Genomic DNA, 144179 nt, shown 5'->3' on the forward strand with positions numbered 1-144179 from the left:
TTTAGGCTTATTATAAACATTCCTGTATTAGATTAAACATGATTGTTTTGGTTTCTGCTCTTTCCTTTTCTTTAACCAGAAAAGAACCTCATTGATCACTAGATTTCATATTTTTTAGTATTGTATTTTGAATCAGAACAGTATTTCTCTACTCTGAAGATACCGAGAATGATGCTATAGAAAAACTACTTACATGTGAACAAACTGTTAGGTTGAGTTTTTCACCTTTAGTCAAAATCCTTTAGGTTAAGTTACTGTATTGTGTTTTTTAAAAAATAAAACAATTGAAATGCCTACAAAAGAATAAACATTTCTCCACAAACATTTCCATGGTATACTCTAGGGTGGAGAATAACTTCTGGCCATAGTGAATGCTATTTGTGTTTTTTTGTTTTCTTATCAGAATTCTCCCTAACTGGATGGCTTGCATCACAAAATATTGCTTTTCCAGCTCTATTATGTGCATATGTGCTGGATAATTTATTTTGTATTATTTGAGGCCTTGTATTATCAGAATGAGAGGAAACCATGGAAATGATGGATTCTTGGTTCACTACTTTAACAAAAAGTTACTGAGTGCCAATAAAAACAATATTTACTGCATAACCAAAAAACAAAAAGACACGGTCCTTGCCTCCTTGGAATGTATTATTTATATTTTGCATTGTTTATATCAAAGAGGTTTGTAAGTACACTCATGCGTTGCTTAACAATGGGGGTATGTCCTGAGAAATGAGTCCTTAGGGTGATTTTGTTGTTGAACATGTATTTGCACAAACCTAGATGGCACAGCCTGCTGCACACCTAGGCTATGAGGCATAGCCTATCGCTCCCAGGCTACAAACTTGTATAGCATGTTACTGTATTGAATACTGAAGGCAATCATAACCCAATGTTAAGTATTTGTGTATCTAAGCATATCTAAACATAGAGAAGATCCAGTAAAAATATGATATAAAACCTCCATTTTAATCTTACGGGACCACTGTCTTATATGCGGTCTATTGGTGAACAAAATATCCTTATGCAACACACAGCTGTAAGTGTAGTTTATAGCTGTGATAGGTGCTTTGAAGGAGAGAGCATAACAGTAAAGATATTACAGTGAATTGATTGAGTCAAGGGCAGGGAGGGTCTTTCTGAGGAAGTGATGGCCGAGCCAAGGTTAAGTGCAGCTATTAACCTGATGAAAGGGGACCAGCAGCAGTGTGGACATGAAGCAGTGCAGTTTAGTTCAGTTAAATGAATGTTTATAGAATGTCTGCCATATGCCAGACACTGTTCTTAGATGCTGGGAAATAAAAAAATGAATGAGACATGGTCTTTGCCCCCAGTAAATAGCTCACTATAAGGGTTTTATTATCGTGTAATTTACAAATTAAGACAGCCACTCTTTATGGATTTATTTTGTTTCTGTGTAGTTTGAATTTCGTTGTCTCAGGATTACCTCAGCCAGGCCAGTTCTCCTCAAGAAATCAAACACAGTCTTTGTCATGGAGTCAAAGTTTAACAGACAAATACACACAGTTTGCTAGATTAAAGTCCCCAAATGCTATTCCACGGCTTTACCATCAACTAAATATGGTTCCACAGCATAACTCGTGCCTGTTTCAGAGTCTGCCAACTGCATGGCTCCAGGAAGGAAGCCTGACTGCACCAAACAAGAGACCCATTATGACTTTATCTCTTTTTTTCAAACCATTAACTAAAATTATGAAATTATTAACCCAGCTGTAAAAATGAATTATAAACATACTGTATGTCCACTTGATTAACTTGTTTTCATGTTAAGTATTATTCAGACCTGGAGTGCAAACTCCCGGGGACACTGAGGAAACACACAGATGAAGTATGAAGTGTGTAAACCAAGGGAGAGGCAGGAAGTGTGTCCAAACAGAGACTGCCGAAATAAAGAAACAAAACAATGCATGCCAGGGCCACATTTTTGCCCAGCCTGTAGGACAAGTCCGCGTTCTCTGCACCCACCTAAAGCACATTCTAGGCCTGTCATCATTAATTCTGCCAAAGGCCTGGGCTTTCTCATTATTTTTCTGTTTCTGATTCTGGCATTGCTCACTTAGTCTAGAATTTACTGACTCTTGCCCTGCTTGGTTTCTTGTAGTGATCTTGGTGGAGAACTTACCTGGACTAGCCTCTGCTCTTCTGCATTGCCTTGTTTGAGTCAGTGGACCACCAAGTCCCAGACCCCTAGGATCCTGTCTTGACCACCAGGCTGCTTGGCCTATTCCTTTTGCTAGGACTGACAGGTCTCCACGAAGGGATGGATGAGGAGGCCAGTGACACCTAGACCTGTGTCTCTGTCCTGCTGTCTCATTTCATTATTTTTTTGTGTTCACTCTTTTCATCAGGGATTCACACATTTCTTTTGTAGGTTGGTGTCCATATATTATACTATTAAGGTGCTCTCATCCCAGCTGCAAATCCTAAACACGTATTTTCTTTCTGTTCTATGTTTGTTTATTTATGTTTTGGGGGGAAGGGTGTGTACCTTATCTCTGGGAATTATTTATTAGGGGCAAGTAATATTTCCAAGTTATAGAAGACATCTCCATATTGCATTATTAAGTGACTTGTCCAACCTCAAACCCTGCCACTTATTGTGGTGTAATCAAGTAGCAAAGAGCAATAGCTTCCAAATTTGATTTCTTAATTGAGAATGCACAATCAAGGTACAGATCCTATAAATATATTAACCAAATGGATGAGTACTGATAGTTTGAGTTCATCAGTTAAGAAGCTTTAAAGACTCTATTTAAAGAAATTAAGTTAGAGACAACAGTATCAAGTGCCCTTTTGGAAAATGTAAAATATATCTCTTTCTTCACAATCTATAAAACTTTTGAGACTTTGTTTTTGAGAATGCAGTGTGTGTTCTGTCTTTAACAATTCCACACTCTTCCTGTGAAGAGTTATTATTATCAACCCTGTTGATGATAGCTGTGATTTTTGCTTAAAATTTCTAAATGAACATGGTGAATAACATTATCAGACTACATGTCTAGCAAGTTGTTTGTGCTATCTCATTTCCAGATTATTCTGTAAGAAGGAGTTTATGTAAGTACCATTTTACCCATTAAATAACTGTTTCTGCTTAATTTTTTATTCTGGAAATATTATTAACAATATACTCCAGTAATGATCTAGCTCAAGATGTTCTTCTGTTATTTTGGAGCAAGTTGCTAGTGACTCATAGTGCTATGGCGTCCAAGCTATGGTTAACTGGTGGTCAAGTTAGGAAATTCTGTTCCCATTAACTCTCCCTTTCTTAGCCCAGAACACCTCTCCACTCAACTTTTTTTCTTTTGATTCGTCACACTCATAGTCTCTGCTTGGTGTTTTCAGACCAAAAGTAGAAGCAGTGACATGCTCTAAGAAGTGTTGTTCCTGTTGCATTTCCAGCTTGGCTAAAAACAGGAAGTAGAGGCCATTTCGTGGAAAAGCCCGTTTTGTGATATTTCCAACCCAAGAGGTTTGGATCAACTTTGGTTGAGTGTCTGAACTTTTGGCTTCTCCATTACAGTAAACCTTCTAACTTCAGAATTTTAGCACAATTCCTACTTATAAGAAGATGCCAGCTGTATTTAGATTATGCTGATGCATGACTCAGTTTATTTTTAAACCATTTTTACTTAATATCAGGATGTATTTGTAGCCAAAAAATGTACATAAAATTGTGTGAATTGTAAGATACAATGCCTCATAGTGGAAAAAACCATCATTTTCATAGTTTCAGGACTTTGCTTATTTATTGGATAGTTTATTTAAAACAGGTCTTGTCTTAGACTGTTTTCTGCTGCTTATAACAGAATACCTGAAACTGGGTAATTTACAAAGGAAAGGAATCTATTTGTTATAGTTATGGAGGCTGAGAAGTCCAAGGTCAAGTGGCTGCATCTTTTGATGGTGGGGACTCTGTGGAGTCCTAAGCTGGCCCAGGGCGACATATGGCAAGGGGGCTAATCATGTTAGCTCAGGTCTTTCTTCTTCTTCTTATAAAGCCACCAAGTACATTCCCATATTAACTCATTAGTCTATTCTCCCATTAACTCATTAATCCATGAAGCGATTCATCCATTCATAAGGGCAGAGATCTCATGACCCAGTCACTTCTTAAAGGCCCCACCTTTCAATACTGCCACATTGGGGATTAGGTTTCAACATGAGTTTCAGAGGGACATACATTTAAACCATAGCAGGTCTATTATTATAAGGTTGTATTCATTAGTGAATGTTTGATGAAGAAATTTACTATTTAAAATAAATCCAGGAGAAAAAATTCTGGGTTGAGTAAAATAGTCTGATGACTCTTTTGGTAGGGAATACCAGGCCCTCCCAGAAAATAAATCTAAATTACTTTATGCTCTAATAATCATTCAACTGATTTTTAGTAATCCTAGGAGACAGAGTTTAAAGTTACAACTTTATGTAGACTATATATACATTTTTAGATCCACTGAGGTAAAAATGTAATTGGATGGATTAGCCAGAGAAGCCAGATAAGGTTATATTTAATTCCAGGTGAGTAGCATAGCCTTGGGCAATTCTTTGTGTTATTTTTCAGTATTGGTGAGTAACTTAATTTTTCTTAGTCTCTTCCGCATTTTGCAACAGTGTAGATTGGCCATAGGAAATTCATTGGGTTGCATTGTTTTATTTGTTCTCTTCTGATGTAGCCATCTAATGTGATCCTACACACCAGTTATGCTTTTCGAGGCATGATGAATGGAAAAATAACTATAATTCCAGATTAAGTTGTTAAATACATTTATTTCACTTGTTTTAGTCCGATATGATTTGCTACATTTATCTTTTCACCTTTGATTTTTGCGTCAAAAGCAAGTCATTTGAAGGAAGGAAGAAGAAAAAAAAATTGTCAAGGAGAATATAGAGATAACAGAAACATTCAGAAGAATCAGAGCCCTTCAGCTTTAACCCTTATTGAAAAAGGAATTTAATTCAGTATTTGTGGAAGTTCTGAAATGACTGAATAGTACCTTTTATTCCATGTCTTCTTGCCTCCATTTAGCTGGAATGTACTGGACAGGATTAGAAATGGCTGTTCTTTCAGTTTTTTTTATGGTTCAGACTAAAAGCAAAGTGCCAGAGTTCTTAAAAGTAATCTCTCTTTATGAGATTCCAAGCCCTTGTGCAGACTCAAAAAGTGAAGACAACATCTAGGTTTTTAAAGAATTTATCAAACTGTATATAACATACTCAACTTTTAAGATTTTTCTCATGGCTAGTTGATGATACAACCTTCCACTCCAGGTCAACCCCCCTTCCCTAAACCTTCCTCCAAAGCAAGAAAAACAAAGTAAAAGAAGGCTAATACCTGTTAAAATGCTGCACAAGCCAAACATTCTTCTATCGTGTCTGAATCACATGATATCCATTTTCTTCCTTAATTCTTGGAATAATATCACCCACAATTTAAGATCTTACATTTCAGATTTTTTAGCTCTAGCTGAATAATCCTGGATGAGTTAGAATGTCCTAACAGTGAATTTATAAAGAAAACGTTGACAGAGCTTGAATTCTCACAGTGCTGGTGGGTACCATGATTATAATAATGGTTTCCTTTCAAACTCTTCCATTAAATGTTCCAAACAGTGGAATTTGTAGTTTTTCCTTTGGTCCTAAGATCAAAAACATGAACAATTTTACATTTCTAAGGTTGGATAGCATCTATGTTTCCACAATTTCTGTGGGAAAGCAATCCACCCTTTCTCAGTTTTATTGAAAACCACCATCTTGGCTTCAGTATGTGCCATTACCAGCACTTTCATTATGTCTCGATTATGTCTCGTATCTCCTTTTAGGAAGCAGGAGTCTGTCGCTTTTTTTTTTTTTTTTTTTTTGCCTTTTTTTTTTCTTACTGGCTTTCAAAGACTATGTACAGTAAATAAAAAGTGGTTTGAATAACTGAGGATAGGATAGCATAGTGGTTAAAAGGGTGAACCTGGAAGACATTGTTTGAGGTCAAATTCTTGCTCTGCCATTTAGTAGCTGGGTGACTTATGCACATCAGATAACTCTGAGCCTCCCTTCTCCCATCTGTAAAATATGGATACTAATATTATTTGCTTCAGAGGGCTTTTGTAAGGATCAAATAAAGTAACAAACGTAAAGTGACTAGACCAGGCTAAGTTCCCGAAGATTGGTGCTATTATCAGATGTTTTATTTATTTATTTAGAGATGAGGGGGTCTCACTATGTGGCCCAGGCTGAACTTGAACTCCTGGGCTCAAGGGATCCTCCTGCCTCAGTCTGGATGTTTTATTTATTTTTAACAGACTATTTGGAAATATTTTCTAGTAGCAGTTATTATCTATGATAATTTTATTTCATAACAAGCATGTTTTAGTGCTTCTATTTTAAAATGAAATTAATTAAAGCTGATTTATTCATTGGACATCTCTTTATTGAGTGCCTACCATGTGCCAGTTGGCTAACACAGCTTCTTCCCCCAAGGAGCTCAGAGCCTAGCCACTGTATTTATGCTTTGGGAATCATTCCACTGTTAGGGAGAAAAAAAGACTTTTTCAAGGTTAGCAGAATGTGCACAAAATTTTGCTGTTTTTATTTTAGAATGTGATTTAAGAATGCAGAATACCATTATTTCTACTATTCATGTGGAACTATAATGTTTAAGTTGTAAGGAAAGCTTCATTCTGATTTAAATAACCCAGAACCCCAATACAGATGGATAATGTCCCATGTTAATAACTAACTGTCATAATACTTTAGGAAGTAATTTTGTTCACAAATAATCTCTGCTCCTCCTACCATATCCACCAAAGTAAAGCCTACAGGGATTTCTTGTCTATAATTTAAATATTAATATCTATATTTCGAGACAGACTTTTAAATTTCTTTTCAAGAAGAAAATATTTTTATATAGGAAAGAACAATGTCTTTCAGGATTTTGTATTATTTAGGTATTTCTTTTACAATAAGAAAAATCCAGGCCTTAAAAAGAGTGACCTTGAATGGATGTTGAGTTTTATCAAATGATTTCTTTTTCTGGATCTTTTGAGATGTCCAGATGATTTCTCTCTCTCTTTTTTTTCCCTGTAAGTTTGTTGAATTTTGTTAATAGATTTCAAATATTAAATCACTTTTGTATTTTGAGGGGAAACTCATCTTGGTTGTGGTGTTTTATCCTTTTTATATACCCATGGATTTGCTGTGCTTATATTTTGTGTATGAATTTTACCTCTATGTTCGTGAGACAGATTGGCTTCTTACGTTTCTGGTAAAATTCTTGTCAGATTTTGCTATCAACATTATGCTGCCCTCATTAAATGAGATTGGTAATAGCTTCTTGTTTCTCTTCTCTGGAAAGCTTTGTGTAAGGTTGGTATCATTTCTTCCTTAAATGTTTTATAGGAATCACTGATGAAATCATTTGGGCCTGAAGGGTTCTTCCTGGAAGAGAAATTACGGATTTAATTTGTTTCATAGATATAGTGCTATTCAGATTTTTACTTTTTTTCTGGTGTCAATTTCCCTCCCTCCCTCCCTCCCTCTTTCTCTCCCTCTCTCCCTTTTCCTTATTTCCTTTCTTCTTTCCACAACTCTGTTTTTAGGAAGAGGGGGCCCTCACCGGAGCGCAGCCATGCTGGCACCCTGATTTTGTACTTCCAACCTCCAGAACTGTGAGAAATAAATGTCCTTTGTTTAAGCCACCCAGTCTATAGTATTTTTGTCATGGCAGCTCAAGCTAAGACAAAGGTATGACAGATGATACTATGGAAATAAACCAAGTGATCTGATAAAGCGACCAGGGTGTGAGGGGGCTGGGTGGTATTTCAGAGAAGGTGGACAGGCCAGAAAAAGCCTTTCTGCAAAGATAACCTTGGAGTGGAAGGATAAGAATGAGTCAGTTGTGGAAAAGCCAGAGGGTGTGTGTTGGGGCTGGGAGGAGAGGAGTGAGGCGCAGAGAACCAGAGGCAGGAAAGGGCCAGAAATGAGGGCCTGACGCTGGTGTGTGATGTGCCCTGGAGAGAGCAGAGGAGGCCATGTGGTGAGGGAGGCCGGGGCCTTTTCATGCAGAGCCCAGTGGGCCAAGGTAAGGGAGCCAGTGGAAGGCCTTCAGCCAGTGCAGTGACGGTCTGATTTCCATTTACAGTATGAAGGTTCCTCTGATGGGTGCCAGAGAAGGATTGGAGAGAGGCAAGAGGGATGCAGGCAGACCAGTGAAGAGGCTGAGGCTCTGGCCCAGGACAGAGATGATGCTGATTAGGGCGAGAGGGTTTCAGGGGAAATGGAAACCAACTGGATTTGTACAGTGCAGCTAGGCCTGGCAGGCTTGCTGATGGATGACATCTGGGGAGTAAGGAAAAGGCTAGTTTCTAAGCATTTTAGAAACTTTAAATTTTGTATCATGGGTGAACTCGAATGGCAACATCTTAACTGAGTACTTCCAATTCTTTGTCTTAGCTCAATCTTCATAAATTAAAAGGTTAATATCTACTAGAATCATTGGTTTTTGCTTTCTCTTTTTCTTAATTAAAAAAAAAACAACAGGAATTTTTTTTTTTTTTTAACAGAACAATAGTTCAAGTGTAGTATTTGTCCTTGAAGACCTTGTATATGTCCTTCGACCTAAGGGAAACACCTGCTTTTCTGGCTTTCCAAGTTCACAAAAACAAATATCCAGAAAAGGAGCTACAATAATAGAATTTTGTCATTGTTGTTAGACTAGAGATTACGAGAAAATAGCAACTCCTCTCTGTAGGCTTTCCTCATTATTCATGTGCATTTCTGTGGACTTTTATGACCTGAAGAAAAGCACATGATTTTTATGCAACCTTATTTGAAATAAATTTAATCTACACCAGTGATTCCTCAATTTAATGTGCACATAAATCACCCGAAGATTTTTTGGAAATGAAGATTCTGACTCCATCAGTCTGAGTGGACCCAAGATTCTGCATTTCCATTAAGCTCCAGCTGGTATGCAGACCACACTTGAATAGGATCTCAGTTTTATTCTACTTAGGCGTCTTACCTGCTGTTAATCACTAAGACTTTTATTTTTTAATGTTCCAGTTTCATCAGATTAGAGAAACTGACCCGTGAGAACTTATAACATATTTGGTAAGTAGAATAAACAAATAAGGATTTTTTTTCCCTCTCTGAGATCCTTTATAGATTTACAATTACTTTCTGTCCTTGGTATGAGAAAGCCTGGCATATTGCTTGTTGTCTGGTATGTTCTTTACCCTAATGACTAAGAATCTAATTACATTCCAAATTGTGACTATTTCCCTAAATATTCGCAGCTGCTTTCAAGAGGAACTGTATAATATCACTAGAAAAAGGCTCAGTGGCCTTTTTGGGAAAACTGCAATGTGATCCCAAATAGCTTTCTTTCAACATCTGATGTTTAGAAGTTCACAGAATTTTTAAGATCTCTTTTCTAGTTAGCATTAACCATACGTGATTTTCTTCTGAAAAGATTTGTTTCTTTTTGAAAGACCCACATTCCGAAAAGAAAAAGCACCTTACAGTTTAGACACGATGTTGGGGAAGGAGAGGATTTAACTCAAAAACTTTATTTAGGAATGATATATTTTTATATGTTCTGTTTCAATGAGAATAGTTCCTTGATTTATAGTACTATCAAACTCACTGTAAACCAAAGGGAAGGGTCCATTTACATAATAAATAAAGAACTAAGTTGTAAGAGCCAGGATATCTATACATAAAATTGATGTCAAAATCATCAAAAATATGTTTTATGCAAGTTATTAGTTTATAAATACTTAGACTATCATTTTTTTTAACACAACCATGAATTTTTAAAGCCTTATTGCTCCAAAAGTGAGCCAATTCTAAAAGACATTTGATTAAGTGTCATGCTAGTTAGGATTTACAAAAAATATATTTAGCCACATAAATATACCTCAGCTAAAAATATGGCAGCAAGATATCCCTCTGGCTACTAGGCTATTATTCATCTTTTTCCAAACTCCTCTCATTTTCTACATCTTTTAAATTTTAATGTATTAGTATTTTATACATACAAAAGATTATATTTGTGACATATAAAAGAAATATTTGCAAATTGATCATCTCCTTAATAATTAGAAAAGTACCAATACCTTTTATATTTACTTATCTATCGCCCTCTAGAAGTAACTAACCTCTGCGCTGAATTTTTTGTTTATCATTCTCTTTAGAAAATAGTTTTACTACATAGCCATATGAATCTAAATAATATATTATTTAGTGTCTTGCTTGTATTTAGTTTTTTCCTACTTAATACTGTTTTTAAGATAATGGATGGTAATGTCTGTAATTGTAAGTCATTCATTTTCATTGCTGTGTAATATTAACTTTTGTGAAAATGTCCAAATTTGTCCATTCTTTTGTACATGAGCATTTGGTTTCCCAGTTTTTTTTTTTTTGTTATTACGAAATACGCTTCTCTGAATACTCTAGAACATTTCTCCTGACACATAAGTAAAGAGATTTTCTGGGTTGTATATATTTTGTAATGAAATTACTGAGTCACAGGGTATACAAATGGTAAACTCTTCAGGATATCACCAATTTATTTTTCTATGTAAAGTTTTATACTCCCACTGGCAATGTGTAAGAATTCCCATAGATTCATATATTGGTTTTGTTAGTTGTCTTAATTCATTGTTACCTTAATTGAAGTTACTTGACTACTGTTAGGGTTGATTATATTCTCATATGTTTGCTGGCCATTTCTCTTTTCGCTTCTATGAAATGTTTGTTCATTCTTTTGTTCATTTTTCTATTGGATTGTTTTTTTCTTAACGCATTTAATTTTCTCAAAATTTTATTATGAAACATTTTAAACATACAGAAAGAATTGTATAGTGAACACCCTCATGCCTACTAATTTTAATGAATAAAACTATCAAAAATTAGGATGTCCATATTGTCTCTAGAACCCTGAATTAGTAGATATAGCAGTCCATTCCCATGGGAGGCCAAGAAAGTACTGGAAAAGTAAAAAACTAAAAATAAAATCACACTAATATTTTGCAACTGTATACAAATTCTTGGCTATAGTGCAGTGGATTCATCTATAATTTATTTAATTAGTTTTTTTCAACAATTAGGAATTTTCTGTAAACCAATATGCATACAGATTTTACTACTTTTTAAAAAAATACCTTTGGATTTGAATTTAAGATATGAGCAACATTTTTAAGCCACTTATGTTCTAAATTAGTGCTGGATATTGGATTTGGTCCCTTAATTGTGTGTGGGATACAGATCAGGTCAATTGTATGCCTGGCCAAGCTGCGAAGTAAACAATTTCCCAGCCCAATAATCCTGGGGGCTGATTGTGATTCATATTCACTTCATGACATGGTCCATAACTGCAGAATGACTCATGGGATCTTCCTTTCCATTTCCCTGTAAGATTAGCCCTTAACTCTTGTAAGGGGATTTTTCTATGATTTTTTTGGCCTATAATCATTTTCCAAATATTTATCGAACCACTATATAACTGGCATCATATTAGGGGCATAGAAGCAAATCAAATAGAGGCTCAATCTTCATGGAGTTTAGAATTTATAAATAACAAAGCAGACTTGAAGGAAATAATTTTTAGAAGTTACTAAACAAAGAAGCTACTATAATTTGTTTACTTAAGGTAATAAAAAAATATATTGTAATTTTGATAAATTCCATCAGCTGTCACTAGTTGTTATCCTGGGTCAGTGTAAACAAATACATCCTAAGAATAGAGTTCCCTGCAACACTCTGAGTCATATGTCTAACCTGGTGAAATTCTAATTGATGCTGAGCTGGCAGCTCAAAAACTATAGTAAAGCCTATGGTTTTTTTCCTTTTATGTTTTAAAGAAAAATTAGAAGTGTTTGTTGCCCTTTTATAGGTTTTGTATTAAACGAAAGAAAAAAGTGTAAATTTGTCAACATGGCTATTTTTGCACAAGTCAGTAATGTTCTTAACACTGCCCTCTGGTGTGTTTCTTTTGGTTACCTCAGGACAAATAGCTTAACCACGTCCCCCTTGCAGGAGAACATGCTATTTTCCTGAGAGCTCTCACCTGTGCATACAGGCGTAAGCTTTTGAGAAGTGTTGGGCTGAGTCTGAGCAGCGCCTGGAGAGAAATTCCTGAGGGACTGAGGTTAACAGAGATATAAAGCAGGATGGGGTTATCCTACAGGTTTCATCACTTCAGATGAATCATCACTTCTGACTGTGGCTTCCTTCCTTCTTGAGACTGAACTCTTGGACAGTTTGTAGTCGGGGGAGGTAAGGACTATTAGGAGGTTGGAGGCTGTTTTTTCCAGGCATTTTTAGAGTTTTATACTCCCATCTCCTGGAATCCTGCTCTCTCATGGCTCTGTATATCCTTGGTTAAGCTATTAGGGTCACTGGACCAGAAACAGCCATTGAATGGTGGGAGACACAACATTTTGTCTTTAGTGATCAACAAGCAACTGTTAGAAGTTGAATCGTGTCCTCCAAAATGATATGTTGAAGTCCTGACCCTCAGAACCTTTGGACACAGATGCACACAGGGGAGAAGACCACGTAAAGAAGGAGGCAGAGATTGGAGGGTTGTATCTACAAGCCAAGGACTGGCAAGAATTGTCAGCAATCGCCAGAAGCTAGAGAGAGGCAAGGAAGGAGTCTCCCCTCCAGAACCTTCAGAGAGAGCATGGCTCTACCAACAGCTTGACTTTAGACTCTGACTTCCTAAACTGTGAGAGAATAGATTTCTGTTGTTTTAACTTACCCAGTTAGTTTTGGAACCAGTAGAAAAAAGAATCATCCAACTATTAATGATATAGACAGAAAACCTTTCTGTTCCCAGACCCCTTCCAGGTCTAAGCGGGAGCTCTCTCCCAGCCTCTAGGAGGAGTAGCATTTTGAATCTTCCAGTATCACCCTTCCAAGGCCAGAGCTAGAGCACAAGTTAGGCATTCCTCCTGGGACACAGCAGGCAGCCTCCGACCTGCCTGGAGCACAAGCCCAGGTCTTGAGAGGCAGAAGCATCCTCATCCAGTTGCCCCACCACGGGCCTATGCTCCAACCTGCCACAAACGAGGACACAGGGCCTGACATCAGCAGAGCCTCATGTGCACCCCCAGTTTTTCTAGCTTGCTTTCGGCAGCCAGACCATCATCTCCCCAGAATGCTCTCCATTATTGCTTAATAACCAGAAAGACTTGGGCTTTCATATCCCATGTAAGAATAAATTATTGATTACCTAGAAAGAAACTATTTTTGGAGTAGTACATTATATACACACATATGGCTATAAATGTGTGTGTGTGTGTGTGTGTGTGTGTGTGTGTGTGTGTGTGTGTGTGTGTGTGTGTGTTACTCTCTTCTTCAATTATCTTTACTGGCTCCCTATTCCTTGGTGAATAAAGTCGAAGATAGCTCTTAGCCTAGCTTTCAAAACTGGCCACGGTCCGGCCTGCCAGCTCCTTTTAAAGTATTCCATAATCTAGCCAAACTTTTTAGTGAGCTGTTTTCTATCTTTCAAAACACAGGTCACATATCAACTCCCACAAGAAGACAGTCTTTCTTCATTTCCATACTCTATTTTAAGCAACCATAATACTTTGTATGTATCTGTCTAATCACATTACACGTTGTGTTATAGGTTTTTGTGTATTTGTCTAGTCCTCTTTTCCTGGCCCTGCACTGTAAATGGTAGGTAGAAAGTTGGTTGTTATTAAAAACAAAATCAGTAGCACAATGTATTTGTGAAAAGTGAAAGCATAGAATTTTCAGGATGCTTCATATTTAGAGGGGTCTTCATTGGCATTATTGTCATTGCTGCAGCTAATGCTTAGTATGGGCTTCTTCTTTGCCAGGCAGTGAGCTGGGCATGCTACATAAATTACTTCAAGCTCTTTTCACTAATGTGTGCTGATGTTTATTTGTTTGTTTGTTTGTTTATTTATTTATTTATTTATTGAGACAGAGTCTCACTCTGTTGCCCAGGCTAAAGTGCCATGGCATCAGCCTAGCTCACAGCAACCTCAAACTCCTGGGCTCAAGCAATCCTTCTGCCTCAGCCTCCTGAGTAGCTGGGACTACAGGTGTGTGCCACCATGCCTGGCTAATTTTTTTCTATATATTTTTAGTTGTCCATCTAATTTCTTTCTATTTTTTTTAGTAGAGACAGGGTGTTGCTCCTGCTCAGGCTAGTCTCGAGCTGCTGAGCTCGAACAATCTGCCTGCCTCGGCCTCCCAGAGTGTTAGGATTACAGGCTTGAGCCACCGCGCCCGGCCTGATGTTCTTATTTATCTTAGTGTCCAGCATGACACATGGCACAGGTGTAGAAGCTCAATAAGTGTTCGCTGAAAGGTGACTCTAGATGCCAAATGTGTGTGGAAAATGAGAGTTTTGATTTTCTTCTCTTGATCTCAATAGATGTATCACCTTTAAGAAAATCGTGGCTGAATTGATTCATTAGGAAAACTAATCCAAAGTAAGTTTCTTTGTCTTGGAGTATTTTCTAAACTAAAGAGGACATTTTTGAATGATGAAGTGATAATGAAGAAAAGTTCTGAATCATAATCCTGAAGTGTCTCCTATTTTATCTTATCCATATGGATACAAAAATACACAAATATAAAATAAACTCTTTTGATTTTTTTAAACCATGGTCCTTATGATACAGGAAGAAAAACACACTGAAAACAATATGCAAAATGCAAAGTATGAACTGTTTTATATTTTTATTCTACCATTTTGCATGTGAACTTATGGAGAACTAACATATAAACCTCTAAAATACAGCTGTGAAGTTTTTCCATAATAATTGAAACTGCATGTTTAAACAATAGTATAAAGAACTAAGCATGTCATGTATGCTTTTTAATAACCTTTTGTTTTCCTATCATGATCCAGCGTTGTGTGCTCAGTCTCTGGTGACGAACTGTATGGAGCTCAACACAGCTCACAAGAGGCCCCCTAAAAACCAGGCCACCTTGTAGACTGGGCATTAAATTCACACGACTTCGAAAAACAGTTCAGATTTTCTGTTTTTTTTCTTTCTTACTTTGTATTTCTTTCCATAAGAGAGCTGAGTCTGACCTATTTTTAGGATTTGGCCCATTAAATTGAACCTGGTGGTTTTTGTTTCACTGTTGTTGTTTTTCTTCTTTTAGGTAAAAAAAAAAAAAAGAAAAACACAGAAGTCCTGGCTACCACAACCAGAAAAGCACTAAACCTTTCTTCTTTTAATTATACACTTGAAGATATACCAGGGTAGGTGCATGTTTTGTATTTCCTGGAAATTATGGGGTCTTATTGGCTATAAACCCTTCTAACCTTTTCCTTTAAATAACTCACTGACTCCCAACGGTTTTAAAAGAATGACATCATCAAAACACCCTGAAATTAATCGACCTGTCAGTTTCCATTTTATTTGTGGCAATTTGTCACCATAAAAATTCTATTTTTTTCCTAGTGTCACTTCCCATCCTACCCTTTGTCTGTCTTGTAAAGCCCGGTATCTCCCTTTAGCTCAGTTGACTGAAACTCCTTCACCACTCCCAAGAGTTTAGGCAAATTAGAGGAAAATCATTTGACATTGAGATTATCTCATCAAACCGTGATGACCCTCATCCCCTTTCTACACTCTCCCAAGTCTCTTGAGAATTCTTACTAGAGTAGGTGGTAAAGGAAATAAACAAAACTTAATTTGTTATCAAGTGCTTCCATTACAAAAGTTACTGAATATGACATGTGTCCTTGAACTTGTTTTCAAGGCTGGCAGAGTTTGAATGCTCCTGTCTGTTTCATTGCCTTAGGCAGATACAGTATTTTAGTCTTGGAAATTAGAATTACAAATATATATGGAAGACATGATAAGCAATTAAAATTTTTAATCATCAAAACTCTAAAAATTAGGGCAAATTTATTATCTCAGTAGATGGAAAAACTGCAGGCTGACTACCAAAAAATTGCTGCCATCATTTTTGTTCCAAAGTTTGTTTTAGAGGTTCAGTAGCATCCACTGAACTTTTCCCCCTACTATCTTAACACATCTTTTTCATATTTGACAGTCTGGCCAGGATTGGAAACAGAGGTGTGAAGGAATTACGAGAGTGGCTGTTTTTGCAGTACATTTGACTAGAAGTAAAATAAGCAGGAAATTCTAAAATGTCTTGAGGAAGTTTGTCCTGAAGAAAATTCTAGCTTCAATTTTTTAAAATATGAGATTCAGATAATTAGGTTAATATTCAAATATGAATGGGAGCTTATATGGATAGCAGTAGTAATGGCAACTATTCTAATGTCTTTACACCTACAGTGTATTTTCTAGGGCTTTCAGTATTTTTTTTACTCTTTTTCTCCTCTGGTGGCTGCAAAGTTTGGTCGTGTTACTTCCATTTTACAAATGAGAAAACTGAAGAAGGATGTTCACAGCAAAGTTTGTTTTGTTGCTTTGCCCAGGGCAGTATCTTTTACCTGTCAGTGCCTTATGTATACTTTTAAATTTCTTGATACAGTTGTAGATCAAGTTTATTCTGAAACTCAGTGGTGTTGAGGTCTGTTCCCAGTATCATTTGTGAGTACAAATCCTTACTTTTTGAATAACCTAAAAAAAAAAAAAAAAAGATGTGTTAAATGCTTAACTATGCATGTGGTTGAGCTCAGTCTGCATATGCTTCTAGAATCAAGATATTCCATAAATCCTTCTGCTATTTCAGACTTTATAAGAGATTATAATTCAATGTTGATTTGAAAGAATAAAAGCAATCAGACAGATCCCAATTCTAAGAAAAATGATGAGTTTATGATTAAAATGAAGAAGAAACCCAAGTGCCTATTGATACATAAGTGGACTAATAAAATGTGGTATATGTATACAATGAAGTACTACTCAGCCATAAAAAATGGTGAACTAATACCTCTTGTATTAACCTGGATGGAACTGGAGACCATTGTCCCAAGTGAAGTATCACAAGAATGGAAAAACAGATATCACATGTACTCACCATTAAATTGGAACTAATCGATCAATACTTATGTGCACACATGGAAATAACATTCATCAGAAATCAAGCAGGTGGGGGGGATGGGTAAATTCACACCTAATAGGTATCATGGATATTATTTTGGTGATGGGTACACTTATAACTTTGCCTCAAACTTTACAAAAGCAATTTATGTAACCAAAACATTTGTACCCCCATAACACTCTGAAATAAAAAAAATTAAAAAAAATAAAATGAAGAAGAATTTGGATTCAAACATTTGCAGAGTGTTGTAGATGCCTATAGCTATGGTAAATAAAAGCACATGAAAATGAGTATGTAATTATTCACAGAGTTTAACAAAATTGAACTTGTTAGCTTAAAACCCGGTTTGTAAAATCTCTCTCACACATTTTTAATGTGATAAAGTTTCAGAGACATTAATTAAGCTCTAGTGGTAATGTTTTGTTTGAATCAATCTGATGATCCTTTCTAAATATTTGAATATCACCCTTTATGCATATACAAGTATGTCATGAAACTTTTACATAATTATTCTTAAAGTATATCTACACAAAACCCACATGAAAATGCAGATATATGTATGGATGTAATAAACATGAGTATGCCTCAAAACATCTGGATGACTGTTCTAATATTTATTAGAATGAAGCTTAGTATAGAAAACAGGTATATAGGATGTAGCTCAGAACTGCATCATTCAAGAAATGAAGCTCTTTCTCTCCAGCCATACCAATATATAAAAGTTAAATTATGCATCTATGCTTTATTCTAAAACTTGATAAGGAGATTGTTGCATTCAATATAGTAATCCTGATATAGAGAGGTATGATTACATAGAATATTCAGTTTTCATGATCTATATGCAGAAATTTTTTTATGAGTCAACTTCACTGTGCCACAGGATGCCCAGATTAAACATTATTTCTGGGGTGTGTCTGTGAGGGTGTTTTAGATAAGATTAACAGTTGAATGAGTAGACTCAGTAAAGTAGATTAAGAGGGCATCATTCAATATGCTGAGGGCCTGGATAGAACAAAAAGGTGGATGAAGAAGGAATTTGCCCCCTTTTCATTCTGCTTACTCAAGTGAGCTGGGACATCCCATCTTATCTGCTTCTGCCCTTGGACTGGGATTTACACCATTGGCTCTGCTGGTTCTCAGTTCTTTGGACTCGAGCTGGAATTATAGCACTAGCTTTGCTGAGTCTCCAGCTTGCAGACGGCAGTTTGTGAGATTTCTCAGCCTCCATAATCACATGAGCCAATGATTGATACCATATAAATCACTGGCTCTGTTTCTCTGGAAAGCCCTGACAAATACAGGTAGATTTCAACTTAGTATAAGGAAGAACCTACTGTTGAAAATAGCTGTTGGAAGTTTGATTGGATTTCCTCAGAAGGTAGTAAATATTCTGTCAGTGGAAGTAATCAGTTAGATGTTTTAGTGGGATTTCCAGCATTGGATCATTTTTGGTTAGACTATCTTGGAAGTCCTATGATTCACTGCTATTGGAGGATATCAGCCTCGAGAGAGAATGGCAGAATAGTGCATCTGGAAAGAACTTCAGAAACTGCTTCATCCCACTCTTCCATCTTTCAGAGGAGGAAAATGAGCCCCAGAGAATGCAAATGTCTCCTTCAATAGCTAATATGGTTTAGAAGATGTCTTTGACAGGAAACTATCCTTTTGGTTTTATTTAGAACCTAGTAAAATAAATGTAACTATATCCTCAGTGATCTGTCTGCCTATGTGTTGTAGGGAAAACTGGACATCTGAATGCAGAAAGTCTTTTATTTCAGGTTTATTAACCTTTATCTGACAGATATAACTCACAAAGAACCTGTTTTGTACATGAATAACTAAGAGTTAACTATATTTTAAGCTTCTATTCATTTTGAAAAAGTCATGTACATTTATGGCAATAGGAAGGTGTCTCATAGGGCTTGGAACAAAAGTATCTTCTAGTAAGAGCAAAGGGAAAGATCAGAATTAAGAGTAAGTACTAAGAGTTCTGAATTCACTTCCCTTTGTTATCAGCCATTCCTTGTGAGATACGAGGCGAGATACGCAGGACTGGAGTCTAGTTGGTAGGCACCGGAGCAGCCATTCAGCTTGGTATTGTTCAGAAGGGTTCCCATACTGCCTGCCAATCAGCCATTACTCTGAGCCCTTGTGTGCCCCTCCCCTACCTCACCCCTCCCTGTCCCCTGACTGCCCTGACCCTGCACACACACACACACACACACACACACACACACTCACACACACACTCTCTCTCTCTCTTCCTCATATTGCAACTGAAAGGCTGACATCTTCTCTTTGTAGTTTGTAAACTGAGAATTAATTTCTAGCCAAAATGATGTGAGTTTGGTTCAACAAACTTATTTCAGACCACCCAAGGCAATCCCCAGAATCTATTCTTTCAGTGGGTCAGGTTATTTGGAAATGACCATAAAGTGGTGGGAAATTGTAACAATTTCTTCTTCATCTCTGCCATACAGTTTGGGAAATCTTTATGAAGAGCTTTTAATAAGTCTTCAAAGCCTCTCCTATTGTATTAAAAATATTTTCAGAACGTTCTTTAGATGTGTCCATATGAGTTTATTCAGGTAATGGAGGGGTTATTTTTGTTGTGATGGTGGCTTTTAAAATTTTCTAGTTGCTTGAAAGGGTGGATAAAGTCAAAAGATCTTCTCTTAAACCTTGGATATTATGCATATGAGGCACTTAAATAATGACACAGCCATCATTTATGAAGGGTTTACTATGTACCAAATACTGCTGGTTTATATATACCATTCCATAATTCTTACAATAACCCTAAGCAATATGCACTTTTATCGGTCCCATTCTACAGCTGAAGAAACTGGCAGTTCAGAGCAGTGGAATGGCATGAAATCACATCACCAGCTCCTGAGTGGTAGAATAAGGATGCAGACCTTGATCTGTCTAGTTCCATTGGGAGTTGTAAAGGAGTCAGAAGCTGGGCTGCATTTCCGTCTTCTAAGAACACTGGGGCCTGCATTCCTTCACAGGCCATAGTCTACCCCAGGCCACTTCCAGGACCTGGTCCACGGCTGCTCTTGTCACTTGGACCTGTTCTAGGATCCTCAGCCCTGTAAACTCAGCCTCAGTCCAAGGTTGGAATATAGCTCAGCAGCCATGGAGATAGGCAGTACTTGTATGATTGTGGGGAAACCTCTATTAGCTCAAACCAGAAAAAAAAAATCTTGTTAATAGCTGCTCCTACCTCACTGTCTTCATTAGTCCACCCCTCTGTTCCCATCCCTCCATTATTCCATTTCTGTCTCATCTAGATTCTCCCACTTTCAAGTATAATCCCAAATCATCTTTCTTGATCACCGTAGATACATATATTCCAATATAAAAAACACTGTTTGGATTATGGAGGAATTGAATTGGGAAAGTTAAGCTCAGGAGTAGGAGTAGGCATCATATATTTTCCTTTTCTGCCTCTATGGGATTATCTCAGTGCTTTGGACATAGTAGACATTCAAAAAACATATGTGAATGGATTCATTTTATAATTTTCAGAGGAAATGTGTCATGGTATAGCAGTGATGTTTATAGAACTCTTTGGAAGATTATTCTGATTGGGGAAAAAGATTCAAAAATACTCATTAGATTCATTACTATTGGAGTAAAGGGGGGAAATTAAGTTTAACTTTGATGTAAGAAATGAAGAAAGGTTCTTATTCACTAAAGTCCATTCCAAACCATTTCAACTTATATTTAAGAAATAATTCCTTAGTTCTGGGAAGCCTTAATTTGCTTCTTCTGTGGTAGTTATTGAGCAAAATAGATGAAAGGCAGCTTTTCTTGATGCTATGCAATATATTTATTTTCCATGTGCTCCCGCCAGACATCTGGCGGATATGCCTATGATAGGACTATGAGTCAGTTACCTCTGTGGGCACAATTTCTAGTAATATTTTACTTAAAATAAGTAACAATGATTGCCACAATAAACTCCCAAATGCTTATGGCTTAACGCACACAAAAAAGTGTATGTTTTTCTTACACCAGATCCGAAGTAGATGTTCCTCATCAGTGAGCAGTCAGTCTATCTTGTGGTCCTTCAGGGACCCAGGCTTCTTTCACATTCAGCTAGAAAATGAGGGAACAGAGAGAAACAGAAGAGGTTTCTTAAGGTTTCAGTCTGGACCATAGTATAAAATCACACGTGAGGATCCAGTCATGTGGCCACACCCAGGTGCAAAGGGAATGGCAATGTCATCTATTGTTGACATAGATGTAGAAGAGGTAGAAGAAAAGAACTTTGGTGAACAAAGAGCAGTCTTAGCCACAAGGTGATCTGGGAGCCACCAGCCAAAGCCTATTGTTTCAACAACAGTTAGCTTTCACAGTGCTTTACGTGAAGAAATGAGACTTCAGAATCAGAAAAAAAAAAAAATATTTTGTTAATTAATTCTTTGTTGTTAGTTCACTTAAATTTCTTCCACTTTCATTATAAATGTTTTTTTCCTTCATATTTCAACAAGTCTAGAGCATGTAATGAACTCTCCCTAAGGAAATATGACATGGAGTCTTTGCCAAGCAGTTCACAGAATGTAGGAATCCTGGTGCCAAAAATCAGAAAAAGACCCAAGTTATACACATTAAAAAATTATGAAAGTGGCATTATAATTGAGTTTGTTTATAGAGGACTTCTTTCACTTAATTTTAAAGAAGTCAGGGAACTTCTTGTTACTTCCTTCTATAGTGTGTTCTTAGAAAATATACTTTAAAGAAAAGATACTCTGATTTACTGTCTTGGGCAGATCTATGAGGGTATTAGCAACAAGGGCCTTAATCTGGCATGTGTCAGGGATAGAAGACTGGTAATGAAAAAGATGATTTCATTTGGTATGTTTTCTGGAGTGAAAATATTTTCAGAGATATCTAAATGGGAAATTTTGAGTTCAGAGAAACCATGATGCATATTATGGTTTAAATGTCCTCTCCAAAACTTGTGTTGAAATTTAATTGCCAATGTAATGGTATTGGGAGGTGTGGCCTTTAAGACGTGATTAGGTCTGAGGGCTTCTCCCTCGTGGATTGATTAATTCCATTATTGCAGGAGTGGGTTAGTTATTAAGGGAGTGAGTTCCTGATGAACAGATGAAGTTTGACCCCCGTTTCTTCCCATTGTGTTGTGTGGTCACTTTTGCCTTCCACCCTTCCACCTTGGACTGACCCTCGCCATGGTCTTGGACTTCTGAGCCTCCAGAACTGTTATAAATAATCTTATTTTCTATATAAATTCTGTTATAATAGCAAAAAATTGACTAAGGCAATGTGGTTAGAGGAGTAAAACTGTATTGTATTTAGCAACTAGCACATTTCATGGCAGTTAGTAAGCTGACTGCATTTACTGTGTCCCAGGTACTATTTCAAGTGTGGGGATGCAGCAATGAACAAAATGGACAAATATTCCTGTTTTCATAACACTTAACATTGTACATAAACTATAAAGCAGGTTATGTGATGATAAATGTTTTAGAGAAAAGGTGAGAGGAAGAGATAGTAGACTTTGGAGGATTACACTTTTCAGTAAGAGATGGTCTCAATGAGTGAAGACTTGAGGAAGGTGAGGTGGTGACCCATGTTTCTGTTCTAGATAAAGAGTCTTCCTGCCAGAGATAATAGCAAGTGCAAAGGCCCTGAGGTAGGAGTGAGACTGGTTTATTCCAGAAACTAGTAGGCCAGTGTGGCTAGGGCAGAGTGAGGGAAGGGTAAAGTAGTAGGAGAGGAGGCAAGAGAGGAAACTTGTATGTCGAAAGGGGAAGGACAGAGAAGTTGCTCTTGGAGATCATTGTTAGAACTTTGCCATTCATTCTGAGTGACAGAGGGAGCCAGTCCAAGGTTTTGAGAAGAGGAGTTACATGATATAACATATTTTAAAGGGATTGGTCTGTCAGCTGTGTTGAGAATAGAATGAAGGGGCAATAGTGGAAATAGAAAGACCAGTTAGGCATCTTTTGCAACAGTCCAAATGATTATTGGATTGTGGTGTGGACCAGGGCAATAGCAGTGGAGGTGGTAATATTGTTCAGATTCTGAGTGTATTTTGAAGCTAGAACCAGTAGGGCTTTCTGATGGATTCAGAATGACATGGGAGGGAGATGAAGAAGAGAGAGGAGCAAAGGAAGACTCCAGGATTAATTGGCCTGAGGCAGCAGACAGATGGACTTGCCATTTACTGCAGTAGAAAATTCTATGAGAAGAGCAGTTTTCAGCAGGGTGGGAATGAGCTCAGTTTATATCAGTTAAATTTGTGATACACAGTTGATATTCCACCGGAGGAAGGTGTCAAATACATAGCCGTCTGAAGGTCAGAGAAGAGGTCAGGCTGGAAATATAAAATGGGAGAGAGTTTAGCAAATAGATGATATTTAAAGCCACGAGCCTGAATGAGATTACCCCAGAGAGCAAGTAAACTCAGAGAATACCACGGGCTGAATTGTGGGGAGCTACTAGTTGGGAGAGATGATGCAACCAGGAAGGGAGACAGAGAAGAAGTGGACAGTTAGGTAGGAGGAAAATCAGAAAAGCAGCCATGTTTTAGGGCTACTCTAAGTGGGAAAAAATGTTTACAGGAGGAGGCAGTGATTGTGCCAAACGTTGACAACTGACAAACTAAATGAGGATTGAGGGATGACCATTGGAGTTAGCAATGTGGGAGTCCTTGGTGCTCTTGCCCAAAGGCAGCTTCTGTGAGCGGTGGGGGGAAGCCTCTTCAAAGAGAGATGGAGAGAGAATGGGGTGTTCATTTTTGAGTAATAGTGAGTAGAATGAAAAACAAAACCAATGATGTAGGAGAGAGAGGGCAGACTTGGGCAAGAAGAGATGGAAGCTGGGGCACAAGCCAAAGGGTTGGCATCAGACTGGGTCATAGATTCACCCCTTTTAATGAGACTGATGGCAGAAATTGCAGGAGGAATAGAGTTTTAGGAAGAAAAATAGAGAATGTCCAAAACAATCCTTTAGGAGAGAGAGTAGGAGAATCTACACACCGAGGAAGTGTGATGGATTGATTCCAGTGTCAGAGGATTCTTGGAGTCAGACGACTTGAAGGAGTAAGCTGAAAATAAAGGGTGGTGAATAACTGTTTTAGAAATAAATGAATTAATTTGTTTCCAGCTGAGTTGTGAAGAAAAGGGTGTTGACCATTTTCCTGAGGTTTAAAAGTATCATGAGACATTTTTGGGAACTGTAGGCTTGTGCATTTATCAGGGGCATGTATACTCATCCGGAAAGGCCAGATTAACATTGACATAGACTTCCTCACAGTATGTGGCAAGACTAAATGAATGGTCTTGGCCAGTAGATTTTGCACTTAAAATATGAGCCAGTGAAGGGAGTGAGACTAGTTGGATAAAATATAGCCCCTAGGGAGAACTAGAGCAAGAGACCTGTGCGTTATGCCTTCCAGACCTAAAAAAGGAAGTCGGATTTTAATAGCTTTGACTTACGAAATTAATACCCTCCAAAGAAAATTCACCTGTTGCCAAATCTAATGCCAAGCTTTGGATGCTCACAGTTCCTTCAGGTCCCTTGTTTGTTTTTGTTTCTTTCCTTTTTCTTCTCCTTCTTGCCAGTGTCTTTTGACCTTTGAGGCATGAATGCTAAAGGGCTTGCAATTTATCTTCTTGATAAATTGTTTAATCAGAAGACCATAATGAAAGAGAGAGAAAAAGAGGGATTTTAAGCATTTTAATTTAAAATACGTTTCTCCTGGCTATGGATTTCCCTAAATTCTTTGTGTACATATAAATACACTGTTTATGTCTTGCAGTTTGGCCCACATATTTTGAAATCCATCACTTCAAAACATTCTTTTTTGTTAGGTAAGGCTGAAAAACAGTTCCATCAGAAGTTGTTCTATTAACCCTGGGTGCCAAGGACTTATTTTTCTTCCATATACCTTCAAATTTCAAATTAGATATCCCAAAGCTGCTAGACTTGATCTATCACACAGTCAGATGTCAGTATTTAGCAAATTTTGTTGCCACTAATGGTTTTTACACTTGTGTGGTTTTGCAAAGTTTACTTTCAAATCTTCTGAATTAAAGTTTCCATTTAGTATCACCAAAACAAAAAAGAAAGAAATATAGGCATAGTTTTCTCATAAAGAGAATATAAAAATATTCATCATCATACTCTTTTTGGTTGTTGGCTTGTAATAAGAGGAAATGGATTTAAAGATCACTCTTAAGAGCTGGTTGGGAAAAATGTGAATGGGGTTTAGATACTAGCATTTTGAGACATATTCCATTTAATCCTTAATGGATATATTTTAAGGTGATCTCTTTTCTTGAATTTATTCCATATTTTTTTGAATATGAGCATAAAAATAGGCAAATTAAGATGTATTATTATTCTTACTCTTGATGGGGAATAACTTTACATTTTTATTCCTAATCATGAATTTGTTGCTCTTGGTATAAAATCCTATCAACAGAGAAATATATAACCTACAAAGAGTAAGTCCTCCCCATAATCCTACCTCCCAGAGATAACCAAATTTAGCAGTTTAGTGTGTGTGTATTAATCTCCAGTTTTTAAAACAAAATGAGCTCAAAATTAGCTTCTGTATTTTAAATTTTGTTAATAAATTATGACTGTATTTAAATGTATATTTACCTCATTCATTGCATCATATGAATGAGACGATATTAATTTATTTCATTCATGGGGATTATTTAGGTTTCTAGATTTTGTTATTACAAGTAATGCTGCTATTTAAATCTCTGTACAGAGGATTAACATCACTTATCTCCACAGGTTTATTAGAACTAATAAATAAATACACTAATACATATAAAATATCTAAAAGAATGCATGAAACAGGTGCTTCAAAAAGTTATAAATTTATTATTCTATTTTCTTTATTACTCATGAATATATCCATAAGACAAACTCCTAGAAATGAAATTATTCAGTTGTTGAATATTACCAAATTGCCCTCCAAAGCTCTACTCAGGGAATAAAGAGTATTTGTTTCCCTTCACCATTTAAATTAAACTTTTTCTTGGAATTATCACAGACATATAGAAAAGTGCATGCACATTATTGTTCTTGGCTCAACAAAGTGAATGCAGATGTGTAAACAACACCCAGATCAAGACAGAATATATATCACCCTAGGGGGCCTCCCTTAAGTCCCTACCTAGTCCTAATTTGCTTCTCCCACCCAAATTTAAGCACTATCCTGCTTTTAGCACCATAGGTTAGTTTTCTGCTCTTTTATGTTTGGCTTCTTTCACTCAGTATTTTGTTTGTATCAGATGATTATGACCACCTATGTTGGTGCAGGTATTAATAGTTTATTCATCTGTATGGTATTCTACTATAGGATCATATTGTAAATTATCCATTGCACTGTTCATATTAATGTTAACCCACTGTTAATGGGGGTTTTGTGTGTTTGGTTTATGTGTTTGACTGTTACATATAACACTATTATGATTCCTTTACATGCCTACATGCTTTTTAGTGTATATATGTACATGTTTCTGTTGGACATTTACCTGAGTAGAATTGCTAGTTCATACGATAGAGTCCGTTCAGCTTTAAAAGATACTGCCAATTTTTCAAAGTAGTTGTGCTAGTTTATTGCAATGCTTGCTATGCAGGCTAGTACCAGTTGTACATCCTTGCCAATAGCAATTCTTGCTATTATTTATTTTTAAAATTTTGGTTATTCTGATGGGTATGTAGAGGTATCTCATTGTGGTTTTCACTGTATTTTTCTGACAACTAGTGAAGTTTAGCACCTTTTTGTATGATAATAATCATTTGGATATCCTCTTTTGTGAAATCCCTTTTCAAGTCTTTGGTCCATTTTAAAAATTGAGTTGTCTTTTTCTTATTTATTTGAAGGAGTTTTTTCTTTTTTGCATATGTGTCCTTTGATATATATAATGTCTCACTATATACAGTTAGAGATTTTTTTCTCTTAATCATGTCTTTAAATAAACAAGTTCTTAATTTTAAGAAAGTCTGCTTTTTCAAACTTTTTCATCATAATTATTAATAGTGCCTTTTGTGTCTTATTTAAGAAATTTTGGCCTACCCAAGGTCACAAAGGCATTCTTCTATGTTTTCTACTAGAAGCTTTATTGCTTCACCTTTCTTTATTAGATTTTTATTTTATTTTTATTTTTTGAGACAGAGTCTCACTCTGTTTCCTGGGCTAGAGTGCTGTGGCATCAGCACCTAGCTCACAGCAACCTCAAACTCTTGGGCTCAAGCAATCCTACTGCCTCAGCCTCCCGAGTATCTGCGACTACAGGCGTGTGCCACCATGTCCGGTTAATTTCTTTCTATTTTTTAGTAGAGATGGGGTCTCACTCTTGCTCAGGCTGGTCTCGAACTCCTGACCTCAAGCTATCCTCCCGCCTTGGCCTCCCAGAGTGCTAGGATTACAGGCGTGAGCCACCGCGCCCGGCCTCTTTATTAGATTGACAATCCATCTTAAAACTGATTATATGTGGTGCACTCATATTTCTTCTATATAGATATCCAGTTGACTCTGCACTCTTTTTTGAAAAGTGCTAGAGTGGTAGCTTTGTTGTACATCAGGTAACCATATATGTTTGTTTTCCTAGACTATCTATTCTATTCTATTGGTCTATTTATCTATCTTTTTTGTCAAAATCACACACTTTATAACAAGTTCTTAAATCTGATTGTGAAAGTCCTCTATCTTTTTCTTCTACAAGATTATCTCTGCTATCCTTGGCCTTTTGCATTTCCCAAAACTTTTATTAAAGTTTGGGTATCACTACCTTTTATTTGCTAATTCATAGCCAAAAGAAAATCAGCATATTTTCTTTGTAAATTATATGCAGCCATCATCTTGGTTCAATGTGACTCTACTCTCCACGCCATATTTAACTCTAATCAGGTGTGGAGTTGTGTCAATGAGTAGCTTCCCTGGGATTTTTGGGCTTAGAACCAGAGAGAATTTGGTTCTATTTGACATCTATGCTTTTTGTCAAGTGGGAAAATGCAGTGTGTAGCAATAATAAATAAAATAAGTATGCAGAGATATGCAATGAAAAGACACAGAAAGAAACCTGGCTGTATTGGTGTTCTTGATTTCAGTTATTCAGTAATCCCAGACACATCTCTATTTATCCTACTGATTGTTTTTTATTGTGGAAAAGTATATGTAACATAAAATTTTTATTCATTTTTAAGTGTACAGTGGCATCAAGTACATTCACATTATTGTGTGACCATCATCACTATCCATCTCCAGAAATTTTTTCATCTTTCCAAATGAAAGTTCATACTGGCTGAACACTAATTTTCCATTACCTCCTCCCTGCAGTCCCTGGCAACCACCATTCTGCTTTCTGTCTCTATGAATTTGACTACCCTTGGTACCTTATATATAGTGGAATCTTACAATACAGTCCTTTTGTGACTGACTTATTTAGTTTAACATAATGACTTCAAAGTTTACTCATGTTGTAGCACGTGTCAGAAGTTCCTTGCATTTTAAGGCTGAATAATATTTCATTGTTGGTATAGACCACTTTTTGTTTATCCATTCATTTGTCAAGGGACAGTTGGGTTGCTTTTCACCTTTTGGCTATTGTGAACAATATTGCAATGAACATGGGAGTATATGGATTGTTTTTACATTTTTTGTTTCCTTGATGCATTTTTTGTTTTGTTTAGGCAAATTAGATTTGGCGTGCTACTTGTAACCAGAAGGGTCCCAACTAATATGCAGGTGTCTGTTTCCAGACTCCCTATTCTATTCCTGTGGTCTACCAGCTTTTTTCTATACTAACACCACACTGTCTTAATTATTTTAACTCTATAGTATATTCTTGAGGTCTGGTAAACAAACTGTTTCTCATTACTCTTTTACAAAAATGCATTGGATACATTTCAGCATTTTTTCTCCAGATGATAAATTGTCAAATTCTAAAGAGAAATGGAATTCTGTTTGGTATTGCATTGCACTTTTAGTTAATTTGTGGAGAATCCACACTAAACCTTTCTGAAAGTTATATGCATATAACATATCATTTTGTAAAGGAACCAAATAATAGTGATACTTGCTCCTTTTTCCAAAAGTCCTAGTCCTTTCCTCAGTTTGATATATATATATATACACATATATATATATATATATCCTTTTTTACCTTTTACTATTCATATAATATATTCTTATTTTTAATTTCCTTTCTTAAAAACTCGAATGATACATGGCATGTATTTTCCTTTACTGTCTCTATCTTGAGATCTATCTATGTTCACGTAAATAGATTTTCTTCATTCTTTTTATTTATTACAAGGGATTTCATTACATATATATACTTTATTTATCTAATGATTTCTCTGTTGATGGATCTTTAGGGAATTACTACTTTTCAGTATTACAGCATCATCATGAAACTCTTGGAACGTACATTTTTTTAGTTCACATTTCTCTAAAAAGCTACCAGAAAGCAGATTGCTTGATTTACGGATATGCACATTTGAATTTTAAAGCTATTGTGAAATTATCCCCCAGAAAGTCAATACCAATTTATACTCCTAGGCGACAATCATAGACTTTTTCCTACTTCCTTGCAAACTCAAGAAGTTTATCATTAACATTTCTGCCCATGTGGAGAAAAAAAAAACAAAACTTATGGTTGTCGTATTTTTGTTTTATTAGTTACACGGTGGTATATGTTTAGTTTTTTCAAAAATCTCCATGCTGTTTTCCTTAGTGGCTATACTAGTTTATATTCCCACCAACAGTTTATAAGAGTTCCTTTTTCTCTACTTCTTTTCTAACATCTGTTATTTTTTGTCTTTTTAATAATAGCCATTATGACGGGGTTGGATAATATCTCATTGTAGTTTTCATTTGCATTTCTCTGTTAGGGATGTTGAGCACTTTTTCATATTGGCCATTTGTATGTCTCCTTTTCAGAAATGTCTATGCATGTCCTTTGTCCACTTTTTAATGGGATTATTTTTTTTTTCCTGTTGAGTTGTTGGAGTTCCTTGTCTATTATGGAAATTAGTCTCCTGTCTGATGAATAGCTTACAAATATTTTCTTCCATTCAATAGGTCATCTCTTCACTCTGTTAATTATTTCTTTTGCTCTGCAGAAACTTTTTAGTTTAATTAAGTTTCATTTGTCTATTTTTGTTTTTGTTGCTTATGCTTTTGAGATCTTAGTCATAAATTCTTTGTCTAGAACAATGTCCAGAGGCATTTTCTCTATGTTTTCTTTTAGCATTTTTATAGTTTTGGGTCTTGCATTTAAATCTTTAATCCATTTCGAGTTTAGTTTTGCATATGGTGAGAGATAGGGTTTCAGTTTCGTTCTTCTGCATGTGGCTAATCTATTTTCTCAGAGCAATTTATTGAAAACTGAGTCCTCTCCCCAGTGTAAGTTCTTGTTGGCTTTGTAGAAGATAATGTGGCTGTAAATATGTCACTTTATTTGTGGGTCCTCTGTTCTGTTAAATTGGTCTGTGTCTATTTTTATATCAATACCATGCTGTTTTGGTTACTGTAGCCTTATAATACATTTTGAAGTCAGGTAATGTGATGCCTCCAGCTTTGTTCTTTTTGCTCAGGATTGCTTTGGTTATTAGGGCTCTTTTTTGGTTCCATGTGATTTTTAGGATTGTTTTTTTCAATTCTGTGAAGAATGACATTGGCATATTGATAAGGATTGCATGAAATCTGTAGATAGCTTTGGACAATATGGACACTTTAATCATATTAATTCTTCTGACCCATGAGCATGGGATTTTTTTTGTTTGTGTCATCTTCAAGTTCTTTCATCAGTGTTTTATAATTTTATTTGTAGAGATTTTTCACCCCATTGGTTAAATTTATTCCTAGATACTTTATTTTTCTGGTAGATATTATGAATGAGATTGCCTTCTTCGTTTCTTTTTCAGCTAGATCATTATTGGTGCATAGAAATGCTGCTGAATTTTGTACATTGATTTTGTATACTGTAACTTTTTGAATTCATTTATCAAATCTAAGAGTTTGTTGGTGGAGTCTTTAGGTTTTTCTAGATATGAGATTGTATCATCAGCAAAGAGGGACAATTCAATTTCCTCTTTTCCAGTTTGGATGCCTTTTATTTTTTTCCCTTGCCTAATTGCTCTGGCTGGGATTTTTTAGTACTATGTTGAATGGGAATGGTAAAAGTGGACATCTTTGTCTTGTTTCAGTTCTTAGAGGGAATGCTTTCAGCTTTTCCCCATCCAGTATGATGTTAGCTACGGGTTTGTCATATATGGCCCTTATTATGTTGACATATATTCCTTCTGTGTCTAGTTTATTGAGAGTTTTTATCAAAAAGAGATGTATTTTTATCAAATGCTTTTTCCATATCTATTGAGATGATAATATGGTTTTATCCTTCATTCTGTTGATGTGATGCATCACGTTTATTGATTTGTGTATGTTGAACTATCCTTGCATCCTTGGTATAAATCCCACTTGATCATGGTATATTATCTTTTTAATATGTTATTGGATTTGGTTTGCTGGTATTTTGTTGAAGATGTTTGCATGTATGTACATCAGGGATATTGGCTTGTGGTTTTCTTTCTTTGTTGTGTTCTTGCCTGGTTTTGGTATTAGGGTGATCCTGGGATCATAGAATGAGTTAGGGAGAATTCTCTCCTCTTCCATTTTTTGCAGGAGTTTTAGGAAGATTAATATTACTTATTCGTTTTACGTTTGGTGGAATTTAGCTTTGACTCCATTGGTCCTGGGCTTTTCTTTGTTGGTAGACTTTTTATTACTGATTCAGTCTTGCTACTTGTTATTGGTATGTTCAGATTTTCTATTTTTTTCTGATTCAGTCTTGGCAGGTTGTATGTTTCCAGGAATTTATCTATTTCCTCTAGGTTTTCTAGTTTGTGGGCATGTAATTGTTAATAATGTTCTATAAATGTCTGTTAGGTACATTTGGTCTAAAGTCTAGTTTAAATCCAGTGTTTCTTTGTTGATTTTATGTCTAGATGATTTAATTAATGCTGAGAATGGTGTGTTGAAGTCCCCCACCATTATTATATTACAGTGTATTTCTCTCTTTAGATTGAGCAATATTTGTTTTATTTTTCCCAAATGTCATGAAGGCTTTGCTCGTTCTCTCTCTCTCTCTCTTTCTCTTTTCTTTTAGAGATAGGTTCTTGTTCTGTTTCCCAGGCTGGGGTGCAGTGGCATGATCATAGTTCACTGAAGCCTCACACTCCTGAGCTCAAGCCATCCTCCCACCTCAGCCTCCTGAATAGCTGGGACTACAGATACAAGCCCCTATGCTAAGCTAATTTATTATTTAAAATTTTTTTTTTGTAGGGATGGGGTCTTGCTATGTTTCCCAGGCTGGTCTCAAACCTCTGGCCTCAAGCGATCCTCCCTCCTCAGCCTCCTTACAGGCATGAGCCAACACACTCAGCCTGCTTATTCTTTTCTCTTTATTTTTGTCTGACTGATTGGATTATTTCCAAAGACCTGTGTTCAAGTTCTAAGATTCTTTCTTCTGCTTGGTTTAGTCTATTGTTGAAGCTTTCAAATGTATTTTGGATTTCCTTCAATGAATTCTTCATGTCCAGAATTTCTTTTAGGTTCTTTTTAAAACTATCTATCTCTTTGGTAAATTTCTCATTCATATTCTGAATGTTTTTTCTGATTTCTTTGTATTGTTTTTCAGAATTCTTTTATCTCACTGAGTTCTTTAAAATCGACATTTTGAATTCTTTATCTGGGATTTTGAGAATTTCTTTTTGATTAAGATCTGTTGCTGGAGAATTATTGTGTTCCTTTGGAGGTGTCATATTTCCTTGCTTTTTCATGTTTCCTGTGTCCTTACATTGATGTCTGCACATCTGGTGTGATATATACTTCCTCCATTATTTTTGAATTTACTTCATAGGCAAGGACCTTTCATTAAGATATATCTATGGTATTGCTTGCATAGGGCACGTTGGCTTTGATTCTGGGTGCATGTAGCAGTGTAGGCTCTGTATGATTTCTTTGGCTATAAACAGCTTCAGTGGTATCTGTGATTTCCTCAGTGGGTTAGGATTTGGTTATTAGTGGAAGATGAGGTGATATTGTACTGGGGACTGGGATGCCAAGTGGGCCACTCTTCACACCCTGGTGGTGGCAGTGGTGGGCTGAGCATGCCTATCCTTGTGACCTGGGGCAGTGTACACTGGCACCGGTATTGTCAGTTACTGGTGGGCTGATCCTTGAGCTTCCTGGTGGCTTGCTCGTATGCCAGTAGTGGCAGCAGTGGACCAGGAACATGTGCAGGTTCTTGGGTTCTTGGGCAGCCAGCATAGCATGGGTGGTGGCAGTAGCAGTGGCGGCATGATTCTCTGGGTCCTGAGCAGTGCACATTGATGGGCTGGGTGGGCCAGTTTCCAGGCCCAGCCCACAGGTGACAGTTGCAGGTAGGTGCCAGCTAAGAGTAGCAGCCAGGAGTTTTAGCCCAATGTCAGGCTCCCAGGAGGAGTGCTCAGGTGTCCAAGATGGTGGATTGAGTTGGCTATTCCCAGGACCCCAGGCTATGTTATCTGTCTTGAGATGGGGGCAAAGCTGGGTCAGGCAGGCTTGTGCTCATGGTCTCCAATGGTGATAGCAGGCATTAGCCACTGTGTGTGGGACCGGGCAGGATGAGACTCAGTTCCTAGGTGGAATGCTTGGGTGAGGGGCAGTAGCAGCCACACTGAAGCCCTGCCACTGAAGAGGATGGGGCTGGCCTCAGTGGACACAGCCTGGGCTGGTAGGTGGGGAACATGTATCTCTCTCACACCCTTGATCCCTCGGGGTTCGCCCACTAGCTCCAGTGGCAGTAGCCTGTGCTTAGCTCCTGACTCAGCCCAGGCTGCAGTAGCCCCTGCCAAACTTGTGACTAAGCACAGCAGCAACTTACACCCTGCTTGCATTCTAGTCTCAGTTCTGGTGGCACTTGCCTTGCTTGCTTCTCAGCCCTGGCTGCAGGAGTCCATTCTCAGCTACGCCCCAGTCCCAGCAGTGACAACCTGAGTTTCCCTAATGCCTCAGTCTTGGCACCACTGGTCCCCAGGACAGCGTGCAATCTGTTAAAGGCTGGGATTGAAAATTGTATGTTACTGTAGCTGCCTAGGCCTCAGAAAGGGTGTGGGACCCAGTGCGAGCTCCCTCCCTGGGACGGTTCCATCTCACAGTCTCCCTGCAGCTCCCTATGTTCGGTTCAGGGCTTAAGAGGGTCGAGGGGCTCTCCTGTGGCCAGGGTTGCACAATTCCACAGTGAGGATGTGGGCCGCTGGAATCTACCCTTTCCCTGTGTTGGGAACAAGAAAAAAATCTTTCTTCCAGAGTTTTATAAAGTTAATTAGTTTTGTATATCCATATATGGAGAAAAATCTCATTACAATAAGCCTTTTTGTTTTAAGGGCCAAATGGCTTCATCCAGATTTGAGAAGTCATTCAGAAGTGTTCAAAACCAAAGTAAAGGTCACTTTATTTTGAAGTATGGTTCCTTAGTGATGTAAGGGTCAAGTTTCTACTAAATTAATAAATAGAATTGAAATAGAAACCAATGAACCCATCATGAATTACTACACATCTTCAGATTTTGATAATTTAGAAACGCAGAGGTCAGTCACCACTTGGCCAATGAGACTTTGTTTCTTCTACTTAGTTCAAGTCAGATCTAATGATCAAATGATTTTGAATTGCCCTGCATAGTTTTTCAAATTTGGGCAAGTCCCATTCTGTCATTTATAATTCGGGTGGCAAATATCTATACACATACCCTATTAGTTGTTATTAGTTATAACATTCTATGATATTGTGAGTCTGTGGCTTTTAGAGAGATGCTCATTTCATATGTCTCAGTTTCAAGATAAAAAGTATGAAACAAGTGAAACATGGTTTAATCTACCCAGTTAGATCATGAGTCCCTTGTAGCAGGGACCATGTTTTCTGTGACTGGCAGCCCCATAGAATTCAGTAGAGAATTCAGAACACAATATGTGCTTCCGTAGATATTTTAGTGGCAGTTAGTGAGTATAATATTGGAATGGCTTAGGGGTTTTGTATGGCAAACTTTATAATTTATAAATTCAACCTTTCTCCAATTAGGTGCTATGATTCTTAATGATAGGGGTATAAATTACTTACCCCTGTAATAACAATGTAGTGCATTTAGTGGGTGCTCAATACATGCTAGTTGAGTAAGTGAACAAAAAACAATTTGGCAGTTATTGAAATAAAGTTTATTAGGAGAATTTCAACTAATACAAAATAGGGTAAAAGGATACAGAAATATAAACTTAAACAATTCTCTTTATAAGCAGATATATTAACCAGCAAACTCTTTTAGGGGAGTGGTATGTCTATAGAAAACTTTTGTATGCCAATGAATAACACCTGAAATGATTTAAAAACTGAATTGTTTTAAAAACTCAGTGGGCAGAGGAATGCTCCCAAGGAAGTTCAGTGTCTTTATGTCAATAAACTTGATGGCCTTCTCTCTCAGTGGAGGGGGCATTCTCTTTTGTTCTTCCAATGTGCGGTCATACACATTGATCTGGAACCACGGGGATTAGCTCCTGACAGTGTTGAAAGCCGAGTCCAGCAAAAGATATCAATATATTGAAAGCTGAGTATGTTTGCAATGGTGTGGTGGGCCCTGAGGAAAGGGAAGATACTGAGAATACTCAGAAAAATGAGCCAAATTCCCAAAGGAGGAAGGAATGGCTTTATTTTTTACATTTCCTATCCAAGGCCAATTTTTCTGCTTTCAAGCAAATCAAAATGATTATAGATGACCTGCTGCTGCAAAGGGGTGTGCGTTTGTGTGTGTGTGTATGTGTGTGTGTGTGTGTATGTGTGTGTGTGTGTGTACACATCAGCAAGACCTTTTGCTTTTCAAGAGTTAAGATGTTTCTATATTTATTTAATCTGAGTCGTCTGATTTCCTCACTTTGCAGTCCAATGGGGGGAGGGGTCCTTTTTTTCTCACATGTCCCAGACACAGGAGAAAGCGGAGGGAGAGTGACGCAGGCAAGGGCCCACTGGCTGGTTTCTCCCCATCCCCGCCTGCCTTCTGGGCCTGGCCTGGTGTGTGGCTGCTGTTTAGACCTGCTGAAGTGCTTTCTGTGTTTGCATTGGCGCTGCCAGCTTGCGCGCTAGAGCCCCGAGCCGTTCATGAGGTCTGTCCCGGAGCTTTGAAACCGATGAGCTGGCGGCTGGGGCGAGAGAATGTCTCTCTCAGTTTTTGGGTGAACTCCATGTTTTTTCCAAGAGGTTAGATCACTGTCCACAATCCAGGCTTGCTAGACAGAATGTAACAGTTACTGTTTGAGACATCCTGAACTTTTAAAGGCAAAAGGCGCAGGGGGAAGGGAGAGGAAAAAGCCCAGGGTCAATTTCACAGCTTGAAAAGGAACATTTTTATATCTGGTAAACAAAGATTTTTACTGAACAGGAAAGCTTTATCATCAAGCAAGGAAAAACTATCACTGCTTGTTATGGCAAGAGGACATACTGTTATAAACTTCCCGATTCCACTCCAAGTCATGTTAGAGACCAGACCAGTGGTTGTGGCAGGGGTATTAGGCATGATATAATTTTTGTAAAAATTTGCCCACCCATCTTATTGGTTTTTTCATCCATCCATAAAGAGTTTTAGAAGACTTGTCTTTTTCATAAGTGGCAAAATTTAGAAAACTCTGACACGTGCTTATTCCTTGCCCATAGCTCTTGGCTCTTTCTTCTTCTTGCCCGTTTTTTTCCCCCTAAGATTTCTCTTTCTCATCTCTTTGTATGATTAATCCTGGTTCATGAGGGAAATTTTATTTTGGTTATATAAGCTTGAGTGTGGCAAGAATTATACATTTGACTTCTGTCTGTGTGTGCATGAATGAACTATAGATGTGTAAAAGATATCACATCTGAGAAACTAGTAAATTATTAGTTTTATACCAAAGTGCAATAACATCCAAACAATAAAGGAGACACCTTGATGAATCAAGTTTAAAGCTGGATATGACTGAATTCCAAGTTCGTAGCAACTTTGTTTGTAGGAAAACATAATAGAGCCCTTGTTACATCCTCCCCCTGCGGTCCCCAATCGAGTACAAAGTCTGCGTTCTTATAAATATGTTAAGAATTTCATCTGTAATGTTTGTCTATGAAGAACATAAGAATGCCTTTGAAGGGGGTAAGTGCCAGTCTTATTTCACCAAGCCACGGGAATGAGCCCCTTCTCTTGGGCTTACCCTAGAGAAATGCTAGGGAGGAATGTGTGGCCTCTCTTTGACTCTTTAAGGTAGTGTGTTTATTCTTGGGCCAAACGTCATGGTCTTCCATTTTATAGTGACAGCCTTTTTCTGCCTCCCTCTGCAGACCTCTTTCCCCAAGCTAATTCACATTGTTTGCCTGAGAAGGCTGAAGGATGTATAAATTGAACATTTAATTTTACCTTGCCATTTGAGACAGACTTACGGTACATCAACTCTGCTGTGATAGAGCTGTCCCAGCATACGGCATGGCTTTGTTTGTCATTCAGGAGGTTTACTGATGCAATGTGTAGTCCCTGGTTCTCTTCTTGAAAAAATGTTTATACCTGTGGGCTTGTCCAGATGGCAGTGAAAGACTTGCATTCATGAGAGCAGCATTCAGCATTCGTGGTTGCCAAAGTATGCAGCGCAGGCATGTCCTCAGCCACTCCGCTGCCTCCTAAAGAAACAGTCTCTAAGGTAACAGACTAGCACCCTTGAGGCCAGAGACCCCTAGGGTTTTAGACTAGGGGGAGAGGGAGGGCAGGGAGACAATACGAAATAATGCCAAGAAAAGCATTTTTTGTCATTGTTGAGGCAATTTAAAAAAGGGAAAGGGTAGGGGGAGAGCAGAGGGGGCTCAGAGTTTTCCACTTTGGGTCTCAATAGGAATTTAATTCAGGTCTGCCCTGTGTATGGGGAGCATAATGCCCCTTTCATAGGTTAATTTCAGGGACATAGGCGATTAAAGGCCCAAGGCCTGACCAAAGGGACGGGCCCTGGGCTCCCAGGCTGTGATTGTCAGGTGGTGAATAGGCAGGCACTCTGCTTCTCTCGGAATTTGTGGCATTCTTGGGATTGTTTTTTCTGTATTATATCTCCTCAGTGCTATCATTGGAATGGTAAAATGTCACCTGAACAACTGTTCTCAAGGAGGTATTATTGACCCTGCCTAACTATCTTGATGGGGAGAGTTTTCTCATTGGACTTACTCCAAGTGCAAAAAAATCTCAGGTGACAGCTTCCAGCTATTGCAGCCAGCTGTAGCATAGATTGTGAACCCAGTAGGCGATATAGAAGGATGTTATGTCTTTTATAGAATTTGACACATTGTACTGCTTAATACCCAATATATTAGGGCTTAGGGAAAGGCTTTTTTCCACGGATGCAGAAAACAGCTTTCAAAATTACAGAGGCTCTCAAATTAAAAGAGGAGAATGGTTTCTCATAACTGAGTTTGCATTTGCTTAATTTGGTGTTACTGGAGAAAAAGAAGGATTCCTAAACATCACAATAGCAGCCTGGGTAATGGAAACATAATAGCTTGCTATTGCTAGGTGTCGTCTTGTTAATATTGCTCAAGTGTTATTGAAATGGCATGGGGCCTGGCACACATGTTACTTTCCAAATATAAATGGACCATCGTGAACATATCTGGTTGGATTGGCATAATGTCAAACCTATTCTTATAGCAAATGGTATAGGAAGTAGCACAGACTAACAGTCTGTCTGGGTTAGAAGAAATTCCACTTGCTCAAGTTTATTCCCTTTAGTTTAGCATGGCATTGGATATTTAACAGAGAAGGACACAAGTGCTATGCACTGGTTCGTTGACACTCCTTGATGTGTCACAGCAGATGGTCTGTGGAGGGGTCCATGCAGCCTCCACAGGAACCCACTAGGTCATGAGGGTGATGAAACTAGGGGTTAATGCAGACTCCCACTGTTTGTACCTACAGGGTAGGAGAAAGCCCCCCTAGCACTTACAGAATCTACAGCCATGTAAGAGATCATTTGCTGGACCCCAGTTAACGTATTACAGTGATCTCCTCACCGCCATCTAGCTATGGTAGGCCCACCACAGCAAAATTATGTTACCCCCAAGGGACCCTGGAAACCATCATTCATTTCCTGTCCTGAAATGCTATCCATTCCTTGAAAGCTTGTATTAGGTAGAGGGAGGGGTGAGCTGAAGTGGAGCTTTCATGATGTCTCAAACAGGGAGGGCTATAGATACCCTCTAAGTGTCTGATCATTAATACTTATATCACAATTGAGGAATGGGCTCAAAGGAACCTCACAGGATTCACTTAATAGTCCATCTTTGAGCTGGTGAATTTTAAGTCATCCAGAAAAGAGAGTTCACTGTTCCTTTCTCAATATTTCCAGAAGGAAATACTACTTATAATCCCCTGAAAGTTCATTCCATGCTTTTGTCCCCAAAGATGTCCTATGCCAAATTAAAATACTAGTTTTTAAATCAAATGAATTTCTTACTATTTATTAGCTGTACATAAAGAGAACAATCTATCATTCTACTCAATTTAGGAACGTGTTCCTAAAATTTCCTGTCAAAGAAATTTACAAGAATTTCCAGCTTGTATACAGATTCTAGTTCATGAGGATGTTTGGAAATTTGCAACCTATTTAGAAATAATTTGTTATATAATAATAATAATAGGAAAAATATTTGTTGCATGCTTACCATGTGCCAGGTAGAGTTCTAAGTGCTTAATGTATATTAATTCACTTGTTCCTCTTTAATAACCATATTAGGTAGGTGTCATCTTTCACAGATTATTAAAAGTTGAGTCACCAGAAGATTAAATAACTTTTCCAAGTTTCTTCCTTTTGATAGAAAATAGAAGGGTCAAGAATTAAACTGAACCTGGCTTGAAAGCATATGCAGGTGATAGTGCCACTGGGTGAAAACTGAGGTTTTTGGTGTTTTTTTGTTTTTTTTTTTTTTTTTTAGGTCCTCCACCATACCCATGGTATACTTCAAAGAAGTGCCTTGAAGTATACTATGCTCCTTAAATGGAATATTCTAGTAATAAAAGGATAAAACTTGTCATAATGTTTAAGACAATTTGCGTGTGTGTGAAAATGTTCTCATTAGATTTCCTCAGGCCTATTCAGAGTTTTTTTTTAATTTGTTTTTGTTTTGCTTTAGAACAGTGTGAAACACAAAAGGCATAAAAAATTTCTTCTGTCTCCTCCTTGTCTCTGTTTAGCTTGTTTTTTGTTTTTGTTATTGAGATCCTGAAAGAGAGACAGAGTTGCATATCGCTGGGGTTTTGGGTGCACACAGGATTAGAATGGGAAAGTAGAGTCTGTCGTGCCAGACTTTTGCTTTCAGGATCAGAGTAGGGTGGGGGAGAAAGGACTGGCCCGGGGACAGCCAGGGAGACCTGGTGACAATGCTGGAGGAAGGGCAGTGTGCAGAGCACGGAAGGGTCAAGGAATAATTCATCTGCACTCACTTTTCTTGGCTCTTTCCATTTCTTCATTCCACGCCATCATCAGATGGGTTGCATGCACTCCATCCTGGAGAGAGAGATGAGGATGTGACAAAAGCTAGTGATGTCAGGGGACTCCCTTTAGGCCTGGGGACAATTTGTGGGAAGTGGGGGCTGGGATGCAGAGAAAAGATTGGGGACAATTTTAGCGTGGGAAGGGGACTGACTACAAGTGGCTAGATGGGTAGTTTTCCCGTTTTTGGCAATCATCTGTTGAAGCTTCCAGGGAGGTGACATTTGGAAATGAGAATCCAAAGCCGACTTACCTAGAAGTAGCTTTGGTAGAACCCACGAACTATAGTGATCTTTAATATTAATACTTCATAAATATAAAACTTTAAATAGAGTGTCCCCCAAAGAGGTAGGGAATTTAAGATTAATCCAGAGTATATCAACAAGGACTGGACAACATAATCCATGTGGAAAGGTTAAAGTCAGTATAGCTAGAGAAAGGCAGGCGAACGGCCCCAAAGTCCTGTTTACATGCAGGGAAATATCTTACTAAGAGGTGAGTCTTACGGTATCATTCTACTCCAGAGAAAAGATGATTCACAAATTCCCCAAAGCTCTGATGGTAGTTACTTAAGAACTCTCTGTTGCTTGAAAAAATGAGCGGTCCCTTCTTTCTCAGTATTGGGGGATTTATATAGTGCCTCTCTGGCTTCAACTTCAACATCACCAGCAATAGTAAGTAGTTTCTCAGTATGTGTAGGGGCCAGGCTAGCTTTGAACTCCAAAAGAGGATAAGGCCAGAGTGTGCTGAGGAGTAAAATCAGTAACCTCCCTTCATAGGTACCCTGAGGGACATTTTCTGTAACTCTGTAAATCAACATGAGAATTATAACTGGAAAAAAAAAAAAAAAGAAACCTGTGGTGGGAAACCTGTGAGACACATATTCCACACTGACCACCTCAGCTTTCTTCATTGACTAGAAGAGCACTGCCTGAGGGAGTATTAATACCAAGAAAAATGAGAAATTTAAACTCTGTGTCTGCAGTTGTAGAATTAAAAAAAAAAAATCTTGATCACATGGACTTTCCCAAGATCTCAGATATGAGGCTCCATTTCTTTTATGGTTAGGTTCAGATTTAATGGTTTATTGTGTTTACATTGATTGTTAGATCTATCATTGATTTAAACATATTTTTCTGCGTGACAGTGAACAGACTGATTTTAAGACATTCTGATTTGAAGATATTAAAATGTAAGTTAGAATCAAGGATGTATGATTTCATGTGAAAGGCAATATCAATATTTTTTGCTGTTTCAGCTCAGTACTTTTTACCATTGAAGCTCTGGTTAGATCTGTCAAGAAATAATTTTAAATTGTACTTAGTTTTCATATTTTGGTGGAAGTTTCTTACATGATATGATAAATAAAATGTGGATGCCATAATAAAAGAATCATAAAGAAGTCTCAATCTTTATCCTCTATAGGAAATAATTTCACTCACTGAATTCCAATAAAAACTATGTGTTTGGAAGTTATGTAATGTAGTCTTAGCAATGAGGAAATATTTTGATGAGATGCATGTGATAAAGTAGAAAGAGACCTGAGCTGGAAAGTAAACAAGGTTTTAGCATGGCCTCTGCTATGCCTGTGATTATCAGCAAAGTCAGGTTGAAGTGCCTTGAGTCTTTTTAAAGCTACAAGAGCCTCAGATTTACTATGAACCATACTATATTTAATCCACTGGTTTTCACATAATAACTAAAAGCTGACTAGAGAGAGCCATTTCAAATTACTTATATTTATTATAGGATTATTCAACATTAAAAGAATAATCCAATATAAACTCATTTATTTTATCTAGACTAAAGCTCCTTTTCAGATAGGGGTTAAAGGCAAGGAAATGTAGGTGGGAACCTGCAGTGATCCATTAGTTGCCTTGCCTTATATATGTGGATACTTGTGAGTGCTCTCCTGCCTGGGCACCATGGAGACTGGATCCTATAAAAAGTCTCCTTTCAAAGTGAGGTCCAGAACCTTGGGCCAGAGGCTTGATCGTCCAACTGTAGGAGTGTGGAGGGATATTATGCTTCCTGCAGTGGGACCATTATAGTCATTGACTATGAAAGCTGAGAGTTATCATACCCTGTGAAGGAGAATGCCTTTTCCTGATTGATTCCCTTAGGGGTATTGCAGATCAGTGTTGCTGTGATTGACTATATTCAAATTATCTTAATGCATTGATCCTAGTGATGATTTATGCAAATTCTGCTACAACTACCTTCACCTATATAGTGGAAAAATTAACAAATTAAAAAAAATTAGTTGGCCCTAATAAGTTGATGCTAAGTTGTCGTAATACTTAGGCAGCCCTTTTATATTAGGGTCGTGTTTAGAACTGGAACTTAAGTTATGATTCCTACATTCAACAGGAAAATGAAGGGTCAGACTTTGGTCTCTCTGTAGTCTAAATAAATAAATGAATATCTCTAAATTTTCTCTCTGGCCCAAATACATATCATGGAAAATAGTCCTAATATCTGCAATCCAGAAATCTGATTAGATAACAGTATGTTCCTTAGCTGATTAAAGGGTATCAGAAGATTCCCTTTCATTCCAAATATAATTGCTTAGAAGTTAAAGATTAGAAATTCATTTTGACTAAGGTTTAAGGAGAAGAGGGGCACAGGGGCATACAGACGAGGCATGGAAATCAAACTGTGTCCTCCACATTTCTGTCTCTAACTGGGCTAATCATGAGCGTCGGCATAAAATAGTCTTTTAAAGAAAACTTATCTTTGGAATGTGAGCTGATTTAGAGCAAGTCTTAGAGGATTTTCTCCAGATTTATATAAAATTGAAAACTAAATAAGCACATAGGAAATGCTTAACATCAAATTTGATTTTTATTCTAACTGCTAAAAATGAACCATTCCTAATCAGAAATGACTGCTGTCTTGGATATAGAGTAACAATGTGTAGAATCTGTAGTCCTATATAAACACTATTGATTAACAGTAATAAAAATTGTTATTGTATTTATGCAAGTTTGCTTAATTAGTTTATATTATGTTCATTGGTCCAAATAAAAAACATTTAAAAACTGGGAAAAAGAAGTCCTAGTTTCCATTCCATAAATAGGACAAATTTCTCTTTGGCTTTAGAGAATCCATCATTAATGAAGTCATATCATATCAGGTAGAAAGTGATAAAATAAATTTTAATGTTCATTTTATCTCTCCTTTACTAAGAATCAGGCACTGGGATAAATCCACTGACATTATGTAACAGGTATTTACTGAAGTGGATTGTATTTGAGATTTCATAAGCTAATAATGGATTTTCCTGTTAGACTCTCAGGTGTCCCATTCTGAGTATGGACTGCCAGACAGAGGGGTATATTTTTTCTTTAGACAATAATCTTACCTACTTCCCTCTGTATTTTGACACTCACATACTCACATATTCTTTTTCTTTATCATTTTTATTCTAAAGGCATTGGCCTATATGCTTTTAACTTCAATGCTTTTCTGTTCCACTTGAAATTAAGGTGCAAGAACTACCAAATTTTAGCCAAGAGATTCTTTATTATTTATTCACATAGGTTTAAGGCCTCCTTTAGAGATCCATGTGAACTGAAAGATATGAAAGTGAAATTTTTTTATATAATCCTACTCCACTTATGGTCTTCTGTAAAAATAGAGTGAGTATTCCTTTGATATTATAATTTTTTAGGTTTTAAAAATACAATTCACGTCTATTTTATCATCAATAACAATTACTAGCATCAAAATAGCATTTTTGTTGTTATTTTGAATTAATACTTTAAATAGATACAAATAGACACTGTCACAATAAAAGTAGGTTAATTTATGTTGATTAGCAAACTTGTTTTAGGAATGCCTTAAGAAATTGAGCTCGCTCTTTAGTTTTTTGGTAAATCCAAGACTGTGTTCCTTTCATCCCATTTGAGAGCTTACCTAATTAGAAAATATTTCTCCTCTTGGGAAAGTCATATCTACTATAAGGCCAGTATTTTTACATGTATAAAAAACATATTGTATTTAATGTTGAGCTTATTTCAAAAGTCTATAGTTTTGTTAGTATTTTATCCAGGGAGGAAGAACTTCAGTTAATCAGACATGACCTATTGCACCCAAAATAAATTATGGAAAAGGCTACAGTAAAACCTGACTGTCTGAAAGGAGTAAAGACTTCCAAATGCAGAAAAAAAAATTGAGTAATTAAGTTTTTGAGGTCCTACTTCTGTTTTGTAAGTAGGTTCTAATGTCTAAGGACCCACGTAATCTTTAGTGGAACACAAAGCATCTGTCCAGTTCCTTGACAATTAAAATAATTTATTGTAGAAAAGCCCTTTCAAAAACCTATTAGGGAGTCTGTTATGTTCATCAATAACATACAGTCAGAGGCCGTGGCTACATGATGATGAACAATGGAATAAAAACAGAAAAGTTGCTTCCAAATTGCTAAAATATGTGCTTTTATCCCTGTTTTTCATCAAATTTGCTATCATTTAAATTGTTTTTATGGTGGTAAAATACACATAACATTATAAAATTTACCATCTTAACCATTTTGAATATATAGTTCAGTGACATGAAGAACATTCACATTGATACGCCACCATCACCACTATCCATGTCTAGAACTTTTTCATCATCCGAAACCAAAATTTTCTACCCATTGAATGATAACTCCCCAATTCCCTCTACCCTAGACCCTGATAACCACTGTCCCACTTTCTGTCTCTATATTTTTGACTATTCTAGATACCTCATATAAGTGGAAACATACAATATTTGTTTGTATGTCTTTGTATTTATCCTTTCATGTCTGGCTTCCCTTAGTATAATGTCTTTAAAGTTCATCCATGTTATAACATGGATCAGAATTTCATTCTCTTTGAAGGCTGAATAATATTTCATTGCATGTATATACTGTATTTTGTTTATCCACTTATCCGTTGATGGACCTTTGGGTTATTTCCACTTTTTGGCTACTGTGAATAATGTTGCTATGAACATTGGTGCACAGCAGGATTTTTCTGTCTGCTTCTGCAATCATTTTTTTGTGGTATTGCACATCATAGAGGCTAACAAAGTCTTAGTAGACATAGTTTTGACCTCACAGAACCCCTGAAAGAGACTCAGGGACCCCAGAGATGCCCGGACCTCAGTTTGAGAGACACCCCTCTCTACACTCAAGGGCCCACTGAGCACATAGCTGTCATACAAGGCAGGTTGTGATAATGGCCTAACAAGTACAAACAATAAATAACAGAAGAAAAACAATAATTAAATGAGTATAACCTACAATAAGACAACACAAAAAATACTCAAAGCTCTTGTAGATTGGATGTTGAAGAAACATAAAATTTTTAGCCTCTGTGTGCTTTTATTTGCGGTAAGAATAATAATAAGAGGAACAATACAGGATTGGTACAAGACTTGCATGGGGTGACAGATATTAAGCATTGAGAACGCCGCCTAGCATTCAGCAGGAGCTCAATTAACAATTAGAACTACTTTTGTAATGACTGGTGAAAGTGAAGGGAAGGGCACACCAGGGAGAAAGGCACAATGAGCAAAAGCTCAGAGGCAAGACGGGGCGGGATGCATTCTGGGAATTGTGTATAAGCTGCACCTGGGGTAGTTAGATTAATTGGGGAAAGAAATAGAAAGTCACATTGTGTAGGGCCTTTAGGACAGGTCAGGTGGTTTGGACTTTATTTCCCCTGTAATAGAGAAACTATTGAAATTCGTGGGGAGAAAGTGGCTGAATTAGATGTGTGCTCACATAAAGATTGGAATCATCTACTTGTGCCATCGTTTCTTCTTTGATTTGCCTACCAAGTTCTTTCTTTTAAGTGGGGTGGGGGGAGAGAACTTTAAGCCACTTTCTGTATTCCCAATCAGGTGAAGTTAAAATTAGCACTGTTATTTCTGTTTTCCTCCTGGGCAAACTGCAGGCCATCATTGGCTAACTCAGTTATTGACATTTGTGTCCTCCCTTGGTGGTACAGTCCCGTCTGGGTCCCCACAGACCCACTTTAGTGTTTAGCTGGTTAATGGATTTAAAAACTCTTGTCTAGTGATCCAGGGGCTGGAGGGTGATTTTTAAGGCAAGTGAGGTTTGACAAGGACAAGGACAAAAAGAGCTCCTGGAAAAAATAAACAAATAATTTACATTCAGGATGTATAAAAAAAAAATTCCCCCTAGTAGGATGGGAAGATTGTTCTAGCATTGCCAGTGCTTTATTGCAGATCTTTTAGCCAGACCCCAAATAGCAATCTGCCTTGACCATAATTCCTGCATTCGTTTACTTGTGCACTGCTTTTTATTCCTCGTGGTCAGCTTTTAGCCTTTGAAACTCTGTGGTATGTGAATAGCTTTAATATTTCAGTTTTTTTAATAAGTAAGTCATAATTTAACTTTATTTTGAAAGCCTCCCAATGGCCTAAGGATTTGCGTCTTTATTACCTCAAAGGGATGTTGTAAAGATAAAGTGAGACATATGAAAGTGTGTTCAATTTTCACATAGAGATAAATGGTATATAAATATACATGTGTGTTTCATATGTCTCCAATGGTTTGAGGCTTCAAAGAAAAGCAAGTTTTACACAATAAGATTTTTCAATTGGTTTAGAAGCCAAAGTTGTATCTGAATTCCACAGAACAAACTGAAGAGGCGAGTTGGCTTTTTTAACATGGTAATAGGTTATAGCTGAAAGAAGCCTAGCTATAGACAGGAATGTTTTAAAGTCTTTGCCAAAAAATAGAGAAAGAAAGAAAGAAAGAAAAAAATACTTTTCATAAATCTTTTCTCTTTCTCTCAATACATGGAAGTTCTAAATCTCTGGAGGTTTTTGTTTCTGCAATGGCAGTATGGTGCTTTTGAAAGATGCCGTCAGCAGGGCTATGAAGAATGTGCTATTAATAAAAGCAATGTTTCAGATACATGGATGGGGCAAGAATTCTATCACTGTGCCAGCTTTTAAGACACAGCTATAGCTCTCACACTACAGTAAGTATAGGTAAGGCCAATAAGTACTAGCCTGAGAATGCAAATGGATAGAAATTATTCTAGCTACATCTAGAATTTTGAACCTAGTTTACTCTCAGTTACATCTGGGTACCAAAAATATTCTACCAATACTTTATGATTCTCTTTTTAAAAATGACTTGCATTATTCTTCTCTGTTTATAAAAGTGAAACATCTTCATTAAAACTTTGTGACGCACGTAAAAATATAAGGAAGAAAATGAAAATTACGATTTCCCTACTAGGCAGGGATAATCACTTTGATCTTTACATGTATTTCCTTCTGATTTTTTTCTATTTGTATGTATTTTGCTTCTTAGCAAAATTGGGATAATACCACATATATATTTTTGTATAGTGAATTTTCCCTAATTATAATGTAAGCATGTTCTCACATCATTAGGTAGTGTTTGAAAACATTTTAATGACTATTTCATGTGCCATAATATGGACAGATGTGTGAGGTGGTATGTGTAAGAGTTAAGACCATGGACTATGGAGTCACACTGCCTGGGTTTGAATCCCAGTTCTGCTACTTACCAGCTGGGTGCCTTTGGGCAAGTTACTTAACCTCTCTTTATCTTAGTTTTCTCAGCTCTAAAAACGAGTTTGAAAATAAAGTTCATAGTGTTGTTGTAAGGATTACATGGGTTAATATGTGGTCATTAAAACATTTAGAACAGTGCCTGGCACAAAGTAAGCATTACACATTATTATAATGATAAATATAAGGTTAGATAGACTATTTCTCATTTTCATCATTAAAAATCTAAATCACAATGAAAATTATTATATCTGTCTTTTTTCCATTTGAATATTTCCTTAGGATAATTTTCTTAAAAGTAGATTTAGAAAGTCAAAAGAATTTAAATATGACCAAATTGCATTCCAGAAAGATTGCAAGATGTTAACTTTCCCACTCCCAATTTATAAGCCTATTTCACCACGCTGTTGACAGTACTGAGAATTTTTATTTAAAGCATTTTATAATTATTATTTTTATCTAAAACATTTATTATACCATAATGTCTTAATTTAAATTTGTATTTATTCATCTACTATTTTAGAAGTTTTTAAAAATATATTTTGTTAAACATTTTTCCCCATAAGTTCTCTATTTGTTTCCTTTTCCTTATTTGTTTGTAGAAATTCTTGATATGTTAATATTTCAACTTGAAATCTGTCATATTTTTGGCAACTCTTTCCCCTAAATTTTTGTTTTTAAATTTTGGGAGGGGGTACTTTTTGTCATCCATATCAAGCAATTCAACTTTTTCTTGTAACATCGTGACTTTACTTCTGGGGAGCATTTCCAGCATCACTAGTGATATGGGTCCCCTGGTTATATTCAAGGTTAACAGTATTGCACCAAACACAGTGAAAAACATGCAAGAACTATAATCCCAGGTAGTTGGGAGGCTGGGGCTGGAGGATCACTTGAGCCCAGGAGTTTGAGGCCACAGTGAGCCATGATTGCACCACTGTACTCCAGCCTGGGCAATAGAGCAAGACACCATTTCAAAAAAAAAAAGTGAGAACTTAGAGATTACTTTTTTTGTGTGATATGCAATTTACTAGAGAGACGAACTTCTCAGAGGAGATGATTAAAGTCACGTGGTGTTTTAAGGGGACAATTGTAACAGCTGAGCTCACTTCAATAGCAACAAGAGGTGGCTATGAAATTGTTACAGTAGTACGGTATGTATTACAGTTAACTTTATTCAGTTAGGACTTATTACTGCCTCTTTACATCTGTTTACATTTCCCTCAACTGCAAATGGCATCAAGTATGGTCTGTAAGTATTTGTGTGTATAAGTTTTGATAAATTTTAACTTCTTATAATAGATTTGTATACATGTTATGGTAGTAAATAATAGAAGAGACTAGTATCTACATACATTTTATGGATTCATGACATACTTAAATGTTATTTCTTAATTTTTTCAATATTTCTAGGCTATGTGTTTCATCTATGAGTTTTTCAAATTGTCCCAAATCTCAAAAAAAGTTTCTAATATATTTATTGAAAAAAATTCATGCAGAAATTGGCCTATGCAGTTCAAAGCTGTGTTGTGCAAGGGTCAACTTTATATAGACAGTACTGGAGAGGAACTTGCCTCCTGTGTGAAAGTAGTTTCAGCAAAAACACCTGCTATAAAATGCAGAGACGTTGTATATGGCTCCCCCAAGAACTTCCATGACTTCAATCTCAACTCTTCTAGTTTGAGTGTTCCCTAGTCAAGACTCTTCACCATGATGCAGAAGGCTCTTTTCTATAAAGTACCTTTCAGTTTCCCTCATACCACGTTCCTTTTACTGCAGTAATGACAGATGAATCAGTCTTCTTGCTGTGAAATGGATTCTTAAAATGCTAAAATTCCAGATTTCAGAGAGCCAGACTTTACAGTATATACCTTCTCATTTACTTAATGAGGCATTTAACCCCTGATTCCTGGTGATGTCAAGATTGGGGCCTGGGAAAAGGTAGATAAAATGACTATCCACTGTGGGAAATAGTAATTGACCAGTTCGACCATAGGAACTAACTCTCAAGGCTGGGAACACAGGTATTGTTACCTTCAGTTTCAAATTTTTGAGTAAGTATTAGGATTTGTTTGATTTCAGAGGAAGTATCCTTTAATGTAGTGGGGCCATAGATGGGACAAGTTTAAGAATTTATTTCAAGGAATCTGCAACAATACATGCCCCTCATTTGTATTCTTTGTAGGCTGAATAAAGTAGATGTTTTACAGATTAGAATACAATGGTGAACAAGATAGCATCTCTGCTTATATTTTGGTGGGGAAGGTATACAATAAGTGAATAAATAACGCAAATAGATAAGGATCAGATTGCTATGCAGAAGATTAAAAGAAGGTAAAGTAATAGAAAGTGAGGGGATGGCTATTTAAATTGGGTGGTCAGGGAAGGCCTCTCTGAAGTGATTTCATTTAAACGAAGCTTTGATGACAAAAAAGGAGACATCGTGTGCAGATCTGGGGGAAGAGTATGCCAGGTGGAAGAGAATAAGGGCAATGGTCCTATAGAGATTGGAATCTGGATCTGAGGATCAGAAAGAAAGCTAGAAAGTTAGGCAAGGGCCAGACCATGCAGGGCTTTGTAAGATGTAGGCAAGAAGTTGGCATTTTATTCTTGTTTGTGGGGAAAACATTGGAAAGCTTAAACAAATTTGAGTTTTATAACAATCAGATTCAGGTTTTAGAGTGACCACTCCCGCTGCTGTGTGGGTTGAGGATGAACAAGAGTGGAGACAAGGAGATCATTTAGCAGTCTGATTGTGAGGTAGTGTGTTTGGAGTAAGAGCAGCATGGGCAATGATAATCACAGCTAGCATTTATTCTGTACCATTGTGAACTGGCACCATTCAAGGCATCAGATACATTGTCTAACTTAGTCACATACAAACGATTTTTCCAATGTGTGAGGGGCTGTCATGATCCGAAAAATATAAATTAGATTAGAAATTATAATCATGGTAGTTTTTGTTACCCGATAAAAAATATATTAAAATTATAGTTACATATGGAGGAGATTGAATAATTTCTTGACTTTAAAGTGACCTTTATGTTTGGAAATACTGGTAGTGAATATTTTAGGTAGAGAAGAAGTCCTACTCAGTGCTTATCAGGAAGGGCTGTCGGAAGGGTTACAATGCAGTGTGGCAATGAGAAGGAGCCCGAAGAGACTAAGCTTAGCAGAAGGAAGGAATGGAGACAGGACAAGTGGTAGGTAGATACTTCTGCCTTAACAAGGAGACTCCAACCCATAAAAAACATGATACAGGAAGCAAGCGCCAACCTCTGGGGTTGGTGAGGCTTGTCTGAGAGTAGAGTTGGGAACAGGGTTTGGGGGGCTTTTGCAGTAGCCAAAGCCTGCGTCAAGTGCAGTTGGAGCCATTAACCAGAGAAGGAGGGTTGATTTAGAGTAAGGGAAATTGGATTTTAACACTAGGAGACAATAGTAAAAGTGAAGAAAGAAAGCAGGCCCTTCATCGGCCACCTCTGGAGTTCACCACAGCACCACTGGATGGCAGAGTCAAGGCACAAAAGGAGATCCAGGGTGGAGAAATAGGAGCAGAACAGGTCAGAAAAGTGGACCAGACTTTCCAAGGTAGAGCTGAGAACCTGTCCACCCAAAGTTGCTCCCAGTGCCTCCTCCGGCTTCCAGATTTTTTGGCTGTTGGCTACCAGACATAGACCAGCAGGTGTCTAGAACCCAGGTACAGTTGGGAGAGAGGGCTATCCAGGGTGGGTTGTTCTGAGTGGTGTGCTTGTACCAATGTTCAGTGACATTATCAAGTTGGTACCCTGAAATTGACCATGATGGGAGCATTTATATCATAGAAATCAGAAAAGACTACAGTCAGCCTCTTCCCCCTACCCAGAGAGCTGGTTTATGAGCACACCACTGATTGGCACAATTCACAGGTGGCTGGATGCAATACTGCAATGGGAATTCCAGGAGATATAATTTTATGGTAAAAATTGCTCCTGGGAGTTTTGTAGCAGCAGTCTTAACGATTATTGTAGATGCTGCCACAGAGGTAGGACTATGCGGCAGGACTGATAATCCACTCTAATTTACCTTGAAAATACATCAGAAATCTACTCTCACTTCACTTTCCTTAAAAGAAACCCTGGTGAAAATATGTTATGGGGATAAGAATCAGTCATGTGGTCTTAAATGGAACTGCTCCATGTGGACCACAGTGAGCATCTGTGCCCACACAGTATTTGTAGGTCAATAGAAATTCTGACCTTTTTTTCCAAATTCAAAAGTACAAATTGATGTTATCACATTTATTGCTTATAAACTTTAAAAGCTGGCTTAATAAAAGACATAAGGCACTGTGTTGCTCTACAGCTGAATATTTCCACACTGTACAAGTGATTTGCTGCCTTTATCAACTTCAGGCAAAAGTTTAAGACAAACCAGTTGTCTAGACACTAAAGGATTGTCAAGCCCACGGTGACAGGTAAAATTTCCAGGATGGTGTTCCACTTGGGCTATTAGTCTGACACAAAATTAAAATTGAAGCATAGCTTCAAGAGGCAGTGTTGAAATACTTATTTGAGTTCAAGTATTTACAAGTATTTAAATACTTCTCTTGAAGGATTTAAAACAAAGTGCTCAATTATAAACTCTTCCTATGATGGACTTCCATAGAATGCAGTCAGCTTTTTGGGAAAATTAGGTTGAGTGCAAGACTCTTAAAAATCTCAACTTGAAACGTGCTGGATTTCCATTTGGTTTCAGATTTTCTTTCAAATTTTTTATGGCACATTTACTCAGCATCCTCAAGAAATCAAAATATAGTAATAAGGGCAACAGGTAGACTGTGTAAAGTATACCCATCTGGAGCTCATTTTATTCTAAAAGAGCATACCTTCAACGTTAAACCAAGTATAAAGAGCTCGAACATAGTTAAATAAAATTTTGGAAAATCTTTTGCATGAATTATAATTCTTAATTATTTGGGTCTTTCTTTTTTCTTCTCCAAAATATTTTAAAATTCCTCTTGATAACCGGGACTTTGAAATTTAATAGGATTCAGGTGTTTCCAGTCACGCATCTGATACTCAGAAAAATTCTTCTTTTCCCTCTCTTCTTTATAGCCTGCCTTTTACCATTTTTGAACACCTACTACTGAATGCACACATTCTGAAAGCCCAGGCAGGACCCTGTTCTACAACCCCCTGCCCTTGGTATCGACACCACGGCAAGCTTTATTCCTCCTAAATTCCTTTTCAGCCACAGAAACCATGAGGGTTCAACATCTGTCTTTACCTTTCTCTCTGTCTTTGGTCTTCAAGCCAGGTAGGACCTATAAATTGAGGGGAGAATGTACAGCTGGGTCAATAAAGGGTAGGAAGCAAAATGAAATAGATTTCCTATCGTTTTTCACAAAGTTTGAGAAACAGAGTTGGCAACGAGGAAAAAAATAAAACAGGAAGCAGGATTGCACGTATAAATTAAATATTTTCACCCCAACCCTTTTTAGATAGCCCAGGGGTATTAAGAGCATGTGTGTTTTGGATGGGCTGAGCAAGCATTCCAACAGTAAATGGCTTCCTGTTCAGCGTGTTCGAAGTCAGGCTGTCTTTTGGGGTTGGTTTAAAAATATGTGTGAAATATGTACTTTTATTTCAAGCCAAGTCAAATGTTTTCAATCATCCCCCACCCCCATTGCTTCTCTTCTCTTCCCATCCTGTCATTTCTTGCCCCTCAGACAGTAAAATATACCCCCAAATGTTTTTTTTTTTCAAAAGGAAGTTTAGTGATTAATTATGAGTTACATGTAAACATATATTATTGCCCTCAAAGGTATTCACCAAGAACCTGGCCAGTGTCATTCCTGGCTGGCATTCTTGAGTGTTAGATCTCGGCGAGCAGAAGTTTGAGAAGCATGCGAAGAAACCAAGTATTTGGCTCAGGCACAACAGGGAACCAATGGATAATTGAGGGTGAGAAATGGTCTATAACTTTTCACCCCAGTGGTGATGAACCTATAATTCCCAAATTGTTTGTGTAATTTTCTATTTCTACCACATCAGTGGCAAATATTATTTTGTACTGCATGTTCCTTGTGGATTTTTTTTTTTTTCATCAGCAAGAGCCAATTAGGATGCCTGAAAGGAAAATAACATACCTGGGGCCATCATACCTAGCAAGAAAGACCACAGATGTACCCAGGAGGAAAAATATAGACCTCTGGTGGAAGCCACAGAGTCCCTCTGCAAAATGCTACTCTGATGTTGATAGACTTTAAAAATATATATCATGTGATCTAATTAGAGGAAACTCTCAGATATTCAAATTTAACATCAAGCTGTCGAGGAACCTTTATATTTGGCATAGGCTACGGAGGCTGCAAATACTCTTGTCTACAGAAGGCTTCAGATAGGCCTCCCCCCATTTGACTGAGCCTGTTTAAATTCTGGAGTGTTCTTAGACAATTATATTTACTAATGGTACTAAGTGTCAGAGTTAACCCTTCTCATATTTTAAAACTTATTTCGTGTGAGAGGTCATTTCATTTCTTTTTTTTTTTTTTTCTTACTCTTATGTGAATTATATGGCTTGTGTGGGATGACAAAAAAGGCAACCTTTTCAAATAAACCTCTTAGGATAATTTATTCAAAGAATGTCTCTTGACGTGTAATTCCAGGTTTTGGTGTTTGCTGTTTTCAATTGGTCTAACTCAGCAAACACTTATAAAATTATTGACTATGCAAAGCTCAGTGCTAGATGCCGTTTACAGGATTTTAATGACCTGGAGGTAATTCACCTTGACAAAGTCCAACACCCTTTTATTATAAAAACAATTCTTAGGAAACTGGGAATGTAAGGGAACTTTTTCAAAATGATAAAGGATAATTTATTTTTAAAAAAACCACTACTAACATCATAATGAATAGCAAAAGACTGAAAACTTTCTCCACAAAATCAGGAACAGGATAGGACCCTCACTGTTACCAATGCTATTTAACATTGTTCTGGAAGTTCTAGCCAGAGCAATTTGGTAAGAAAAAGAAATAAAAGGTTCCAAATGAAAAAGGAAAGTAAAATTATCTCTAATCATAGATGACATGATCCTATATAGAAAATCCTAAAGAATCCACAATAAAGCTACTAGAGCAAATAAACACACAGCAAAGTTGCAATTGCTCCATTCTTTGGTCATAATTCAGCACTTCAGTGTCCTCACTAAATAAGTCTGATAGCTTGTCTTCAGGGCAACACTGGATGTTGGAAAACGTGAGTATGGAAGGTCTTCTATTGTATGGACAAAAATGACTTCATATACTGTCCCCATATTCAGTTTCATGCACAAAATCTTCATGAGACTCTTTTGACGGTAGGTCAAATTTTGGTTAAATTCCAAATATATGTAAAACTAGTAGCACATTGAATCTCATTATGCCTTGAAATAGGTTCATTTATTAGGTTGGGTATCTATGATAGTGAGTTAAAAAAAAAAATAGAAGGAGAAGAGTAGCATTACCTGCAACGTGAAGTCTGGAGGGAAAGACAGAGAAAGGAGAGAGGCTTTAAAGGAAGGTGAAGAAAGAAGGGGCAGAGGAATCAGATACTACACACTTTGACTTTGTTATGGTAGCCACGAGCCACATCAGACTGTTTCAATTAAAATCAATGAAAATGAAATAAAGTTAAAATTAAGTTCTTTACTGGCACAAATCAAGTTTCAAGTGTTTGATTACTACGTGTGTTTAGTGACTACCATATTGGACACCACGGATACAGAACATTTTCATCACTGCAGAAAGTCTATTGAACAGTGCTGCTATAGGTAGTGTTTTGTCCTTATTTTACTCAACAATACACAGTGAATATAGTTTCTTCTAAAGATGATCTCAAATACCATTTTTAATAATTGAACAGTATTAATATTCAATTATATTAATCTACCATGATTTAAAAAAATCAATTATTACAAAAATAGCTTTTTTGTAACTTTTTTATTATAATCAATACTATGATTAAAAAAATACCTGTGTACCAGAATTTTCACTGTCCTCTTAAATTATTTATTTAGAATAAATTCATAGAAATAAAATGGCTGGATCAAATACTATAAACATTTTTTTAAGCTTTTGATATGTGTGGCCAAATTCCTCTTCAGAAAGTTTATCTGTTTATATGCCCTAAGCACAAGTGACAGGAGAGTCATTTAATCTCCAAAGAGAAAGAACTATGCATTGAAGTCTAAAACCAGAACAGAATGGTAGCATAGCTGCTTCTGTGAAAAGTAGAACTTTAAATTTGGATTGGAATAATTGTGAGCAGCTGACATTCAACATACAACAAGAAAAAAAATAATTAGCAACCACTTTATAATATTCCTATGTGGTAGGCACTATTTAGGTGTTTTACATAAGTACTTAATCCTCACTGTGGCCTTATGAGTTAGAGACTACTGTTACCTGCATCATATAGTTAGACAAAACTGAGGCACCTGGAATTAAGGAACTTGCTTGAGGTCACACAGCTAAGCAGCAAAAGTAGGTTCATCCAGGCTAATAAACATTCAAAAGTCTATGTTTTTAACAACTACACTGAATTGCCTCTCAACCATTCTATTCAAATCCCAATGGAACCAATTATTTTACGTTGGAGTGTATCCTTCCTCACCCAAAAAAAAAAAAAAAAAAAAGTTGAAGTTCTAACCCCCAGTACATCAAAATGTGACCTTATTTAGAAATAGGGTTATTGTAGGTGTAATTGCAGACATACCTTGTTTTATTGTGCTTCAAAGATACAGTGATTTTTACAAATTGAAGGTCTATGGCAACGAGCAACAAGCAAGTCTTATCAGCTCCATTTTTCCAACAGCATGTGTTCACTTCATGTCTCTGTGTCACATTTTGGTAATTCCTGTGATATTGCATACTGATTCATTGTTATTGTATCTGTTATGGTGATCTGTGATCAGTGAACTTTCAGGTTACTATTGTAATTGTGTTGGGGTGCCATAAACCATGCCCATATAAGATGGTGAACTTAATCAATAAATGTTTTGTGTTCTGACTGCTCTACTGGTTGATTATTTCCTCATCCTCTCCCTTTCTTTGGGAATACCTATTCCCTGAGACACAAAAATATTGAAATAGGGCAATTAATAACCCTCCAATGGCCTCCAAGTGTTCAAGTGAAAGGAAGAGTCACATGTCTCTCACTTTAAATCAAAAACTAGAAATGAGTAAGGTTAGGGAGGAAGGCATGTTGAAAGCTGAGATAGGCTGAAAGTTGTGCAAACAGTTAGCCAAGTTATGAATGCAAAAGAAAAGTTCTTGAAAGAAATTAAAAGTGCTACTCCAGTTCACACAAAAGATAAGAAAGTGTAATAGCCTTGTTGCTGATATGGAGAATAGAAGATCAAACCAGCCACAAGGTTCCCTGAAGCCAAAGCCTAATTAAGAGAAAGGCCCTAACTCTCTTCAATTATGTAAAGGTTGGGAGAGGTGAGGAAGCTTCAGAAGAAAACCTGGAAGCTAGTAGAGTTTGGTTCATGAGGTTTAAGGAAAGAAGCTATCTCTATAACATTAAAGTGCAAGGTAAAGCAGCAGCAAGTGATGATGTAGAAGCTGTAGCATGTTATCCAGAAGATCTAGCTAAGATCAGTGATGAAAGTGGCTACACTAGACAACAGATTTTTAATATAGAGAAAACAGCCTTCTATTGGAAGAAGATGCCATATAGGACTTTCATAGCTACAGAGAAGTCAGTGACTAGCTTTAAAACTTCAAAGGACAGGCTGACTCTCTCATTAGGGGTTAATGCAGCTGATGACCTGAAGTTGAAGCTAACACTCTTTTGCCATTCTGTAAATCCTAGGGTGCTTAAAAATTATGCTATATCTTCTCTGCCTGTGCTGTACAAATGAAACAACAAACCTGGATGACAGCACATCTGTCGAGACCTACTGCTTTTCCTTTCAAAATATTACTGCTCATTGATAATGTACCTGGTCACCTAAGAGCTCTGATGGAGATGTACAAGGAGATTAATGTTGTTGTCATGCCTGCTAACATAGCATCCATTTTGCAGCTGATGGATCAAGGAATAATTTTGACTTTCAAGTCATATCATTTAGGAAATATCAAGAGAACTAGAATTAGAAGTGGAGCCTGAAGATGTGACTGAATTGCTGTAATCTTGTGATGAAACTCTAATGGATGAAGAGTTGCTTCTTATGGATGAGCAAAGAAAGTGGTTTCTTGTGACGGAACCTACTCTGGGTGAAGATTCTATGAACATCATTGAAATGATACCAAAGGGTATAGAATAATACGTAAACTTAGTGGATAAAGCAGCAGCTTTGAGAGGGCTTGATTGACTCCAATTTTCAAAGAAGTCTTGTTGGTAAAATTCTATTAAATAGCATTGCATGCTACAGAGAAATCTTTCATGAAAAGCAAAGTCTATTGACATGGCAAACTTTATTGTTGTCTTATTTTAAGAATTGCCACAGCCAGCTGAGCCTTCAGTAGCCACAACCCTCATCAGTCAACAGCCATCAGCATCAAGCCAAAACCCTCCACCAGCAAAAAGATTACAACTCACTGAAGGCTCAGATGGACATTAGCATTTTTTAGCAATTAAGTATTTTTTAGTTAAGGTATATGCATTTTTAGACATAATGCTATTGCACAATTAATAGACTATCACTGTACAACTATTATGTAACCATAATAATTAAAAATAAAAAATAAACTATTACATAGTGTAAATGTAACTTTTCTATGCATTGGGAAACCAAAGGAAAAAAAATTGCGTGATTCATTTTATTGCAATATTCACTTTACTGTGGTGGTCTAGAACTGAACTGGCAACATCTTCAAGGTAAGCCTCTAGTTAAGAGGTCACACTCAAGTACTGTAGACTCCTAATCCAACACAATTGGAGTCCTTTTAAGAGGGTGACCATGTGAAGATACAGACATGCAGGGAGAACACCATGGGATGACGAAGGCAGAGACTGGAGTTATGCAGCTTCAAGCTACCAGAAGCTAGGAAGAGGCAAGGAAGGATTCCCCTACAGGTTTCAGAGGGCAGTATAGCTCAGCCAGCACCCTGTGTCTGTACCTTTTAGCCTGCACAGCTGTAAGACAATAAATTTCTGTTGCTTTAAGCCACCAAGTTTGTGATACTTTGTCACAGCAGCCCTAGGAGGATCATAGACCTCATGACTTAGAAAGGCAGTCCAGTGTCTGACCAGCATGCCTCACCTACTTATCAGCCATCCCCCCCCAAACACATTTGTCAGATACCTTCATGGTGCCTGGTTGCATGGGCTGAAGGCCAAAGACAATATGTTTGCCATTTCTTCTGCATGCCTTGGAAAGATCAGAGAACACACTGACTGACTCACAAAGTGAATATTTTATTGAATTTGCCAACATTGTATTCAGTTTCTGGGAAGCTAATAATTGTATATTTTTCTTCATTTTGGAGGGGCAGTGATTCACTAAGATAGTATGAACTATGCTGGTATTACGTAACTGCATTTAGGTTTGTCTACCTTGTAGGAAAACTGTAAAGGTTTAAAACAACTGTAAATCATCAATGAATTTCTCCTTTTCTCCTGATTTTCATTTCCATATTTAGTCAGATTATAGTTTGTCTAATTTTAGAAAATCAGTCTTCTTCTTGGCTTAAAAGAAAATGTAAACCAAATTTATAGTTTATTCCATACTCTAATAAGAATGTTATCACAATGAAAATAATTGGAAATAATTTTATCTTGAACAAATACTGGAAATACAATGTCATAATCTTCCTTTTTTAATATCAGGAGAGAAGAGTCTAGAGCTATCAGGAGTCTCACAGGAAAACTTGCTCTCTAACATACTTTTCCTCCACCATGTGTTTAAATCTCTGATTCATTCTCTACCCCAGAAGAAATACCCTCTACAGCCTGTAACTGGTGGCTGAAACTCTAAATACTGGGCATTGCCTTCCCCTGGCAGACATGATTTAAGAAGCAAAACTGATAGTAGCTTCTTTATAGTTCCTTTCCTGTGCCAAGCATTATGCTAAATGCCTATATATATTGCACTTGGACTTTATAAAAACTCTGTGATGAATAGTGAGATAGGTATTGACGAGGAATCTGAAGCTCAGATTAGTTATGTTACAAAGTCTAGTAAGTGGTTTTTGGGGTTTCAACCACCAATTTATCATCTTACAGTTCTGTAAGTCAGAAGTCCAATACAAGTCTCACTGGACTAAAATCAAGGTGTCATCAGGGCTGTGTTCTTTTCTGGAGGAAGGCTCTAGGGCAGAATCATTTTGATTATTTTTTCTAGCTTCTACAGGCTGTGCACATCCCTTGGTTTATGGCTCCTTCCTTTATCTTCAAAGCCAGCAGCAGCAGGTGGAATCTTTCTCATATAACACCATTCTGACCTCCTCCTCTGACCCCCTATTACACTGCTAAGGACCCTTGTTATTACATTGGGCCCACCCAAATAATCCAGGGTAATCTTACTTTAAGATATACTGATTAGCAACCTTAATTCCATCTGCAGTCTTATGTCCTCTTTGCCATGTGAGGTAGCATATTTATAGGTTCCAGTATTTACACTGGAGATGTAAATACTGTCCATCTTTGCAGTTTCATGACACATAGCTCAAGAGTACGAATGTATATGCAGTGTGGACATTTGTGTGTATGTGTGTGTGTAGGGGAGGAGAGTGGTCATTATTCTGCCCACCACACCATGCTTAACCAGCCAGCATTTGACCAACCCAGGAACTGACTGTAGATACATTAAGTGAGTTTAGCTCTGACCAGAATTTCCCAGCTGAGCCCAGCCCAAATTGCTGATCTGCAAAATGATGAATTAAATAAAGGTTGGTTAAGTACCTTTAATAAAGATTGGGTGGTTTGTTGTGGGGGAAAATAAAAGGAAAGAAAACTGATGTGGTCTTTGAAAAGGCCCTCAAATGTAATCTGACTCCTTATATTTAGGTAGAATACTCTAAGATCAAATTTCCGAAACAATCCTGATCATTTGAGGCACTCCATTTTTATGTAACTGTGTGATTAACAATTTTTGCTGTTTTCCTTTTTGTAAAGGTAATGCTGGTATTGTTGGGACAAACTCTGTCTCTTTACTAAATTATTTGCAGTATAGGAAGTCATAGTACAGTTTTCCCCATCCTTCCCTATCAACATTCTCAACTCTGCTCCTAGGTGACCTCTACCAGCAAAAGGGGACCGTACTCTTCAAGTTCTTGTTCTTTGGAATAATAATGACTTGTGGCCTGGGCCAAATTTTCATTAGTGAATAAATAATATTTCTTAACAACATCTCCAGCTGTTTGACTATACTTTTAGTTCTCTCTGAAATGGATTCAATATGTAGTAGGTTACTTATGATTTATACTGAATGGTATAGCTCACACAGTCAACTTTTGGAGGAATTGGAGTTTTGTTTATATTCAGGGGAAGATCTCTATATGCCTTACAATGTAAATTCTCTGTTTCAGTAGAGAAACAGAAAGGAAAAAAAGTCAAAGTAACTTTCTGTTAAACATAAAATAGCCTCTTGAGCAAAACCAGGACTTTTAAAAAAAGTTTCAAATGGAAAATATGAGCTAAGCAGAATAATTTCTAATTGAGGCACATGAAGTTTTTACATTGCAATGTTTTTACCTTGTGATGTTTCATCTATGATCCCAAGATTTCCATTTCAAGTATTTACTAGCATAATATGAAAGCGCAATGGGCCGACATCATCAATTTGGTGGCAAAGTCTCATAAAACAGGGCCCATCTGCCTATAAATAGCCTCAGGCTGCAAAAGTTCTGCCAGGGACGTGTGTGTGTGTGTGTGTGTGTGTGTGTGTGTGTGATTAGTAAGGGGTTCTCCATTACCAGCAAAATTTATTACTAAAGATCCTGAAACTGGAAATTAATAAACAAAAGTAATTATTTGGCAACCTTACAAGATTCACACATTCAAAGCTCTTGGAAATTTAAGGCATCTCCTAATGGTTCCCAGTATAACAGTAGATCAGGGAAATATATTTAAGAATAAATAAATAAGTTGCATCATTGAAATTTCTTGTTTCTTGTTTTGCTTTTCCCTTATTTTTAGAGTATTTTGAACTTTGTCACTATGAAATCTCCTGTCTGAGAAGGATATAAAAGAATTTACTTTATTTTCCATTTTTTCCCATAGGGAGCAGAATGGGTCTGGAGTGACCTATGAAATTTGGAGATTCTTGTAAAATTGGGCTAAATACTGAGGTATATCTTTTTCTTAATTTCATTATTATTATGTTTCAGTTACGAATCATGTAACCAGACATTGGCCTCAGAAGAATGTCACAATGTCTTTTGAGCTAACAATTAGATAAGGGCTTCTTCTTATTTTCTGACGTGGCTAATCAGAGGCTTACTGGAAAATTACAGCTTCCACTACAGCACTGGAAATGGCTTTGCTGCCCACCAGCAATTAAAGCATAAAACATTTCACTCAGCTTTGGGGGCACTCGGGAGCTCTAAACAAACCTGTGCTTGTAGTGGTGCTGCTCGGTTCTTAATAGGAACCAGACTGAGCACCTTGCATGTCAGCATGTGTGTGTGATGTGTGTCCACACATGCATGTGTGACAGTCTGCACTCACAGGCCTACTGGAGAAGGAAGTGAGAAAAGACATATTTTACTACTTATAAGAAAAGGTCAGTGTGCTTAGTTGGGTTTTGTAAAGTATTTTTATCTCAAATAGTGAGACAATATTGCTTCCATTTAATTAACCTAATGCGTACAAAGACTAGGTAATGAAGACAAATAGGGAGATGGGAGGAGGAAACATATTTACTGAGCACCTACTATGTGTGCACTTCCATCACCACTGTTGTATTTAATACTGGCAACTGTAGGTGTTCCATTTGAAGCGTATGGATAAGGAAACAATGCAGGAAGATCAAACCACTTTATGTGTCAGAGCTGGAATTCAAACTCAAGTGTGATTCCAAATCCTGAGTCATGGCCACTATAGCATGATGCCTCTTCACCCAATAGGAGTGCACAGTTTAGGCCAGTGTAATGTTCATGAACATTTACTGACACTCTCCTGATTGCGATGTAAAAGATTTTACACACAATTGTTCAGAAATGATGAAAGAAAAAATGAAATTAAAAAAATATCTTTATGGAATTTATAGTCACAGAAACATTGACAAAAAAGGAGGCTCCTGATTCTATTTTAAAATCTCTATACTTGCTTCTTTCTTGTGATGTTTATCAGGACTGGACTAGGTAAACATAGCAGTGATAAAGATATTACTTAAGGTTCTTGCTTGAAGAGATTTTATTAGTGTCCAATATGTATTTGACATTATTGCATTTTAAAATTATATTTCTTAAAAGAAAAAAAATTTAAAATAGCCTGTAAGGATAAGACTGTAAATATTGTTATTTATGAAGTGTCTACCCCTTATTTTGAGAATGTGAAATACTTGGTTCTCCGATGTCTTTATATATTTATAAAAGGATTTATATATTTAATCCTTAATCCTTTTAACAACTCTGCATAGCAGACATTAATATTAAAGTTTAAAAATGAGAATCTCATGGACTGTATAGGTTAAGCATTAGCAATATGATTTAAGCCAGTCTTACTCTGAGATACAGACTGCTCCCCTGAGAGCACAAACTGCTTTCTCAAATACAGACTTGAATACAGATTATCATTGAGACTATTAAGGATGATTGCTATGTTGATCTGAACTTGAAAGGTCAGAGAATGGACAACAGAATGAAGAGCACAACAGTTTTGGGATTTTTGTTTGTTTGTCTTTTAACAGAAGGAAGCATTCAGAAAACAAACAGTAGTTTTAAATGGTAATCTAATTATGTCAAGAGTAGCTACGGGAGTAATATTACTGGAGAATAAAAGAGTAAATATTTCAGCAATTAATCCATCTCAGGGATAACAAATCTAAAACAAAGCCATCATCAATAATACTCCATTTCCTTTTCCTGGCTGGAAAGAGCTACATGAGTGGATGACTTTGAACTGTTTTGCAGGGCCAGGTGACCTGCAGCTGGTTCATGGTCAACTGCTAATGCCTCATTGGAGTTGTAAATACTGTCCATCTTTGCAGTTTCATGACACATAGCTAAAAGTACAAATGTATCGGCCGGGTGCGGTGGCTCACGCCTGTAATCCCAGCACTCTGGAAGGCCGAGGCGGGCAGATTGTTAGAGCTCAGGAGTTCAAGACCAGCCTGAGCAAGAACGAGACCCCGTCTCTACTAAAAATAGAAAGAAATTATATGGACAGCTAAAAATATATAGAAAAATTAGCTGGGCATGGTGGCGCATGTGTGTAGTCCCAGCTACTCGGGAGGCTGAGGCAGGAGGATCGCTTGAGCCCAGGAGTTTGAGGTTGCTGTGAGCTAGGCTGACGCCACGGCACTCTAGCCAGAGCAACAAAGTGAGACTCTGTCTCAAAAAAAAAAAAAAGTACAAATGTATATGCAGTGAGTCAGAGAGCAGTTCATTCCTTGGTGCCTTCATCTCACATGCATCATATGAGTACTGAACAACAAGGATTTGCATGAAAATCACTTAATTATAGAGAAACAGAAATACATAATGGTTATGAGCCCTTGATTTTGTGTCATTAAAAAAGTGGATTCTAATCTCTTTTGTGCTATTTATAAACTGCATCTGTTTTCCTGTCAGTACAATGTACATAAGGCTCTTGGGACAGGGTTATTGTATAAGTGAAATAAATGTATGTATATAAAACATTTGGCATGATGGTGCCTAGAACAGAGGAAGACATCAAACAGTATCTCCTATTAGTATTTATGTCAAACGATGTAGCGTTCTGCTGTCTGACTCTTCTCCAAAGGAAACTAATACCCACATTTGTCTCATGTATTTGTCTCACAAGATTGACCCCAGAAGGCCGCTAGCAAAACCAAATGGGAGAAAAACCAGTGTGTGACTTGTAGCTCCAGAGGACTAGAATTTAGGTTTGGGCTAATTCTGCGCACTTTGGTCCCTTTTAATCTTACCAGCCTGATGCTTCACTAGTGTAAAACTACTTGCTCCCAAGGTTTTCATTTGCAGAAACAAGAAGACCCTTGAGACCAATAACTAGTTATTTATTTTTAAATGTTCTAAAATAAAAATAATAGTGTGAGGCATTTGCTTGAGCTTTCTTTCTGAAATGACCCTTGACAGGAACTGGGAATAGTTCTTGTCAATGCAGCCATTATCTCTTGTGACCAAACGGGATGTGGGAGGTAGGGCGGAATTTCTGAGTTCTTTGTACATAGGAATAAAATGTCTGTCATTTAGTTAAAATAAATTATTGATTTTTAAATCAAATCAAAATAATGAGTCAAACAAGCAGATACTGTACTTGAATTTTCCCTTTTTTTGTAAGAACTGTTTTTCACTATTTTATGAATAGTGGGGGGGGGATATAACGGGGTATAAATAACAAAAACATGTTTTGGGCTTCATGGAACCCAGAAGGCAATTATAGGACCGTCTGGAAAAAAAAGTTTAAATTGCCATAGTTTCCCAAGAAAATAAATGATCCTCTTTCTTGCCTTATCAAGTAAGCAAGCCGACAAAACACTTTAAAAACAAGTTTAGAGCCCTTGGTTTCCCTTTCCACTGTAGGCCTGTGTACAAAGCTCAAATTATTCTTTCCCTACCCCAGCGCTTTCTCCTCTTCCTGGGAACAAGGGTGTTAAGTGTCCTCAGCATCACTCGGGGCTTGGGCTTGGGCAAGTCTTAAGAGCAAGACAAATGACTGGTTTTGCTGGAGGGGAAATAGAGAAAGCTGGGCATGAGTTAAGTGGGATAATGACAGATAGCTTTAGCAGATCAAGTGTTGATTTTTCTCCAGGGATTAAGAGATGACACAATTTGGGATTACTGTATTGTTGCTTCTATTGATAGATCAGCAAAATGTACGTTACGTGTCCATGAATTGAGAGTAAATAAAGTAAAAGAATGGGGACTATTACATTAGTTTCTTGTTCAGATTTCCTCCAAAGCTCCAATAGTTTCAGGCATAAATACCTCAGCATGACAATCAGGGGTTTTCTTGCTCTGGCCCCTACCTACTTATCCAGTCTCTTTGGTGGTCTTTCTCTCTTTGGACCTGCTATATGTCAGAAATGGCAACATCACTGTGCTACTTTAGCAATGTGCCTCTCTGCCTTTGAATTTCATACTCCTTTTGTTCAGAATGTCCCCACTTCTCTTATTTCTCTTTATTTCCTAGGCTAACTGATAAATCATTTAAAACATGCTACTCAGCCCCGAATCTGGGTTGTGTGTACCTTCTATGTGCTTTCAAAATATCTCCTATTTTTCTCAATTATTTACGTTTATCACACTGTACTGTAATCCTCAGTTTTATTGTTGCATCTACCTCCAAACCAATGAGTTTAATTTAATTGGTGTTAGGTGAGTCCTGGTCAGTGGTTTATTTTAAAAGCTCCCTGGGGATTCTGGTTCACAGCCAGAATTAAGACCTACTGAACTTGACTGAAAGCTCCATGAAGACAGGACCACTGACTGTCTACTTCACACTCATACTCCATTTTCTAGATCAGTGCCAGAAACCCAGCAAATGCTCAAGATATATCTATGCAGTAAATGTCTCTGTCTCCCCAGTGCTTGGTATAATGTTAAGCCCAATTGCTTGTTGAATGACTAAATGAATGACTATGTTAAGTTCTACAGGGATTACATACATTAGTAAATCATAGTCTTTGCTTTCAAAAATTTGTAGTTGGATAGAGTGAGGGGAATTGGAGAAACATACCAAAAATTCTATTATAATCACTCATACACATCAATGAAATGAAAATATTTTCAGTGATTGTAATGACTTCTTATTGAGAATATCTCTCATGGTGAGGATCTTTCTTTTTTTCTGAATGCAGAGATTTTCCAAGTGGTATGGCAAATGTTCAGTTGATTGAAGCTTAGAACAAATGCTGTTTAAGTTCTTTGGAAAACTGTTTAAATCTTCTGAGGTCATTCCAGACCATTTGCCTTTCCCTGTTATGCACTGAGGCAGGAAATGTTTTCTCCTTTCTGAAATGAGCAATTCAAGGGGCTGGTGAGGAATGCACGGGTGCAACATGCTATCAGCTCCCTCCAGCTGTTTACCACGGTCTTTTTCATTCTTAACGGGGACATCAAGTTCCTTTGGATACCAGTTTTGGTTTTATACATAAGACAAAATAAACACTTCCTGTAGGGCTTCAGAAGGTAACTTCACTTAAGTCTTATCTTTCATTTCTCTTCAACCAAAAGAGGAAAAAATAAGATTTGTGTGAGAGAACTGCCATTTATCAGGTTAGGCTGCATTCAATTGGGACATGAAAAAAATTTTTTTTGGATCCTAAAAGCAGTAAAAGGTCTCACCTTAACTTTCCCCATCTCGTATCACTTATTTTTTTTATACTTGTGAGTGACCATGGCCTCATCCAAGGTCATCTGAGAACAATAGTACCTTAGTCATTGACATTCTTAAGGTCTTGTTTCGAAAGGGTTGTTTGGAGCTTCTGTAGTCTGACCTGAGTCATCCCAGACTGTGCCAGGGAGGCTAAAGAATCGGATTTTTCCCAAAGGAACTCTTGTTATTGTAGCGAATCTCCAGGATGAAACACACAGTTAGTGAGTGCACATGCACTTTGTCTCGGATTTACTGTCTGAACAGGGGCAGACCATGATCTTTTAATCAGAATAGGTTTAGATTGAATTTGTTGTGCAAAATACATTTTCTGCTGGTAGAATTGGCCAGAGAGACCACCCTGGAGAACGGTGTGATGGTTTAGTGGGAAGACCATGGGATTTGGAGTCAGATAGAGTTCAGTTTAAATCCTATTTCCACCATCTACTGTGTGAATTGGGTAAAATACTGAACTTCCTTGAAGCTCAGGTTTCTTGTTTATCAAATATAATAACCTACTCATGGTGTTGCTATGAAGATAAAAGAATTAAGATATGTTATGTTCTTCACTGGATGGCACTGAATAGGCCCATTTCTTTCTCATTTCCTTGGCTTGAAAACTTGTTAATGAATTTCATTGGCTAATCTATAGAAATATTTCTTTTCCTTATCTAAAAGAAATGCAATAATACTAGTTTTACCAGATTCACATTTTATTTAAAGAGATTAGTTAAAACTACACTATGTGTTGTACAAAGAGAAACAGAGTGCCCTCCTTCTATTCAGGTGTTATAATCAATATTTAGATAGAGAAACATGTAGAGAACAACAAACATTTGAATAAAGTAGAGTGAAAGAATGTAATGGAAAAAGCAGTGAATTTGGAATCCAAAGACCTGATTCTAATCTCAACTCTAGCTGTGTGATGCAAGGCTAACTTACAAAATAATAATACTATCTACCTTAATAGTGTTTAGAAAATCAAATGGTGGGATGTTTGTATATCTACCTTGAAAGTGTGGTAGCACAATACTCACATAAATTATTAAGAACAGGTTGTAATTTCTTTTCTTACCTACCAAAAGCAAAGTATTTTAAGAGTGAGGAATTATACACAGTTGCGAAAAGGATATTTTTTTAATAAGCCAGGGAGGTAGATTGTGGATTTAGTTAGAATTCCCCATTTTCTCAACTGCCCCTGGAAGCAAGGCTACACTTCAGCAGGGCTATACTTCATGTAGGCTACCTAGGTGTTTACTTAGAGGAGTGATTAGGTAGGGAGGACATATAGATCTGCCTGGAAATAGGGTCATCTTTCATAAACTCGTGTGGCATGCTTGTGAAAAGGACCAGGATGTATAAAAGTATGGATGGCAAGACTGAGGACCTAAAGAAAAAAGAGGTTCGTGGGAACAGCAATAAACATGGTGTGAATGTTTGTTTATTTAAAGATCACAGTTCATAAAGTTCATGAAGGCATCTAGTACTAAAACAAACTAAATTTTTTGGTATTGAAAAGTTGTTCCAATAGGTAATCATTTTCCTGACTGTCTTTAATTGTTCTGGAAATTTTCTGAAACAGATTCTTCCATGAGTTGTATGTTTTGCAAACTCATTTGGAAGCTTTCAGACCTTACTTACTTGGATTTTAACATGTCTTGTACTTTATATTATCAGTTTTTCATTTCCTCATGTATTGGCAAAATCTTTGGGTAGCCACTCTGTCTGGTCCTGGTATGCATCCCACATACTAAGGAGGTGGCATCTAAATGGGTCCCCCCTTTACCCATATGCCTCTGCTCCTTGGGGGCAGAGAGAGGGAACAGTCATTACTGCTTTGGGCTCTTTCGTTTAAAAGGACTGACTTACACAAACTATAGGTAAAACTATAGCAGACTTAAAATTGTTATACAAACATAAAACTGCATCTTCTTATCATCGTAATTGAGAAGCCCACAAACAGTGAGTCACTCGTTTGGGTGGACACTTTGGGAGTAGCTACGGGATGTTTTTGTGAATGGATAAAACACTGAGTTCACCATTATAAGCACTCATGTGGAGTGAGTTTATGGAATGAGCAAACAAGCTGCCGGTGGGTGAGGGAGTGGTTTGGAGAAGGGCAGTGAGTGGAGGGAGGGGGTGTGGGGAAGGTTTGGAGATGGGCGTAGACTCCTGACTAGGTATGTGATCCTCACAGGGGATCCAGTGGGAGTCCTTTACAGTGCTGTGAGTGTGGTGAAGGGTTGAATGGAGGAAGTAGACACAGAAATGATAGCGAGAGGCCACTATTTTACCCCTCTTATTCTTTACTTACAACTGAATTTATTTAGAAATAAGGCTTCAATATTGCTGTTTTTGCTGTGGTGGAGCATTTTATTGAACATGGTAGACAGAACCTAGTTAATTATTGTGGCAAGAGCTGACAGACTTCCTTATATAATCCTATTATCATGAGTGCACACATATCTGAAGAAAAGACTAATATAGAGTATAGCCCAAACCTGTATGTGTAGATGCTTGAGTTACTGTATTTTTGCCCACCCCTTTAGAGCTCCTGTGTTTCCTGGGCAAATTTATTCCTTGCCCACTTAAAAACAAAGCACAACAAATGAGATGAGTGATGAGAGGCCTGTGGGAGTTTTGTGACAGGAAAATGACTTCAGATTTGGTTTTGGAAAGTAGAGGGCAGAGATCAAGTAAGAGCTTATAGAGATGTCACATCTGAGATGGGCCTTAAAAGGAAAGGCGAGATTTATGGGAAGATTGATCTAGATGTAGGGAACAGAATGGACATAGGCACTGAAGTGTAGGTAGCATGCTCAAGTTACAAGAGTGGTAAGTATGGAGTGGTCAGATTGCCAAGACGAAGGAGACGGATTGGTGGGAGGCGCTATCAGGTTGAATATTTCTTCCTACATGTAGAGGGGAAATTGGGCTAGACCACATTTTAATCAGAAGATCTTTTAAGTGTCTTTTTACATGTAATTAATGTGGGACATGGAATATCTAGAAAATGATGACTAAAAATTAGTAAAAATAACACTTAATATTCCTGTTCAAATCATTATTCTTTGATCTTAAACCTCCTTTGCTTTCTGAAGTATTCTTTCCATATTAGCTAATCCTACTTTAGAAGTATTTTATTGGATATTTTTCTATTTGTTCATAGTATTCTATTTTGTATAATGTCATAATTTAAATTTATAAATATATGTTTTTTAAAAGCAGAATCATATAATCAAAAGAATATCACATTTGAACAAGGATTTGTGAATTTTTGAGCTTCTCTTTGTCAAGTTCATAATTGGCAAAGAAACATTTGTCTGACCAAATTGTAGAAAAGAATTTAAAAAATCAGCCCATTTATATCTTCCTATTTCAGCAATTCATTTCACTAAGCTGCTGTCACTTGGTCTCTTCTGTAAGGCATTGGGGCCCCAGAAAGATATCTGTCCACTGCCAGAGCTACCTTTGCAGCTGCTCAGCAACTATTTGGCCCTTTCTACAGTTAGATAATTTAGAGTATATATGGAATTATCTATTTAAGATTCGTATTGGGTTTTTTTTTTTTGTCTCTTTCTTTCCTTTATGTACCTCCTTGGTTACATACTAGAATAACAACATTTGATTTAAGCACAGAAGCACATAAGATTGGGAGGTGGTATTTTTACAATTCTTTTCCAAGAAAACTATATTTAGTGAAACATGAGATTCAGAAAGTTATTTCGGCATCAATAAAATCCCATTAAAGACTTCAGAAGAGAACCAAAAACCCATCATGCCTCATTCCCACTTGTTGAGCTTTCACAGTGGCCCTTCCTAACACAGTTTGAAATCAGGCATCTTCAGTCATGTGGGTTATTTGATCCAAAGTGTACATGCGTTGCATTCTTTGTGGGTGATCTGTGTAAATGTAAATGGGCCCTAGAATGATTTGTCTCTACCACCAGGCATGACTCCAGGTGCTTAAGGAAATGTGTCTATAGCCTGTTACAATGAAGGCTCTCAAAATTTTGTTGTTGTTTAATCAATGCAAACTGATTTTAATATTATTCCAATCAAAACATAAGTAGAATGTAAAATTGAGATCTAAATACTCACATGTTAGGTTCAAAGTTGAATAGAAAAAAACAGTATCTTTGCTTCTTAGGTCTTTATAGTTCTCAAAGCATTCAGAACTTTGAACACTCTGATTACTTCTCTCCATGTATGGATGTCAAAGAGTTCATTAACAGCTACAGGATGCAAGGACTTGGAAATGAGATCGGCAAGAGAAGACATTTAAGTTCTGGGGTCTGTGGTCTATGTTTTCAAGAGTATTGAAAAAATGGATAATTTTATTTTTACATTGTGCCTGATGTAAGGATGAACTGACCCATATAAAAATAACATTTAGGGTGAGTTTATAGACATCTTCTTGTAAAAATATAAATCTGATTGTTAGTAGTAGTTATTAATACATGATCATGACAGTAGATTAATTTATTTAATGACCTATTTATAGGTAAACTGTTTGATTTCTTAATGTTATTTAAAGTTACGTGTGGGTGTCAATGTGTCAAATATTGCTCACAGATCCAAGTGAAATCAGAAGGAAGACTACAAAGAAAAAATATATTTAAAACATACTATTTAAGTGCTTCACCTTTTTAGAACTCTAGAGATATTTCAGAGAAAATTGGAGATATTATAAAAAAAATTCAACACTGTTGCTTGTATCCATTGACATGGATAATGATTTGAAAGTTGACCAAAATATGATGTCTTATCCTACCTTGTAACATGGCTGTGAACAACCCCAGTGATTTTTTTAAAAACTATATTGTGAGTAAATTTTGCAACAGGGACCAAATTCTTTGTATTTTTCCAAAGATTAATCATATTAAAAATTACTTTTCTAGACCTTTTTAAAAAAACATTATTTGGGGGCTTACTGCACAGTAGGCACTTGTTAGGTACTAAAAGTAAAAAAATAAAAAATAAAAAACAAAACCTATTTTCTCTGCTGTCATGAGTAGTATATCCAATTGATGTCAGTATGACTCTTCACATAAATAATCACATACTGCCAAAAATATGACTGAACTGCTAATGACTTATGCATAGTATTGAAAAACAGAAAAACTAACCTAAAGAAAACAGAAGGCAGGAAACAATAAAGAACAGAAAATAATAAAAGAGTAGAGAAACACTCAATATAGAGGATCAAAACAGCAAAAGGATTAGTTCATTGAAAAGGCTAATAAATTTAACCAACCTCTGCTGAAATTGATCAAGAAAAAGAGAGTAGTCTCAAAAAAATAATATTAGAAAGGGATGGATGCTGTAGACATTGAAATGAAAACAAGAAGATACTATGAGCAACTTTTTGCCCAGAAATATGAAAAGTTAGATGTAATGGACAAATTCCTGAATAAACACAACTTTCTAAAATTGACTCAAGAAGATCCATAAAACCTAAATATTCCTATAAGTATTAATTAAAATCAATAGTTAAGCACAGAAAACTGTTGTTTCCGGTAATGACAAAGCAATTGGTATTGGACTTGCCTTCTCACTAAAAACAACTATAAACTGAAGAAAATAATGCAAGAAAATGGTTAAGCAGGCATAACAGCACTATAATCCTTGAGATAAAGGAAAACCATGGAGTCAGTCCTAGTATTTCCCCAGTTGTTGGTTTTTTTCCGGTTTTTGGTTTTTTTTTTTGTTGTTGTTGTTGTTGTTGTTTTTTTTCCCTGGGAGAGTTTCTTGCTATGGCACCAAGCAGGAATCCCAAACAGAGTCACAGTCTTGATGAGCTTTGGAGGCAGAAATTGGAGATTAAGGTTGCCTGAAGCAGCTGGAATTTGCAAGGCAGGGTCCCAGAGAAGACCAAACTGCACAGAGGGTGGGCACCAAAACTCTGCGTGAGGATTTACCATGGATCTTTGGCTTGGGTGATCCTGGCTTGTGCAAGACAACATTCCATGAGGTCTACCAGGGATCTCCTGCTGCAGGGCTGAACAGTGATGGCAGAGGTTGTAGAGTTCTGGCCTGATTAGAGAGCTAATAAAAGATATATATCTGTATATCAGTTGTATGTTATGTCTACATCCATATACCTAGATAATAGTGTACTTGCTCTCTCTTCCCTCTCTCTCTTTCTCTTCCCCCTCCCTCTCTCCTCTCTCTCCTCTCTTTCTCTCCTCTCTGTCTTTATATATACATATATATATATACACACACACACATACACATGTAATTTTAAGAAGTAATATAAAATGTCTGTATCAAAGTGTGGATGTTCCCCAGGTCTCACTGGAGTAATTTCTAGGAAAAGAATTCCCCATAACTTATCCAGTCTTTACAATTATGAAATTAACATTAATTTCTAAAGCAATGGGTAAGAAACTGGCAGAGGCCACCTGATCTCAGAAACTATTAATAATAATCTTAATCTAATCTAGTACTGAGTCAAAATAGAGGCAGTTTGAATTCACAGACTACTCAAATTATTTTGAAATTGATATGGGCTTGTCAGTTCTCAAGACTGATTTTTTAAATAACTTTCAGCTTTTATTTTTAAGAATTGGTATTTCAAGACAAATTCAGCCTAGTTTTTTATGTTTACATTAAATATCATACTCTTTTGCTATGTACAAAATCCTTCGGTGTAGACTTAAAGACATTGAAAAGGCTTTTAAAAACTGAGAACAAAAGGAAATTGGATTTTTCAGGAATGATTTTAAGTTTAGGTAGACATCTATAATATTCCTGAGTTGAATGCTTTATTACCAAACATCTTTAAACTTTGGAAAATAAAAAATAGTCATTGTTTTTTCAGAGTGATGGTACTTTTAGTTATATTGTGTGTGTTATTAAGACAATGCAAATTATAGGTATAGGACAAACACAATCTTGAATTATTAGCAGAGTACAAAAACATGAAGACCTCACAGTATAAAATAGGTTCTGACCCAGAGGGTAAGCGTACTTCCCAGCTGTTTGGACTTTTCAAAAGTCCTGCTATCTTTATAGTGCACAGTTTTAGCTTTCTGTGTTGCATTTGCATTGTGTATATCTATGGTTATTCATGCTGAACAGAGAACAGTTTATGTATGTTTATTCCTAGCATCTAAGCAACTTTACTAGTACTATTTTTTTTCTCTTTTCCATTAGCTCAAATGTTTGCAAGCCCATTTGCATAGAAAGGGGAAAAAAGATCATGTAGAGTGGCTTTCCATATTGACTAGACATATTGTATAGATGGTCACAGTTATTCATTAAGTTTAAAAGTCCTATAATGAATATACCCTATAGAGTAAAGATGTATACGGGAACCAAAAAAACACGGTTTTACGTTTTATTGGATGATCAGTCACCTTTCTAATGAATTTGCCTTTTCATTTGGCCAGATATTTGTCTTCTCAGCTTTGACATATCAAGGTCTTCCAAACACCAAACACCAAATATAGGATCCATATTATTAGAATTTTTCAGTTATGGGTTATGTCAGTCTCCTATACCTTTGATTCATCTTTTCCACTTGTAGCTCTGAAAAGAAATCAGTTTCCCATCTACGACTTAAAAATATATCATGCAACAGTCGCCACCTACATCTATTAAATATTTATGTGTCAATAATGGGAATTTACCTGCCAAATTTAGACTTAAATTTTCTTCACTTAAAGTTTATTCTAAGTGGAAGAATGACATTGAGAGTATATGATAACTTGTTTTCTTGTGTGATTTTTTTTTAACAATTTTGTATTTTGAGCTCATCTTCAGAACTTAATCTGTGATAATTTTGTACCTGAATTGGGAGTGTATTCCTCCAGGTAGGGTATTGTTTGCTTCAGCCAAACATCCTGGGACGTTATTTATCTAGTAATACTCTAACACATTGACTGCCACACTAGAAAAAAAAGTTTTTCCTTGGGGCCACGGTGTTTTATACAAAAATAGAATAAAAACTTTGAAACCAAAATGATCCTTTCTAATTTAATGAAAAATTTGTTATTTTTATTGTTTTCTGTGCATAAATTATATGCAACTTGGAAAATAGTTCTTGTGGCTCCCAAGGTGAAGAGACATGTGAGTTACATATGCTTCACAAGGCCCCGAGGTCAAAACTAGTGTGAGTTAAATCCAACTGACGTGGGCAGTTAATGTGTTAACTCCTTATCTTGCCCTTTCTCAGAACCCACAGGTAATTTTAAGTTTGAACCCCAAACCTGTAGTTTTGAATATCTTTCCCCAACGTCCAAATAAAGACTAAAAAGTTTTCTCCATACTTCTTTTTTCCAAGAGATAAATATTTTCTGATGCACTCTCCTGCCTTCTACCCAGAAGGGTCTAACTTACTTGTCCAACTTAATCGGCAGGATCTCCATTTTAACTCACCTATGTTAAAACTTGCAAGTACCTATGTTAAAACTCAGTCTAGGTTCCTGGGATCAGCAAATGCCCTCAGGGCAGATTTAATTTCAACCCTCACTTATCCCTCTGTTAACTGCTTCCTCTTCCTTCTTGGACACTGAAGGTTTTCCTTTTTGCTATCTAGTTCAGCAATGCTTTGAGCCCCAGCAACTGTGCACTAAGAGGATTACTCCACCAGGATAGCCTCTACCCTGACTTTTTTTTTTTTTTTTTTGAGACAGAGTCTCGCTGTGTTGGCTAGAGTGAGTGCTGTGGCGTCAGCCTAGCTCACAGCAACCTCAAACTTCTGGGCTTAAGCGATCCTACTGCCTCAGCCTCCCTTGTAGCTGGGACTACAGGCATGCGCCACCATGCTCGGCTAATTTTTTTTATATACATATTTTAGTTGGCCAGATAATTTCTTTCTATTTTTAGTAGAGACAGGGTCTCGCTCTTGCTGAGGCTGGTCTCGAACTCCTGCCCTCAAGCAATCCACCCGCCTTGGCCTCCCAGAGTGCTAGGATTACAGGCATGAGCCACTGTGCCCGGCCTCTACCCTGACTTTTATGTTTATGTATTAGCTTTATCTGTTTTTGAACTTAGGTAAATAGAATTATACAATATATACTCATCATCTACGGATTTTTTTTTTTTTTTTTTTTGCACAGCATCGTATTTGTGAGACTTACCCAGGTTTTGGTGTGCAGTAGTTTGTTTTTTATTGGTATTTTATGACTGTACTACAATTTATCAATTTAATGGATAATTAGATTGTGTTTAATTTAGGGCTATCACAAATAATGCTGCTGCAAGCCTTCTTATGCATTCATATCCATTTGGCATATAGCTAGGAATTGCTAGGGTAAGTATCTATTTTTCTTTGGCAGTTTTTTGAAGTAGTTGTCCTAATTTAAATTCCCATCAGCAATGTAGAAAAGTTGCAGTTGTTCTGCATCCTCACCAACATTTGTTGTCATCCAGTTTGTTTGCCTGTTTGCATATTTGTTTTACTATTAGCCATTCTGATGAGTGAGCAGTGGCAACTTGCTGTTTGTTGGCATTTCCCTGTTGGTTATTATTTTGCACTTTTCTATATACTTATTGGACATTTCTCCACTAAAGCTATACCCTTTAGTGGAGAAAAATTAGGCTAGTGCAGAAAATTATTTGAGTTATCTTTTTTTTTATTTTTTAAGAGTTGTTTTTCTATTCTGTCCATGAGGTCTTCATGAAATATATGTACCGTCAATATCTTTGTCCATGCTGTGACTTTTCACTGTTTTAATGGTGTTTTAATGAATACTTTCTTAATTTTACAGAAGTCTGATATTTTTATTGTTTTCCTTCATGGTGACTGCTTTTTTTGTCCCTTTCCAATTTATGAAGATAATCTTTCATGTTATCTTCTTGAATATATTGCTGTGCTTTTGTATTTACACATCAAAATTCACCTGGAATTGATTTTTATGTACTGTCATAAATCAAGAGTCTATATATTTCACCTACTGTTTCTAGATGCTCTCTTCTGTTCTTACATGGTCACTTGTCTATCACGTGGTTACTTCGTCTATTTGTTCTTACATCAATACCACATTGTCTTATTTACTGTAACCTCACAATAAATCTTGAAATCTGGTAGTGCAAGTTCTCCAAGATTGTTATTCTTCACAAATTGTTTAACTATTTTTGTTCCTTTTTTTCATGTAAATTTTAGTACCAGATTTTCAATTTGGGCTGAAATACCTATTAAGATTTTATTTGGATTTTATGGAATTTGTAAATTAATTTGTGGATATTGAAACTTTTGCAGTAATGATTCTTTCTATCCATGAAGATTTATTGAAATCTTTTAAATTTCTCAGTAATGTTTTATAGGATTATATAGAGGTCTTACACACATTTTAAGATTTATTCTTGTGTATTTAGTTTTATCTCTTGTAAATGTTATCTTTTTAAAAATTACATTTGCCAACTGTTTTTACTAGCACATGTATATACAAATAATTTTTAAAATTTTGTTAAATTTGGTTATTAATTCTATCATTTTATCTGTCCATATTTGAATTTTCTACATTCACAATCATGTTTTCTAGTTCTTATATGCTTCATTCTTTTTCCTTTCATCTTTTAACTGGATAGTGAGTATATGTGATTGTAGCAAAAACCTTAGTTTTGTTTCAAAATCTGGGATAAGCTTTCAATATTTCACCAGTAAGTATTACAGTTGCTTTATCTTCTTTTAGATACTTTCAGTTTAAGGAAAGCCCAGTTTATTGCTAGTTTGCTAACATTTTTAATAATGGATTGCTGTTACTCTTTATCAAGATTTCTTATCAATTGTTTTGTCTACTGTACCTTTATAGTTCTTTTTTTTTTCAAAAGGTAAAATTTTAGTCTTGTGCCAGAGTAAAGCAGGCCTTCATCTGTCTGATCAATGTGTAGGAGGCTTTAAATGTCTATTTCTTTTAAAGACTTGTATCTGATGCTTTTGTTTGTAGTCCCCATTCCTCACTACTATACATTTTTGTACCCTAGCCCCACTTCAGAGAACTTGATGCTTTTAATTCCTTAGAGTTTCCATGGTCTGCATCACGAATCAGCTTTCTTTCTTTTCTGGCTTCTTCATTCTTCTCCTCCTTTATCCAGCTCTGTTGACACTGGTATTTAATTTTCTATAACTTGCTAAATTATTTACCATTGTTCCTTCTGCTTTCCGGCCTCCTAAATTCTTATTCATTCATTCAACTAATGTTTTTGAGTTAGGATTGCCAGATTTAGCAAAAAAATTACATGACACCCAGTTAAATTTGAATTCCAGATAAACAACAAACAGATTTATTTTTCTGTACTAAACAGGTATGTTCCAAATATTACATGGGACATGGTTATACAAAAATTATCCACTCTTTATCTGAAATTCAAAGTTAACTGGACTTCCTGTATTTCATTTGATAACCCTATAATGTGTTCTGTAACGTTGTAGGCATGGGTATTAATAATACAGTGGAAATAAAAAATGTTCAAATCCCTTACTCTCAGGAGTTTACATTCTACTGGGTAAGGCATGTATTACACACAATAAGTAAATCATATAGTATATTGGAGGGAAAAGAAACGAAGTAGGCTAATGGATATCAAGGATATGAGATTTCACTTTAGATATGTTGAAAGGACATCAAAATGAAAGTGAAATTACAGCAAGCCCATGAATTGTGTAAATTTGGGGGGAAATATGTTCCATGCAGAAAAAGCAGCACCTGTAACCAGAGGCAGGAGTGCAACCAGTGGCCCAAGGAGACTGGCAAGGGCAAGAGTGGTAAGATGAGGTCAGGACAGGAACAGGAGTCCAGACAAGGTCGGGCATTGTGGCCTCTTGTGAAAATTAGGCTTCTCTGAGTGAGGCAGGAGGGCAGTATTTAAACATGACTGATATTGTTGGTGGATCTGGCTGCTGTGCTGAGAATGGACCATAGTGAGCCAGTGGAGGCCAAGGAAGAGATTACTGCAATCATCCAGACAAGAGATGATGATGGCCGGGACTATTACATAGTAGTGGAAGTGATTGTAGCAGAGGTGGTGAGAAACGGCTCAGTTCTGAATCATTTGGCAGTAGATCTAACAGGACTTCCTGAGGGAACAGACATGAGTATTAAAGAGAGAGAGCAGAGTCATGAATAATGCTAAGGCTTTTGATTCGAGAAATTGGAAGGATGGTTCAGTTCTACATCATCTCTTATCTATTTTAATCCCCTCTCTTCTTTCTATCCTCACAGCTTTATGCTTTTTTATATTCTTTCAATGACAGTATAGTCAGGCTTTTAGTTGCAGCAATGATAAACCTGTGTGTTCAACATGTTTCTTCAGAAGTCCACATACGTTTTCTGATAAATTAATTTTGCTGAATTTTGATTTGCAGTTAAGGAACACTGTTGGAATGTCACTGTAATGTGATACTTTATTTTTACAAAGGTGATGGAAAAAATGTCCATTACCAAAACAGTGTGGCTCATGTCCATGTAACACATGTGATTCGATTAGAATTTCCTTGTTGTATTTGGTTTCTGTGGAGAGAGATTATTTTTTTATCCTGGTGCCACTGCCAATGTGATATCCATGAATTAACTTCTCCATAATTAAACCAGTCCATTTTTGTATTCTGGAATGACTGATGGCAATTGTCCAAGACTTTTATGTACCCCAAGAGAGATATTGCATAGCCTGCATAATTCCAAAAGGAATTAACGTCTAACAAATTGGAGTAGATATTTAAAACTTCTTGTTGAGAAGTATGAGAAGGATCCATTAAAAGAGCTAGATAAATGCATAAATTGTAAAAATCGATATTTTGTTAATTTGCTTTTTATCCTGTTTGAGTATAGCAAGTTAAAGTTTTATACTATAATTGGGTAGTCACTGTTTTTCTTTTTTTCTCTTTCATAGAAGAATTTCAAAGTTTAACTGGATTTCTTTATATATTTTTTTAGATATTTCCCATATCTTTCTGTCCTTTCCATGGCCAAAAATTATCAACTAAAAAATATTAAAGAAGAAATACGCTACCATATATTAAAAAAACTACATATTGTAAAATGTTCCCTGTACAAACACCTGAAACGTTTAATAAGTGTAACTTAGACAATCTGAGGGATTAACTGAGGATCAATGTCATGATGTTATGGTGAGAATCAGATATACCTTCTGAATAAGTTTAAAAAATTAAATTTTTCAGATGAAAACTACACTAACATTTTAATTCTTTTCAAATTGTTGACACATATGAAAATTACCAGAAAAGCAGAATATTCAAGGTTTATTCTTTCTGTGCCTATCTTATTTCACAAGTGTGTGTTAAATAATTCATGTAACCTATTTCACTGGCAGTATGCTAAATAAAATTCTGTTTGTATATCCTGTTGTTGTGCTGCTCAAATTGGAGTAACCAAATCCCCTGAGGACCCGTGCCAGCTTGCAGGTTGCCAAGCAGTTGATATTCAGCTTGAACGAGGTAAGACTTCCCGGAGCATCCATCTCACTGTGAAGACTCTCTATATTTAAGTCGATATATTTTGGTGTGGAACACATGTGCATGAAGGAGACATGAAAGAAATTTCCACTTACCAGAGATCCCTTTGGGCTGTACCCCAACCCAAGACCCGCGGGGATCTATCTCCTCTGCTATTCGGGTACTTTGATATAAATATTTAGGAAACTCTTTCTGGAAGTTCCCAAGGATAATTCCTATGATTTCAGCCCATTCTGCAGAGTTTCCTAGGTTAGATACTGATGATACCATATCCCATGGCTCTTGTGAAAGTGCAAACTATTTTAGAATAGCCTGCAGAACATGATGTAAATGTACAATTATCCCAAGTTACTCAGTCTTCCATTTTACCAGAGCACGCCTGATGTTGTCTCAGGTAAGTCAAGTCATTGACTTTAGGTAATGTTTTCAGTCCTATACAAAAATAATTTTAACTGATGAATTTAGATCTTTTTGTGTATAAAGATCCCCTTCTGTGTTGTCTCTTTTAAGCATCACAGCAACCTCTGAGTTAAGTATTATTCTCAGCCTTTCTGCAAATGAGAACCTGAGTGTAGGGTGGTCAAGTTATGTCCTCAAGGTCACATAGCCCAAAAGAAGAAGATCCAGGATCTGAACTGAAGTGGTCCTCCTTGGAGGTCCCACCTTTAAATATTACTGTATTCTCCATCTGGAAAGAATCTTGAGGGGACAGCACTCCAAATACAATACTTATAATCACGGCCAGCAGGGTTCATTTCTGTAATGTGACACGATCCTTACTTAACTGGTGGGACTCCAGCTGCACACAGTGGTCGTCTCCCACAAACAGCATCAGTTTACACTGAGTTGCACAGTTAATCTCAAACCAAACTATGAAGTCGATGAAATTTTTGTTCCTTTTCACAGCTGTCACTTTCTATATTCTTGACCTTTCTTGCCACACTACGCCCAACTGCTTTCTAACCTTACCCTCTTGTATAAACAGAAACGAATTTGATACCAGCCTTTATAGTGTGGTATATGGATTCCTCTTTAAGTTGGTGTAAGTGAATTTCAGTCGTCCACATTATCTCAACTGAGCATCTTCATTCAAGCCTTTGGTTTTATCTCTACTGGAAGTATTTGAGTCCATTAAAACATCAGCATTCCATAACCGTGTGGCAAGATAATTTGAGGGTGAGAGGCCCTTGAAATAACTCCATATCTTCACAGGTTACTCCATTTAGTGAGCCTGAGAGAGGGCAGAGATGGCCTAGAGGGAGAACACTGTATAGTTCCTTTGCTTATCTAGACCTACGCTCCTCCAGTGAAACAGAGGCTAACAGTGGTCCATCACCTGCTGAAGCAGACATTTTCCAAGAGTTTCTGGGGCAGAAAAGCACATATCCCATTATTATTGTTAGCGTTGTTTTCCAAGATGGGAGCAGGTGTCTAGGGTGCCTTCAATCTCTCTAGACACTCTGCTCACCACTCCTGCCTGTACAAAGGCTTCAAGATCACACAGCTCAAAGCTTTCGTTTTTGCATTCTGATATTGTGACATTTTGGTAACCAGCACTGAGGAGGAGCTTTTATGGAAACACTACTCTTGTGACATCTTGGAATGCCTATGTGTTTTGTATTGCTTTGATCTCTGGTAAGAAGCTGCTGAAAATAAAACCTTCTTCCTTATTAAAAATAGGTGCTGCAGTGGACTCTTACCTCTGCCACACTTCATTTATTTTCTGTTTACATGTTTCTCTCTCCTGCTGGACTCACTGAAGTCATGGACTCTTTCTTTTCTCTTTGCATCCTCAGTGCACGGTAGAATACTTAGCAGAGAAAGAGAGTGCTCAGTAAATGTGGAATGAATGCATTAATGAATGAGGGACTGAATAAGTACATTCATGTTGAGTCTATATATAACTTTAACCTCCACAGAAATATGTATAGAATAATTCTCCAGCACTACAACACTGTAAAGTATCCAATAGGATTAGGAAGCATAATTTATGCTACTAGAATAAGATACTGGCTTAGGCAAAAATAGTCCTATTCATTTACAAAAATTTAGGACTTGCGTTATAAGTAAGTACTAATTTTAGACAATTTTCCAGAACAAGCCCCAAGTTGAGTAACCTTTTTAGGAGCCCTACAAAAACTTCAGAAAGGCTTAAACTATATTAAAGAAAGCACAGTAGCCCTTCATTACTTATCACATAGGTTTATAGTCCTCTTTGGATTCTACATAACTGCACTCTACCCTTCCAATCTAATACCCTTTCACTTCCAAGCATGCAGCCTTTCTTCGGATACACCAGTATCCTCAATGATCTCCCCTTGCCCAACATGCTGGGCCCTGTATGGCCTTCGTTCATTCTAGTCCTCCTCTTTGTACAGCCCCTCCCCAGTTCTTCCTTAATTCTCAATCAGCTTCTACCAACCTTCAGGGTCCAGCTCAATTCTTTCCATCACCAAGACTTGTTCCCTGAAAACTTTTGACTTCCTATTGGTTGTTTTTCTGAGTTCCCAGTACACATATTATTAGCACCACAGTTACCACCTTTTTTCCTTTCTACTTGCTCTGTTGTATTCATTTTCTGCCCAATCGTAAACTCTTTGAGGGCAATGATTGTGTTCAAACCTGTGAATACCAAATAAAAGCTAAGCCTATCACAAAGTTCTCAGCAACATTGCTTGTTTGTTAGCAGAGGTTATTTTTATGTATCACTGACCCTTTCACTGATACTTCTCATATCTATTTCCTCTTCTTTGGTCTTCTCTAAAAATTAAAATCATTTGTCAAAATTCCTTTTATGACCTGCCATATCTGCATGCTACGTCTTAACCAAATGATATCTGAACTTGTCTGAAAGGAAATTTTGACTTCCTTTTGGAACCTTCCTCCACATTCTGCCCCTAGACAGTGATGCTTCTTTTGGAAACATTCTTTGGATGGTTTCCCTTCTCAGCATGCAAAGAGCACAATCTTTGGGTTAAAGATCTTCACAATTTTAGCATCTTGAGGTGACAAATCCAGGAAACTATACGGCCACAATGACAGAGATAAACAAGGGGTATCCTGAACATACTCTCACTGGAGAGAACATTTTTCCCAACTTTGCATTTAGAGCTACAAAGTGAAATGAGTAAAGAACCGCAGGCAGACCTGTGAGTCTGAACCAGCACTTTTCCAGGTGTGAGAGAGGATGTGAAATTGCTGACATTGGTTTTAAAATGTTTAAATTGTAAAGAAAAGGAAAATAGTATCTGGGATGGTGATTTTTAACTGAAATTAAGATCAAAGCTCATCATTTCCAAGTATAAAGTAAGTGGAGGCTTTGGTGATTGCTCTAACTTTAATATAAAAGTTTTCTAATTTTTTATTGGCTCATGCCTCTGCAGTTACATTGATTTGAAGTGTCTGCATTTGTGGGGGGAAAGCATATTTTAATGACTTTTTCTTTTAACTTGATTATAAGTTACTGGTAATAAATTAGCAGTGAGGTCCATTTGTTTAGCAGCTGAACTGCTTTAATAGCAATTAGAAAGGTCAGTATATTATTCAAATCCCATGTACCTTTATACACTTCACCTTGTAATATGCCTTATTGTACTTGTCATCTGTTATAAGACACCATATTATAAGTATTTGGATTCTTGATTTAAAACCTAGAAAAGTTGTAGTCCAGATTTTAAATGATCTCTGCCTACTTTGACAAGGGAAAATGGACTAAAGGTATCTCTTTCCATTTTTCCTAAGTATATGGAAATGGTAAACATAGACTGAGCCACTTCAAAACTCTGCCTTCACATTTTCTACTTTGTAATCTTTCCTCTCTTTGAAGTGCCTTTGTACTTTTGAAAAGCAAGTGGGTCAAAATGGCTTTTTTTAATTCACTCTTTAGATTTAGACTTTATAGGAACATGAGTTAGCATCATGAGTACAATGGTTGACTACACTTTGTGAAATTATAAAAATTTTTGTTTTATTTAGGTATTTTGGTTGAAGATGGCACAGCCTTGGTGGGTAATTAATTGGCTAGGAGAAAGGTGTCCTCTTAGGGCTGGATTGATGAAGGCCACGAGAAACATCCCAAATGCCAAGAAGCTGAAATAAGTCCACTTCAATAAAAATTCTTTGAAGAATACATTGAGATTAGAAAAAAAAAATAGTCATGTGTATATGCTTCTTACAGGGGCAGAGTCAACTCAGTAAGCATTTTAATAGCCACTTTGAGTATCTGCTAAACCTTGGCAAGGATGAGAATTAACACGGACGCTGACATTGTAAGGTCAGAGGGAAATAAAAGCAGTTTAGAAGATTCAGTTTAAACACAACTTTATTTAGTGTGCTCTATGAAATTTATGTGAAAATTTCAAGGGCCTGAAATAAAGCTTTCATGTATGCAAGTCATTAGGGTTTGATTAACACAAAGATTGAGCCAGCAAAAAACTTAGAAAATTGTTTTTTGGCATGTTTCATGATTCCAGCACTGCTATTGCACTGATGTTTCCCTGAATTTGAAGAGGTTTATGTTTCTTAGACCAATAGGCAACTAAGAAAACCTCTTAGGACAAGTCTTCCAATCATTTCCTGTTTCTGATTTCAAGAAAAATGTCATTTGTTACACATTATAGTCACAAGCTATTTTTTGGTAATATTATTATCGGTATTAATCAGAATTCTGATTTGCACTATAAATATAGACCAGATTAGGATTCAAAACTCTCTATAATAATGTTCAAATTCAAACATCACCTAACATCATTTTACATATTTAGATTTTTCTATATACCATCAGCTCCGAGCAAAGTCTCTTTATTCTAAGACTCTTCAAAAGATCCATAATTATTAAAATTGAGTAAATTCAGAAATTCACACAGCATGCAACTTCCAACTGAAGAACTAGGTATTCAAGTCAAGAGAATTGTAGCCACACAGAAACTGGAGATCACTGCCATGTGCAGTTGGGTTTTAGATGTGGTAATCTTGGTGAAAGGCAAGTTTTGTAAGTTTGAAAGACATGGAAACCTTTTATAATTGTATTTTGTTACCACAATCAAGAGACATAAAATTTTATCAGGTGCCTTCGCCTTGTCTTGTAGCAGGAATGAGAAATATTTCTAGGCTCAGAAATCAAAACCTCAAAATTCCCTTTACAAATATATGACCATTTACTGATAATTAAGCCAGAAAATTTTACAAGTGTAGCTGTCTTCATGTATTTGTTTCTTTTATGCTATATTGATTGGTTTCAATTTAAAGAAAACATATCGTGCTTGTAGGAGAAAAAGGACAAGTCTATTTTCTGAAACTTTGTTCCTGAGATTTTTTTTATTGATTCCACAGACTCAATTTGGTGTCTTTTGTAATGTATTTCTACTTGCTGTATGCTGTTGGTTTTCTAGATGTCTTTGTGAACAGACCTTTACATGAATGATATTGGTTCCTGGAGGATGCAGCAGGAACACACAGATTTGGTCAAAACAATGAGCGTTCCTTTAAAGGCCAACTGAGAAATAAAGATACTGTTCAGCACGTTTTTATCACTGATGTAACTTCCTCTCTTTCTCTCTTCCTTCCTTCCTTTCTTTTTTTTTTTTTTTTCTCATGTGAAATATTACATCACTCCTAAGGATGAGAAACTCACAGATTAAAAATTTAAGGCTTTCTCTGTGTCTGGAGGAAAATGTTGTCATTTAAAATAAAATAGCTCTTACCAAGCAGAACAACCTTCCTGAGTATTTCATTCCTGGGACTGTTTGCATTCTTTCCCAGTGAGCTAGAGCGACAGGCATCAGAACCTATTTATAACAAGCAAGAAGAGATATTAAACTATTCGGCACTGTGTTAAGAATAAAACCCTAAAGTAATTGGATGGAATTTCTATGTGCCTCTTCCCAGCAAGCATCCTTTACCCTTTTTGGGGCGATATGGCTCTAGGTCAGGCCTGTGAGAACTCAACTGAGGAACAGCATGTGATGTGAAAATGGAAACCGCTGGATTGAAACCATACATGGTGAAGTCAAAAAAATACTCTTTCTTGAGCTGTTACAGAAATATGCTGGGGTTATTTCGGTGCTGCAAGAATAAACAGAACTTGAGGCACTCTGGAGGATAATGTAAAAGCATGTGAGGGGACTCTGAATTTTCCCAGGCAACATCTCTCAGCCAATTGTATTTTAGCTTTCACTCTGACTTTAGAAAATGTTATTTCAGTGTAACAGGGTCTGAGCCCTTTGAGAGTACGCACAGAATGGCCTGCTCGTTTAAAGACATGAGGGAAGTTTCTACTTAGCATTGTGTTTCTGTCTCAGTATTGTGAGGATTAAAGCACTGCAGCAAAACAAAGGAAACAAACACAACAACAGCAAAACCCCAAATGCAAGATGCCATTGCAAGTTAATGGATAACTAATGATAAACTACACAAAATCAGAGAGAGAATGCTTGACCTGGGTAGGAAACTAAAAGTCCTTAGTCTAAGTTCTTCTTTAGCAAAGGAAGAAAACAAGACACAGAAACTAAAATACCTTGCTGGATACCCTAGCCAATTATAACAGAATTGAAATCACTTCTCATGGCTTCCTGTCTCCCATTTCAAAGGTGCCTTTCATTGGGAAATGCAAATCAGTAGCAGAAGTTACAAATAGAAAGCGTGTCTGCATGGTGTTGGAGCAATGTAACCAATCCATCGGCAGTCCCTAAACCTCTCAATTACGTGGCCCCTGTGGCTATGCAGCAGCCAGAAATAAGCCATGGCATCTTGATAGTGCAGATACTCGGGCTCATCTGGTTTGGATACCCCCAGTAAGAGTAAAGTAGTTGGGCATTTTTAGGGGAAAAAAAAATGCCATTCAAATTAAAGGGAAGATGGTGCTGGTACCAAGAAAAAGATATAAGTTTAGGTAGTTAAGATAGATGATCAATCAGCGAAGACAGTCTTTCCTTTGTATTTTTGTTTTGCTTTATTTCTTTGTTATTGTGATATTCTCTTTGAATGATGCAGGCATTTAACACTATGAGAATTGGCCTCTTTAATAGAACCTATTCTTTTAAACCTGGAACATGCCTTCCTAGCTGAAATTGTATATGACAAATACACTGCCTTCCTTCTATAAAAGTATTTATTTAAATTGATATTTTGAGCTCTCCTGTTAAAACGAAGTCATGTCTACGTGCCTCTCAGCATCCCTGAAATAAATCAGCGTGGAGGATGGTGTTTGTTAACCCTAGCGTCTCTTCTTTATGCCAGGGCATAACCACAGAAGGGAACTTTTCTTCTAATTCAACACTGCTAAGCCATCAGACTTACATTATACAATCATTATTGAATCTATATCTGTTTGTGTTATGAGTCTGAATCTTCATTTAGAGTGTCTTTCCTAAGCTCCACTTTTTGGTACTCCGATATAGCAAGCATCTTTACAATAAAGGAAAAAGGAAACCTAGATCAACCTTTTGGTTATTCTAGATTTTATCTTAGCAGATTTTTGAGTGATCAAGTGAAGTAATATAGATAAATTTGCTTTAAAATGCTATAAAAATTAGAGACATTACAGTGACTTTAAACATTAACTCGAGGAAGTTTGTTTTAATTGATAGTGTTAAAATATATAAGGTATACATACATATTAGAAAATTATAATAATGGTGCATGTATTACACTAGCCAGATGCTGACCTCAGTACGTACTGATTATCTCATATGATCTTCTCAATCCTGTAAGAGGAGTAACTAGAATTATAATTTCCAGTTTTAAATGTGAAAATTAAGGCTCAAAAAGATCATACAACAAATAAGTGGAAAAGCCAAAGATATTTATCGCTCCTGAATACACGCTTCTGACCACTAGGTTATATTACCTGAAATAAAAATGGTATATTTCATTGTACCATACAAACACTTCGTAGAAAACTTTATAACTCTACTGCTCATATGCTAAGTGTATCAAGTTTTATTTGGTTAGGTCTTTTCTTTGTTTTTTTTCTATTAATTAGGAAGAAGTCTTAGAAGGAAAGCTATTCTATTTTTTTATGAAGGGAGCTCAGTACAGAGTAGGCTGTCATTAACTGGTAAACATCAGTGATTCATGTGAAAGACTGTTATCTTTGGTGATAGAAGGAGAGCTAGTCTAAGGGCCCAGAGCCAGGAATCCGCCATTTCCTGACTGTGAACTTACATGAACGATACTGCCAGAATACATGGTCTATATATCCTTTCTAGCTCTGAAATCCTATGGTTTTCTTACACAATCTTTCATTTGAAGGTTAATTATTGTTTATTTAAAAGGCTTTTGTAGTTCAAATAACACAGAAAAAATGTTCTATAATTGATTGTGGTGATGGTTGCCCAACTCTGTGAACATACTAAAAGCCATTGAACTGTATACTTCAGATGGGTCAGTTTTATGCTTTGTGAATTAAATCTCAATAAAGCTGATAAAAACCCATATATATATATATATATATATATATATAATTAAACTCACACATAAGAGTTCCATGTTCCCACTGAAACATTATTTCTCAGAAAAGCTGTAGCAGCCAATTGATATTAAAATGACCAAAGTAAAAATGCAATAATATGCAATATGAGGTATTTTGATCATTGTCAGTGTGATGTTAGAAGAGGTTTACCTAATAGAAAAAATATATATGGTATGCTTCTTGCAATAGAGCTTTTGTGCCTCTCTCCTCCGTAGCTGTCTCTTAACGGCGGCTTTAGTGCAGGGCTGACTCCACGCAAAGTGTTCAGTATGCTCAGGTGCACGCGCACGGAAGGTGCCTTGAGAGACGTTGTTTTGAACTTCAGCCTGATTCTTCTGGCTCTACATTCTGCAACTTCTCTTCATGTTTCTGCCCTTCTTCCCATTTTACAGATACAGATACTAAGCAGAGAGGACATAAGTTATTTATCCCTGGTCACCCAGTCACTGGCAGAACTGAAATCAGAGTCTAGATGCACATATTGCTACTAAATAGCATATTGCTATTAAATAGCACAATGACTTGTGGCATAGCACGTGAAACTTCTCCTACATTTTTGGATTCAATTATTACTGCATGAACCAATTATAAGTATTTTTGTGGACATTGAGTTTGCCCAGCTCTCTTTTTGCTCTTATTCACAAAAAAATTTTGAGATTATAAATAGATCATCACTGCTAAAAATAAGAGTGTCAGTAGGGTCAATTGATAAATGAAGAATACTGTATCTTCCTCTTTTTTATACATGTGGAAGCACAAAGTAAAGAAACACACACACACAGAAAGTAAATTTTCTCAAAGCATCTAGATTTTTCTTACATCTTGGACCTCAGTCTGCTAAGAGTGTTTTAACATATATCCTGATGAAGTAAAAACAAATTGAGTTAGGAAATTACTGATTCTTTTTCAAAATGAATGTCATATTACTGAGCTAAAAAGACAGTTTTTCTAGTGTCAATGCCATTTGCTATCTTGCTGTCAGCTGTCACATTGCCCCTCAGGAGATCTCTCCCATCCACCCAGCAGCAATATATTAATGAAGGAAGCCTGTTTCTACAAAGGAAACTCAGACTAAGTTTGCAAATCATGATAGTTATGTGGATGTTGTACTGGATATCACTCACCAAGAATTCTGCACACATTTCATTTTTAGGACGGGAAATTTCTATTTAGTCTATGGCTTTGTGTGTGACTGTGAGCCAGTTTCTTATTCAGAAGCTGATGATGCCATATTTTTTCCATCTTGATTATTTTCTTGGGATTTCTGGCCATCCTGTTTAGGCGCCTGATGCTAGCAGGTGGGTCTCATCAGTATCCAAATGATGCAGGGATTGAGATGCTCTATAAATGCCTGACCAAGGAGGTTAAAGAAACTCTCCTCTTTACAAATACCCACAGGGTTATAAGACCTCAAACACATACGCCCAGCCTTTGTAGACACCTCTGTAGAATTTTTTCCGCCCAAGGGATTGTTGCCACATTTCCCTTAAGCCCTTTTAAAAATCTTACTTTTTTTTTTCATGTTTGAGACTCATTTTGCCCATTGAAGGTAAAAATTATTTAAGGAAGAATTATTTTTGTATCTGAAACTAGTGAAACCGGAAAAAGCATAAACACACCTGTATCACAGGAGAGATCATCATGCAAACCCTTTTCTCCCTTATTTCATATATCACATAAGAAAACTTTCAGAAAGTACAAGTATAAAGACCTGTTGATACGGGCTGAATTGTGTCCTCTCCCTCAAATCCATATGTTGTAGCTCTAACCCCCAGTGTGATGGCATTTGGAGATGGGGCCTTTGGGAGATAATTAGGTTTAGATGAAGTCGTGAGGACGGGGTCCCCATGATGTGATCAGTGCCCTTATAAGGAGAGACACCAGTGAGCTTGTGTGTATGTGTGTGTGTGTCTCTCTCTCCCCTTGCATGTGAGGACAGAAGGACAAGACAGCCATCTACAAGCTAGGAACAGAGCTGTCACCATAAACCATACCTAGGCAAACCTTGATCTTGGACTTTCTAGCCTCTACAACTGTGAGAAAATTAATTTATGTTGTTTAAGCCACCCAACCTGTGGTATTTTCTTATGACAGCCCAAACTGACTAAGCCTCTTGTTATATGGCAAATATCAATATAAACATTACTTAGTTACTTTGGATAACCAGGTACCTGGGTTCTTTGATTTATAAAGTAGCCAAACTTAATTATTCATTCAAAAATCTACTGCACAAAACATCAGGAGGTTATATCTGCAGGAAAATCTAGCATATTTTGTCCCAGAAAATGCTCAGGTTTCTCTAACAGGTTAAGAAACTCCATCATGGAGTACCAGAACTCAGAGAGTTTATTATATTTTACTTATTTTGCCTCCTACAGAGAGCACTAAAATCAGAAAAAGAAGGTTTAGAATGGAGCCCAAAGAAAATATGAGCCTAAAGAAAGATAAGCTGTAGAATATCTTCTTTCTTCAAAGCCATATATTATCTTCTACCTCATGCTAACAGTGCAGTAGTAAAAGGACTCAAAGACTTCTACAGGCCATAACAAAGTGCCTATTACTAGGCTTGCTTTCCTACCATAAGCAGCTATGAAACTGGACAATATATACAAAGCAACAGATTTTGTACATTTCAGGCAGCACAGGATTCTGATAATTGAGGGAAAGAAAGCATATGAGGTGTGCATCAACATTCATCCTACCTTTTGGCCTGAGGATACTTTTATGGCTATGGCACAAGAGATAGAACCCAAGTAGAGTGGTGGTCTTGCTGAATTGAGGAGGCAGGTATCAGAGTTCTGGGTTCTGGACATGGCTAAATTTGCATAGCAAGATCCCCTCCCCCCCAAAAAAGAAGTGAGCTTTATGTATGTGTGAGATGGGAAGTGGAGGGGATAGAAATCTGCATGGAGGTTCACTTCAGATCCTTAACCAAGAGCTGGGCTGTGTATATGAGGCCTACGACAGTGGCTGCTGAGGAGATGAGAATAGAGTGGAGATACCAGAGGTCACTTAGTGCTGGGAAACACTGGAGTTCTAGTCGAGCCAGACTGGAGAGTCCTTGTTGAAGGCCTTGAGCATTTAACTGAGATCCTAGGAAAGCCACACCTTTTGAATAAGGACCACATTTTGTAGTAAAGATCTTATCCTAAGACTAAAGATCAAAACAAAATAGACATACTTTTACAAAGAATAAAAACTAAGTCTGAGAGGAGGAAATATTTCTTCCAGTAATTTAATTGCCTGCTAGAATAAAAGGCAGTCCTCTTTAAAGACATACGACATAATCCAGCCTTCCTACAACATACAAGCCACATGTCCAACTTACTATAAAAAGTTATTTGACATGCAAAAAACCAAGAAAATGTGACTCATAAACAAGAAAAAATGCATTTGATTGAAACAGACACTGAAATGACTTAGATATCAGTATTAATACACAAAAGACATTTTTAAAATTATTATAGGTAATGTTTAAAGACTTAAAAGAAAAGATGTCCATAACAAGTGAACAGATAGGGGAACCTCTGTACAGAAATGGCAGAAATAGGATCTATAAAAAAGAACCAGATGGAAATTCTAGAATCAAAAAACACAGTGAAAAATTCCCTGGGTGGGCTTAATAGTGTTCTGGAGATGGTAGAAAATTGTCAATGAACTTGAAGACATATCAATAGAATTATTCAATCTGAAGAACAGTGATAAAAAATATTTTTTAAAAAATTCCCAGAGCTTCCATGACCTGTAAAACTCTATTAGGCATTTGTAATTGGAGGGAGAGAGAGAGTGTGGCAGAAAAAAAATATTTGAAGAACTAACAGTTAAAAAATTCCCAATTTGATGAAAACTATCAACTTACATATCCAAGAAGCTTAGCAAAACCCAAATAAGATAAATAGAATGAAAATCTAGCAACATTATAGTCAAAATACCAAAACTACATATATCAAGAAAATCTTTTTAAAAGTCTTTTGGGAAAGACTGAGTAGCTTTTGTACCAGATCCATGGGAAAGAAAGTGTTTTTATTCCTCCCTCCCCAAGAATATGTTTCCAATTACATACACATTTGTATACCTAGTTGAGATGATGGCACACAAAACAAGCTTTTTAGTTCTTTGTTCCATATGTTTTGTTATTCTCAGAATGAAGTCTTAGTACTCTGGGGTGCAATTAATCATATTTACAGAAGTTATGTTGGACATCCAGGTTTCAATGTGGAAAAAAAGAGAAAAGATTAAGTATATAAATAAAAAATATTTAGAGCTTACACAGAAATGTACGATTGTATTGTTGCAGGTGGAATGGTGTCTGTTTGAAGATGCCAACCCTCTGAAGAAAGCAAAAGGTGATGGATGTTGGTAGGTGAAGTGGAACCCGTGAATTGTTATCACTGTTGTGATGTTCATTCCCCAAGAAATGAAATCCAATTTTACATGGAAAAGACACATGGTTGCCTCTTATATTTAGATGAAATCTTTGAGTCATATTTCCTTGGAAACCATGTGACTAACCCAAAGATCGAATTTCTAGTTAGTCATTTGCTGGCCTTAAATCTGGCAGGGCAAATTGTACAGTCTAGACCCATCTAGTAATGGAGTTTAGGCAGAACAACTGCAAAGTGTTTTCCAAGTTGCCTTATGTGCGCAGATAGCTTCTTAAAAGCAGATCACCTCTTCATTTTTTACTAACAGTGTTGTCTACCTCCCTTGAAGTCAGGATGATTCCAATTTGAGGCTAAAGAATATAGTAAGGAAACGGAATAAACTCTATCAGAACTGATAAAGTGGGGAGCCATCTTTTACTTAGCAGCCTGGTAATTGTTTAAGTACCTGGTTGGGGGTATAGAAGCTAATAAGCTAATAGTTATGTCCACCGCAGCCAAAAGGCTCTTGATTTTTTAAGAAATACTTTTATGTGAAAACTTAAACTAGGAAAACAAAGATTATATTCCTAACAAATTTACAGACAAAAATTAAAAATAAAAGATTTAAGAGAGACTGTATGCACATTTCACATTCTTGTAATCAAAGAGTTTGGCCATGCTTCTTTTTGTCCTCATGCAAGTTAAGCGGAATGGGTAAGGGTGCCAGGACATTGGATGGAGGAAGCCATTGTTTGCCAAGAAGTGAGTATTGGCTTTCGCTCTGATGGACTTCCAAGAAGTTACACTTTTGTGTGGATTAAATATTGTAGATATGCTACAGTGAATTCGGTGAATTTGTCTTCTATCCCAACCATCCACCTGCTTACTAGCTATAACTTCTTTTCCAGGCTTCTGGTTTGGATAGCAGAACCCGCTCACATTAGCGCTTGTACATTTTTTATGAAAATAATATTGGTATTTAATACCCTTCAATATCCCAGATGCAGGGATCAGCAGTGAATAAAAGAGAGAAAATTCCCTGCCTTCATGAATCCTAGAGGGTACAAGAAAGCTACTCTTTCAGGTTTATCAAAAGGGTGAAATATATATCAAACAACCCTTTCCAGTATTGAGGTTAACCACCTTCAAGTTATTCTCTTGTATTCATTTCATAGTATATATTGCATTTATATTACATATATATGAAAATGCATAGAAAAGTTTGGAAATAACAATCATAAAACAGGCTCATTTTGCATGTATGTGTTGTGCGTGTGTGTAATTATGCAATATATATTCAGTAATTTTCTTTCGGCATATAAAAGATTGTGTTTTTTCCTTGTTTTTGTTATCAAGCAAAATATATTTCCATATAGGCACATATAAATTTATCTCGTCCTTTTAATGACTTCTTAGTAAAGATGTACTTTGTCTCTATTGAAAGGACATTCAAGGTTGCTTCCAAATTTCAGCGTTTCAAACAATGCCATGCTGTCTTGCACATGTCTTTTGCACAGCTGCGGGGATTGCTGCAGGGTAGATTCCCAGTTGCTAAGTCAAAATACCTGGTTACACTGTATATAGACAAACATTGCCTATTATAGGATATATCTCAACATCCTGAGAAAATTTAACTTAGTGGAAAAGTATCTGGTAAGAGAGAAAATAGTTTGTTCTAATTTTTCTAGGACATGGCTGTATTGCTCCTTTGTCAGAAGCAGAAATCTCTGTTATTACTCTGCAATAGAAAATAAATGTACAGAACACAAGAAATACTAGTGTACATGTGGGGGATGGGATTAGAAAGGATGGGAAATCTGGGGGCAGGGGAACTTTTACTTTTCCCTTCCATACCATGTGAATTGTTTTTAACAGATATATTTTCATTTTACTTAAAATTAAATAAATTTTCAAAAGCCCTATTGTCCCAGTGAAAAGCATAAGGCTTCATTCATCCAAGAGAAATGACAGGTTTTGGGTTTTTTTTAATAAAGTTTAATTAAAGAGCTGCTTCTGAAAACTTTGGTGTGATAGGAGAAAGCTTGTCCAAGTAATCAACTTATTAAACAGTCAAGAATGAAAAATAAATTTAAATTGCCTTTTAACCTCAATCCTGATTTCTCTTCAAACCAACAGAACTGTTCCAAGTTGAGGACAGTTATGTAAAAAGCCCAACACAAGGAGTTATTGGAAAATCAAAATTAATTTTGTTAAATTAATTGAATAACTTTCATTCCTGTCCTCCCTAACCCTGCTTTGTATGCATGGCTCCTTGAGTTCCTAGCTTACCTCCTGGGCTGATTTTATTTTTACCCTCTTGGTTAAGAGGTCTGGAAGCAACTTCATGTATAACAAATAAAAACCTAAAAATGATTTGTTCTGTGATAGTCTGTGTGATTTAACATTGCATAAAATACCACAACGCTTCTAATCACAAGATTCTTAGTTGTGAGCTGAATTGTCCTTTGTGTATTTCTCCAGGCTAGTTTTATAGCTGCTGAACCAGCAAGTAACATAACTTTTCACTTAATTTCTGAAGATTGAGTATGTGGGGAGAGGGAGGGAAAGAGGAAACAGAGAGAGCAAAGTCCTTTAAGGAAAGCATTTTGGGCTTTCTCCATTGACTGTAGATTATATTGCTAGGTTATCAGCTGATGTATTTGTTGGGTGATAAGCAGATCATGAGAAGTGAATCATTTTCCTTTAAGAAGAGAGATCAGATAAAGATATCCAAATCCAGGGTTAGTCCCAAACTAAACTTCTACATCCAGTCTATTCATACCCTGGGCATTCCTAATGTGACGTCTTAGTCATGCCTGGCCTGCCCTGAGCCAGATCTGTCCTCTTATATATTATAAAACCTACCCCGATTCCCTGCCACTCAGTACAGTCACTGGGCACCAACCCTCAGGGAACAGTATCTAATTGAGTTTTTATCTGGGATTCACAATGAGATGTTAATGGCATATTTACCTATTATAGAGAAAACTTTAAAAGTAAAATAAAATAAAAAGACACTCCTCTACAGCAGTGCCTCAATCCAGAGGAACAGAGGTGAGGATTTCAGCTACTTATTCTTGGGAGGGGTGGCAGTATTTGCTCCAAGGCCTGCTGCTTTGGTACTTAACGCTGACACTCCTAATTCACCTATTTTCTGTTGTTTAACTTCCAGTGTCTCTAGGAAAACATAGATTTCCATTTTGATCATATTGATGTTATTCAGGGCTGTTTTGAGGCCCTTGAACTCTTATTTTTGGCCACCCCACATGTATAATATATCAAGCAAATTAAAATCCACCCATATCCCATATTAACTATAATTTATACTGCAATTATAAGAGTAGAGTTGCAGTTGACTAGTTGATGTAATGTTATTTTTTACAGATATTTAATTAAGCATTTATTAATTTCCATTTTGCAGCTTTCATTTTGTAGTTTGGAGCCAATACTTCCTTTTCCCCTTCAGGTTTCAATAATTTTTGTAGACCTTTAAAAACCTCACAATCCTTTGGCACTGTACTCTAATGACTAATGGATAAATAGCCTTAATTATGCTAATTTAATAGAGGAGTATATTTTTAAACTCTTTAAAAAATAGAGCTGTTTAAAATAAGTTTTTCCTTTCTAATAAATACATGCTTTTTAAAATAGCAAACTACTTTTCCGAAATCTTTATATCTATTCTAATTCTCTAATTACTGAAAAATTATAAAGTAACTTTTTTTAATTCTTTTTTTTTATTTCAGCTTATTATGGGGGTACAAAAATTCAGGTTATTAAAGTACCTTTCTTTTTCACAGATGATTCTCTTTTTTATTTTCACAACTTGATATTTAGGATCTCAAGTTACAATACTTCTATTTTAAGGCAATTTGTATAATTTGTTGTTCATTGCCCACTTTCTGTGGGATTATCTCTTTCAAAAATTAGGGCTAAGCATTGACTTTCCTGGTTGATGAAGACTTCAACCACTCGACTGCAATGGTTCCTACAGAGACTGTGTGCGCTCCCTCTTCACGTTTTTCTAGACTTTAATTCTTACTAACATGTAAATCACAGTGTACCCTGCTGCCCCATTTTGGAAAATGATGCATGGATGCAACCGTGGGATGCTCTGAAAAGAAATACAAACTTGAATGCAAACTAGTCCTTCTCCAAACATGGGGACCCTCTGTGCATGAAGCTCAGAATTTTTCATATCCTTCAAGGTTAGGAAGCATTTTGGTAGAGTCTGAAAACTCTTATTTGGTTAGTTGAAAATTTTTTCCACATATATTTTTGGTAAACCTCCATCTCTCTACTGACAGAGATAAAAATGAAGTCGTTGGTTTTCCTTCTCTACTCTGTCTCATAGTCTACTTGTCATCTGGGAGAAATGTACTTCCATATTTTCTTAGTAGGCAGAGAATCAAAACCCCATACCAGGCTAGTTGTTCTGGAAGGAGAGAACCTTTTTATAGAGGTTGGTGCATAGTGGTAAAATCAGTAAAAGTCTCAGTACTCACATTAGACAAACAAATATTTATATCATTAAACCTAATGTTTGCTTTCTGATACAGTGTTTTGTGGTCTGGCTAAATTAATTTCAGGATGAATCAAAATGAGATGAAGAGGATCTCAAAGAAAACATATTTTTTGTTTGTTGTTTCTGTTTAACAGTCTGTTGGTAAACGTGAATTGTACTCTTATTCCTACCCGTATTGTTTTTCTCAGAAAGATTTTCATTTTACAACTTTGATGGACCTTAGCTTTGGGTTGTCTGCAAAGTTAGGTTTCTCTTATTTGGAAAACCTGAATATAGTCTTGCAGTACAAAGGGCTGGTCATGCTGTCGACTTTCAGAGGATGGCATGGAATTCACAGCAACGAGAAATGTTTTGGAATGCTGGCAAAGGAGCAAAAAACAGTGTCCTCCCCACACATTTAGAAAAATAAAGGTACAGAGGACATGGCGTACTACTTATTAAAGGCTTTGAAAAACACCACACCTCAGTAAACATTCCTCAAGAACTGAGGAAATACTCTGGTCAATGGCTTACCTCAGCTCCCTCGATTCTGGTTTTAGTGAAAGGGACAATGGCACAGACACAATGCCAGCCTTGGAGGAGAGAGAGTCAGGGACACACAGGCACACTCTTTTAAACAAGCCCAGTGTCCTGCTTCAGGCGCTTTGTGTTGCTTTGTCATCCCGAGAGAGGTGGAGTAATGTTTGGAATTTGCTGGGGACTCTTTGCTAGGTAACCAAGTCTTGGGGCTTTCTTCTGTCCCTGAATTAGACACTTAGCAACTTCCTCTTTTTTGACTTTCAGAGTTCCTGATCCAGCTCCCCCTGTAGCTACCCACAGGCCAGTCGATGTCCAGCTGCCCTGACACTAGTTCACTTTCCTCCCTCTTTAGTTGAAGAAGCTAATGTTGTCACCCTCCATGACAGTAACCACAGAGAACCAGATATTCGGCTTATGACGTGATAGCATATTGTCATTCCCTTTTGCTCTCTAAATGTTTCATCTAAAATAACCACAGAGAAGTTCTACAAAGAAGGTTCCCATGATAGATAGCAGTCTCAACTTATTCCCATGACAGGAGGTTTACACTAAACTATTTTCTAGGGTGGCTATATGGAAAGGATATAGGCTAGTGGTAGTAGGCAGCTGTCACACTCTTTTGAAAAAGGAAAGCACACACAGGCAAAGCAATTATTTGTGGTTTTATGAAGCATAGATCCAAAAGATTCATCTATGCTGTGGATGGCTGAAAAGCAATAATAGCATAACAGTAATAACCCATGATGGAGATGCTTCGAGGCAAATTGCCAGACCCCCTCAAAGGATAACAGCAAACAAACAAGGACAAAGACATTCATTTACAAAAGAATAAAAGTCAGCCAAACCAGGCTTCAATATGTATGACTTTGGAATTCCAGACTGTAGTCCTACAGAAAAATGTTTAGGGTATGTGGTAACTTTGCCCATATTTAGATAGCTAATTCTGAAGATGAAAATTCAGCTAAAAAACAAAATTATTTGGGTAGAAACAAACATATTTTCAGTGTTTTGACACAGATTACAATCAGGAAAAAATCCTAAACGTGAAAGTTTGAGTTTATTCTATGAATAGATATTTTTCAAAGAAGACTTTGAAACTCAGAAATTTCCTTCAGGAAAATGGACTAGGTTGATATGCTGCACCCATGAATGGGAGTGCATTTTATTGAAGTCCACTTGGTCAAGTGTCAGCGGATGACCTTGGATAGCCATGGTGTAACAGGAGCCCCACAATATTCTTTTCAGTGGGTCAGTTGTTCTTCCTTCGTTTTCTTTCACGTCCTGACTTTATTCTCAGTTCTAAATAATGATGTTACATCCTTTACCAACTCTCTTACAAGGTGTCTTGCATATTTTTGTGTTTTAATATAATTTTCATTGGCATATACAGAAGAGTGCACAAATTGTTAGTGTATAGCCTAATGAAGTAGCACAAAGTAAAGAAACACTGTCATCACCACCCAATCAAAAGAACAATACCAGCATCCTACAATTCCACACCATCCCACCTCCCAAACACTACTCAAGCTGCCTTTTAGCAGCATAGATTAATTAGCTTTGTTTACTTTTGAACTTTATATACATGGAATTATAAAGTAATTCCACATCTGACTTCCTCCACTTAGCATTATGTTAGATTGAGCAATGCTGTTGAGTGTACCAATATTTCTTTCATATTTTAAAGTAAAGAATGTTACATGTGTAATATGAAGATATGTCTATCAAAAGACTATCTAAGATGCTATTAAGAACAAACCCTAGTAGGAAGTATAGTCAGTACTTTACTTTCCCCCAACTTGATTCACTCATTTACTTTACTTGCCTGACTCTTCCAGGTGTGTTTTAACCTTTACTTTGAAATAAAATATACAGAATATACTGAGACGTACACATACATGTAAAGCTTGATTAATTTTCTCAGCTGAATATGCCTGTGTAACCACCACTCAGAAAAAAAGCAGAATATTAGCCACACCTGTAAAATGTCCTTTTGGGCCAACTTCTGGTCATTACTTAACCACTGACCCCCAAGAATAATTCCCATCCTGATTTCTAACAACATAAATTAGTTTTTCCTACTTTTGTATTCTGTGAAAAGGGCATCATATGGAATATGCTTTTGGGGGGGGATCTGGCTTCATTCCCCTAATATTATATTTGTAAAATTCCTCCATACTTTTCCATGGAGTTTCAGAATATCCATTCTTATTACTGGGTGGTCTTCCATTATATGAATATACCATAATTTACTTAGCCATTCTACTGCTAATAGGCATTTAAGAAATTTCCAGTCTGGGGCTATTACAAATAATGAAGCTCTAAGTGTTTATTTGGTGCAGGTAGGCAGGCATTTCTATTGAGAAAACTAGACTATAAGTATCTGCCTGGCAGTGAAACTGTTAGGTCACGAAATACATTACTACCCAGTTGGTGGTTATTCCTGGAGTCTCCAAAGCACTTGCACCAACTTACACTCCCACTATCAGTGTTTGAGAGTTGCAGTTGCTCTATAACCTTGTCAGCATTTTGCATTGTTAGTCTTTTTAAGTTTACCTAGTCTAGGGGGAGTCTAATGCTATTTCACTGGAGTTTTACTTTGCATTTCCCTGATTACTAATGAGACAATCAAATGCTCATGTATTTCTTAGATATTCAGAGATCCATTTTTATAATATGCCTATTCAGTTAAAAACTTGGGCTCATTGCCTTTTTTTCTGATTTGTAAGTATTCTTTATGTAATCCATATTTAAGATCTTGTGGAATATTTGGGTTTTTTTGATAGACATTTATTAATATATAGACACAGATATATTATATATACCTTTGTACTCTCTTAATAGTCTGTAGAACAGAAGTTTTGAATTTTAATGTAATCCAGTTTATCAATTGTTTCCTTTGAGACTAGTGCTTTATGAGTCCTGTTTAAAAAATATTTACCAGCTCCCAAAGCATGAAGATATTTTCTTATGCTTTCTTCTAGAAGATCTAGTGTTTTACCTTTCACACTGAAGTCGACTATATATCCAGAATTGATTTTTGTGTAAAGTTTTTTCTTTCCCATATGCAAATCAGATGACCCAGTGCCACGGGCTGAGAGATGGTGTATTCCCTCCTGCTGTGACGTGCCTCCTCCCTCGGAACTAACTATAGTGGCCATACTGTGTGAGTTTATTTCTGGACCTTTTCGTCTGTTCCATTGGTCTATTTGTCTATCATTACACTTTGACTTTTCACTGTTGCTTTATAATATGTCTTAATATCTGGTAAAGTAAGTCCTCCAACTTTATTTCTCTTTTTCAAGAATATTCTCGTTATTCTTGTCCCTTTATATTTCCATATAAACTACAGTATCACTATTTGGATCTTCTGTGGATCTATTTCTATTATTTGGTTTGTTTTCTTGGTTTCCTGTCAAAATAATATTTGATGGTTTTACCATGGTCCAGAGGATAAAGTCCAAATTTCTTATCATAGCATGAAAGTCTCATTGCATTTCCATGAGTGCTAATGAGGCAATCAAATATTCATATGTTTCTTGGATATTCAGATATTCACTAATGTGTCCATTCAATCTTTTGACCATTTAAAAAATTGGCCTTGTCTGCCTTTCCTATCTTTTCTGATTTGCAAGAGTTCTTTTTTTTTTTTAGCAAAAAAAGAACTTTATTGATTTATCTCTTCTCATTAGCTACCAACCATCATTTCCCAATGTGCAGTCTAGTATTATCAAACTGCTTATATATAACTGTACATAAGTTATTTTGGTTATTCTGCTCTCTCTATTGGAATACCCACCACATTCCTTCTTAAACTGGCCAACTCCTACTCATTGCAGAAAATTTAGTTTAGTCTTCATTTCCTTTCACAATTTCTTCCCTGAGCCCCTACCCTGTGGTTGGCTTCTATGCTACTCTATGCTTGTCTCTACCTTGGAATTTACCTTGCTATATCAAATTTATCCTTTTATGTGTCTGCCTTATTTTTTGTGTCTTTTTCATAACTATGCACCATCACCTGGTACAATTTCTGACTCACGTTAAGTATTTAAGTCACTCAACATAGATGGCAACCTCCAATCTAGACACATTCTTGCCCAAGAGCAGCTACTGAACAACTTGAGGTCTTATTTGTATATTTCTTGCAGTTGTTTTTATTTTTGACACTAATTTTTGAATCCAAAACAATTGAATTATGGTCTCTAATAATCAGTAACATGTAAATCTCTGTGGTACTAAAGGCTCCTGATTTTCTAAAGAAGCTTGGGCTGTAAGTCCAAGTGGAGATTCTCACTTTGAGACACTTAGCAATTTCCCTTCTTATGGCCTTCAGGATTTCTGGTTGGACTCCCTTGTTAAGTCCACATAGACCAATGTAAGTTCAGCTACCCCTCTAAAAATGCTTGGACTCTAAGTCCACATGGAGGCTCCTTTCTGGAGAGAATTAGAGCTCTACTGCGTCAGAACAGTATACTTCTTTAAGAGATTGCCAAGAAGGAGAAATGCTTCAAACAACATCTAATTACTAATAGAAATGAATGACTTAGCCTCCCACTCTTCCTGCATTCAAACGATATCCAACATGTTTAAGTGCTGCTCTAAAAGCTCCTTTACCCAAATTATTTATAGAATCTTTCATCAGCCCCAGTGGACTGGCTTGAAATCCTGCATAGGTAATAATAACAAACTGTTTTTGATCACTTTGACATCAATGAGTTACAATGTCATTCTTTCTCTGTGGTTGCATTTCTTTGCATATGTGTTATTTGGCCTGCATGTATACATTGGGGGGATAAAAGTCAAGTAGGAATAGATTGTGCCACCAGCCAGAAGTGGTTGTTTCTTATAGTTGAACTAGATTTTCCCAAAGAAGTGTTTCATTGAAATGTTTGCTTCAAAATGGCTCTGTCCTGCTGCAGTGAGGAGAGACTTCCAGTTAAAACATTTAATTAGTTCCCAATTTAGACGGCCAGAATGATCAGTCAGCCTGTGTTTTGGAACCTGAGTTTGTACATTCCTTGGGATTGGTAAGTGAGTTTTGTCCAGCGGATGTGGTCAACTGTGAATAGTTTGTATGCAATTCACATCAGAGAACAGACTTTTCTCCAGTCCCTTGAAGGACAGGATTAGGAAAAAGTGAGTAATAAAGAGGTAATACTTCTCTGTCTTCTTTCAACCAATAATAAAGGTATCTCTAGTCTTAGAAGTCACAGAGGCTAGGAAGAGTGCATGGAACTGCAGTGAACAGGAGTCTGATTTAAGCTGTTTTCACTCACCCTCAGGATAATCATCACTTGGATTAGACATACTGGATATTATGTAAATATTTTTTAGCTAATATAAATAAATTGCACTGCTAGAATTTGTGTGTGTGTGTTGTATGTCTGTGAAAAATTCCACACTTCAGTCAAGCTAACCTTCCTGTCTATTTCCATCACATAAATCTAGCCTCCTTTTTCTGTCTGTACATGATAGGAATTTCTTACTCAAATCCTATACAATAGTTATAATAAATTAACCTAGTGAGTTTATGATACTTTGATAAGAGAATGCCTTCAGCCTTTCTAAGTTCCTTCTAGTCAAGGAGCCTTGGGAAGCTGGGTGCTTTTTGATTCTTTTCAGCCCAGCTCTTTCTTCTTCAAAGAACTCCAAATGTATCTGTCATTTTTCTAAATCCACAACTTTATGTTCTAGAAATAGCAAATAGCTTATAGATCCCTGCATTGCCCATGACATTTCACATTATTGTGATCTTGACTGTACCCTTTACTTGTCTGGAATGCTCTTGCCCCTGTCTTCATCTATATAACAATAACTGAAACGTTATTTCTTCCAAGAATTTGTCCCTCACTCTTTCCTTTGGATTAAGGGCCTCTCATCTGAGTTCCTGACTGCTATCATGGACAACACAGTGCCCGGCACAGGAGATTCTCAATAAATATATGATACGTGTAAATGAACACATCATATTCACAACCTATACTGAATTATCTCCATGGTGTCTCTGTTTATTGGACTATGCACATCTTGAGATCAGAGACTCTTTCTATTCATATTATTCATATTTGTATTCCCAGAGTCCTTCCAGAAGCCTGAATAGAATATGGAAGGTGCTTGATAATTGTATTATAACAGAACTGATGATAAACATTTTAATACCTTGAAAACAACTAGAACTGGGCCCCATCCAGAGGGCCATACAATGTCTTTGAAATATTTCCCTATGTCAGAATTCCCCAAGATGCTGAAGCCAAGAGCTGACAGATAAGATAAGCTGCCATGGAGTAGCAATAGCGTACGACTTACTCATATCCTCTGCCTCGGGTAATTCAGCTGGTGAGAGAGACAGTGTCGGTGATTTACAAAGGATTTTTGCTAGTAGGTATAACAGCCTCTCAGAGCTTCAGGAGATGAATTGACATGATCTGATAAAACATAAGGATATGAAGGTTTTTATTAAGAATAATTTATAGAAGAAAGTTTTGCTAATGTCAAAGATTTGTGAAGAATCAGAACAGAAATAGAAGGTAAACAAAGGCTACTGATCAGTGAACCATTGGAATAGTATCATAATAATCCATCAATTGAAATTCTGTGTTTTCTTTTCAAACTTCATTCTTTTTGATGCATACAAGTGAGTTAAAGCAGGGCAGATAAGAAACACACACGTCAACAAAATGACTAAACAATGCATAATTAATTTGATATACTTTTCCCCATTCATTCAGAGCTTCATAAAATAAGCATTGTGAGCTTTGTAATTGGCAATAAATGCCTGAGTTGGGTGTAAAAGATAACATTCTTGGAAAGCTTTTTGAGATATTTTAGTCTCTGTTTCAGAAATGAATATGAATCAAAATGAGAAGGCTTTATTTAGGGGAACCTCATACCTATGAAAGTATATATTTTTTAAATGGTCTGGAAATTTGTTTCTTTGTTCTTAATCATTGTGCAAAACAATAAGAATTTTATTTCTTTGGATTCTAAAATGTAATATCCTACTACTGTCAGATACGCAAAAAGAGCATTGGAACGTAGGTCCTCACAGAAAATAAGCAGCAAGGAGGGGCTGTTAGACAAGTACTTCTGAAGAATAAGCCCTATGGGAAAACCAAGAGCCAAATGAGGATAAACTAAGGACATCCCTAAAGTGATGTGGGTGCATCACAGGAGATTACCAAATAAATGATCTCATCAGATTGTTGATGTCTTGGTTTTCTGGGTTATTATAATGGGTTACCATTATTCTGAAGTAAGCAATCTTACTTTTCCCTTACTTGCATGGGAAACACAATTACTTTAAGCTGAGAATATCTTTGCGGAAGCTTGAAAGTAGATACACCCAGGATCACTAGATATGCTTAGAAATAAAGCAAGAATTGCATGTTTCAGTCACTGCAAGTTTTGGCGAGTCTGTTATTTCACACGGTTACAACACAAACCCCAGGTTTTGACTTGTGCTTCAGTAAATTCACACTCACCTCATACCTTTAATATGCATGAGTTTAAAAACAAGATAGCTAAATGGAATATAAATTGGTCTGATCTTCAGTAAACATGAATTATTTTCTTAGGTTTATTGCAGATTCACTCAAACTTTATGCCTGGTGTTTGAGTACATAAAGTTGAGGTGGTGATGGTATGTTGGCCATCCGTTTGAGAGATTGGTATCATTTCTGGAATTTTCTGTAAGACACTATTTATGTTCACAATGTAAATAGACAAGAACTAAAAAGACCACCTTCACTCATTCTGGTAACTGTTATAAATGGCACATTTAATGCCAGTCATAATCTAATGACATAGAACACTACAGAGTGTCGCTGCCTTGAGACGTTCCATCTTCATGCTCTGAAATATTACCCCCTTGGGAAGTTCCTCCATTGCCCTTTCCCCTGCTCCACTCTTGGACCTGCAGCTTTGGAAAGGAGACTGTCTTGTGTTATTTCATATATGGCTTCCCCTTCCCCACTTTGCAGGCAGCACTGGCAAAGTCAAAATTCTTTTGCCTGTAAGGAAGACCAAGTCTTCTCCCCACGACGTAAACAGAAATGAGAATTCTGGCACATCCATGACTTCCCTGAAAGGGTGGAAGTTTGTTTATGCATCTGTGGTCTCCGTGGCTGGAAATGGCGGCACTATGGATGCTCATCTTCACAGAACGGGTGGTACATACGAACAGGATGGGAGAATTAGGCATTTTTTTCCTGACTTCACATAATTGTGACGTGTTCAGACGCTAGCATATAGACACGTTAAGTCACTATCTGTAGGCTTTCAAGGAATATTTACTGAACTTAAGAGTGGATTTATTTGATTCTCCATCAGTCTCTACCCATTTTTATTCAGTTGCAGGCACTGCGGCCCATTACCTTTAGACAAGGTCCATCCTTTCTCTATTCAACCTGTGTCCAATGTGACTGAAGAGAGCTATTTGCTCAGGATTCACAACTCAGCTTTGCATCAGTGTTTTGATTGCAGCTCTGTTCTCCACATCCCTACTTATGCTCTAGGTACAGTCCTACCTTGAATCTCAGCCCGTTATGCTAGGACTCTGATGTCTCTAGCTACCTTTCCAACATCCATTAGTGTCACTCAGAGTCCTTCTCTAAATTGATCACACAGCCAGAACAAAAATACTGCCCCCATCTGTTCCTGTGCACTGCCTACCTGTATCTCTGCTGTTCTAGTCCCTCTCTAGGAGGTCAGGAGTCCTGGAGTACAGACATCTGCCTGAGTGCTGCCTATGTTTGGGCACAGATTTGTTCTGGCTTCTCCACCCATCCTGAGGCCAGCCTTAGAGATAAATTGGTTTCCTTTGTCCTAACTCCACTACTTCCCAATTTATTAACTTCTCCACTGTGTGCTTGCATGAGTTAAGAACCTACAGGTCATCTTTTTATTTCATCTTCATCATTATCACCTTCTTCTTCATCATCATCACTTTTGTTGACTTTATAAGCAGTTATGAGGAGACCCCTCAGTGACTGTGAGCAAATTTTTCTCCTGGATCCTTAAATGACATGATGAATTTTAAAACTCCCATAAACTCAGTATTGCTGATAGATGGTCATTAATCCCATTTTGTAGACTCTAGTTTCTGTTATTACATTTCTGTTATTATCTATCACAGATTTTTGTTTAGAAAGATCATCCTGACTCGAGTGTACAGACATAAGAAGGACAAGACTAGAGGCAATGGGACAAGTTATGAGGATCCTCAAGGATTCTAGGTGAGATTAGGGAGTGGTTAAAACCAGGGAAAAGGCAGTAGTGTGGTAGAGAAGTGGAAAGACTCAAAGATAATTAAGTAAAATCAATAGAACTTGATTGATTGGATGTGTGAGGAGAAATAGAAGTGACATTTTTCTCTCTGGTGGACTAATTCAGTGGTGCCATTACAGATAGGGGAAATGGAGAGGATTAGGCTTCTGGCTTCAGGTTCAAGATATCTGTGGGGTGTTCAAGAGCAGTTAGATTATTGGAGAAATGTACTTTGTGCTCTAGATACAGGGATGGCCTGGAAATATATACTGAAAGTCATCAGCATCTAGATCATAACTGAAACACGTAGAAAGATAAGATTTTCCAGAGAGATAATATAATGGGAATGATGAGAGAGCCTAGAATTGAGCACAGACACCAAATTTAATGGACATTCAGAAAAACTAGAGCTTCCCAAGATCCTCAAGGAAAAATAAAACCTAGAAATTCAAATGAGGTAGAGTAGTAATGACATGATCTCTGTAACCCAAACTGAGGCATAGCCTAAAGCCATTTCAGAATTTCCAGGTTTTTATCAGAAAAGGAACATCTGGTTTAGAATTAAGATTAAACGGGGAAAGGATAAACAGAGGGTTTTAGAGTTAATAGTACAAAAGATCCAAAAGAGGGTATAATAACTAGTCTGCAGAGACGGCTCATGTTATTTCATACTCTTTGGAAAGAGCTAGATCAGGTTGGTGAACGAACAGTCAAGCTGGCTTCCTCTGGCACTTTCTGGTATCCCTGTTACCAGAAAGGGGAGGGGTGGGCAAGATGGTGCGGCAGAGGTGAGGCTGAGCAGAGGGGATTACCTTCCCAATAATCACCGTAACATCTTAGAAGAGAGCTACTTCAGTCCTTAGCCTCAACATTTCTTCACTCGTTCTCAATACTGGGACTTTTGAGGGAGAGACTTCTTTTTGTTTGATACACTTCACCTACCACTTCCTAAACTTAAATAGGCTATTCATATAACGTGTCTTTATAGACAAATAATTAGACTGTACCAGTCTTAAGTAGAAAGAGAAATAAAATATTACAGTGTTTATAATAATGATATAATAACATAATGGGACTGGCCTAGCTGGAATGATGATATCATAATACTAATAGTTCTCATTTATTGAGTGATAATAGGTGCCAGGCCTTGGGGCAAGTACTTTACGTATATCCTCTCATTAAATCATTGCAACCTTACACATAATCTTAACATTCAAAGGAAAAACATCCCCAAATTTACATATTCAAATACATTTGCTTTTAATGTTACTTGTCTTTACATGTGTATTTTAAGGTACTTAATAAATACCAAAGTACTCTAAATTTTAACCTTATTGGTTAAGTCTATCTATAGTTGCTAACATATGTCAAAGTTTAAGACTTTAGTTTGTAGTTGACTGTCAAAAGGAGATAATTTTCCCCAATCTAGTTTAGGAAAATAATCCTCCTCTAAATCTAGTTAAACCTAACCCAAAACTTAATTTCTTTAAAAAAATTTGTGATGTGGCATTTAGTTGTTATGAGTCTGGCTATTTTGAAGATACTCATGATTCTATGAAGAAAGATCATTAAGGAATTACCAAATCAATATTCTTATAATGGTAATTTCAGATTACATTTCTTTAGCATTAGGAAGTTTTAGAGTCTCCTAACTAGGGAGTAAGTTCCTTGAGAAACAAACTGTTGAGGGTTTGATTTATTACATAAACTTGTCAAACTCAGAGAAGTATATTTAAGAATTATGAGTACTAGTGATAAACTACATAGGTTTGCATTTACAAAAATTTTTCTTGACTTTAGAAAGCTGTGATCTTTATGGTTTTGTTTTGAATTCCTTTATGTATTACCTTAAAAACAAAAAGTAGGAAACAACACTGTTGCATAACCAAAGTTAATAAGAATGAACATGACCTGGCGGCAATGAATCTTAGAGACCCATCCCTGTTTCCAAGAGGCCCAGCGTGACTTTTCCATTTTCAGCCAGTGTGTATTCCTGACCTTTTTCCTAGGCCAGGCCCTCCGATTCATCTCTGATCCTGTCCTAGTCTATTTCAGATGTCTGAGAGGAAGTGGCGGGATAAAGTTAGGTTACTCTCTACAATGCGAGCACTACATTCTCCTCGAAACCAGAGTTGATGGATATCTTTATCCTTGTTCATTCTCCTGAGCAATATTCTCCATAACTATGGCTTCAAGGGCCATGACCCCCAAATCTATATACCATTTCCATCTTCAGGTTACATATCTCAGTTGCCTATTGAACATCCCACTGGATGATCTATAAGTAACTCAACTCAACATTTGCCAAAGTGAGCTCCTCACTTTTTCTCCATATCCTCAAAATTGGTACTTTCCCCCTCATTTTAGGTAAGGGCTTTCAAAGTCACCTACTAACCTACTCACAAGAAGGACTTTATTTGTCAGAATGCTTTTGGCTGTAAGTAATGGAAACTCCTGACTCCACAGGCTCTAATATTAATAGTAAGGAATTTATTGTCTCATCTAATAAGAAGTCTGAAGTTAGGGTACTTCATAAATGATAAATTCACTGTCTCAATATCATCATCAAGAACATTGATACCTTTCATCGTTCCATGCAGCCATCCTTGGCATACCTACCTCTTCTGTAGACTAGTTGTGAGTTGACTTCAGCAATTTCACATCCTCAAGAAAATATCCAGGGACAGAAAAAGGGTTTTCCTATTAATTATGACTCATCTTAAGATTAAGACACTTTTTTCCCACAGAACTGAACTCCTACTCCTGGCCTCTAGCAAGGGAAGTGAAATCTAGGAATGTATTTGGTAAACATTGGTTGCCTTCATGTCAGTTTTAATGCCATTAAATCATAATTCATGACTAGAGACTTCTACTTCCGTCCATCATAGAATCCCTGGTAGCAGACTTACCCTCCCACCATAAACAACTAGAAAGTGGATAAAACATGTAGCATTGGCAACAGAAAGTGGACAACAGGCAGCTGGAACTGTGATGTCTAACAGAAGGAAAACAATGAACATCCTTGTTTCCTGCCTGAAATCACTTACTACGTGGTGCATGTAGCAAGTATGTAGCAAGCATGGGGTCTTGCTAAGCAAAAAACTTCAATGCTGTGGAGTAGAGTCCACAGAGTCTGGAGTTCCAGGAAGTAGAGACAGCTGGAATTTGCAGAGCAGACCACCAGAGAGGAAAATGCTATGAGAGAAAGACCTCCACATTTCTACATTAGGTCCCTTCAGCCTGTTCCTGAATACTAAACTGCATATATAGGATAAAACTCCACACAGCCGGGCAGACAACAGCCAGATGCAGGGGAATTGTAAGCTGAGCAATTACTAGAGCTCACATACAATTCATGATTGGGGTAAAACACTGTCCAACTTCAGTAGCTTGAGCCCAGGAGTTTGAAGCTGCAGTGAGCTATGATTGCGCCATTGTACTCCAGCCTGGGCAACATAATGAGACTCTGTCTCTTAAAAAAACAGAAAACAAAAAACAAAACTCTCTATCTTTATTTCTCTAAAGCAAGCATAGCAAGTTGATCAACTCAAGGCCACCAAGAGTCATGTGCCAAATATTCAAAGTGTCAGTCCTAAGGCCTAAATACTGTGTTGTAAGTTTTTAAACATGACTTACGTTTCTCTGTGCTTACATTTCTCTAGCTATCATACCTGATCCTTCCTCTCTCATTTGAACATACATGGAGAAAAGCAAAGATAGCAAGTCGAATTGGGTTTCATGGTTAACTCTGAACTTCCTTAAAGGACCTAAGCAAAATGCAAGTTGATGTGGTTTTGTTTGTACTGAAATCTACATGACGCACTACTCTAAGGTTCTCTAATCCTCACCTATGCTGACAGCCACGTGCCAGGGGCATCCAGCTGGTGAGAATAAACAACCATTCAGGGCTTTGGCTTTCTGCATGTGTGAGTCACGGAGGGGTGCTTTTTGGAGTGTTAAAAAAGAGAAACACATGGCAGCTCTCTAAAACCTTTTCCAGCCTATTTCTGGAAACCGAACAGGAGGGAACAGATACCCATTGTTCAATGCCTGTAAAGTAGTTATGAGTCTGGGTGGGAAATGCATGCTTAGTGACGACCAAACTTTTGATGGACCAGAAATTGGAAATGCTTGTAATTAAACTGAAGTTAAACCAGTGGTGACAGAGTGTTTTGGGGTGAAAAGACACAGGCGCATGAGAGTAAGAAAACAGGGATCAAGATCAAGGAGTTGTCAAATTCAATTGGATCACGAGTTCTCACAAGAAAACAAAACAAAACACTGGAGAAAACCCCATTTCCCCTGCAGCAGACTTGACGGTGGCCATGGGAAAAACAATCAACTGGGTTCTTCTGTTGTAAACTCTTTTCCCATATGGCTATGACTATCTTGACAATACAATGTATTAATAGTACATAGAATTATCAAATCTTAGTCTGCCAAGGAACCCCATAATAATGTCTTTCTGTGGAAGCTTGTTTATGTCTTAAGCCTTTTTGGATGCTGCACGTCTATGAAAGCACTTGAGAAATAACCTAAACCTAGTACTGCCTTTCCACGTAAGCAAGAGGAGCCCCTGCTGTGGGCTCTGCATGTCACAAACACATGACAAATCATTTCAGGAAAGAACACACGGGTGCCCTTACTATGGATCTAGTCAGTGTTGCTCTCCTGACTAACAGCGTTCAGGCTCCAGGGAAACGCCTATGCCTGTCTTGTGCCCTGTATCCTAGAAAAAGCGATTGTGTCTGTGTTGCTGTTGAAGTGGAACAGAGAAACTGCTTTGGAGTGGAGGCAGGATTTGAACAGCAGGAGCCCTTAGGCAAGAGAAAAAGTATATTCAGTAACTTGTCAGATTCCTCCTCTGAGATAATATGAATGCAATTCCTTCTTTCATAACAAAGTGTTGTTTCGGAGTAGTGCTGAGCAACTTTCTAACTTAAGGCGCAAATTTTCTTACTTTTCTTCATGTTCCGATTCGTAGCTCCAGAGACCCTCACCAACTAGTGTGGTATCCATAGCAGTTTTATACGATGGCTGTGGAGCATTCTGCAATATCAAAAATACATATTACTGGCCAGGTGCAGTGGCTCATGCCTACAATCCTAGCACTCTGGGAAGTCCAGGCAGGAGGATTGTTTGAGGTCAGGAGTTCGAGACCAGACTAAGCAAGAGGGAAACCCCATCTCTACAAAAAATAGAAAAATTAGCTGAGCGTCTTGGTGGGTAGTCCCAACTACTTGGGAGGCTGAGGCAGGAGGATCACTTGAGCCCAGGAATTTGAGGTTACAGTGAGCTATGTTGACACCGTTGTACTGGGTGACAGAGAGAGACGCTGTCTCAAAAAAAAAAATTTATATTACTTTTTAATTTGTTTATATATTTTATTAGTCATTCAAATATCACAGGCCGTCAACAGATTACCCAGGCATGCACAATAAAAAATAATGCACTTGTCTTTGATAGTTTGCTGGCATTCAGTCATATAAAGAGCAGATTTATACAGGTTTCCAATTTTGTCATTTTGATAGTATATATGTCACAGTAAGAGAATAAACCATATTTTCTTTTACAGTGTGTTAGCTCAATTTGTAACTTAAATATTAAACCATATAGTATATTAGCTTCCAATTTCAGTCTGCCATTGAGCCCTGCAACCTTAACTCCCAGGCTTGTCTGACCACACCTGACACAGGACTATCTCAGTTACCAGAGTTGGGTGATTTGGCTTACTAGTACTGACGTCTCAATAAGGAAAGAAAGTGATGTCCTCCCAACCTAACAGTATTTTACTTATTCACCCAGAATATATTATTAGGTGCCTTGGGCTCTGGGGATACAGTTTCCTTTCTAAAGATTTTCTTTTCCTAGAAAAATCAGTCATTTTTATGTTCTGCCTCTTATCAAGTTTTGTCATGGCAATTTCTATGTTGTAAGTTGCAATACAGAACATATGCTGAATAAATTCTGGTCCTGTGCTAAGAGGGGAATAGGGGAAATATTCACTTTATCATTCTCAACACTTTTATGATGACTCCATCTCTCACTGAGCAGGACTCTGGGAATATTCTTTTATAAATTGTATGTGGGGATAATAAAATAGGATACCAAATGAGTCTGTTTGCATGTATACACACACCATACATACCCATATATATATATTACACATATATGTGTATAATGAGTTTACTTCTATAAATAAACTAAGATAGTCAGAGAGAGGGAAAGTAACAAAAAAAGGCGCATCTACATTGGGAGCTGATGTGGTGTCCAGAAAAATTTTCTACAACATTAAGTAAAAGTCATCTCTTAAGGGCAAGAGTAGAGAGAAGATGATGTGTTGTCCTTAAGGGCAAATGACAAAGCTGGGACTCCCACCGTAGGTGAGTCCCACAGCTAGGATTGTGTTTTCATGCCTGCTGCTACTCCTGACTTTACTACTGAGATGATCCAATCTTTGAATGAGCGATCCAACAAGATGTGTCTTCACTAATGGGACACTTGCTTCAGGTTCCAGGAGGAGTAACCTATTCTCCCCTTTTCTTTCTACAAGTCCAGAATTATTTTGATCTGGCCTGCCATCTTGTTTTTACTCTCAGTTATTTCTCAACTAGTCTTGGGACAGAAAGCCCTATGCCTTTTCTTCTGAAGAAAAGTTAAGGGATCTTGAATAGCTCTTTGAGGTCAAATTCAATAAGCCTTAAAACTATAACTTAAGAGAATATCACTGTTAAAGATTCTGTGTTTGTTCCTAAATGCTATGGAGACTTAGGATAAATCACTTGGATAATGATATCCAAATTTTAAGGGAGATATAAGATTTGACTTTAACAATATCCCTGGTTTTTCATAAAAGTGTTGTGTGAAACATAGTATGTCAATAAAATAATAAAGTCTAGTTTTTGATGAACATATTAGTAGACTGGACTTATTCATAACATCCAAGCTTTCTGAAACATAGTATGTCAATAAAATAATAAAGTCTAGTTTTTGATGAACGTATTAGTAGACTGGACTTACTCATAACATCCAAGCTTTCTTAAAAGTAGTGTAAAATTAATTATATTTTGACAAAAATTTGGCAGAAGCTTACATCATTGAGAGGGAATTATAGACACCTCCTGTAAGTGTTGTAAAACCAGACTACTGACGTCCGTGTTGCCATCATCTGTGTCATAGAGAACGTCATCAGTCAGCTTCATTATCATTTCCTATTTCTTTTATTTGTGTCATAAAGCCCTTGGAAATGAAAACCCCATTCTAGAATTGTCAAAGTGAAAATAATCTTTAACTAAGATATTCATTACCATTATGACTTTTTTCTCCATGAAATTATAATCATCTATAATAATTGTCTTAGTTTATTTGGGCTGCTATAACAGAATACCATAGACTGAGTGGCTTATAAACAGAAATTTATTCCACACAGTTCTGAAGAGTGTGAAGTCCAAGATCAAGGCGCTGGCAGATGTGATGTCTGGTTTCCTGGTTCATAGATGTCTGTGTTCTCCTTGTATCTTCCACACAGAAGGGTCAAGGGAGCTCTTTGAAGTCTCTGTTATAAGAGCACTAATGCCATTCATGAGGGCTACTTTCATGACCTGATCACCTACCAAAGGCCCCACCTCCTAATATCATCACATTGAGGGTTAGGATTTCAACTTAATGAATTTTGGAGGGGACATAAACATTTAGTATATAGCAATAATAAAAATCAAGATTTATTTCCTCCTTTTCTAGGTTTCAATACTATTTTCTCTCCATCCTATCTGCCTTTCCCTTAGGCCATCTCATATAATCCTTTGTTTCTTAATCTCAAATGGACACGTCTTTCTTCAGCATAACTTATCTGTTCCAAGCTATTTTACAGGCATTTTCTACTTATTTAATTTTTTTCCAACTTAGCTTGGTTCTCACTTCTAGAGCTTTTCTACACGTGTTCTCTGCTTTCTAATTCCTTCTAGCTTGATGAAAATCCATGTGCTTGCTTTTATGTATTTGACTACTGAGCCCTTTTGCCAAATCCAATCCCTTCATTCTGACCCCTTCACCCCTACTGCCAAATAGTAATCAATGAATATATTTTTACCCATAACTTGAATATGGCTGTCAAGGCTAATTAATCTGCCTGGTGACTAAGTTTCTATCTTGCCTCTCTTCCCCATTATCCACCCAATAACATGCCAGTTTTGAAAAATTAGGGGCCCCTAACCAAAAGAAACCTTGTTTCTACATTTCTCTAACTTAACAACTTTATTATTAGCCAAAAAGAAAATATTTTAATTTTTTTTATAACAGCATGTCTAGAATGACCTCACAGGTCTTCAAATTTTATCTTCTCTTTTCTCCAAAGAGTTACCTTCACTTAGAAAACCCATGCCCTTCTCCAGACCATTTCCTCCAGTAACTCCATTTTGGCTTTTGGAAATCAATCAGGTTGAGCTCTCATTTCCCTCTAATCCTCTTATACAGTGTTCCAGTCAATAAATCTTGGTTTTAATTTGAGTTCTTCTCCTTTACCATGGGAATGGAATCAGGGGAAAAGGAACTGGGAAAAGAAAATGGTGCCATTTTACTTGGAAATTATTTCTTTTCCTAAAGTGGAGCTTTATCCCAGTCCAGTTCTCCCTCACTCAGAGCCCCCTTTAAGCAGGTTTTCCATATGTCAAGGTTCCAGCCCAGACCAATGACTCTGCTTGTCTATGATTTTCAAAAATGCCAGCTATCACCAGGGAAGAACCCCAGGTACCACAAATGCTCTAAGTTGTCTCCTATCAGATCTCAGGAAGTATTCAGTAGAAGTCAGTATACATACGTCTTATCTCTCCAGCTAGATTGTAAATCTCTAACAGACAAAAACAAAGTCTGTTTCTTTGGTTTTCAAACCAAATGTCACACCCAGTGGCATTTTGAAAATAAGTTTTGGCTCAAATATTTTAAAACCAAGTATTGAGGCCAAGCATATGATTATGATGGCCGGCACCCAGCCAATGGGCAGCCCCTCTGATCTCGTACTCACTTGGGAAAATTCACTTCAGAAAATTTCTCTAAAATCAATTTGGAGAGTTGTGAACAACACCAAAAATAAATAAAATATACACAAAGATAAAAAGTCCCCGTGAATTACAGCTAGTAAGGATGAGAATGGTTTTTGGAAAACTTATTAGCATATGTGCCCTGGTTCATAACCAAAACTTTGAAAGCCATTGTGCTACAGTGAAAAGACTCAATAGATGCTTGGTTTGGAGTCAATCTAAGTTGTCAAAAGAAGAGTGGAGGCAAAGATTGGGAAATTAACCTCTCTGTAAAATGGTGAAGATCTTTTTATGGCTCCTGCTTGTTAACCCTTCAGTCTGAGATCCAAGCAGTCCCTGAGACTTTATCGGCTTGGGGAACATGACTTTCCCTCCTTCAGAGCATTTAGATAAATCAAACTCTCTGAGGAGATTCAAATTCTGATGTAAGTCTCAGGATGAACACCACCTATAAACCCTGCTATGGGTTTTCAATCATCCAAATAGGAAGTTAATTTTTATGGGCATAAGCTGCCAATAAAGTTTAATGACCTTCAATTTATTTTAACAAATGTTCATGGAGTGCCTCCCCTGTGCCAGGACTGTGAGGACCAAAGATATAGAGTTGAGTCAGGCACAGGTTACACCATAGAAGAGCTTCTGATCTAATGCAGGGGTTGGCAAACTATAGTCCATGTCCCATCTGGCCCACAGTCTGTTTGTGTAAATAAAGTTTTATTGGAGCTCAGCCAGGCTCATTTGTGTATGGATTGTCTATGGCAGTTTTGCACAGTCATGCACAGTTGAGTAGTTGCAACAGAGACACAAAGACTAAATGTTTACTGCCTGGCCCTTGACAAAAATTATTTCCCAATCTCATCTAATAAAACATTAAAAAATCATTTAATATATTTTTCTATGAGATTTTCATATGCAAAAGTGATAAGTATAAAAAGAGTAATGTAATATTTTCCTTATTTTTATGACCAAACAACATAGATAGATCACTGGTCTGATGGGGCAGCATTAAGAGGAGTCCAGAAGTGGCCCCTTTTGAAAACAGTGAGATAAGAACATTGTGATCTTAATGAAATGAAATCTCATGTTTTTATGTCTTACATATACATAATTACCCCAGCCAGAGCATGGATGTCTGACTACAAAGTTCTAATATTACCGCAAATTATAGTGCTAAACCAACTGAATATTAGATCAGAGATCACTCAGGGGCTGCCCATTGGCTGTGTGTTACCCAATGTCATCATATGCTTGGCCAAAATTTATTTGTGAAATTAATTTCACATTAAAGTCTGAGTTTTCCAACTGTCTTGAAAATTCATATTTGTGGGCACTAGGCCTCCATTGCTGCATAATTGTGGCTCACTGGAGTGAGAAGGAGCTCTACCTTATGATGGATAGGGTTTATGTGCTCTAGATCACCCCAGTTTCTACCATGCCCAATGTCTCCCTGTCTCAAGGTTAAGTGCCAGTTCCCATTTACAACATGTGTACACTGTTATTTTCCTCAGTAAGGAAGTTTCTCTGTAATAATTCTGTTTTTAAAAATAGGATAACAAAAGATTAACCAAGAAGATATGTTTAAAAGTGAATTTTCCAACCTACAGCCAACTCTCCGTATCCACAGGGGGTTGGTTCCAAGACTCCCACCTCCAATCCACAGATGCTCAAGTCCCTGATATAAAATGCTATAGTATTTGCATGTAACCTATATACATCCTCCCATATACTTTAAAGTACCTCTAGAGTACTTATTATACCAAATGTTAATACAATGTAAATGCCATACAAATAGTTGTTGTACTGTTTTTTATCTGTATTTTTTAATTGTTGCATCAATTTAAAAAAATACCTATTTGATGCACAGTTGATTAAATCCAAGGGTGTGGAAACATGAATACAGAGGGCTGAACTGTATTTAATATGCAAGCAAAGTCTATGCAATCTTCAGCTACTTCAGTCACGTATGTTCTTTCCTAGCCCAGGTAGATATGATAGTTTGAGACTAATGTCTTAAAGGAGAACCTCTGGGCAGGTACTTGAATTTATTTTAGTGGTTGAGGCATGTGATTGAACAAGTTTGGACACCATAGTCTTAGTAACCAGGAAGGGATCCAGGAACTCATCAAACTGTCATTTTACAAATAAAGCATCTGAAGCCTCCCCCCGACCCCACCCTTGGTGGGATGATCTGGTCAAAGGCACAGGCATGTCAGCGACTGAGAGCAGCTCTCCTAACTCCCATTCCAGTGCTCTTGAGAAAACGAGACCAGTATGGTGATCAACAAATCCCCTGAACTAGCTGGGCAACTTGTAGGAACTTGTGAAACTTCTTCCTCCAGCGCAGCACAAATTTTCATTGGTGGCACCCAGAACAGTTTCTTTTTTTGTGTAAAAAATGGCATCTGATCAATTTCCCCACTTCCAGTAGAGGTCGCCTGCCGTGGCTGCATTTCTATTGGCCAGCTCTCGCTGGCCAGCATCTACCTTCTTTTCCTGTGGAAATAAAAATCTACGGGCAGGAGAAAGGACATATTTGGTAATGTTACGCTCTTCAGCTTCCTGCTCGGGCTGTCTCAGCTGCAAAATGTCAAGGGAAAAAATATCCCTCCAAGTTGGAATGAATTCCAGACAGACCCTGATGCCTGCAAATTTGTCAGAGGGAGCCAAGTCCAGAGAAGCAGAACATGAAGAAGGTTCATTATTCGACTTCAAGAGACGCTCAAATAATCAGACACTCTGGTATTTATGATTTTCCCCATTTCAGATGGTCTGTAGTTCACAACATTCCCCTCCTTTTACCGCTGATTCTGAGCTTCCTTTTAAATTAAACCTCAGCAGTTATAAAAAGACTCTCACATTACTTGTAAGCCACAAGCGCTACCAGGAGACACTCTGTTCACACAGGGCTGTTTAGGGCTGAAGAAGGGCAGCTCTTTTTGATTATTAGTCTGGGGAGGGCAGGCCAGGAAGCCAGGCTCACTTCACCTTGACCGCACCGCAGAAGTCCTCAGCTAGCTCCCAAGCCTGTGCCAAGGCCTCCTGCCACTCACAGCAGAAAATACGGTGATCTTTACTAAAAAGCACTTCTTTCTTTCCCATTGGCTTTCTTTTTCATTTTGGCTTTTCTCCCTTGGAGATGGGGGCATGGAATAGCCAGTTTATCTCGACACTCCCAGTTCGTGAATATTCCCCCAGGACTGTTTGTAAAGTTGAATTCGGGGGGATCTTAGTCTTTTTCCTGGCACTCAGCACGTTTTCTTTCTCTTTTAGAACCATTGCCACATGCTGGCAAAAAGGTAAGGAAACTGAATTTGTAATCCAAACCTTGTTAAATTGCTACATACACATTTTCCCTTCTGCTTCTTGTTCTTTATTTCTAAATGCCATGGCATTTGTTTGCACTTGGCCACCTTAAATCCTTATTTGGGTTCTCCTGTAGGCACGAAGTCATCCAAGTATCAGTTTTAGTAACTGGTGGAAGTGCCCGCATGGGGAATGGGATGTTCAGTCTTAACATGTGGTCTCTATGAATAAGGGTCTTTTTTTTTTTCTCTTTTCCTAAGCTGTCCAGCACTTCTAGGCTGGTTTTGCTCCTCAACAGTCTAAGGTTTGTCCTACTTCCATGGTGATCAACTGTTAGGTCATAAACATTAGATTGTGGCATCACCGAATGAGTCAGTTGGGAGGAAGCTGGGCTGGAAATATAGCTGAGAGCCTCTGTTGACAGATGGATGCCTTCTTAATCACAGCCTGCGTGGGCAAAGGGAAAACCTTGCCTGGCCCACCCCCACCCCCAGCCCGCCTCTGGCATTGAGTCACAGACCTGGACCGCTGTGGAGGAGGCTGGGCAAGCCCATCCTCAGGGAATACCTCTTCCATGCCTCTCACAGGACACCCACACAACTAGGAAGAGGAAGAGAGTGAACAAGCGAGCTCCTTCTCACTACTTTTTGAGTGTCAGCAAACTAAACCTGCTTTCACTGTCTTTTCAAAATCCCATACGGTTCCTTCTTAAACAATTTCTATGGGTAGCATTGTGTGTTTCTCATGTGTGTCCATCTGCTTTGTCTGTAAAATGGGCGTAATCGGAGCTCACTTTTTGGAAGGTGGAGTGGGGGTGGGATTAGACAATATCATTATATCCCTTTAATTAATTTTCCCTATCTCTGTTAAGCACCAGGTACTGCTAGAAAGAATCCCTTTTTGTCAGATTCTTTTAAACACAATTCCCTGAGTCCATATTTCGTTTTAGAAAAAAATAGTTTCATATTTCTAAATTTAGGCTTTCAGAGCGCGCTATGTCAAGAGCTGCTGTATACTAGACTGCTAAGAAACTGGTCAGCACGAGAAACAATGCCCTTTCCTGTGACCACTATCAAGAGCAGCTCAGTATTCCTGCCAGCCTGTAGCCTTTATCATCCATTTTAGACCTGAAAGAGAACATTCCATCCGGGGATCAGTTTCTGTCATTTCACTGGAATGCAACGTAAGACCACAGAAACTCTAGCACAAACAAATTTGCCATGGCTCAGATTAATAACAGATAACACTTGAATGGTCTGCCCCAGTTGTGTTCCCTCTCTGCTAAGGATACAATAAATGAAAATAAGTTGAAAATCCAGTGGAAAGACTCAGGCCAGACGTAAGGAGGAACTTCAGGCATTAAGGACACAGAGGAAGTTGTGAAGTTGGCCTCCTGGGGAGTCTTTATGATTAGCCTGGAAGAGCATATTTGAATAATTAAGATGCCATCCTGGACTGGAGACGGGGGACAAGGTTGTATGATTTCCTGGGTTTTCTTCAAGATATAAGATTCTCCAAGTTGTTGAAAAGTGATTCCGGGCATTACTCACCGCTATTAAGATTATCATTTGTGGTCAGGCCTCAGTTAGATCCAGGCTATTCTTACATAACAAAGTCAGGTTCTCCTTGTTGGAAGAAAGCTGAGGAGTCATTCATTTCATCCCTCTTATTTCACCAATAAAAAAAAAAAACAAGGCTCAGAGAGATCAGTGCCGGATTGCCAGCAGAAGAGCCGGGCCTGAAACTTAGACCCTTCATGTTCCCCATGCTGTATGCTTTATTATACCATATTTTCACCAATAAGAGATGTAGCTCCCTTTCTACCTTTCTGGGCCACTACAGATTTTGCATTCTAGAAATGCTTTTATAAGAATTTTGTTTATTACATGAGCAGTACCGAGACAGAAATACGAGCAACTCTGGGGATTGGTGTGGCTAAATATCACAATTTAGAAGAGTAGTTTAGGAAAAGTACAAAAGTGGAAATGCTATTTATATGAGCTCATTTCTACTCATGAAAAAAATTTAAAAAATAAACTCAAGACCCAACAACTTTTTCCTTTGCTTAGCCCAACATCAGAGGCTTATTCACAGCAACTCCCCAAGCAAATCAGTTTCATTTATTTCTTCTCCCTACACTCAGGGACTTCTCTGATATCTAATCTCAAGTTTATGAACTTCCCTTAGAGAAAGTGCTACTCCATTTCTACAACAAATACAAATTTGTGCCTAATGTTACCTCTCTCTTGCTTTATAATCTGTGAAATGGATGATGCTGCCTCATCTTAGATGACATTCAACGGCTTTAATTTTCAAGATACAAATTTTCTTTTTCTTTTTTTTTAATCTCGAAGGGTGCTTTGTCCATTTCACATAGGAAGTCAGTTGAGTTTTTCCTCCATTTTTCCTCCTCAGACACTGCATTCCAAGGGCTTCCTTAGCTCTGCTCTAGATCGGAACTCAGGCCTCGCGGATCCATTTCCTTATGAATGACTTTAGGAAGCCCGCATTTCTAATAAATGGGAGGGGAAATAATTATATCAAATGACAAAATTCTCACCTAAAGTTGATATTCATATTACAATAACTCTCTTCTTCCACATTTTCATCTTTTTAGCTTTTTTTGCTGGACATCCAAGAAAATCATAACTTCCAAGGAAATTGGATTTCCCGGGGTAGCGGAGGTTGGACAGCCAGCCGGCAGGCAGGCAGGAGGCTGTTGTGGTCCTGGCTCCCCCTGGGTGCTGAGGATGAAGCCCCAACAGGTCAGGAAAACCCTTGAAGGCCGAAGCTGCACTCCCGATGCAGTCTGAGAAGGCAATTTCCTAGTTGTTTCGCTTTAGCGGACTCCAAAAGACATCTTTATCCCAAATATTTCTTCTGCCTATTAGACAGCAACTAAAAATTCCAACTAGTATATTCCATTGTTCAGGTTAAGACATCATCTCCAGAAAACTGTGCCATTTCGCATTTAGCAGGGTCAAAGTATTAACCCATTAGCACCCATGAATACATTAGCTTTATATCCCTCAGCATGGGACAAAGGAGAGCGGCATTTGGATAGTAAACATAAATGGTCTCAATAGAGTATGTTGGGAAAAGAAGCAAGTGGGCCACAGCAGTGGGAGGATCAGGTTGAGAATGAGACACAGGCTGCCAAAAAGGGCCATCACTGAATCACAGCTTTCTCCTCACCTGTTTTGGCGGCCTGTGTTTACGTGATTTGCATCTCAAGCATCGTTAATGCATTTATTTACTACTTTCTCAAAGGTCTTCACTGTCATGAATTGATTTGAATCTTCAGATTGAATCAGATGCATAAGTTATGATGTCATCAACTGAGGTTATGCTAGAACCAGAGGGTCGTTCCAGAATAAATGTGCATTAGCATAAGTAAAAATTGAAAGAGCACAACAAGAGAGCTAATATTCAACTTTTATGGTGGTTGAAGTGGGTTAGGGGAGGCAAGCGAGAGAAGGGAATTTAGGTCATTTTTTTTTTTTTTTAGCCTAAGGAAAAGCAAGTTGAGGGAATTCAAGGACTGGAAACATCAGTACAAAACCAAAGGTACGTTTTAATTCCAGAGATGGTCTCTTAAAAAATAGAGTAGCTCCCCCCACCCCTTATCCACAGGGGATACATTCCAGGACCCCCAGAGGATGCCTGAAACTGGAAAGGAGCCAACCCTGTGTGTACAATGTTTCTTCCTTTACATACATATGATAAAGTTTAATTTATAAATTAGGTACAGTAAGAGATTAACAACAACAATAATAAAATAGAACAATCATAACATACTGTAGTAAAAGTTATGTGAATGTGGTCTCTCTCCCAAAATTCTGTGTTATAATATTTTCACACTACAGTTGACTGCAAATAACTGAAACCATAGAAAACAAAACTGTGGATAAGTGGGGACTATTACAAATCTCAACTCAGCCAGGTTAAAAAAACCATTGTAGCCTTGCTTTCATTGCTGTTCTTTTCAGATAAAGCAGCAAAATGCATGTTAGTATATCAGCAGTTTTATTCTTTCGCACATGTGTGTTGAAGTAGGTTTTGGAAGACAGACATATACACAGACATCCATCATATTTATAATGTTCACTTGAAGAAAAATGATCAGTGGCAGCTAGAATTGGCTATTTATGTCCTGCAGATCAGAGAAATTCTCGTGATATGTAGCTGCTATTTTCCAGAAAATGGAATTTTCTAGTGGAAAGGCTTCTTTGTGGGGACAAAATCTTTCTAGAGTTTGGCTGTTGGAAATTGGTTAACCCCTAGCAGTTTCACCGTGGAGTGAGGCTGAGAATAAAGTGGTGGGTTTGGTGGAATTTAAAATAAAGCTGTCACTGCTCTTCTTACCATATAGAAAGCTGGATGCCACCTAAATAGGTCACCAGGAAAATAATGGCAAGAGTCTGAACAGTTAAACTTTACTTCGAAATTATAGGGTTTGTACGATAAGGGCTTCAACAGTTATTCTAAAATCAAAATTTGAGTACATGTAAAACACATCCACTGAAGAAACATACACTGCTCATGAATTAGTGGCTCATTCATTCCTTTGTTCAACAAATGTTAATTTTGTAACTAAGGTATATTAGGGTTCTCCAGAGAAACAGAACTAACAGGATGTGTGAGTATGTGTGTATGTGTGTGTGTGAACGGGAGTGGACAGAGGAAGAGAGTGAGAGAGAGAGAGAGAGAGAGATTGACTTTTAAAAAATTAAGTCACACAATGGTGAAAGAAGCTTGCCAAGTCCAAAATCTGCAGAGTAGGCCAGCAGGCCAGGGAAAAGTGGAATTTGAGTCCAAAGGCGGTCAACTGGCAGAATTCCCTTTTGCTTGGGGAGGTCAGTCTTTTTCTATGAAGGTCTTCAATTGATTGGATGAGACCCATTCACATTATGACAGATAATCTGCTTTACTGGTAATCTCCTGATTTAAATATGCATTTCATATTTTAAAAATACCTTCATAGAAACACCTAGAATAATTTTTGACCAAATACCTGGGTACTATGGCCTAGCCAAGTTGACACATAAAATGAACCATCACGTAAGAGCTGGGCACAGTTCTAAGCACTATGAAAATAGCCATTATCTCAGAGAGCATACATTCTGGTGGCACTGAGAAGTCTGAGACATGTTGCCACAGGCTTTTCCAAAAACATGCAAAGTAACAATCAATTGGTACCATTCTTACCCTCGTTCTCTGATAATGATGGTGATGATAGTGCTGGTGATTTAGCATCTACTTGGGATTACCTAGTCTGAGAAACCTTATGCAAAGTAGTATTAATAATTATACAGTTAGCTTGTTGAGTGTTGACAATGCTACAGTCACAGGAATCTTTCTGAAGAAAAAAGCATCCTTTTATCTTACTATGATTGGCGGAGTGGAGACTATGGTTGTATGGCACTTTTCCTAATATGATTAGAAAATTCTACAGGACATCTCACAAAACAGACTCAGACTATGTAGCCTTATGTTAAAATTTAAGGCTGGCTGCAATATCAAGGAAATACAGATTTTGTGGTTTGCTGTTTGTTTACCTGCAAGGGAAATGCCTGGAAGCCTGAAATATATATTATACATACTTTGGCTACACTTAGAGGAAAAGCTTGGATTCCTAACTTTCATCAAAGAACCTATTGTCCCTTTTCCACATCCACTGGTGAAGCACAGAAGCTTTCCATTTATTTTTCACTTCCTTATTATTCTATTTATTTACATATTTTGCCTACAGCTTGTTTTTTTTCACTTCATTACACCTGTGTTTCTTGTGCTCGGTGAAATCACTCCTTATCCTTCGGAGAAAATGACAGACAAGAAATGACAGCCGTGGAATCTTCCTCTGGATGTGGGAACAGAAATAGCTCTCAGAATAAATAGTGGCCACACACAGATAGCTTCTTCATGAGGTGACCTGGTGACTTCACAAGATAGGCCCCACCCCACCCATCTGGGATGAGCAGGACTCGGGCTGCTCTCCACTTTCGGGGTCTATAATTACAGTACAAAAATGAAGGTGTGCCTATGAAAGCAAACTTTGTCCAGATCTCAAAGACACACTCTACTTTTCCAGATTACCTCAATTGGCAGTGTATATTAGAAAGAGTCATGGAATGTCTCTGGAAACATACATAGAAGAAGACTGGGTGACATTGTAGCCTCTGGGGTGTGGGATCCAAGACACTGTGTAAAGGCAGTGGGGGAGGCTTACTCCTCAATGTCCACTCCTTTGCACAATTGGAAATTTTAAAATATATACCCTGTGCACATATCACTTTCTTAAAACTAGCTACCTACCTCCCCAGCTAATTAATTAGCTAATTAAGTTAGTATAATGTTAAAAAAAGAAAGAAAAGCCAAATAACTGGAAACACTTAGATCTTCCTCTGTTGCTATTTTGCTAGCTGTTCAATTTAACTCTTAAATAGGTTATATCCTGTTTCCTTTTCTTTTCTTTCTTCACAGAAACTCTATACCTAAGCAACACTGGCTTCCTTGTTCTTCCTTGAACATGCCAGGCACATCCCAGCGTCAGGTTCTTTGCAGAAACAGTTTCCAACGCCTGGAAAAATCTTGTTGTCATTATCTGCATGGCTCACTCCTTGCTTAGTGTAAGTCTCCACTCAAATATCACTTTGTCAATAGATCCTACCTTGACCGCCCTATTCTAAATTGCAAATTTACACCTCAGAATTCCCCATCCATTTTATTTTTCATGGCAACTATCTTCTTTTAAAGTACTATATGATGTGTGTATTTAACATCTTGATTGTCGGTATCGCAACTGTAGAACCAAGCTCCAAGAATGCAAGGATTTGTTTGTTTTGTTCCCTGTTGTTTCCCTAGCACCTATGTCCTGCCTAGCACTCATAGGCTGTTAAGAAATAATTGCTGAATAAGCGGGAGAATTAATGAGTTTTACTTTCTAAATTTGTTACACTTGATTGAATATTATTAAATGATTTGAGACTGATACATCTAGTTTTTAATTCTATTAATGATTACTGTTAACTTTTTCAAAAACATTTTTCAATGTATATTTTCAAAATAAATTCAAGAATAACACTTTCTACAAATGGCCAACATAGATATGACAAGGTGCTCAATATCACTAATCAATAGGGAAATGCAAATCAAAACTCCCATGAGATACCATCTCACACCCCTTAGGATGACTGTTTCTAAAAAATAAAAGACAACACATGTTCAGCAAGGATGTGAAGAAAAGGCAACACTTGTACACTGTTGTTGGGAATGTAAATTGGTCCAGCTCCTACGGGAAACAGCATAGAGATTCCTCAAAAAGTTAAAAATAGAACTGCTATATAATCCAGCAATTCCACTTCTGGGTATTTATTGAAATCAGGATCTCGAAGAGATATTGTACTACCATATTTATTGCAGCATTATTCACAATAGCCAAGATATGGAAACAACCTAAATATCTATCAACAGATGAGTGGATAAAGAAAATGTGGAATATTGTTCAGCTTTTAAAGAGAAGGAAATCCTGCCATTTGTGGCAACATGATTGAACCTGGAGGACATTATGCTAAGTGATATAAGCCAGGCACAGAAAGACAAATATTGCATGATATAAGTTATATGTGGAATCTAAAAAAGTCAAACTTATAGTAGCAGAGAATAAAATGGTGATTACGAGGGGTTGGGGTGTGGTGGAAATGAGGAGGTACTGGTCCAAGTGCATAAAGTTTCAGTTATGCAAGATTAGTAAATCCCAGAGGTCTACCATGCAGCAGAGTGCCTATAGTTGAGTACTGTATTATACACTGAAAAATTTTCTAGGAGTACAAATCTTGTGTTAAGTGTTCTTATCACATACACACAAAAAATAATAAATAAACAGGTCAGAAGGATACTTTGGGAGGTGACGGACCGGTTTATTGCATAGATTGTGGTGATGGCTTCACAGATGTGTACTTATTTCCAAACTCAAGTTGTGCACATTATGTGATACTTTTTATGTGTCAATAAAATCATACCTCAATAAAGTGCTTTTTTAAGAGTAGCATTTTCTCATTACAAACTAAACTATGCATTTTTTTCCTATTTGGCAATTCTTCTGCCCAGCCAATATCCAAGTCTTTGTTAGGAGTACCTTAAAATCTAAATTATTAAGATTTCATTTTCTGTTTATAGATTTTTAACTTCTAAAGATATTTTTGTCGTAATCATTTTCTTTTGAACAAATTTACCATAATTGCTTAGATTTATTTGTGTTTACAAGCTTTCAACACTCAACACCTGAAACAATCAGGTTTAATCAACTAGTCAACTAGTTTCTTCAACCAGGAGAAGATTTAAACATAGGAAATTAGGCATAAAAAAGTCCACTGGAGGAGTAAGGGCCAGAGGGAGCCACTGTGACCTTTCAGGAACTCAGGAAATTGCCAGAATCACAGGAAACTACCCCCTTGCTCCTGATCTCAGCAGTGGCTGGCAGCACTGGGCAGATGACGTGTGGGAGGTTTCCTATCACCCACCTCTGCTGCAGAGACAATAATGGCTTCTACTCCTCCCCTTTCAGCAGTATTTGCCTTTACCAATGTGCTCTAAAATATCAACGAGCAAAGGATTTCTCTTATCAACCCCCAGGAGTCAGTCCCTCAGTCAGTGCAAATTTCTATAAGCCTCAAACCTAAACGAAATAGAAAGCAAAGGGGAATCCTATTGAATTCCTCCTCAAAATTCCGTTGTCATATTCCTTAAGTCCACTCTAATTGTTTTGGCTTTTGAGCCAAGGGTATGGCTAGTTTGTTTGGTGGTCACTGCAACTAAGTTCTACTCGTGTGCACATTGTGTACGTAAACCCCAGTGATAAGCATGACATGTTCATGTCCCTGTTCCTTGATGACCATGACATGATGGTCCAGATAGTCTATGTTTACTCCCAACCCGGTAAATACCGTGGCAGGCAATTTTAAAGGTACAGAACATAATCTATATAATATACCTGCACAATTGTTTAAGAAAATTAGCAACAAATATCCTTTTAATTTAATAATTGTCCATTATTTGTTTTTAAGTCCCCTCCTTACCTCAGTTAGTTTGTCGATAAAAAGATATAATAGTACTCATTTCATAAGATTGTTGGAATTAAATAACAATTATCTGTCTATCTAGAGTTTGGAACAGTGCCTAGGCCATTGTAAATGCATAATAAAAGATAGCTGCTATTATTATTATTGTCATCATCAATCATCATCATTACTCTTTTCCAGAAAAAATGAATAGGTTTATGTGGCAGATAGATATGTTGGATTTAATTCTCTTTATTTCTCCCCAAATCTATGTCTTTGTCGTGGTCTCTTCATGGAAAGAGTGTAATTCTTCCCTGCTTGAATTTGGACTTGGCTATGTGACTTATTTTGATCATAGCCAATGAGTAGAAGCGACAATTTGCCAGTTCTAAGCCTAAGCCTTAAAAGCTCTGTGCATTTCCACTTATATCTTTGTATTTCTGCCATTGCCATGTGATTTCTTCCAGGTTGCTTCAGCCCCTTCAGCCTGGGTCCCAGAATGAATACACATTGGCTAGAGCTGCCTTGGTCAATCCACAGGATCACAGTGAGAAAAAAAGCCACCCAGCCAAGTCCAACCTAGATCATCTGAACCCCATCTTACCCACGTAGGTGTAAGCAATAAGTGATTGCTGTTTAAGGCCCCTGGGTTTTGGGTTGGTTCGTTATGCAGCTGTAGTGAACTAATATACTTTATTTCAGATGCACCTACATAGAAGACCTACCAGTAACAGAATCAAGTGATGATACCTGCTTTGTGGCTGAGTCATATTACGTTTTGCCCAAACGCTGGCCATGACTGTGAACACTGCCCAGAGTGGTGCTGTAAGAACTTGAGTGGGTGTGGGGAGAGGTGAGGATTGGTGCCAGTTTCTGCCTTCTGTGTTTTTGCCGTCTTCAACAGTCTGCCAACTGGTGCAGCTGCACCCTTTGGATGAATGATATGATACCCTGGGCATTAGCCTAAACGGTACCACACATGCAAAGAGCCACAGCTGCTATTTGTTGTGCTTCTTGCTGTTCTTGGCTCTGTTGCATTGCCTGGGGGTGGCAAAGATTTCTACACACCAGGCACAGCTTTCCAAGATTCATGGATAGAAGTTTGATCAATGCAGCTCCTAATGACATGACTGTGTATTTGGAAAATAGACCAGTATCATTTTTAAGTAGCTTGAGATTTTCTTACAGTAAGAAGTGTGTAAATAAATTAATCATATAAAATTGAATGATACAATATTATATAGTTCTTCCAGGGAAAAGTTAAAACCTCACCTGTGTTGTTATTAAAAATATATTTTTTACAATGTTTAAAGGAATGAATATTTACTTTCTTTCTTTGATCTGCATAAAAATATTCATATCAGCATAATGTGGATAAATTCCATGAGTTAATCATTCATAAAGTTAAATTTATAATTCATTTCCAAGTAAAAGCGGAATTTGTTCTGCACGTGTTGTCTGGAGTGATTGAAAATCATTATTGATTAACACATGCTACTAGTAAATATGATCCCTCTCAAAAACCTTTGAGCTTTGTTTGAAACCTAAAAATAAGAAAATGAGAATAAACAAGAGACCAATCGATAGTCCATAGAAATGGTATCATATTTCCAGTCCATTTAAAACATAATCAAAAGTGTTTGTTTATTGACCACATTTGCCAGGGTTGTGGGGTTGAGAAAAGAAATAAAGGAAGGAAAAAAGAAATTTTATATACATATACATATATATATATATAGTCCAGCCACAGGGTTCATACTTCATGCTTTAGAACACTTTCAATGAAAACATAGATAAATGTTTAGTGTAGTTGTTCAGGACATTTTGCAAGAATGCCTCATCTGTATTTATATTTTTTTCCTTTTGAATCCTCCTTCTCATTTTGCCTTTACCACCTAAAACAGAAACTCCCACATAGTCTATGCTCAGAGGAGCTTTACTTGTGTTAGCTTAAGAATCGTTTTATGTTTTCTCATGCCTGCCTTCATACCACCCCATACCACAGTTTTCAGTTTTTAATTTAGGCTCCACAGCAGCCCTATTCTGTTTGATGAGAAAAGATAACCAAGAAAATAAATTAGGAGTCTTACGATTGACCCCATTTTTTTGTTATTCAAGGAAACCCAAAAAGAAGTAAAATAACAAAAATTTGCCAAGGAAAACATTTTGAACCATTTCAATTACTGTTTTAATTGGCTGGGTCTGGCTGCCAGATTATCCTCTAATCTCTACAAGAATGTTATTTGGAAAAAACTGAAATATCATTGCATGGAAGCCATGTCCATCCCTTCAGCACATTCTAGTTGGAATAGCTTTCTTTCAGCATACTGGAGTCATCTTAGAGTAAAATTGGCAGTTCCTGGAAAAACTTAATCCATAGATTATATAAAATCCTAATCAATACCAGCATATTATTGAAAAGTCTGAAAAACGTAATATGCTTAAGTCCAAGATAAAGAAAAGTAATGATGGTGTGATATTTGTATAACAAATACCTTTAGACAATGTGTAGGCTTGTGTGTACTCATTTGTGTATGCATGACTGTGTATATGCATGAGCATGTGTGCTGGTGTGTATTAAGTAACGTGACAATAGCACAAGGAGAATGGTTGAAATTATTTGGATGGTTTTATAAAGGCTTTTTGAGAGGTAGATGTGTTATATTAAGATTACACTGAGAAATGACGCCAGCAACTTATCAGATTTGTGGGTTCAGAGAAAGGAAAAGGCTTTTCTTTTTGTTTGTTTTAATTAATGAGTCTTTAAAACATTGATATTAAGAATAGATTATTACATCTTCAGATTGACATTTTTGATGTGTTCTCATTTGAGTGGGAGGAAGCACTACTGTGCATATTATTTAAAAAATTATTTGTAGTCAGATTCTACAAAACGACTCCAGAAAAAATGCATTAAAAATATGTGGCCTCTTTTTTGAATTTGGGTTGTTTGGCACAATATTGAAATTGTAAAATTTAAACTGACATCAAAGGCTGCTAGCATCTGTTTTGTATGTTGGGACAAAGCTACCGTGAAGGAGTATGCCACTAAAGATCCATGAGAATGTGTTGCTGGAATGACCTCTATAGCACACATCATCTGTCCTCTAGAACCTTGCTTCTCAAAGGAGGGTCTCCAGAAGAGCAGCAGCAGCAGCAGTACCTCCTGAGTGCTTGTTAGAATGCAGATTCTCAGACCACCTGGATCAAAATCTGCATTTTACCAAGATCTCCTGGTATGATAACATGAGCATCAATATTTAAGAAGCACAGGCCTAAATTATCTTGACTATTTGTTTAGGAGTGAAAGCAGGTGGATGTATCTATTCATTGTCTATATCAAAAAGTTTATGGAGGATAGCCAAAACAACCTTAAACAGAAAGAACAAATTGAGAAGCATCAATTTATCAGACTTCAAACTAAACTACAAGGCCATAGTAACAGCATGGTACTGGCACAAGAACAGAGACATAGACCAATGGAACAGAATTGAGAACCCAGATATAAAACCATCCTCATATTGCCATCTGATCTTTGACAAAATAGACAAAAACATACATTGGGGAAAAGAATCCCTATTCAATAAATGGTGCTGGGAAAATTGGATAGCCATATGTAGAAGACTCAAATAGGATCCACATCTCTCATCACTCATGAAAATCAACTCACAATGGATAACAGACTTAAACCTAAGGCATGAAACTGTAAGAATTCTAGAAGAAAATGTTGGAAAAACTCTTGCAGACATCAGCCTAGGCAAAGAATTTATGAAGAAGACCCCAAAAGCAATCATGACAACAATAAAAATAAATTAATGGGATCTGATCAAATTAAAAAGCTTCTGCACAGCCAAGGAAACAATCAACAGAGCAAATAGAAAAACCATAGAATGGGAGAAAATATGCATCCGATAGAGGGCTGATAACTAGAATCTATAAAGAACTCAAGGAAATCAGCAAGAAAAAATGAAACAATCCCATTAAAAAGTGGGAAAACAACATGAACAGAAACTTTTCAAAAGAAGAAAGACTAATGGCTAGCAAACATGAAAAAATGCTCAACATCTCTAATCATCAGGGAAATTCAAATCAAAACCACAATGATATATCACTTAACTCCCGTGAGAATGGCTTTTATCAAAAAGTCCCCAAACAACAAATGCTGGTGTGGATGTGGAGAGAAAGGAAAACTTACACACTTTTGGTGGGACTGCAAATTAGCACAACTTCTACGGAAAGTTTTATGAGGATACATTAAAGAACTAAAAGTTGGCCTACCATTTGATCCAGAAATCCAAAGGTATTTATCCAATGGAAAAAAAGATATTCTATAAAAAAGACACCTGCAGTTGAATGTTTATAGCAGCACAATTCATAATTGCAAAGATGTGGAAATAGCCCAAGTGCCCATCAATACATGAGTGGATTAATAAATGTTGTATATGTATACCATGGAGTACTACTCAGCCATAAAAACAAATGGTGAACCAATACCTCTTGTATTATACTGGATGGAACTGGAGACCATTCTTCTACGTGAAGTATCACAAGAATGGAAAAACAAACACCACATGTACTCACCATTAAATTGGAACTAATCAATCAACACATATGCACATACAGAAGTAACATTCATTGGGTGTCGGGCATGTGAGAGAGGGGAGGAGGGGATGGGTAAATTCACACCTAAGGGGTGGTGGTGTGCACCGTCTTGGGGATGGGCATGCTTGTGGCTCTCAATTTATGGAATCAAAGCATTTGTACCCCCTAATATTCTGAATTTTTTTTTTTTTGAGACAGAGTCTCACTCTGTTGCCCGGGCTAGAGTGCCATGGCATTAGCCTAGCTCACAGCAACCTCAAACTCTTGAGCTCAAGCAATCCTTCTGCCTCAGTCTCCCAAGTAGCTAGGACTACAGGCATGCACCACCAGGCCTGGCTAATTTTTTTCTACATGTATTTTTAGCTGTCCAGATCATTTCTTTCTATTTTTAGTAGAGACAGGGTCTTGCTCTTGCTCAGGCTGGTCTCGAACTCCTGACCTTGAGTGATCATCCCATCTCAGCCTCCCAGAGTGCTAGGATTACAGGCATGAGCCACCACGCCTGCCCCTGAAATTTTTTTAAAAAGTATATTCTTATGGGGAAAAAATTAGAATGCTTTAAAATTTATTCTTGTGGTAGTATAGCTCCCTCAGTGCTATGGTCTAAATGTGCCCTTCCAAAATTCATATGTTGAAACCTAACCTCCTCCAAAGTGATACAATTCAGAGGTGGGGCCTTTAGAAGGTAATTAGGTCATGAGAGTGAAGCCTTTGGCAGTGGGATTAGTGCCCGTATAAAAAAGGCCTGGGGGAGCTTGTTCTCCCCAACTACCATGCGAATATGCAGCCAGAAGAAGTCACCATCTTTGAAGCAGAAAGGGAGCCCTCACCAGACGCTGAATCTGCTGGACTTTCCAGCCTCCAGAACTGTGAGAAATAAATTTCTTTTGTTATAATCCACTCAGTCAGAGGTATTTTGTTATGGCAGCCTGAATGTACAAAGACATAACACCGCCTTGCCTTTGATTGTTGAGTTAGGAGGAAGGTGGGAAGGCACCATGGGAAGATTACTGGGATAAGCACCATGTGGTTAATCTTGCTTTGAGTGGACTCTTTCTCATCTTCCCTTTATGTATTAAATGAAGTGAATCAGCTTCTTTGGACTAAGCGAGAGACACTAAATATCATTTCATAAACACCAAAAAGGAATTCTCTCTTTAGAGAAACAGTAGAGCAAGGCTTTTTGGTATATTAATTAATCCCTTAAATTTATATAAATCTTATCAGTTTTATACTTTGAAAAATTACTATTTTACATAACTTGACATGGAAGCCAATATGGGAAAACCGAAGTAAGTTTCACATTCAGTGAGAGTAGTATTCTTACAGCAGGAAATAATTATGGTCAGCAATGTGGGAGTAGAATCATCCCAGAGTTAGCTGACTACAGTGCATTAAGTTCACATCTGGTGAATAGGGACTATCCAAAATGATTCTGGGAATGCGTGGAAGCCTTTGACAGTGCTGTCATTTTGTTCTGTCCTTGTAAGTATCATCTGGCAGTGCTTCCTCAGTGCATTCACTATGACATCATTTTATAGACGAATAATTTGTGGGCCCAAAAGATCTGAGACTCCCTGGGGTGAAGGGAAATGCCACAGACATCCATGGTCTTGAATTCCCAATGAGTAAATTGCGATTTTAAGCAGTTTCTAGGGCCTGAGAAATAGTTGGCCATGACCCAGGCCTACACCCTTCAGCCTGAGCTGTTTCAGGGCAGAGTTGTATACACGTACAAATCCCATACTGGCCCCACATGTCCCTAATACATTACATCAAATAAGATTAATATGGAAGGAGATGTTCCTGAACTGAACCCTTCAATGGAGAATGTTGTTGTGAGGAGCCTGAAAGCTAAGACCCCGATGTCCAGTTTCACTGATACCAACTAACACCATGTTACAGTGTTGACATGCATGAGACACGAGCACAACCTTATTCTGGACAGAGAAATAAATTCAGGAAATGTTTATGCTTGTCTTCATGATTATACCATTTTAAGCATTATATGGAAAGATACACTTTCAGAGCAGTATATATATATATATATATGTGTGTGTGTGTGTATGTATATACACATATATATATGTATTTTATAAAATCACTCATTATGGACACCCAACCTACTTGCTTGTATTAATTCTCATAACTCTCTTAGATTTTTGGATATCTAAACTAGGCTTATTTCCATCCATCATACCTTGATTCTATATTTCTCCCACTGTCCCAGGCCAGTATCACTACCTATCCACCTATACTTCTCCTTTAAGACAACTAAAAAGATATGAAAAGTCTTCAAGACAGCTGAAAAAGTTAAAATATCCAACTAGACAATGACTCTACCCTCTAGTTTCTAGAACTTTGTTTTCACTTTTTTGCTTTATATTCCATTCCATCATGTGTTATCATCATTTGAATACATGCTCAAAGATATGGGGTACACACTTAGATGTATGTAAAAATTTGGAGGTGATTTGTTAGTTCACCTTGCAGGCAGCTTTTCTCGTGAAAGACAAACCTGATCTGTATTTTTTTCGTTAAGTTAACTTGACTTCTCTTTGTGTGACTGAACACAACTAATCAAAATATTATATGGATCAATGTAGAGTCAGGTAATGTAATGGCCATATAAAGAAACTGTTGTATTTGCAAATTGATCCCCAGTGCCATAATCCTTCCCCTTGGCAAAATGTCCCTGGACCTCAAAGTCAGAAAGTGATTTACAACAGCAAGCATTTATTCTGATGTTCCTGGGATTAGCTGATCAGACTAGGTGTAACTGGGCAGCTCTGCATCTGTGGGGCTTGGCTCCAAAGTCCCATTTGTGTTCAGGTTTGTTTCACGTGTGCTTATTTGGAGACTCAAGCTAAAAGGACAGTAACTAGCTGTGCATCAAAGCACCAGAGCTATACTAACTGGGGCAAGCACAATTAAAATCTTTGTCTCCATAAAATCCATTAACTTCCATTGACCAAAATAAGTTCCATGACCAAGCTCAATATCAACAGAAAATCTTCCACAGTAGGGAAGGGAAGGAAGTAAATATTTGCCGTACAATAATCCAAATCACCACAGCAGCTAAGTAGTAAGTAACTTAATGATTAGGCAGTATTCATATTACAAAAGGCTACTTATCAATTAAAAATATGATTATAAAAAAAGGATTGGCATAGTAGTATGCTTATGATCTATTTTCAAGGAAAAAAGTATATCATAAACAGACATATGCACGGAAAATTATAGGAAAATTTTAGGACAAAATATTACCAGTGTTTACCTTTGGGGAATGAGATATTGAATGATTTTTATTATTTCCCCTCTAAATATTTTTCAAAGTTAGCTGAATTAATTATACATTACTTTGTCATTTTAAATGATTGAGTAATAAAACTTGTTTTTCCAACTTTGAAAAAGCGTTAACTCTTATTTGAGGCAATGACATCACCATATTAATAAGGCTCTAATGAAAAAAAAGTGAAAGTATATTGTAAATTCTAAAGCAGAAAAAAAATATAAAGGATTATTTTAATAATTTGGTTTATATTTCAAATTCTGGTATTCTATATGTTAAGTGTTTGTTTCTGGGAATGTGAAAAATGTCTTCATCTCATCCTTATTCTCAAAATATAATTTTACTGAGTTTAAAATTCTAGCTTGACATTTATTTTCTTTCAGAGCTGTGGAGATATTATTCTGACATCTGTTGTTATTGAGAAGTCTACTTCAGTTTAAGTTTCATTTCTTTGAAGTTATTTCATCTTGTCTCTCAAGATCTTCTGTTTGTCTTTGGTGTTCTGCTGTTTCATTGCCATGTGTCTAGAAGCATGTCTGTGTATGTGTGTATTTGTGTGTGTGTGTGTGTGTGTGTGTGTGTGTGTGTGTGTAACTCTGCTTTATATTTGTTGGACTTTTGGAAGCTAAAGATTGGAATCTATCGACAATACTAGAAAATTCTAAGTAATTAACTCTCAATATTTCCTTGTTCCCATTCTCTCTCTCATTATGCTTCCAATACTTCAGAAGTATAATGATCTTCATTATCTTCTGTTTGCTTAAGTATCTTTTATATTTTCAATCTCTTTCTCCCTATATTTTGGGTAATGCCTTAATTTTTAGACTCATAATTTGGTTCATTTTTGAAAAATATCTAATGATTTCTTAAAAATGTCCTTCTTCAACATCTTAATATACTCTTACTTTTCTTAAAATGCATGGAAGGTATTTACTTCATAGTGTGTTTCTTTCCAAAATCTGCAATATTTTGAGTTGGAATAATCAGTTTGGCTTTTCTGGTAACTCTCACTAATACTTCCTTACATAGTTTCAATCTCCTTAGAACATTCTTTCCTAGTTCATTGACTAGGGATGTCACCTTTTGGAGTCTTTTGGCTTCAGGCTGTTTCTTTTCGCTTACATTGTCCCTTGCACAGACTCTGCTCTGTCCATGTAGTTCTGGGCCACCAGGTATGTCAGATGCTCTCAGGGCAAAAAATGGTTTTGAAACTTGTCTTTTGGATTAACACCTTCTTGTCATTTCTGCCCATCAAGTTTTCATTGACTTTCTCATCAGAAAAATAACACAAAAATATATTATATTACAAAAATATATTCAGTATTTTTAGGTATTCTTTTCTGGAAGTGTTTTTTCTGGACAACTATCCTATCATATTTTCAGAAATAAAAGTGCTGAATCACCTTTTAAATTATCTGCTTACCTCTATACACATCAACACTCTTCCTGAATGTGTGCTGTGTTATTCATACAGAAATTCCTGACACCTAACAGAGTACCCAACACATATAAGGGATAATGAAGAAATGAATGGTCTTTGAAAACCATAAGCCACTCTAGAAATATAGGACATTATTATTTCCCCAAGGGATTTAGAAGTCATATTAAACTTTCATTTTACTATAAAAGTTCCTAAAAGAACTTGCATGGCCCAGTGAAAGTTTTAATAATCTGAGAAAATGAAAAAGTCAAAATTTTGCTTAAAGTCTATAATTTATGCATAACTAAGATTTTTGAAATATTTATGGCAACTGGCAGAGACAGTACAATTTGAACTTAGACCACTATGCTCTAGTTGCCTTGCTTTTTGACTTAATTGTTGCACTCAGGAAAGAGACAATATGATGGATGTCTTTATCCCTAATTTTGCTTTGCTTGGTAAAAATTTTCTGCTCTTGACACAAATGAGCATACATGATAGAGAGGAACAAAAATGATTCACACTAGAAACTCCTATATTTTAGGGAAATATTTTGGGGCTAGATCTTAGAAGAAGATTTAAGGCATAGTAATTTATTTTCAACTTCAATCTGCTATTTATGGCCTGATCCTAAGAAACTTTCTTCCATGTCTTTTGTGTTTTTTTAAAAGAATATTGATAGTTATTTGCAAAGCCAACATTTAAACATGGAAATAAACATGGAATTTTCATATACTTTTGTGGGGACATGAATAAGCTCTTTTTTTAAAAAATACATTGATGAAAATTCCTGGGAAAAGAGCAGCCCTGTGTGTGTGTGTGTGTGTGTGTGTGTGTGTGTGTGTGTGTGTGTGTGTGTGTTGTGTCTGCTTGTGTATTTACACTTGTTTGTGGTTCACATATTTTGTGGTTGAATTATCCAAAGTTTGTTCCTTCTGATGAAGTCTTACATTCCAGTTTCACTGCAGTGTGCAGTTCTTCTGTGTGGTTTGCTTTTTCTTGCATCTGAAAATAATTTGGGAGAAACAGAAACATAAAATTTGATTTATTCAGAAAAACTTTTTCTTCATTTCTTTTTAAAATGTGACCAGTTCAGTCATTACTATATAAGGATAAAGAGTCAAAGACAGACTAATCCATGAAAAATGTGAACTTGAAGATTTCTTTAAATCTGATATTTGAGCAAACCGATCCCAAAATATCCAAGACTTATTCCTTGGCTCTCAGAATTGCAGCATCATAGGAATAGCTCTTTCCCACTATTGGCAGTTCTTTTGCCTGTTCACACTTTGCCATTGAGGTTTTTTTTCTCAAGATTCTTCTTCTTTTTTTTTTTTTTTCTTTTTTTGAGACAGAGTCTCACTCTGTTGCCTGGGCTAGAGTGCTGTGGCGTCAGCCTAGCTCACAGCAACCTCAAACTCTTGAACTCAAGCAATCTTACTGCCTCAGCCTCCCAAGTAGCTGGGACTACAGGCATGTGCCAGCATGCCTGGCTAATTTTTTCTATATATTTTTAGTTGTTCAGCTAATTTCTTTCTATTTTTAGTAGAGATGGGGGTCTCACTCTTGCTCAGGCTGATCTTGAACTCCTGACCTCGAGCTAACCTCCCATGTCGGCCTCCCAGAGTGCTAGGATTACAGGCATGAACCACTGCACATGGGCTCAAGATTCTTCTTGAGAAGGATTGAGTTTAACTAGAATGAGCACTGTACTTTTAAAGTCACAAGAGGTACAAGCAAAAATTATTTTATTTTCAGGCATTTGTACAAAATATTTAAACCTGGAGGACTCCACTTCAAAATTAGACCAAAAATAGAAAGCATTTTCTAAATTATGGAACATCCAATTCAATGAAATACCACCATGCATATTTACAAACGTTTTGAAACTATGGTATATGTTTATTATAAAGTTAAATGGAAAAGTAGGATCTAAAATTATGTTATGCTACATTAGTACAACTATGATTACTTTTAAACTGGAATATAAAAATAAACTAGGTAAAAACACATCACCAAACAGTTAGTCATTATCTTTTTGTTTGGAGACTATGAAATTTTAAAAAATCTTCATTAGTTTTTGAAATGTAATGAGTATGGATATTTTATTAATTTATTTATGTATTATTGATATATACATTTGTTTTGAGGGAGCAGTGTGTTAAGGCAGAACAAGTTTCCAGGGACCTGGATTTTAATGCTACTTTGTACCATTTACTAATAAGAGCTTCATCCTTGTATCTGTATGGTTTAAGAATACTATTATCCTAACACTGTATCTCATTTCATGCTTTATTCTGGTGATTCATAGAAAAATGTATATTTTCTATTCCCCCTATGTTACATAGGGAATTAGAGAGCTGTTTAGAAATAACAAAGATCAGAGCAGAACTAAATGAAATTGAGACTAAAAAATACAAAGGAGCAACAAAACAAAAAGTTGATTTTTAGTATGAACAAAATTGATAAATCTCTAGCTAGATTAACCAAAAAAAGGAGTAGGAAGATTCAAATGAGCTCAATCAGAAATGAAAAAGAAGACATTACTTTACAATTGATAGCACAGAAATGCAAAAGATCATCTGAGACTACTATGAACCTCTCTGTGTCCACAAACTAGAAAACTAGGGGAAACAGATAAATTTCTGGAAACATACAAACTCCCAAGTTTGAATCAGGAAGAAATAAAAATCCTGAGCAGTCCAATAACAAGCGGTGACATTGATTCAGGAAAAAAAAAAAAAGCTCAGGACCGGATTGATTCATTGCCAAATTCTATCAGATGTACAAAGAACTGGTACCAATACTACTCAAATTTTTCCAAAAGATTGAGAAGGAGGGATTCTTCCCTGATTCATTTTACAAAGCCAGTATTACCCTGATACCAAAGCCAGGAAAGGGCACAACAAAAAAAGAAAACGAGAAACCAATACCCCTGATGAATATAGATGCAAAAATACTCAATAAAACATGAGCAAACTGAATCCAACAGCACATCAAAAATACAATACACCACAATCAAGCAGATTTTATTCCAGGTTTGTAAAGATGGTTCAACATATGCAAGTCAATAAATATGATTTACACATAAGCAGAGTTAAAAACAAAAACCATATGATAATTTCAATAGATGCAGAAAATGCATTCAATAAAACCCAGTATCCTTTCATGATAAAAAACCCTCAACAAACAAGGCATAGAAGGAACATAAACTAAAAATAATAAAAGCCATATGTGACAAATTCACAGCCAACAATATACTGAATGGGGAAAAGTTGAGAACATTCCCCCTAAGATCTGGAACAAGACAAGGATGCTCACTCTCACCACTTCTATTCAATATAGTACAAGAAGTTCCAGCCAGAGCAATCAGGCAAGAAACAGAATAAAGAGCATCCAAATTGGAAACAAGGAAGTCAAATAATCTTTGTTTGCTGGTGGTATGATCTTATAACTAGAAAACCTTAAAGAATTCTTCAAAAGACTTCTAGATTTGATAAATGAATTCAGTAAAGTCTCACATTACAAAAATAAAGGTACACAAATTAGTAGCGTTTTTGTATACCAATAACAACCAAGCTGAAAACCAAATCAAGAACTCAATCCCATTTAGAATAGTTGTGAAAAAAATTACTCAAGAATATATTTAACCAAAGAGGTGAAAGATTTCTACAAGGAGAACTATAAATCACTGATGAAAGAAATCATAGATGACACAAACAAATGAAAAACATCCCATGCTCATGGATTAGACGAATCAACATTGCTAAAATGACCGTATTGCTCAAAGCAATCTACAGATTCAATGCAATTCCTATCAAAATACCAATATCATTTTTCATTGAAATCCCCTCAGAGTAATATTGACTTAATAAGGAAAATGTAAATCAGACATGTTGAATAATTCAGATGTTCTCCTCAAGGTCATCAGAGAAGGAAGCTTTACATTTTCAGGTTAGGTTAAAAGCTTTGTTGTACCCGCTATGAAAGCATGTGAGCAAAGCAAGAAATACACTGGAAAAATGCATTCTAAAGTGATTTGCTTACACAGTTTATAGGTATTAATACAAGTTCTTTAGAAATTACTCCTTAAGAGAGTGGAAAAACAAAGCAGAATACACAATTCTAGATCTTTAATTATACAAATAACTTCCACTAGGCAACCAACACTCTATTTCTATGGTATTACTTCCACCTTCATGCATCTACCATTAATTCACAAGAGTTTAATACATCTATGGTTTCTTTTATGAAGCCATCTGATCCAGAAAAATAAGTTATATGTGTTTTTATTTATGTCTGGATTTATAACTTAAAACACATGCATATAGTGCATCTTTACATACTCTTAATAAAAAATATTTTTATGAAAAAAGATTATTTCTTTTATATCCAAGAATAAGTATAAAGACATAATTTCATTCTCAAGTAATAAAGTAAATGGGGCTGATTTTAAATCATTTCTTTAAAATAAAAATTCTCATAGAGGGAAATTGGAGTTTAATCAAAATTGTGAGAGGACCCTTCAACTCCTGAGAATATGGAGTAGACATATATCCAAAAAAGGATAATCTGAAATCAGAAATAGACAAGTCTACAATCATGGTGAAAGATCTTAATATCCTTCTCTTGGTAATGGATAGAACAATTGGACAAAAAATCAGGAAGGTTATGGAAGAATTCAACAAGACCATCAACCCACAGGCTCAAATGGACATTTGCACAGAAAGGGACAAGCTATTCTAAAATTTTATGGAAATTCAAAGAAACTAGAATAGCTAAACCAATTTTCAAAAGGAATAAAGTGGGAATAATGACTTACCTGATTTCAAGACACATATAGTGACAGTAATTAAGACTGAGTGACACTGGTGGAGGGATAGATAGATAGATAGATTGATTGATGAAATTGAATAAACAACCCAGAAATAGACCCATACAATTATGCCCAACTAATGTTTTTGCAAAGAGGTAGAAGCAATGCAGTGGGGGAAAGATAACCTTTGTACTAAACAGTCATGGAGTGATTGTGTATCCACAGGGGAAAAAAACAACCTCAACGTAACCTTCACACTTTATATATTAATAAAATATAAGTCAAAATGAATCATGAACTTAATTATAAAATGTAAAACTATATTTTTTTTAGAAAAATAAACATAAAAGAGAAAATCTTAGGGATCTAGGACTGGCCAAAGGTTTATCAGACTTAATACCAAAAGAATGATTCAAAAAGAAAAAGAAGTAAATTGGATTTCATCAAAACTTTTACAACTTTTGCTCTGCAAAATACCCTATTAAGATGCT

The sequence above is a fragment of the Lemur catta genome, chromosome 2 (assembly GCF_020740605.2).
Source record: "Lemur catta isolate mLemCat1 chromosome 2, mLemCat1.pri, whole genome shotgun sequence".
Taxonomy (NCBI): domain Eukaryota; kingdom Metazoa; phylum Chordata; class Mammalia; order Primates; family Lemuridae; genus Lemur; species Lemur catta.